This window comes from Symphalangus syndactylus, chromosome 11 (genome assembly GCF_028878055.3).
Source record: "Symphalangus syndactylus isolate Jambi chromosome 11, NHGRI_mSymSyn1-v2.1_pri, whole genome shotgun sequence".
NCBI classification, from domain to species: Eukaryota; Metazoa; Chordata; class Mammalia; order Primates; family Hylobatidae; genus Symphalangus; species Symphalangus syndactylus.
The window spans coordinates 109,772,391-109,894,286 of record NC_072433.2 but is presented as its reverse complement, the minus strand read 5'-3'; the positions used below and the strand labels follow the sequence as shown (position 1 = coordinate 109,894,286).

Sequence of the window (121,896 nt, the reverse complement as noted above, 5' to 3'; positions counted from 1 at the left end):
AAATGTATACAAACTATCAATGTGTGGGTGTGTTCACGAGGGTCTTTTAGCCCAGCCATAAACGGTAATTGTTACGATTTCAGTTATTATAGATGGCATAATTCAGGCTCACAGAGAGTAAGTATGAAATTACTAGCTAATAATTAGAAGAACTAAATTTCTAACCAAATTCTGTGAGTCTTCCAGCCACCAAGGAAGGGGAGAATAGAGCACCAATGTAAAAGAACATGGCAAATGTATTTTCCTGTTGTTCCTATGTTATCTTTTAATCCAACTCTACAATCTGTAAGAGGCCAGCTAAATATCTTTTCCTCAAAACATTAATAAAAATGCATGCTAAATACAAATATAAAACATCGAACAGTTAGTATCTGTTAATAGAAGCAAACAATTTCCAGGAGCAAAATAATAAAATTCTGCTGGAATCTGGCTATAAAATTCTTACACTAAAAGTACATTTACTTAGTATTGGGTAGAAATATACTTCAACAAGTTGAGATAAACTGCTTTAACACTAACATTTAGAAGTTTTGACTAAAATGTAAATCGAATATATTATACATTCAGCATTCAATTGTAAGATTAATACATCAAGACAAAGTAAGATTTATCCCATAAATGTAAAGATGGCTAAACATTAGGACATCTTTTGATGTATTTCGCAATATTGTCAGATTAAAAAATATCCCAATAGATTCTAAAAAAAATTAATGAAACAGTACAACTATTCATACAAATTCTTAGGCTAGAAGTAGCAAGAAATATATTTAATTTGATAGATTAATGTCTTAGTCCCTTTTCTGCTGATGGAACAGGATATCACAGACTGGGTAACTTATAAAGAATAGAAGCTTATTTGACTCAGAACTTGGGAAGTCGAAGAACATGGCCCTGGCATCTGTGAAGGTCATCTCATAGCAGAAGGGCAAAAGAGCATTTGAGAGAAAGAATAAGGGGCTGGGCTCACTCCTTTAACAACCTGCTTGAAGAGAACATCAAGGGGGAAGGTTACATTGAGAGAAATGAAGGCAAGAGAGAGGGGACAGGCATAAATTGGAAGATTTAGATGTGATGAGGTAAAAGCAGATTTTCTGTTAATGAAGGAGAGAAGAAATGAGAAAGTAGTGAAATGAGGAAAGTTAAGTTTCAGAAATGCTGACATTAATTTTTAGTGTACTGGCAGTTTTTAAAAAAGAATTACTTCAATATTAGCAAAAATTTGGAAAGAAACACTTCAGATACCTTTGCTATCTTAACTCAGAAACCTGTACAAAAGGCCAGGTGCAGGTATAGTGGCTCATGGCTGTAATCCCAGCCTGGATGTCTCAGCAAGACGTCTCAAAAAAAAAAAAAATACGAGTTGCATTTAAAAAGACTGTTGTACAGATTTTTTTTTTTTTTTTTTGAGATGGGGTCTTGCTGAGATGCCCAGGCTGGAGTGCAATGGCATGATCTTAGTTCACTGCAACCTCCACCTCCTGGGTTCAAGCAATTCTTCTGCCTCAGCCTCCTGAGTAGCTGGGACTACAGGCACGTGCCACCACGTCTGGCTAATTTTTGTATTTTAGAGACAGAGTTTCACCATGTTGGCCAGGCTGGACTTGAACTCCTGACCTCAAGTGATTCACACCCCCCGTTGGCCTCCCAAAGTGCTGGGATTACAGCCATGAGCCACTGTGTCCGCACCCAGACTGTTGTACAGGTTTCTGAGTTAAGATAGCAAATTGAAAATACATAACTAATTTCAACTTCTAGCCCCAGTATAAATGCAAGTAATTTTTCCCTTTTCTTTTTTTAAACCCACAGAGATAGAAAAAATAGGAGAGGAGAGAGCAAGACATTTGTCAGCTGAAAAGCAGATAGAACGGAAGAAACATTTTTAGGAAATGAGAAATCTCAATCTTAAACCCACAGCAGGAAAAACATAGAACCAACCTGATTTACACAGCACAATACTCAAAAGGTGCTACAAAAGGAACAATAGGTACCTCTAGAATGGAAGGTAATTGGCTAAAATAAGGAGTCTTGGTAAAAACTGAGAATCAGGAAGATTCATTTTTCCCTCTACATCTGGAGAATATTTCCTCTAGAGAGGGAAAAAGAAACAATCTTTGCATTAGAAGTTGACTGGCCCTCCGGGAGTGGTGGCTCACACCTGTAATCCCAGCACTTTGGGAGGCTGAGGCGGTTGGATCACCTGAGGTTGGGAGTTTGAGACCAGCCTGACCAACATGGAGAAACCCTGTCTCTACTAAAAATGCAAAATTAGCCGGGTGTGGTGGTGCATGCCTGTAATCCCAGCTACTTGGGAGGCTGAGGCAGGAGAGTTGCTTGAACCCAGGAGGAGGAGGTTGCAGTGAGCAGAGATCATGCCATTGCACTCCAACCTGGGCAACAAGAGTGAAACTCCAAAGAAGTTGACTGGCCCAGCTGAGGGCAGGGATACTTTTATCAAAAATAATTGGAGTCTGAGAGTAAGAGATCAAACACATACTGAATAATGAATGCTGACACTCTATAAAGGCTGGCAGCCACACCTTTACCTGCTAGGCAGGCAACAGGAAACATATTCTGTGGGGGAATCTAACTAGCTCAAGAGGAAAAACTTCGAAGATACCAACACTGAAAGTCCCCTACAAATAGCCCAATGAGATCACTAATTGAGCAGTGATGCTCTAAGTTGACAGGCCCCATAACTACACTCAAAGCTTCCAGTCAGCTTTCAAATCCCACTGCTAATCATGAAGAGACATCTAACGAGTAACATATCTGAGGAAAGTATCTAACGTGGAAGAGATACCAACATAGAAAAACAATTTTGAAGAAACAAAAACCAGGAGAGGGGAAAAAACTTAAAAAGGAAACTGTCACTAATATTTTCAGAGAGATACAGGAAGACATTACATCTATGAAACAAGAACAGGAAGCTGTTAAAAACAAACAATCAGAAAACAGAAAAAGAACTCCTAGAAAGTAGAGCAAAATGACAGAGATGAAAAGTAGGAGCAAAAATCAAATCCAGGTCATCCAATATTCAAACAATGGAAATTCCAGAAAGAGAAGACAGAGAATACAGAAAAAGGGAAATCATGGGTGAAATAACTCAAGAAAATTTCCACACCAGAATGTCGTGTTTCCAGATTGAAAGTTCCCACACAGGATGAAAACAAACACATGCTATTACAATTTTTTTTTTTTTTTTTTGGGACAGAGTGTCACTCTATCACCCAGGCTGGGGTGCAGTGACATGATCTTGGCTCACCTGCAACCTCCACCTCCTGGGTTCAAGCAATTCTTGTGCTTCAGCCTCTAGAGTAGCTGGAATTACAGGCACACACCACCATGCCTGGCTCATTTTTTTTTTTTGTCTTTTTAGTAGAGAGGGTTTTGCCGTGTTGGCCAGGCTAGTCTTGAACTCCTGACCTCAAATGATCTGCCTACCTTGGCCTCCCAAAGTGCTGGGATTACAGGCATGAGCCACGGCACCTGGCCACTGTTACAAATCTTTATGTTATTTCAGAACACTGGAGATAAGAGAAGATCCTATAATCTCCAAGGAGAGGAGGAAAACAGCTCATTCATATACAAAAGATTAAACAAATCAGCATGGCTTTGGAATTCTCCACAGCAACACTGGAAGCTAGAAGATAATGAAGCAATGTCTTCAAAATTCCAAGAGAAAATTTTTCTAATGTATACTCGAATTATCTATAAAAATTAGGGTAAAGTCTTAAAAATAGTTTAGGCATGGTGGCCCACACCTGTAATCCCAGCAATTTAGGAGGCCGAGGTGGGTGGATCACCTGAGGTCAGGAATTTAAGATCAGCCTGGCCAACATGTTGAAGCCCCGAAATTTCTACTAAAAATACAAATTTAGCTGGGCATCGTGGCTCGTGCCTGTAATCCCAGCTACTCAGGAGGCTGAGGCAGGAGAATCGCTTGAACCCAGGACGTGGAAGCTGCAGTGAGCCGAGATCATGCCGCTGCACTCCAGCCTAGGTGACAGAGCAAGAATCCTCAAAAAAAAAAAAAAACAAAATTGACTTTTGATGTATTTGTTTTTAAGAACCTACTCTGTATACTCACCAAAATGAGGGAATAAATCAAGAAAGAGGAAACTGTGGGGTATAGAAAACAAAAGATACAACCCAAAGGAGAAGAAAAGAAAATCTTTAGGATTACCACTGTGCAATGAGTGTAAAAAGGTAACTAGTACAGACTAAAGCAACATGACTCAAGAAGCAGGCGTTTTGAGGTCTGTCTTCACAGTGTTTTCTGCTGTGTCTTCCTTTTAACCTAAAGGAACTACTGGAAAATATGCTTCACCAACACAAGAAAATAAACCAAGAAAGTGGAAGGCCTGAGTCTCAGGATGTAGGGAATACATGCCAGGCAAATGGTAAAGGCAATTCCAAATTTGAGAGCAAGAGAAGTCCAAGGATAACACTACAGCAAGTCCAGAGAGCACCAGCCCCATAGACAAGTCCCCAGGAGAGAGGGCTCAAAGGAAAACAGTTAGAATGGCTAGATTACCCAGTATGGGTGGTCTATGGGAAAATGTACTGAGACAGTATTATGGGAAGACATGGGAAAAATTAGCAATAATAAAAAAAAGCACCAACCACATGGAAAAAATCAAGGCATGTTTTACCTGAGGGAAAAAATAGCAAGGTAATAGAAAACAAGGAGAGCCTGAGAAATTGTCACAACCAAGAGGAGCAGAAGGAGTCATGACAACTCAGTGTATCCTGGATGTGGTATCCTGGAAGGGGTCCTGGAACAGAAAAAAATGCATTAAGCAAAAACAAATGAAATCTTAGTAAACAACAGACTTTGGCTAATAATAATGTCTCAGTATTTATTTATTAGTAGTAACAGATGTACTACACTAACATGTCGATAGAAGAAACGGTGCAGAGTATATGAGAACTCCATATGTATTACCTTCATGTTTTTTCCGTAAATCTAAAACTTCTAAAAATTAAGTTTATTTTTTAAAAAAGGAAGAAAATCACAATACACTTCAACTTTTAGCTTTGAACAATATTTGCATGGGCACAATAATGCAAACACTGATTTAACAAAAAGATTGCAATGTAACTACATTGAAAGGGTGGGGAAGAAACGTGTAAAGCAGGGAGATGGCAGAGTGAGAGAACCAAACTCATTTACCATAAAAAAGATAAGCAGGTAATGCCTAAAATTGATGATTGATAGCAATATATGCCTATTATTTAGAAATGTGAAGGTATATGATGGCAGGAGAAACAGCTAAGACTAGAAAGAGGTTGTCTCTGAGGAAAAGGATTAGGAAAACAGAACATGTGGGACAGAGAACCACTGTTTTTTATTTAGCCTTTTTTTTTTTTTTTCTTTCCAGACAGGGTCTCACTTTGTCATCCAGGCTGGAGTGCAGTAGCATGAACATGGCTCACTGCAGCCTCAACCTCCTGGGCTCGAGCAATCCTCCCAACCTCAACCTCCCTAGTAGTTGGGATGACAGGTGTGAGCCATCATGCCCAGCTAATTTTTTGTATTTTTTTGTAGAGACAGGGTTTTGCCATCTTGCTCAGGCTAGTCTTGAACTCTTGAGCTCAAGCCATCCATCCAATTTGGCCTTCCAAAGTGCTGGGATTACAGGCATGAGCCACCACGCCTGGCTATTCAGCGTTTTCAATGCTAGTTTTCAGATTATGTGCATGTATTAATTTGATAAACATCAACTAAAATAAATCAAAAGGATGAAGTAGATTGTAATGCATTGACAAGCAAGAAAACTGCCAAATACTTGACAAATCAAAAAGCAAATTCTAGGCCGGGCATGGTGGCTCACACCTGTAATCCCAGCACTTTTGGAGGCCAACGTGGGCAGATCACCTGAGGTCAGGAGTTTGAGACCAACCTCACCAATATGGTGAAATCCTGTCTCTACTAAAAATACATAAATTAGCCGGCTGTGGTGGCATGTGCCTGTAGTTCCAGCTACTGTGGAGGCTGAGGCAGGAGAATTGCTTGAACCCGGGAGGCGGAGGTTCAAGCTAGTGAGCCGAGATCATGCCACTGCACTCTAGCCTCGGCAACAGAGTGAGACTCTGTCTCAAAATAAAAAATAAAATAAATAAAAAGCAAATTTTAGGAATGCCACAGAAATAACCCTGATGGCATTACGAAATACAGGTTGGTTGCCATATTGAAGTTATTCTCTTTTTCAAAACATGCCAACATACTAAAAATTAACATCTTCATTTCTGAAACTTAAGTTCCCTCCTTTGACTACTTTCTTAATTCTTCTCTCCTATTCTCTGGTAGAAAATCTGCTTTCACTTCATCACCGCATTGAAATCCTCTAATTTATACTTGTCACCTTTCTCTTGCCTTCATTTCTCTCAATGCAAATTTCTCCCTAAATGTTCTCTCAAACCCACCAACAATCCCCAACACTGAAAAAAAACCATCAGTTTTAGGTCATACTTTCTGATGGCTTAAGAAATGTATATTTAATTCAGTTGGCTTCACTGTAAACCCGTGATTTTCACTCATTTGAAATTTAGCACTCATCAATAGTCCTTTTACTCATCTCCCCCCCCCCCCTTTTTTTTCTAAACATGTGCCATTCTTTTTGGTATCCAATCTTCTTTGGCCTTTCTGCTGACATTACTCCCTAATGGCTTTCTTACTTTGCCAAAACAAAAAGTGTCCTGCATTTTTTTCATCTCCAAATATACTCATTCTTCCCCTTCCTTTTGTGCAGAGTAATAAATATCCCCACTTTTTTCTGAGGCTCTTTCCATCAACCTGACTTCTTTCTTCCCTTAGGTATTAGTTTTACCCAGGATTTTGAAATTAGCATGCTGATTTCAAAATGGATGGATAAATGAAAGAATAAATGAAACTTACCATCTTAATTACGATTTCCCTAAATTACCTCCTTTCCTACGTCCACTACAGTGGTTCAGGCCCTTACCATCACTTGGCTGGTTGACTGCTGCCGCATCGAGTGTTCTTACAATTTTTTCACTCACCATCTTCCTTCCATGATTTACTATTTCCTCTGGCTTACAACATATTCAAGGTTCTTTTTTCTTTCCCTAATAACCATATTTCTATTTCATCCTTGGTCTCCAGGCTTCTTTAAAGGTTTCTCACATTTACTGGTAACATTCATTTATCTATAGTAGAGTATCTCTGTAGTGGGTGAAGTTCTAAACTTTTGTTGGCTGAATACAAATTGATTTTGACTGCTTGCTTTTTTCCCCTCCACCTCTGATGCTCAGCCCCAGGGCTCCCAGTGTGGATCTCCTAGGGCATACTATTCTGGGAAGGACTCTTTTTGGTAAGCCTATTTAGACCATAGTCAAGCATAAACTCGTTGTTTTGAAGAAGCCCTAAAGACTGGTGAAATAATCGAAATGTGAGTACTTTGTTCAGACTGAGATGTTAAGTGTTCAGTAAACATTTATTGGATATATGATAGCTACTATTTTATTTAGCACTTGCTATTGCTAAGAAATTCACATTATCTTAGTGTCCTTAAGGAGCATCTGAAGGGAACACTTTCCATTATACAGATAAGGAAAGTAACTTTTAGAGATAAATAACTTGCTTAAAGTCAATATTGTAGGCTCTTGAGCTAGGATTCATACTGGTGGGCTGAATGCGTAACTGCATTTTTAATCACTCGATTACACTGTCTTGGCTGTAAAACACTAGTTTCTACAAGAAACAACATGGGCATGGTCATTCCTCAAGAGACATACAAACTAGGCATGGCAGTAATGCCACACAACTATAATGCAAGATAGATCTCCGTAATTGCAATCTAAAAGGAACAAAGTGTTATTGGAGTCCTACTGAGAGATCGAGACATTCCTTCTAGCTAGGGTACTTAAAAGGATGTGGACTTTAGATTTGGCTTTAAAGTTTAACGGATGGACAAGATTTAAACAATTGCTGTTAAAAGGGAAAGGTTAATGAGAGAAGAGGTGTCACTAACAAAAACATGAACCAGGAGGGAATAGAGCATGCTCATGAGACAGGAGCCTAATTTCGTTAAAGCAAAAGGTGAGTGAAGTTAAGGGATAAGAATCAAGAGAGGAAAAATAGTTTGAAACCAAATTATGGAGCAAGCATCTGAACTTTTATCTGCAGACTGTAAGGAGTCTATGAAGATTTCTGAGCATAGTACCATGACAAGAGTTATTTAGGAAGATCAGTTTGGGAGCAGGTTGTAGGACTGGCAGAGTAGGGAGGGACTAAAAGAATAGTTTTGTTTTTTTGAGAGGGACTCTAGCTCTCTTGCGAGGCTGGAGTGCAGTGGCACAATCTCGGCTCACTGCAACTTCCGCCTCCCAGGCTCAAGCAATTCTCCTGCCTCAGCCTCCCAAGTAGCTGGGGTTACAGGCACGCGCCACCACATCCAGCTAATTTTTGTATTTTTAGTAGAGATGGGGTTTCACCATGTTGGCCAGGATGGTCTCGATCTCCTGATCTCGTGATCTGCCTGCCTCGGCCTCCCAAAGTGCTGGGATTACAGGTGTGAGCCACCACGCCCGGCAAGAATAGTTTTTTATAGGAGACTCAAGATAGTCCCAGCCACAAGATCTTGACCCTCAGGAGACAGACAATGGAAATAAAATAAGAAGGGCAGAGATTTCAAAAGTCTAATCAGTTCAAGTTGGTCTTAGTAAAATTTTGATACCTAAGCAATATAACTCTAAAAACATAAGCATTTGGCTTTATGTCTCAGTTACAGAAGGCTGGGACATACTTAAAACTACAATTTAGAAATTAAGTTTGGTTTAAAAGCCTGTTGCATTCACACACACACTTCTACACACTAATATACAAACACACTGTATACACATATATAGTGAGAATATTTGAAGTGAAGATCTAGAAAATAACAGTAGGTTAAAATCAAGATAACTCGAGACTGACTATGGAAGCAGTAAGAAGGCAATTTAGTTTTGTTAAATTTTGTCTGACTTAGTTTTTATTAAACAGTTACATGTATAAATTTAAAATAGAACTTTATTTTTTTCTCAACTCTCTTAAAACGGTTTATCCCATTAACTGACCTTAATAAGAAAATTATTTTCTGTGTATTAACAGGGGGGCAGCTTCACCTTGTCTGGCTTCAATTACAAAGTTTCCATTTTGCCCAGTTAAGAAATACTTAAAATTATTCAACCTTTAGAGAATTTTTTAAAAGTATGTGACAAGAAAGGAAGAAGAGCATTTTAAATTACTTCATGTGCATTAAAAAACTAGATAGTAAACTACAGCTTCCCTATCTTCTACAATCTTCTCAGCATCTGAAGCAACAGTTGGAAGAAATAAGTTCTCTGTATCCCAAAAGATTTCCTAGAATTCTGAATGTTAATAATTAAAACAGAAATCTTGAAATGCTTATCATACATTTTCAAAGAATGTTCACATATGGTTCACACACAGATTTAACAGGAATAATCAATTCAATAATGATTTAAGCCCTGGATCTCCTAGTTTACTTGTAAAATTGAGAAAGTTGTTCTGGACAGGTTATAAACTTCCTTCAAGCAATATAGTACTACAATTCATTTATTGTAGATATTGAACATTCACTACTTGCAAAACATTATGCTACAAAGTCTTGCACCTAAATTATACCTGCCCTTGAGAGTAACAACTAGAAGTCCCTTTTATTCAGCTTTGATTTCTTCACTGGGTTCAGGATGATAAATAAACTAGCTGTTGGACTTACTCTGCATTTTCATTTCCACAGTAAACTCATTTCATTTGTACAATGAAACTTGGAAAACTTTATTATATCTGGGTAATAAAAAAGTACCAACAATGAAATAAAGGCATTTTGAGACTTATAAATGTAAAACAAGTTGAATAGTTGAATAGGCATTGTCTAAACCTATGCTGTCCATTATCACAGCCACTAGTCAGCCACATGTGACAATTGATCAAATTGTAGCCAGTCTGGAGATGTAAGTGTAAAATATACATCAGATATCAAAAAATGTAAAATATCTTGTAACTTCAATATATTGGATTATATATTAAAATAATATTTTGGAGCTACTGGATTATTAAAATTGTTTTTTACTTTTTAACATTTGGCTGTAGAAAATTAAAAAACTATATATATGGCTCACATTATATTTATATTGCTCTATGCTCTTAAGGACCTTCTCCACAGATTACCATGACCTATCTTCATGGCCCTCATCACAAATGCAGGAAAATGAACTATTACTCACATTTATCTTGTTGTAATTCCCTTTTATTGCTATTTCCATGTCTGACCCACTATCTACTTTCATTGTTACATGAAACCAAATCCTTCACTGTGAGGGTTAGGAATGATAATTATTTGATTCTGTTTTTCCATAAGGAAGTGTGTGTCGGAGGGAGGGTGGGTGATTCTATTGTCTGTTTTCTAATACTTGGAAACAGACTATGTCACTCACACATATCATCTACACGTTTCTTGACTAGTGAATATGATATGAAAATGCCTCCAAAGTCCCTGAGCCAGTGACTTGGACTTCCTTTTCACAGGTGTTACTTTCCCACCTAACTACCAGCTACCTCCCTTCAAAATAAAATGACTTTGACTGGCCTATCTGCAGTCACTATTACGGAATATCTGCTATCTCCCTGACTCTTGTTAACATGACTGCCCATGCAGGAAGCCATGACAAGAAAACTGAAGTAACATCCCTATTTAAGGCAGAATAATGGAAGTTTCTATAATTCCCTTAGACATTAAAATTAAGAGCATTTGTAAAGGAATATAACTTTCCTTCTCTACTCATCTGACTTCCTCCTTTAAAGAAAGGTGATTATGTTAAAAGGCTTATGTCATAGTTAAAGCCATTTAGAAAACAATTTATATAATGACAAAGGATGCAATTACTTTTGAACCAACATTAATACAATGAATGCAGAAAACTTTACTAGATCTAGATAATAAAATTTTAAGGAGTAGCAACAATGAAACAAAGTTATTTTGAGATTAATATATCTGTATAAAACAAGCTGAATACTTGAAAATAGTTCAGTAGAAAATACAATCAAGGAAATCTGTGTTAGAAGTCATATTTTTACACACATTTTGTCTTGTTTTACTTAATAGAAGTTCTTTGATTAGAATTGTTTTCCAACATAATATTTATACTGAAGTTTGATATTTTAAACAAAATATTTTAAAGTAGAAAGGCACTTCAGAAATCAAGTTTTATGTACTTGTTTTATAGGTAAGAGATTTAAGTGATATGCCCAAAGTCATAGAGCTACTAAATGAAACAAGACTGAACAAATGTATGTTGATCCCAAGTTCAGCTTGTTTCACAATATTTTGCTGCCTTAGTCCTTAACTTTTGATCTCATTAAAAAAAAAAAAAAACATTAAATTCAGACCTATCCAACGAAAAGATTATATTATTAGCACTATTAATGCTCTCATTTTATTTGGGATGAAAGCATTTTTATCTTAACAGGAGAAATGAAGATTGATGGATGGAGTGTTGAAATAATTAAATCCTGTTTAAATACTGGTAGGTATCACAGGCTCAAATACTTGAAATTTCCAGCACACCCATCTTTTAATAAATGTGGGCAAGGGAAATGGAAGTCTGGAATGGAGTCTAGAGTTTAATCAAGGCTGAAAATATTTATTATTTTACTTGGAGGTACTGAATATTCTGATGTACCACATCTGAATGGAAGATTTTAATAATAACTTTAATAACTATCCCATGTGTAAACTTTCTAAGTAATATAACTGTGGATATAACACTAGGACATCATTCTAGTGAAACTATTCCTGGTAAGCCTATCTTTTGCTCCATATTAATGGAGGAGCAAGACAGCATCTGATATATATTACTATGAATTATTCATTTCTGAAAAGTATTCCCAGAAGCAATAAAAGATGATTGTACTATTTCTGCTTCAGTTTCTTCTTAGAAGAGCAAACTTTTGTTTTCCTGGTTCAACTCATCAAGTCTTCATTTTTTTTAGAGACACAGTCTCACTATGTTGTCCAGGCTGGCTGTAGGGCAATGGGTATTCACAGGCATGATCATAGTGTACTATAGCCTCAAACTCCTGAGCTCAAGAGATCCTCCTGCCGCAGCCTCCCAAGAAGCTGGGACTACAGGCATGTGAGTCACTGTGCCTGGACCATCAAGCCTTTATTATTAACCTATAATGTATCAGCCACTCTTCTGGGGTGTGGGAGTATAAATATGAATAACACCTATAGAAGACTTAACATTTCAACTAAAGCAGAAGCAAACACATGCTAAGGATACTTTGATATATAAATTTTATCCAGTGACTCACTAGAGAGGACTTAGTTACACATATCTTGTTCCTATGGAAGGGACATGTGATGGTTAAGCTCAAGAAGAGGGGTGTTTGTAAGAATATTTTTTAAAAAACAAAAATAGCTCCGACACCAGTCATCATTTTTTTTTGAGACAGAGTTTTGCTCTTGTTGCCTAGGTTGGAGTGCAATGGCACGATCTTGGCTCACTGCAACCTCCGCCTTCCTGGTTCAAGCGACTCTCGTGCCTCAGCCTCCCGAGTAGCTGGGACTACAAGCACGGTCCACCACACCCAGCGAATTTTTGTATTTTTAGTAGAGACGGAGTTTCACCATGTTGGCCAGGCTAGTCTGGAACTCCTGACCTCAGGCGATCCACCCACTTCAGCCTCCCAAAGTGCTGGGATTACAGGCGTGAGCCACCACACCCAGCCATAACTTAAAGTTTCATGAGCATTAAGGATTAGATAACAGCTGTCTAAGTAGCATACAGAATGGGTAAAAACATTACCCAAGGCAAACTAAATTTCACTTTACTTCAAATTTGCTTTGTGTTGTGCTTGCTTATTCATCAAATCATGGTATATTTTAACATGGTACCATTCCTTGTCAACTGTGAGCACAGATGATATACTTTTAGTTTAAAAGAAAGAAAAAAAAAAAGACAAGAATAAATTAAATATATGCAAAGTACAAGATTCTGAAGATAATGAGAAGATGAACAAAATCCATGGGACTTGTAAAAGTATATAAATACATTTTTTTCCTAATTCTTAAATTGGGCACTTGTAATAGAGATGGTTAAAAACAAGCAAAGACAATTATTCTCTTCTTTACCCAAGACAAGCAAGAGACAAACGTTGTTTGATTTATGATGGTTTCATAAGAAAACTTAAGCTTCATTTAGTCATTTAATGAGTTCAGCTTTGTCAATTAAAATAATTAAGGAATCATAGCATCACCTATATACATCTAGAAGAAAAATTTCTTCCTATTAAAAATGCTTTGAAAAGATTCCTAATGTTTAAATACCCAAATAATTTGTTACTAATATTTCACAAGGAATATCATTTTATTACTGTAATCACAAAATCGTAATTTCTGTACAGGAATGTGTAAGTGAACATTATTCAAAGCATTGATAATTCACTTCATAAAGAGGGTAAACATACTACAGAACATACTGTAAAGAAAAAATATTGTAAAATTTTCTGGTCTTGCAGTGCACTATTTAGTGCAAGTATTTAAGACACAGTAGTGTTCAATTCAGCAAACTATTGCAGAATGTCATGCCACAGTCCACTTAATTCAAAGAGGGTCAGGACATGCAGCTTGTAACAAAATGTCACAGTGTGTGTGTGTGTGTGTGTGTGTGTGTGTGTGTATATATATAAAACCACATGTAATTCATAAAATATATAGTGGTTTATTTAGATGGTTTCAAATGATTTCACTGTGGAATTCAGCATAACTGGAACAACATCCAAGGTCTTCTTAACGGCAATAATCTTATTGCTAGGCAATGGCTTTGGCTTCAGGTAGGAATGCTTCCCAGTATTTTATCAGCTGTGAATGATAATTAAAATATAAGTTATTCTCATTACCTTTTTGTCATTTATATGCATATATCCCATACAGCATTAAAAAAAAATCTACATAAGCCGGGAGGGGTGGCTCACACCTGTAATTCCAGCACTTTGGGAGGCTGAGGTGGGTGGATCACCTGATGTCAGGAGTTTGAGACTAGCCTGGCCAACATGGTGAAACCCCGTCTCTACTAAAAATACAAAAATTAGCCTGGCAATCCGGCACTCGCCTGTAATCCCAGCTGCTGGGGAGGCTGAGGTACAAGAATCGCTTAAACCCAGGAGGCAGAGGTTGCAGTGAGCCAAGATCACACCACTGCACTCCAACCTAGACAACAGAGCAAGACTCCGTCTCAAAAAAAACAAAAACAAAAACAACATAAAAAAAACTATACAAATAGCTAACTAACAATGACTAATACTTACTAACGTCTGGGGTTTTTTTGTTTTGTTTTCTTGAGGCGGAGTTTCACTCTTGTTGCCCAGACTGGAGTGCACTGGCATGACCTCGGCTCACTGCAACCTCCACCTCCCAGTTCAAGGGATTCCCTGCCTCAGCCTCCTGAGTAGCTGGGATTACAGGCGCGCCACCACGCCCAGCTAATTTTTTTGTATTTTTAGTAGAGACAGGGTTTCTCCATGTTAGCCAGACTGGTCTCAAACTCCTGACCTCAGGTGATCCACCCGCCTCGGCCTCCCAACATGCTGAGATTACAGGCATGAGCCGCTGTGCCTGGCCAATGTCTGGTTCTTAAAGGAATCATTTTAATTTCCTTATCTGAAGTCCGTCAATATATTTCATATATAAATTATTTAAAACATTAATTACTCTTGGCTACTTTTAGTTTTTGATGTAAAATAATAGAGTTCTTTTAATGTACAATTTTTTGTTTTATGCAAAATTTTACATAGAACAGTGTTACCATATATTAAAGTAAATAATACAACTACAATGACCTTTTCCAGCATAAAGTGACAGGATTTCCCAATTCAGAGCATACTGACAGTTTACGTTATTGCTAGACCAAAAAAATGGGATATAAGGAGGAAGAAAAGAAAATATTGAACAAGAAGAAAAAAAGGACTGGATAGAATTAGCTGTCAGTCTTCCTTGAATAGTCCAGAGAACAGATTGAAATATAAACTGAAGTCATGTTTAAAACAATTCCTTTAAAAACAAGCTTATATGACTTATTTTCATATTTTAAAAAATTTAACTTCATGAGCTGTTTAAATAAAAATTAAAGACAATTTGAAGGCATCATACTACTTAATTCAAAAACAACCTATTATGTTTTACACAAATGACATTCTAGATCCACATATTTTAAAACTGGAAGGAAAAAATCCTTCAAGATATTAAATTACTTGACCTGTTACTCTAATTTACATTAAAATATACAGGAAAATTTTCTGCGATTATCTTTTTATTTAATACGCCATTAAAATCCATGGTAAATGAGACAAATGCCACTTGCAGCATTCAACCACCACCAACCCCAAACAAAATAAAGCAAAAATGAAAACAGTACAGTTTTTTTTTTTAATTCTGCAAGTGTTTAGCTTAAGTTCTATTTGTTATGCTTAAGTTCTATTTAGCTTAAGTTCTATTTGTTAATATTCTCACACTTACTATGAGAATTTACTCAAACAGGTCTGACCAACAAGGAAAACAAACTAGAAAGACAGTGAAAGGGGAAAGTTGCCCCTGAGGTTTCTGATGGCCTAAAACTGGGAAAAGTCTATCTCTGCCTTAGTGTTAAGCAGAGGCAAAAAAAAAAAAAAAAAAAGCTGAGATAGTTTCCAATTAGTTTACCATTTTATCCTTTACCATCACTGGCTTTCTGTCTTCCATTTCTTATTCTTGAGTTTAAATGCCGAGTTCATTAATCATCTTTTTAAAATAAGAAAGTATACCAAAAACAAATTCTAGAAGTTTAAGTTATAAACAAAAATGGCTTACCTGTTGTTGTGTTTGAACTAGTGATTCTAAGTACTTGATGATAACGGTTTTAAAATCCTTCACTCGTTCTTTCTGTCGAAGTATATTTTAAAAAGTCCGTTAGTAGAAAGCTAAATTCAACTTTACCACAAAATTCCAGCAAAATGTGACCATGTTGTTAAGATAAATGCAAAATTATTATACATGCCTCAAATCTTCCCACTTCTTTTCGAATCGTTTTAGATATCTGTTCAAAATCTCTTTCCCCTTGTTGCACTTTCGCCTCCCACTAATAAAAACAAACAAAGAAATATTTTATGCTTATCTCAAAAAAGAAGTATAGTACTGTCAAGACCACTCAATTTAATCACAATGCCTGAAAATCCTGAGAAAGCTCAATATTGGCAATGCACAATTTAGCATCAACAGAAATTGCATTTAACTTTCAACCAATAGAAACGCATGTTAGCTTAATTTCCATTAATATTCCACAGATTTGCTCAATATTAAGATATTTCAATACTGTACTTAATAAACTACAATGTCCAAAGCTTAATTAAATATAAGAGGAAAGATTTTGGGCATAAAATTCACCACAAAATAAATTATCAGTGTTACAGTGTAATTTTCTTAATTACTTTTTTATATCAGTAATTACTTCAGAATATTATCAATACTGTTAAATCCAAGGATATATGTTCATCAAAATTTATATGCTGATGGAAATACTTTAAATTAGGAAAATTACATGGTAAACATTTTAAAAATATTTTTGTAATGGTAAAATGACCAGATTGGAAAAAAATGTGGAATTATGGTCTACTGAAGACTATCAATAAATATTAAATTCAGTACAGAAACAACAAAATGTTGTGATTAGTGAACAATGAAACAACTAAAATAACTGAAGATTTAAGCAATGAAATGATATTTTTCCCACTATGTAACCAAAACACTGGTACATACTCTTCAAAGGGCAGGTACATTTATTTTTAGTAATATAAAGGTTGTCCTACCTCTTCAATTTCCTTATTGAAGCATGGTAAGAAAAGTGTATAAATTATAATAAACTTATATAAATTCACTAAAATACCATATATAATACATATATATGGGGGGATAATGTTGCCTGGAGAGCTAAATGTGGGAGAGATCTAGCTCTAAAACCATTTTTTGACACAAAATAATAATCTGAAATAAAATTAACCATCTAATAATAAATGTGTAATTATTAATGTAAAGGTTAATTTTAGCTGTTTTCCTTGTATGCTTCTTTATCCATTCCATAAGTAACAAAGGGCTCTGGAGATTTTAATAATGATCAAAATGTTAAAGTAATTCTAACACAGTTCATAAAAATATGCAAAAATAGCTAAGTGTTGAATGGTTTAGAAAAAAATTATGAAAAATTATGTATATATGAATGACTCATGAAAAACTTAAGAGATAAAGCATTTAGTAATCACCTCTCTTATTTCATTTTTAGCTTGCTGTATTTTATCTGGTTTGTTAGCAACCATCATTTTTGCTTCAGCTTCACGTTTTTTGAGCAAAGTAATTTGAGCATCTTCCCATTTCTGCCAGCACTTCATTCGATGGTCAAACACACCCTATAAGTGAATGACATAATGGTATTAAGTAAGAGTAACATTTAAAATACTTTCATAACACTCGAAGTGTTATAATACTGAGAGCAATAAAACCAAGTATTTAAGTGCTATTCTAATATACTAAGATACTGAAAATAAGTATGCCAATATTAAAGAAAATAATCTCCATATTCATTTGCTTAAAACAAAAAAACCCTGTCACTGGATGAAACATGTTCAGAATAAAAACTACATTCAAAACCCATTTCATCACTAGCCTTTAGGGCTTTAAATATGGTTTATAAGACTTATAACAGCGTTTTATGCTTTGAAGAAAGATGTCTTTAATAGGAAAATGCTAATGTCATACCTACACTGGAAATTTTCCCACTAAATAATATTAGAAGCATATTAAGTATTAGAAACATGTCTGAAATTGAAAAGACAAAATGGGAAAAACTCATAAGATATGTGGTAGAAGAAATTACCATAGCAAATAAAAAAAGGCAAAGCAATCAAAAAGTAAAATATAACAAAATGAATAAAAAGACAGTCTTAAGATGAAAAGGGCAAAAGACGAAGAGGACTATACATATTTTTTATATATACACTGCAGAACTAAAGAAATAGACAAAACGATCCTAATACAATAAGTCAACCAAATCCATGACTTCTCTCAAGGAGTCTGGCAGAGCAAGGGCAAGTGAATAGAGAAAAGAAATGAAGTATGGACAAATTAGAGTAATTAGAAGTCTCACGAAAAAAACGATGGATAGGATGGGAGAACCCACTAAGAATCCCCTTTCTGGCTTGATGTTAGAGAAATATTAAAATTATTTTAGTAATTACTAATCAAACATTCATGAAGTGAACATTAATAAATTGGGTGAACCAGGAAGCACTAAACCTGAGTTATTTTAATTTATTCCAAATAAAAAACTTTTTGAACCATGAAGCAGTAAAAATACATGTTCCTATAGGGATCTGCTGAAGAGAAAAATATGTAGGTAGTGTATTTTTAAAAAGCAGGCTTTGGAGAAAATCAAATTTGGTTCTAATATTAGTTTTGTCACTGTATGACCATGGGTAAATTCACTGAACTTCTCCAAGCTGTAATGATCCCAAATATGAAAGGTAGGAAGTGATGTCTCCATTTATGGATTAGAAATAACATGAGGAGTATATTATTGCATAGTGACTTAACCTAGTGGATGCTTAATAATCAGTAGGTACAGCCATTATGGACTACTTCTAAATAACATACATATGTAAATGTAGTTAACTGTTAAGCTTTCTATTAAAAGTGCAAAGGATAGCTTAGTATTATGGAAAAAATGTATAACTAGACAGCATTTATATCATATGGCAATTTTTAAAAATGTGACAATAGCATTAAAAAATCCAATCAACCAGAAACCAAAGCATTTTTCCAAAGGAATTCTTTAGGATTGTGAACATTTTAAATTAACCAGGACAACAGATATCCAGGGCAAACTGGCAGTCAAAGCACCTTATCTATGGGTATTTAAATCCACTTTGCTATATTTAATTTGTCTTCTCAGATAATTTTTCTTACATTATTAAGTGAATCTTACTGTCCCCTTTGTCTGCTTTTCTTATATTTAAAATATGTTTTTCCTAAAACATCCCTTATTATAAATTAACTTTGCTTTAGTCAAATTAAGTTAGGCTAAAATCCAAAAGTAACACATCTAACACAAATAGATTCAGAAAAAGTCACTGTCATTTAAAACAGCAGTGTTCAATCCTTTGGCTTCCCTGGGCCACACTGGAAGAATTGTCTTGGGCCACACATAAAACATACTAACACTAACACTAAGTGATGAGCTTAAAAAAAAAAAAAATGTCATCAGTGTTTTTTACAATTTTTTTTTTTTTTTTTTTTGAGACAGAGTCTCGCTCTGCCGCCCAGGCTGGAGTGCAGTGGCGCGGATCTCAGCTCACTGCAAGCTCTGCCTCCCGGGTTCATGGCATTCTCCTGCCTCAGCCTCCTGAGTAGCTGGGACTACAGGCGCCCGCCACCATGCCCAGCTAATTTATTTTTATTTTTAGTAGAGATGGGATTTCACCGTGTTAGCCAGGATGGTCTCCATCTCCTGACCTCATGATCTGTCCGCCTCGGCCTCCCAAAATGCTGGGATTACAGGGCATGAGCCACCATGCCCGGCCATGACATTTTAATAAAATTTGTGAATTTGTGTTGGGCTGTATTCAAAGCTGTCCCCGGCCGCATGCTGGAAAGCTTAACACAAACAATCCCTCTCACTTCCTACACATACACACACACACACACACACACGACCACATGTTGGAAAGCTTAAGACAAACAATACCTTTCACTTCCTACACACACAAACACACACACACACACGACCACCAAAAAGTAATGTAAGATTTTAGGCCTAGTCTTGCTTTAGGGAAACAGGGCCATATCTTTTCTTCATTTATAAATTCCTCTGTTCAGTAACAATTTGATTCCTTAAAATATGTACCAATACAGGGAAAAAGCTAATGAACATGCCCTTTAATTCAATATTTGCTTAAGTTCTCAATGTATACATAAACCAGCTTTTCCACTGATAAGCTAAATCTAAACTAATTTGGTCCCTGTCCAATTTATTATCTCATAGTATTCTAGAACCAGGACATGTTTATTGTGGTACAGATGTAGGAGATATGATAAAGGTAAGACTACTAAAGTCAGGTTATTTCAGGAAAGAAAATTAATCTTAAATATACAAATTAACTTTTTCTTCGTTTGTTTTCTTTCCTTTGTAACAAAATAACAGAAAATAAAAAAGAACCAGCACCAGTCAAACTTCTAACAATGCTATATTAAATCAATTAAATCGTAACAATGTTTCCCTTTGTATGTCAAGATACTAATCCACTCTAGTAGAACCATTATAAGAGGGATAAGTTTACACGGATCATCCATTTAGGACCTCCATTCCTCTGTTAATTTATGGCATACATTTGTATGCAAGCTGCTCTCAGACAAGACTGTAGATGTCTAACAGTTTTTTTGGCCCATCAGGAAATTTGATGCTACAATTTTAATTATTATCATATTGTAATTCAGTTAATCTGAAAATATGCTGCCAAGCTTCATGGAGTTCTAAAGAGGTGCTGAGTATTTATAGCCAAACAATAAAGTATTTAAACCCCTTGGGGAACCCATCTTTTAGTTAAATAAATTTTTTTAGTATGTTTTATAAATTGGGATCCCCAAAAATTATTTATGAAGAGTTCTAGTGCTAAAAACATTAAGAACCATTGCCCTCAATCTCTGACCCTACTCTAGTAGTTCAAAGAAGCCCAATACATGACAATGCTTGTAAGGATACAGCCAAAACTTATAGTTCTAAATTGCAGAGACTATGTACTATACAAAAGAGGAAAACAGGAGTTTCCTGACACAATGCCAGGCTTAGGCAATATTTTGAAATGGGTAAAATTTAGCTTTTTCTTTAGTGTTCCAATTCCTGATGTTCTTTGATCCCAACGATGGCTCTATATTAATCCCCAAAGTACTCCCAATTTGAAGAACTATCATCAGAAAAGTATGCTCGATATGGATAAAACCAAAGGTTAATTAATATTAAGCACCTATTCGAAATAGATAATAAGCAAACAAAAACTGGGCAAAGGACATGAAGAGTTCATTCACAGAAAAAGAAATGTAGGGTCGGGTGCGGTGGCTCATGCCTGTAATCCCAGTGCTTTGGGAAGCCGAGGTGAGTAAATCACAAGGTCAAGAGATAGAGACCATCCTGGCAAGGTGAAACCTCGTCTCTACTAAAAATAGAAAAATTAGCTGGCTGTGGTCGCATACGCCTATAGTCCCAGCTACTCGGGAGGCTGAGGCAGAATTGCTTGAACCTAGGAGGCGGAGGTTGTAGTGAGCCAAGATCGCGCTACTGCCCTCTAGCCTGGCGACAAAGCAAGACTCCATCTCAAAAAAAAAAAAAAAAAAAGAAAGAAAAAGAAATGTAAATGGTTTATCATTTGTAAAGATGTCTTGATTCACACTAAGTAAACGACAACTTATAAAACAAAAAACCTTCATTCTCGGTTGGTACTAAAAAGAAACACATAGGTTTAGCTAGGTTAGGGTACAAAGTAAAATCTTTTTGAACAGTAATTTGGCAATACTTATTGAAATTTAAAATGCATATACCCTCTGGTCAGCAATTCTACTTATAGAATCTTTATGTCCAAAGAGTTATCAAAATACTTGATTTTTTAAAAGACTAGACTATAATTCAAGGTATATCTAAATGTTATATGATGGAATGCTATACAACCATTAAAAAGACATCTACCAGCCGGGCGCAATGGCTCACGCCTGTAATCCCAGCACTTTGGGAGGCTGAGGCTGGTGGATCATGAGGTCAGGAGATTGAGACCATCCTGGCTAACACGGTGAAACCTCGTCTCTATTAAAAATACAAACAAATTAGCCAGGCGTGATGGTGGGTGCCTATAGTCCCAGCTACTCAGAAGGCTGAGGCAGGAGAATGGCGTGAACCTGGTGGCGGAACTTGCAGTGAGCCGAAATCATGCCACTGCACTGCAGCCTGGGCGACAGAGCGAGTCTCCGTCTGACAAAAAAAAAAAAGACATCTACTTATGTTGATAGGGAGACTGCTCTATTAAGTGGAGTGGGTGTAAAAAGCAGACAAAGAACACTACACACAGTATATTCCTTTTTGAGAAAGGAAGGGAGGGAGAGAAGGGGATGGAAGGAAGAAACGGACAGAGGGAGAATTAGCTTCATGTACATGCATAGCTAATTCTGTAAAGACACACAAGAACCTAACAGTTTATGACTGACGTCAGAGACTACAGGTCTCAGTTCCGCAGGCAAATTTACCTTGCTGAGCTATTAGAACTATCATGTATGTGCATTATTTTTTCAAATACAAATGAATTAGTTTAAAACAAAGAATAGGACAAAAACAAAAACCATAAAAATTACCTGTCACCTCCTTCCATAATATCTTAATTCCTTTTGTGTAGTTGATCTGAGCTAGGTTTCAGTAGAAACTAATCTTAAAGAGCTTAATTTACCTGAAGGCAACTTGACCACAGCTCTTTAACTCTTTTAGTCAATGAATCATTAATTCAGTATTTCCACAAATGTGTTCCATATATGTAAATAGATATTTGGTGGAAAATAATTCTTGTTCAAATGAATTTAGAAGCCTCTGGATTAAAATTTGTTTTCTTTTTCACTCCTAACCAGTCCTGAGCTTTTAAAAGGCATTCTGAATCTCGCAAACAGGGATACTATATACATAACTTCCCAAACTTAGCTAACTGTAATCCATCTTTTGGTGCCAGTGTTCTGTAGAAAATATTTTGGAAAACATAACTAATTTCAGGAAACATAGTAACACAGCAAAAACACGGTATGAGGAAAGCTGTTTTTGAGGGATCAATATCCATTACACAGGCAGGCCATCACTGCCTGGGGGTCTTTTTCCAGGCTAGCTGTTATTAGCAGATATGTATTCTTTTTTTTTTTTTTTGAGATGGAGTCTCTCTGTCGCCAGGCTGGAGGGCAGTGGCGTGATCTCGACTCACTGCAACCTCTGACTCCCTGGTTCAGGTGATTCTCCTGCCTCAGCCTCCTGAGTAGCTAGGATTACAGGCATACGCCACCATGTCCAGCTAATTTTTGTATTTTTAGTAGAGCCGGGGTTTCACCATGTTGGCCAGGATGGTCTTGATCTCCTGACCTCGTGATCCACCCGCCTTGGCCTCCCAAAGTGCTGGGATTACAGGCGTGAGCCACAGCGCCCGGCCCAGATATGTATTCTTACAGACACTGCCCAACTCCCCTTTTTTGACCCAAAGGTTTGTTGGAAGTGCCACACTTTTTTTTTTTTTTTTTTTTGAGACGGAGTCTCGCTCTGTCACCCAGGCTGGAGTGCAGTGGCGCGATCTCGGCTCACTGCAAGCTCCGCCTCCCGGGTTCACGCCATTCTCCTGCCTCAGCCTCTCCGAGTAGCTGGGACTACAGGCGCCCGCCACCACGCCCGGCTAATTTTTTGTATTTTTAGTAGAGACGGGGTTTCACCGTGGTCTCGATCTCCTGACCTCGTGATCCGCCCGCCTCGGCCTCCCAAAGTGCTGGGATTACAAGCGTGAGCCACCGCGCCCGGCCGGAAGTGCCACACTTTTTTACAACAGCTCTCATGATATTGGGCGCTTTGGTAAGAAGTGAGAGTAGGTGGGACAAATCTGTAAACTGGATCTCCGTACATCACAAGCTGCCTATACATAATGAAGTATATATACTCTGAGAACTGCTATCTATATTAACATTTCTAAATACTGAAAAATTAATCACCAACAGCATAAGGAACAACATTTAAAACAGTAAAATACAAGTAAAATTGGCAATTTTACCAAATAAAAGGAAGCACCATTCTGAAGTGCTAAGAATGCTCTAGTAATAAATGTCACCAGTCGCTTGAGAACAGAACCATCAATAAATATGCTCACTGTAGATGAGTACTAACTCATCTTGATCACAGACTTTAGCTGAAAAAATTTTGCATAAGAAAGAAACAAGATCTCATTAACTTTCTAGATGTTTAAATTCAAGGTAAAAGGTAAATACCCAGTACCCCCCAAACCCCATGATAACTAATATCCGTAACAAAAATTCAAAGATCTTAAAGTATCTTCTGAAACAGGATACAATGAGTAACGTTCAGTTCAGTTTAACCGTCTGAATACTGCAGATATCTGTAGAATACTAATTTTTACTAACTGGATTACTTTCTCAGCTATTCAGAAATTGAACTATTATATTTAAGTATTGCCATTCAATAACACAATTTATGATCTAATCTAGTCCCATCTCATCTATAAACACATGGTGACTACACATTTGAGGATACAAAATCTGATTACATCCAAATTCATGATGAAGCCTCCATTAAACACATTCACTGCAATAATCGTTTCTGGTTTTATCCTATTTATTACACAGTCAGCTTTACTAATGATAATAGAGTACAGTGAGTAGTTTCAGTTACTACTAGAATGAGCAAACAAACACTATTAGTTAGTTCCAAACTTGTATAAGCAAATACATAAGTAAATGTATAATGTTTTCTATCTTATCTGTCATTCCTTAGACCTGTTAAAAACATTAATTCTATCTATTGTACTGTGCAAGTCATAGGGAAGAAAGTACTATGTATACTTATCTTGAAGCCATTTTATTCATGCTAGTATAGGAGGAATTAAGACATGTAAATACATAATTAATAGGCAACAAAATACTTTTTAAAGTACACGACACAAGTGAGAAGCATGCAAGAAAGGGCTTACTTTCACTGCAGCAATAAGACGAATGTAGTCACTAAGTAGTTCTGAAAACATGTAAAAGTCAGCAAAAGCTTGTTCTTGATGTAACTGGTCTATCTTCTCCTCAACCTCTGCAAGCTGAGACAAAGCTCTAGATAAAGCTGTATGATCCTCAGAATTACCTAACATGGCAGCACTTTTAGCAAAGGCAGCTGTGTTGGCTGAAAGTTCTGAAATTTAAAAAAAGCATGCAATTTTAGTGTTCACTCATAAAATTTTAAAATATTGTATTGATTTTTCCACTTTTCTCTAAATTTTACTTATTCACAAGTTGCTCAAATAATATTGTAAATTAATTAATATGAAACAATTAGTCATTAAAATGCCTCAGGCATAAATGCCAAGTGCTCGGAGATCTACTGAAAACACGGACAAATCACTGCTTATATTCCAAAGGGATGAACTATGTTTAAATTATTTAATATAAAAATCTGCCTCCTGTTTTTTCTCCCACAGTGTTCAGTTTCTCTGTCCATTCCTAAAAATGAAATATATTTTTAATATGAGAAGAACTGGTAATACTCACAATTGATTTATACCACATTTCTGGCCTTTAAACATTTGTCATTGAAAATAACATCTATAATTTTAATGAGAATATTATTTAGCTAACAGGAGCAAAGGTAAAATTATATACACAACATAAATTTTGTTTGTTTCCTTTGTTGTACAACGATTTCAGTAAAATATTAGAATTTCTAAAAAGATTTAGAATGTGATCATTTCAGATATTTCAAATAAAGAAAAGTAGATGTTTACAGGCTGAATACTGTCAGTGACTAATAATTACACTGCCTGGAAACTGCTCCGTTGCTCTACATTATGTAAAGTTCTCCAAAAAAGCCCTTTCCCTAAGAGATATATATAATTCAAATGGCAAAAGCTGTTATAAACTACTTTCAATAATAAATGTATTAGTAAGTTTCTATAATTATTTTAATAAAATGTATCGCTGGTAATGTTACATATTATTTGCTTATTAAATATCTTGGACAGTTGATATTTACATTGTTAGATTCTTTAAAAATAAACCAAAAAACTGTAATTTCACTGTGGATTAAAATATTACAACTCAAATTTTCTATGAATTTTTAGCAAAACCTCCAGATTTTTCAATATTGTAGTTCAAAAATGATGAAAATACTTCAAAGGGTTTTATAGGAAATAGACACACAAAACAAATACTTTCCAAAAAATTTTCAAAAAGCAATTTTCAAATCTCAAGTTTTTTATTATAATCAGTTATTAATTGATAAGACCTCTTCATCCATTTAACTGTAACTATATTTAACAAGTTAATCTCAAGTGACCGTTTTAATCCAAAACTCAAATATAGTTTTCTTTGTTCTTTTTTTAGCTCACATCTGTACCAGTTAACAGTTTTCTAAGCTCATTATTTTTCTACTTCTAAACTAGATATTAAATCAAAATAGAAAAAAATTTAAATAATAAAGTTGAACAAGAAAACATTGTCTTAAACGATTGTTTTCTCTCTTCTGCAGTAACTTCAGAATATTTATTTTCATAAAATTTAAATAAAATATTTTCATTAGTTTTATGGTGCTAACCACGTAAGCAGTAAGGCAAACAAACCTTTTCTATGACAGACCAAGGCTTCAACACTGGCATGAAGTTTCCTAAGTTGCTGATCCAGATTCTCAAATTGCTGCTGCTTTTCTTCAAACCACTAAGAAAAAAATGAAAAATGGAGTTAATTTAGGAAGAACAAACCATTGTAAATTAGGTTACCAATAGCAAGCTACATTCCTTGTTTTAAAGCAACAAATTAACCATGTATAACCATGGTGGCCAACTGATGTGGCTGAGAACTAAACTCAATAAGCAAATTAATATCCTATTTTCCACTTGTACAGCTTTAAAATGCAATTGTTGGGCTCATTAATTCATCTCATTATTCAAGTCGAAAAATCAGCTCTTACTGCATCCGATTCATTCATCTTGATTGTCATTTTGTTGACAGCGTCGGCAGCCTTGTTCACCATCCTCAATATTCCTGCTCCACTCAGAGCCTGTGTATTAACTGCTCTAGGCAGCTGGAATTGAATGACAAATAAGGGCAAACAAACCGGTTAAAAGCCTGGAGGTTTAACTAGGCACAAAAGTGATCCCCCCTCCTCCCCCCTCCGCCCCACACACAAATTTTAAAAAAGAGGGTGTATTTCCTTCACTCTCATACATTTCAATAGTGAGATCTAATTTCTCAACTATACTACTTGTACATTCTCAAAGGAAAACTTAAAAAATAGACTTTCCATTTGCTTTTCTTCTGCACGTTTACATTTAGATGGAACAAACACCCTGTTTGTCAAAATATATTAAGAAATTGCCAAGTACCCTAACACTGGCCACCTGTTTGCTAACAGAAATAAACTGTTTATAAGGAAAGAAGAAAGTCTTGAGAAAAATCTCCTTATGCTCAGTTAGCATTGTGTGATTTTGAGTTTTTAAAAAATTCTGCAACACAAGTAAATTAAAGAAAAAAATGCAAACTAGAACTTAAATTGCTCTTAGGAGCCAAAAATATACCAAACATTTCAAATAAAAAGAGCATCATGTTTAGAAATTAGGCTCTTTCAAGTGACAAATTTGCATTTCAAAACCTTAATAAGGATACCAAAATGTAGATAAGCAAATACACATTCAACTTTCTCTTTCTCTAAAACGAAGTCTGAATAAACTTATTTCAACATGATGCCTGCGGAACAACTTCGGGCATTCAGAGTTAGACTACTTATAAATCACTTTCTTAAATCCTGTTTTAAGTGTTCAAGAAAGGGACTAATCGCCCTACAAGTATCAAAGCAAAGATATTTTGCTACTAATTTAGCAGGGTAGTTGACCCAATTATTTACTATATATAGTCATATAAATTACAATGACAAATAACAAGAACATTCATACACAAAATTTTAATATAGAAATAATACCTCTGAACTTTCCAAGAACTGCCTTAAATCAGGATCCTGTAGTAAAGTTGGATGTTTTACTGTTCTTTGAAGATACCTAGATTTAAGAGTAAAATTGCTCCTTTATCAGTTGCATCTTGAATTATATTTCAACAAAATGATAAAAAAATAGAAATACTAGGAAAAAAGGTGTCCTCACTACCTCCTATTAGACTACTCTCACTGTAATTACTTAGAATCTTACAGCAATTTAATAATTAAAAAGGTTTTTGTTGATGTTTTGAAAACTGATATACTATCCAGTTTTCATAATTATGTAAAAAGAGAAATGGCAAAGGGTGGGAGTGGGGAGAGGTTAAATAACTCACCAAACTTCTCACTGCAAAGCATTAATATTGTAAAGGGGTATGTGAGTTTGTTGCATAATTTTATCTTTGGGTGGAGTCATGTTCTCAACTATAATTTTAGAGTTCTAAGAAACATATTAATATTACTATATATACTCCACTCAACCAAGTTTTAAATTGCTATTATCATCAGAATGGGGAAGAGTCTATCAATATTTTTTTGCATGTCAGCATATTTAAATGATCACAATTAGCTTTAGTCCTCACTTAATAAGAACTAAATTTTCTTCAATATTTTCCCCATACCTCTTCAAAGGTATTTATTCAGTATTTCTATTTTTAAGGTTTTGCTGTTTTTGGTAAATGTCTTATCTAATATGATATCATATAAAATGAAATAAATGAATACCACATAAAATGCACAAAAATGAAAAAGTTAGAAATACCACTATGAAATCAATTTCCCTTTATTAGAAAAGCTTACACGTGCCTGTCACCTATAATAAATTACCAATCATGACTTCATAAAAGGAAATAAGGTCAACTATTTGATGATTCTCGATTACTCATCTAATCCCATTAAAAACAACTGCTATCTTTCCCCAAGTTAATAACTATATGCGGTAATATTTCAGTTATAATATTTTTCCTCACAATAACACATTTATTTTATTTCTTTAGAATAAATGTAGTAATTTCTATCTCTTTGATTATAAAATATGCCTAAAATTAATGTTTCCAAAAGTGATAATCTTCTCTAAAGTCAAATTCTATACATTGATCAAAATGACTATTTTATCAGTATCAAAATGTTAACTTCTGTTTTTATATATTTAAATAAAATATACAGCATACTAAACTTCATTTTAAGTCAGTAGTCCACATAAGAAGTCATTATACTAGAACCAGAGCATTTAACAGATATCTTCAATACAATCTACGCTGGGTTTAAAAAAATTTTTGCTGCCTATATTGTGAAGCCAAAAAAGGGATGCAGCAAGAACACTAATCCTGCAGGTTTAAGAAATGCTGGTATTTCCCCACTTGAATTTGACTTACAATTTTAACACTGAAGTTCTCTCACAATATATCAGATAAGTTATTTAGTTGTTTAGACTGAGTACTACTTGAAGGCAGTTTGCATAAGTTGCTCATCTCAGGGCATACAACAGCTAGGTAACAGCAGGCACTCAGATACTTGTAAAAAACAAAAACCCAAGAAAGACAAAACATCTAGTACTTAACCTCTAAGAAATATTCTGGCAGGATGAGGTGGCTTATGCCTGTAATCCCTGCACTTTGGCAGGCAGATCACGAGGTCAGGAGTTTGAGACCAGCCTAACATGGTGAAACCCCGTCTCTACTAAAAATACAAAAATTAGCTGGGGGTGGTGGCATGCACCTGTATCCCAGCTACTCAGGAGGCTGAGGCAGGAGAATTGCTTGAACCCGGGAGACGGAGGTTGCAGTGAGCCGAGATTGTGCCATTGCACTCTAGACTGGGTGACAAAGCGAGACTCCGTCTCAGGAAAAAAAAAAAAAAAAGGAAATATTCTAATATTTCAAACCTAAGTGGAAATACCTTGTATCATTTATATTCTAAAACAGCTTTCCAAAGTGAGTTCTGTAGAATACTAGTCTCACGTAATATTCCATGAAAAAGACTGATTCCATATCAAGAAAGTTTGAAATATGTACATATTACTGTCTTTTAAAATTGATAGCAGACAGCATTTTATTAAGTGTTGTGAGAACTCCTACAGAAAACAACCCTGGTTTAACTTTGTTAAACCCTATGTTGACAAAACTCAATTGACTACAGATCTTTTTTTTTTTTTTTTTTTTTGAGACGGAGTCTCGCACTGTCACCCAGGCTGGAGTGCAGTGGCGCGATCTCGGCTCACTGCAAGCTCCGCCTCCCGGGTTCACGCCATTCTCCTGCCTCAGCCTCTCCGAGTAGCTGGGACTACAGGCGCCCGCCACCACGCCCGGCTAATTTTTTGTATTTTTAGTAGAGACGGGGTTTCACCGTGGTCTCGATCTCCTGACCTCGTGATCCGCCCGCCTCGGCCTCCCAAAGTGCTGGGATTACAAGCGTGAGCCACCGCGCCCGGCCCAGATCTTTTTCATTCTACCACATATTAGCATTCTGAAGAATCAATTTTGAAAAATGATATTCCAGAAAAAGGGAATAAAACTGTCCTTCTCAAGGGCAACATAAAATAAAACTAAATACATATACTAAATACATATATTAAAAAATACATTTTTTTTTAGTTTATATGTGTTTCTCATATATAAGCTTATATGCTTGTATATATATAAGCTTACATAATGCTGAAATTAAGAACAGAAACATAAAATGGATTTTAAAACAATAAATATTTATAAACATATGCCAATTCGGAATTAAGACCAGAGATGGTTGTAATACAAAGGAAAGACACACGACAAAAAGGGTAAATGAGTGTAGGAAGAACACAGGAAAAGAGGTATGGGGAGAAATAGAAACACTGAAAAAAGACAGAAATAAAAGACAATGGAATTGATCAATATCACATCCAATAAGAGGTGCTCAGTAATTGTTCTTCAAATTTACTTCAAGTTACTGATGAAAAATCACTCAAGGCTTTCAAATTCTTATTTACTTACCAGAAACAAAACAAAATAAAGTAGGTTATATAAAATGCTTGAGAGTAACAGAGTTACAAATATTTATCTTGCTTCAAACTAAAACACAGGCACACATAATGGGAGAATAAAAAAGAGCCTGGGTCTTGGATGACATTCACTTGTTCATTCAGCAAATACTTACTGAGCTCTTACTACCTATTAAGTACTGCTTCGAGTACATGGAACACATCAGTGAGCAAAAGAGACTAAGATTCATTCCCTGGTGAAGCTGACATTTTAGTACAAGATAGACAATAAACTATAAACATAATAAACATACAAATGATAAAGCATGTGACAAGGTGGCAAAAGCTATGGGAAAAAAAGACAGAACAATGGGGTAAATGGGACCAAGTATTTAAGATGTGGTTGGTGGCAATATAAATAGAGCAGGTCAGAAGAAAGCCAATGACTGGAATAGGCTTCACTTGAAAGGTGTTATTTGAACATATGAACTTGAATAAGGAATGAGTTAGCTATGCAGATACCTAGGAACAAAGCATTCTAGGCAGAGGGAGCAGGCAGTTGAAAAGACTCTAAGGTAGGAAAATGCCTAGGGTGTCTGAGAAGCAGCAAAAGGTTAGTCTGGCCTAAAGCAGAGTGAGTGATCACAGAGGATATGAGATCAAATGGGTAACACAGTGAGGCATGCAGGTCATATAGAGTCTTGCAGTCCATTAAAAGGACTCTGGCTTTTATTGAGTAAAATGGGGGCATGGGGCCAGGGTGGGGAGGGGTTGAAATGATCTGATTCATATTTTAGAATGACTACTGTAAAGTTCTATATTAAAGTAGCAGTGCCAAGAATGGAATCAGGGACACCAATTAGGAGGCTACTGCAGTTAATTAACACCTTTGGACTCAAAGTCAGTAGACTGGTGAGAAAAGGTTGTATTATCAGACATCAGAAAGAAGCAACAGAATTTTCTGATGAATTAGATAATCCTGAACAGCTGCTTACTCCAAACTCTTTGATTTGAAAGAGTGGATTAATCTACATTAACTGTTTAGGCCAGTTGGATTTTTAGACGCTTGAAATGAACACAATCCTGACACACTACATTTTATTTATTTATTTATTTATTTATTTATTTATTATTTAGTTTTTATTTATTTAGAGACGGAGTCTCACTCTGTCGACAGGCTGGAACGCAGTGGCACGATCTTGGCTCACTGCAACCTCTGCCTCCCGGGTTCAAGCCTCCTGCCTCAGCCTCCCAAGTAGCTGGGACTACAGGCACAGGCCACCACACCCAGCCAGTTTTTTGTATTTTTAGTAGAGACAGGGTTTCACCATGTTGGCCAGGATGCTCTTGATCTCTTGACCTCGTGGTCCACCCACCTTAGCCTCCCAAAGTGCTGGGATTACAGGTGTGAGCCACCACGCCCAGCCTCACACCTACACTTTAAAGACGAATGCATGTAAGTAATTTACGTAAGGTTACACAGAAAGTGTGTAGTATTAGTACAGGTTTCAACTGAAAAGGAATTATAAATCTTATACACTTATTATTATGCTCTAAATTTCTCATTTTATATTTACAGATGTGTATCCTTACCTATAAAATACACTCAATATGATCTAAAGATTTGAAGCACTCTCAAGAAAACCAAGCAAGTGATGTTAGGGCTACTCTTAATAGAAGCAGTCTCTGCTTACTTTACTGAGTGTGGCACAGGGGAATACTTGGGTATTTAACCACTCCTTTTCTCTTCCTAACCTTTAATATCAGATATTTATCCTTTCATTCAAGGTAGTCATCTGGATTATCTAAGTTTGAACAAATACGTAAATATACTATTAAATAAAATAATACAGAGAAAAATGCTTCCCTAACCCACCAGATCCAACTGGGTTGGGTATCCCACAGATGTACCTGTTTGATGTTTAAAGTTTAAGAAATACCACAGAAAAATCACTTTAGAAAAGCTGGCTATATGAAAGGGCAAGAAAAATACAGTTTTAAAATCCTGTACAGACTAAAAAAAAAAATGTGTACAGGAAAATTAGCTTGGACAGAAGAATTAAAATTAGATTAAAAGAAACCATTCCAGTTCCTTTGCTTCTATACTTTTATGCCTATATTTTCTTCAGTGATTTTTTTCTAATTGAAAATGAACTTTTCCCTCATACTATACTGCTTCTTTCTTTTTTTCACTATTGCAAATTCCACTAGGGTAGCATATAACAAGTAGCATTTATCAGTAAAGAAAGTGTCTTTATACAAACAGGGTCAAGTTTCAATATCCCTTAAAACTCTCCTCAACATTTCATAGTACATGAAGGTATGGTAAGTACTATCCAGTGCAGTCAAGTTGGAAGAAAGGTAAAGGTAGAATCAAATTATATGTCCTTGGTACAATAAATCTTCATTAAGTTCCTTATCAAGCATGCCATCTGAAATACTTCAAATTTACTCATAGAAAAATAAGACTTGAAAGGTCTCTCAAAGGGTCATGGTTACATTTTCAGGAAAGACTAAGTGAAATCAAGGCAGACCATTATCTACCTTTATTCTTAAAAATATTCAGTCTATGACCTCTCCTACAATAGAATCGATTCAAATGCCTAACCTAAACTTCTCTTGATGCAATTTAAATCCTTTTTCTGGGTAACTGCTGATTCTCACAGACATAATCCCATTTTTAAGCCTTCTCTAAGATTTTAAACTACATATTCCTTAGCTTTTCTTTTTTTTTTTTTTTTTGAGACAGAGTCTCGCTCTGTCGCCCGGGCTGGAGTGCAGTGGCGCAATCTCGGCTCACTGCAAGCTCCGCCTCCCGGGTTCACGCCATTCTCCTGCCTCAGCCTCCGAGTAGCTGGGACTACAGGCGCCCGCCACCGCGCCCGGCTAATTTTTTGTATTTTTTAGTAGAGACGTGGTTTCACTGTGGTCTCGATCTCCTGACCTCGTGATCCGCCCGCCTCGGCCTCCCAAAGTGCTGGGATTACAAGCGTGAGCCACCGCGCCCGGCCTCCTTAGCTTTTCTTAATGTAAATTGTTCAAATCTAACTTCACTGTGCCATTTTTCTTAAAATTTAAACAACTTACTACTGAAAACTAGAAACAAGTTGCCTTGAAATAGTTTTAAAAAACAATTTGCGACCTAGAGAAATAGATACTACCCCCAAGACCTGTCCTATTTACCCTAACCGCTGATTTTAAGCCAGAGAAAAATAAAGAGCAAGCAAACAAAAAAACCAATGAAATAGAAAGTTTCAAGCCTAGGTAATTACCAACTTGTGTCTTAAATGCTGGGCTTTAAGATAATTTGTATGTGTTTTCTCACTTTGTCAGCACAGCAAGGAAGGAATAATTCTAAGATTATGGAAGTGGGGTTCTTCCCATCCTCCCATCCGTCCCCCTTTTAGTCTGCTTCAATGAAGACAAGTCTTCAAAGCTATAGGAAATGTGTAGAGTCAAGTACTCTAAAGGAAAACAGAGCATATATATTAGTCTTTAAGTATAGCTGTCCCTCAGTATCAGTGGGGGACTGGTTCCAGGACATCCTATGGATACAAAAATCTGCAAATGTTCAAATCCCTGACAGAAAATGGCATAGTGTTTGCATAATAACCTATGGACAGCCTCTCATATACTTTAAGTCATCTCTAGACTTATAATACCTAATATAATGGAAATACTATGAAAACAGTTGTTAAGCTGTATTGTTTAGACAACAATGACCAAAAATGTCTGTACAGGTTTAGCATAGATGTAATAATTTTTTTCAAATATTTTCCATCCATGGTTAGTTGAATCCACAAATAAGGCACCCACAGATATGGAGGGCCAACTGTATACAGTCAACTCAAGCAAAGACTAATACTTTTGTACATTCATGTAAAAACCAATGATACAAAAATAAGGGGGGGCACAAACTGTACTTCTCACTGTATTTAATAATGTTCTAAGTAAAAACTCATCAGAAAAATTAATTTAGATGAACTATAATTAGCTATACTATCCAACACAGTATATGAATGTGGTATAACTTCCTAGAAACCTAAATAAGACCAAACTGGGATTATTTTCATCCAAAAATTTTTATTTTTTCCCCCCATTCACAACTTCCATGTTTTCCAAGTTTAGCAGTTTCTTAGTAACTCTTGGCGACTACCTATGATACAGTTCTATCCCCAGCTAACTCATGTCTTTATATGTTTTCTATTATATGCTCCTGCTTGTAGCATATAATAGAAAAACAGGTGTTATTTTGTTAGACTATTGATGAGGATTAATAAAAATTATACAGAACCATTATACAGTATTTTGTTGAAAGAAGTAATTTTCTTAAAAAAGTTTAAAGCAATCTTAAGAGCCATCAAGTGGTACTTTGGAAAAAATTTAGTCATTAAAACACAGTTGTGCCATATAATGGAATTACATTTATATTAAAGTACAAACATGAGAGTAATAAAATATAGCTGTCTAGAATTACCTTTCAAGAGCTGCTCTCCGTTTTTCTACAAACTCAGTAGATGATGAGTCTTCTTTACCCACTTTGACCTTGGTCATCCCTTTGAAGAAGTTGAATGAGATTCATGATGACTTTATATTGCTGTGAAAGTCTTTTATAATCATTTCTTCATAATTTAAAATACACTCAAAATTTGAACTTAACAGCCCTAAACTTGTAACTGGTATCTTATCTAAAAAGCAAAAATGTTTTGAGGAATTAAATCTCATGATACGTTAACATCTTTACTTGGTAAATACTTAGAACATGAGAGAACAGATAAAATGTTTATAGTTTTCTGACCCATACTGCTTTTGTTTACAGAAAAGCTTACATCAAGAAGATCCCTTATCGGTTGTATTTTATACTCCTGGTAAATTAAAATGTGTTTCTAACCCAATATATACAATGGAATTTCAAATCAATAAATTTAAGCTCAATTAACATTTTCATTTCTCATGAGCAATAATTAAAATTCTTTACTTTGGGATGACAAAAATAAAAGTAAATGTAATCCATGAATTTGTTATGTTTCCCCTCCTGCAGATTCTAAGAGCATGTTCTTATTTACTTATCATAGCTGGTTTTACAATGGTTGAAAGAAAAAGCTCTTTCACAGAGTCATTTATAACTTCAGATTTAAAAAATAAGTCATGTTAATTATTTCTGTATGGGCAATTTAATTTCATACTGCAGATTTTTCTCTTTTATTCTCCTGTTCTTTTTCCTTTCAAAAATGTATTCTGTGGAAACAAGGTATTGATATATGCCACAACATGAAAGAACCTTGAAAATATGATGCTAAGTGGAAGGAATTTGTCACACACACAAAAAACCATCTACTGCATGATCCTCTTTACCTGAAATGTCCAGAATAGGCAAATACTTAGAGAAAGAAAGTAAATTAGTGACTGCCTAGGGCTGGGGAGAATGAGGACATTAGGGGATGATGGCTAAGGGATCCCAGATTCTATTTTGGGGTAATAAAGATATTCTAAAATTGACTGTGGTAATGTATGCACAACTCTTAACATATTAAAAGCCAGTGAATTGGATACCTTTTTTTTTTTTCTTTTTCGAAACACGGTCTCACTCTGTCACCTAGACTGGAGTGCAGTGGCATGATCACGGTTCACTGCAGCCCCTATATCCCAGGCTCAAGCAATCCTGAGGAGCTGGGACCACCAGCACGCACCACCACACCCAGCTAATTTTTTGTAGAGACAAGATTTTGCTGTGTTGCCCAGGCTGGTCTCAAACCTCTGAGCTCAAGCAATCCAACTGCCTCAGCCTCCCAAAGTGCTAGGATTACAGGCATGTGCTACCACACCCGACCTAGACACTTTAAATGGATGAATTATATGGTATGTAAATTATATTCCAATAAAGCCTTTTAAAAATGGATTATGTAAAACCATACAATTCTTCAGTTTGGTACATCTTCAGTTTGGCACATTAATTAACTTATTAATCACCTATTAATGTTTTGTTTAAAATTCCAATGGAATACAATGGCTGAAAAGGAAAACTTTTTTTTTTTTTTTTTTTAGACGAAGTCTTGCTCTGTCGCCCAGGCTGGAGTGCAGTGGCGCAATCTCGGCTCACTGCAAGCTCCACCTCTTGGGTTCATGCCATTCTCCTGCCTCAGCCTCTCCGAGTAGCTGGGACTACAGGCGCCCGCCACCACGCCCGGCTAATTTTTTTTGTATTTTTAGTAGAGATGGGGTTTCACCGTGGTCTCGATCTCCTGACCTCATGATCCGCCCGCCTCTGCCTCCCAAAGTGCTGGGATTACAAGAGTGAGCCACCGCGCCCGGCCGAAAAGGAAAACTTAAGACACCTAAAACTACCTCTGACTGAACTACCAGAATTGGGATGTGAATTGTTTCACAAACTCTTATTTCCCTGAAAAAAAATCTCACCACTGGGTAGTTCTTCACTGAAGTTAAAGACCTATCCATTCTACTTTTTAGAGGTAATCGTTAAGGGACATTGTGACCAATAAATAAATAAATAAATAAATAAATAAATAAAACCCCAAACAACCTACCATAACTAGTTAACTTTTAATACTTTTCAACTTTGTTGTTCTAATAGTTTAAATGGAATAGTGTTCTTAGGTCAACTAAGGTCCTACCAAAGTAGTAAGTTATGTGCTAATGAAGACTCTTCTCCCTTCAGTGGCAGTTATAAAGCTTCCCAGCAAAGAGGAGAAGTTATGACTCTTTTTCCACACTCCCTGCTATAAGTGTAAGTTACTTGAAAACCACCAGCTATGTAATTAGAAGTTCAAAGATCAATTTGTCACTCACCTTTAATAATTATTCAAGACTTCATCATACTTTGAAGAAATTGTTTTGCTCGGCTTCATATTACTATTTGACTACATTTATTTTTTTCCTGATAATTTCTCTCTATATAAACTGTATTACATGTAGTTGCCTGAAATCCTTTTTGGAATGATGGTGTGTGTGTGTGTGTGTGTGTGTGTGTGTGTGTGTGTGTGTGTGTGTGTATGTTTTAAACAGGCCAGGCGCGGTGGCTTACGCCTGTAATCCCAGCATTTTGGGAGGCCGAGACGGGCAAATCACGAGGTCAGGAGATGGAGACCATCCTGGCTAACACGGCGAAACTCCGTCTCTACCAAAAATACAAAAAATTAGCTGGGCGTGGTGGCGGGCGCCTGTACTCCCAGCTACCCAGGAGGCTGAGGCAGGAGAATAGCATGAACCCCGGAGACAGAGCTTGCAGTGAGCCAAGACAGCACCACTGCACTCCAGCCTGGGTGACAGAGCAAGACTCCGTCTCAAGAAAAAGCAAAAAAGTTTTAAGCAATTTAATCCACGTTAAATGTATTTCAGTTGGGTGTGGTGACTCATGCCTGTAATTTCAACACTTTGGATTGAACCATCCCTACAAAGGGGTCTTGAAAGACCAAAAAGTTAACCACTAAACTCAATTTTTGAATTAAAAAAAAGAAAGAATATAACGAATTCATCAAAATACATTAGGTTTTGAAACTAACAGGCACTAATAGCATTGCTTTATAAACCTAACGTTTAAAAAAGTAAAAACAATAATTTAAAAATCAGCAAAATTTGGCTGAGCATGGTGGCTCCGGTCTGTAATCCCACCACTTTGGGAGGCCAGACGGGAGGACTGCTTGGGTCAAGGAGTTTGAGACCAGCTTGGGGGAAAAAAAAAATCAGCAAAATTCTTTTTTTTTTTTTTTGGAGATGGAGTCTCGCTCTCCTGCCCAGCCTGGAGTGCAATGGCACAATCTTGGCTCACTGCAACCTCTGCCTCCCCAGTTCAAGCAATTCTCCCATCTCAGCCTCCCAAGTAGCTGGGATTACAGGCAGGAGCCACCATGCCCGGCTAATTTTTTTATTTTTGTAGAGACAGGGTTTCACTATGTTGGCCAGGCTGGTCTCGAATTCCTGACCTCAGGTGATCTGCCCGTCTCGGTCTCCCAAAGTGCTGAGATTACAGGCGTGAGCCACCATGATGGAGCCGAGATCACACCACTGCACTCCAGCCTGGACAGCAAAGTGAGACTCTGTCTCAAAAAAAAAAAAAAAAACTTTCAGATTAATCTAAGTATAAAGAAAAGTAATGGTAGTGCTCACTTCAGCAGCACATATACTAAAACTGTGAACAATACAGAGAAGATAATTACTTTAAAGGAAAAAAAAGAAAAAGGTAAATAAAAACCTATGACTGAAAAAGCATTGAATAAAATACTACAAAATTTTGAGATGACAGATGTCTTTTAATGGTAGGCCTATGGAGGTTTCCTCCTCTTTTGTAATTTTCTGCAGTTTCTTAACTAAGTCTTTATTGCTTACAGAAGTACAAATGTGGCCGGGCACAGTGGCTCACGTCTGTAATCCCAGCACTTTGGGAGGCCAAGGCAGGCGGATCACAAGGTCAGGAGATCAAGACCAGACAGGCCAATATGGTGAAACCCCATCTATACTAAAGATACAAAAAGCATTAGCCAGGCATGGTGGTGTGTGCCTGTAGTCCCAGCTACTTGGGAGGCTGGGGCAGGGGAATCACTTGAACCCAGGAGGCGGAGGTTGCAGTGAGCCAAGATCGCACCACTGCACTCCAGCCTGGATGACAGAGTGAGACTCCATCTCAAAAAAAAAAAAAAACGTAGAAATGTTTTTAAACTTTAAATTGAGGTACGAAATGACCTAAGATGAATTTAAATAGCTCTTATATGAGCCAAGGCTAGTGAGGGTGTAACATTTCCATCCCTTAGAAAAATGTTAACATATTAATAATATTAAGTATTCTCTGATTGTGACTCAGTAAAATGGTAATCTAATGACCCTAAAAGATTAGGGCTTCTAACTGCTTTTAACTTGGTAAATTACAATCCAATTTTTTTTTTTTTTGAGACGGAGTCTCACTCTGTTGCCCAGGCGTGATCTCAGCTCACTGCAACCTCCGCCTTCTGAGTTCAAGTGATTCTCCTGCCTCAGCCCACTGAGTAGCTGGAATTACCAGCACATGCCACCATGCCTGGCTAATTTTTGTATTTTACTAGAGACGGGTTTCACCATGTTGGCCAGGCTGGTCTTGAACTTCTAACCTCAAGTGATCTTCCTACCTTGGCCTCCCTAAGTGCTGGAATTACAGGTGTGAGCCACCACACACAGTCTCAACCCAATATTTAACATTACTGTATTACATAAACAAAAATCCTCAAGTGTTAGAAAATAAAACTATTACTAATACATTCTTCAATCCATGCATGATTAGAATGAAATATTTAAATTTAGTTATCTCTACACATTATAAAATGTTGACAGTGAATGATTAAGAAATCCACAGATCTATGCAGTTAAAACTGAACTAGTAACAGTAACAAAAATTAATTTTTGAAAAATTTGTGCTTACCTACTATACTCTTTTCTGGAGCCGGTGGCACAATATAACCAACATGTAAATACTTGCTTGCTAATTTGCTGTGCAAACCAAGAAAGTCGCTGAATCTTCTTTTCACTGAAAATTCACTCTTACTGAACATGGAAAGAGATGTCTACAAGTGAAGAAGAGGTATTTCAAATTTTGAATAGCAAGCAATTATTCCACAAGTTAATGTTACACATAATTGTGAACACATACATATATCTACTTTGCAAAAGAATGCAGAGTATCTAACTAATGTGGTATATAGGTTTCTAACTAAAAAAACCTAAACCATAGATGTATTTTACAGAATCTTAATAGGACAAAAAAGTATTTGCATTATTCTATATTAACTATCTTATTCACTCTATTTATGCTAATAATTCTTAAATCTTTACATCTGGCCCAGATATCTTTCAAGGCTTCAAGTCCAATATATCCAAATACTCCTCCACTTAAAATCTCACTGGCACTTCAAACTTACCCTATTTCCCCCTGCTGGAACATAAGTTCTATAAGATGCCACCCTTGTCTTTTTGTTTACTACTATACCCCAGTGCTTGCAACAAAGCTTGACACCATGGTAGGTGTTTAATGAATATTTATCCACGAACTAACAACTGTCATCCTCATCCTCACTGTGTTCCTGCCCGTGTTGCCTTTCTCCACAGATCACTCTCACAGCTGCAAAGTCCCTCTAGTCAATAACCTAGGCATCCTTCTCCTCCCTCACCCATTACATCCAAGTCCTGTCAATTCTACCGCCCACATAACTCAAGAAGCCACTTATTTTGCTCATCTCCAGAACCATTTCCTTGGTATAAAGTATTACTGCTCACAGCTAGAATTGCTGTGACAGACACGCTCTTTTAAGATTTAAAGGAATACAATCCTTTAATCAGTGCAGTGTCCCTTTAACTGGAAATCCTGACCTCTACTTTGACCCTCCCAATTCATACTGAGGCCAAAGAAATATTTCTAAAACAAAAACCTAATTGTGCCACACTCTTCTTTGAACTTCTTTAATGGCTCTCCATTATACTTAGGATGAAGCCAAACTCCTTAAAATGTGGCTGCTCATAATACACAAAGGCTTACTGCCGAACAATTCAATCATGCATCACTTCTTGGAGATTCTAGAAAGCACAATGCTTGCTTGACTTTTGGCTTTTGCACAAGCAAATTCCTCACCTGGAACAAGCATTCTTCTTCTTCCCCCCCTCCTCCCCATCATTTCCCTCACCTATGTCTTGGCTTAGGCATCCAGAGGTCTAAACCAGGTCCCACTCTGCATACTCTCACTGAACACTACATATCAAAGCACTCACAACTCATTGTACCTACTTTTTGGCAATCTTTGTTAGGTGGTAACCTTTATGAAGACAGGGATCACTTCTACCTTAATCATAGCCATATCCTCATACTACACATAATGAGGGCTCCATAGTTTTTTTAAAAGCACAAAAACCTCACCTTTGTTGTTACTCTATATGCCATATAGGCATTCATGCCATCACCTACAAAAAAGTCAAATACTACTATTAAAATCACATGCATAAAAATAAAACTCATTTAATACTATACTGATGTATGAAGAAAAACAATACAAAACCAACAAACTAATAAAAAGCAAATACAAAATATAATAAGTATTGACTCACCAACTTTTTCTGGATCTGATACACCAATTTCTATGTCAAAAATATCTCCATTTGCTTCTTCTTCAATCTAGAAAGTATAATTTATTTTTTGGCATTAAAAATTATAATTTAAATTATTGTCATGACACTAATTTTTGTCATCTATTTTCTGTAAGAGTCACTGTCACACAAATAATTTAGCTACCTAGCACTTCATACTTCATTTTTGAAAAACAATAAAAACTTTCACATTTCCTGACTTTATAAATAAAATACACACACACACACACACACACACACACACACACACACACACACGAAAAAGACCATTTGGAGAAGTAACAATTTTTTTTTTTTTTTTTAAAGACAGAGTCTTGTTTTGTTGCCCAGGCAGGAGTGCAGTGGCTCAATCTCAGCTCACTGCAACCTCCATCTCCTGGGTTCAAGCAATTCTCATGCCTCGGCCTCTCAAGTAGCTGGGATTACAAGTGTCTGCCACCACACCCGGGTGATTTTTGTATTTTTAGTAGAGACGGGGTTTCACCATGTTGGCCAGGCTGGTTTTGAACTTCTGACCTCACGTGATCTGCCCACCTCGGCCTCCCAAAGTGCTGGGATTACTGGCGTGAACCACTGCGCCCAGCCCAAAATCTCATGTTAATTCATCAGATGCAGAAAAAATGTTTTAGTCTTTTTGTACAAATATTGTGGAATTTTTTGTTCTATATACTGAATGTTCAGATTCAGATTATTAAAAAATTACCTCCTTAATTAACTTTAATACTAGCATTTTTCAAAGTTCTATCTCTACCCTTTAATACCAAGAAGGTAGGTAGTCATTACTTTTACCAGTAGAACCTTACATCCCAGCAGAAGTGATTATACTGAAAAGCAACTTTAGTATCAAGATTTCTCTAATTATCTAATAAACACATGTTCTTCTGGAGGCGAAGGAAAGCACTATAAACCTCGGTGAAAAAGCAGTAAGTGGGAAAAATGACAACCCTATGTCGAGACTTCAGAGAAGCCCTTGTAAATGCCATTAAAAATAAGCAATCCAAACATCAGCTCTGCAGGAAAGCTTTGTTATTCCCAAGCACAAAGTTCAGAGATTATTCAACTTTGCAAATTTTTCAAGGCAATTATTAATAGTCTAACACTATCTAAATGAAAAGTGTTTAGAACCATAATTGTTTTATTTCAAGGTTGTCTTCTTGTACAGATATTTTTAAAGTAAAACTTCTAAAAATCATTACATAAACAGTATATAAATTTTAAGTGTACAGTTCAATAAACCTTCACAAAGTGAACACGTTTGTAACCAGAACCTAAATCAGAAATAAGCATCATCAGTGCAGCTCAGGAGGCCCTCTTATGCTTCCCCTCCAGTTACAACCCATTCTTTACCTGCCAACATAACCACTACCCTGACATCTAACACTGTACCTTAGTTTTACCTGTTTTTAAAGTTCATATATTAGAATTATGTAAGTATTCTTTTATGTCTTACTTATTTCCCTTAATATTATGTTCGCGAGATTGTTCATATTTTTGTATGTGGTTGTTACTTAATCATGGTCATTTTAAAGACATATTTCCATGAATGACTTTTAAATATATAATTTTGCCATTAAAATAACCTCCGTATAATTTTTCTTTTCCAAATTCACCTTGTCAGAAATTACCGCCAAATCATGAGAATGTACCTTTAACTGATATCCATCATCCCTTCTTTTTCAATATCAACCTTTAAGTATTAACAGTATTTATTACAAATTTTATCAAATAAATTTACTCAAAATATCACTTTATTGTGATTAACAGTTTTCAAAGCACTTTTATATATCATCTGACCAACAGAGAAACCCTAGGAAACACACACTGTTATCATAAAATCAGAAATGACAAACTCCTTCACTTAACAAGGTAAATGATATGCCCAGGTCACTGGGTAGAGTGGGGGAAGATAGAAGCCAGATCCCATAACTTATTTGGTCCAATATTCTTTTCCCAAAATGTCTGAAACGCTTTGATTAGAAATGACTAACAGCAGAGTGATGTTGGGTGGGGAAAAAAGGTATATATTTACATATTAATTTAGAATACATTTTCCTGTACCTCTTCCCTGGATCTATCAAAGATCATGGGAGCAGACATACTCTTTGATTCAATTCTAGGAGCAATGAGTGTAGTAGGAGTGACAGGTGTGACTGCAGGAGAAGGTTCCGAGGATAGGATAGGTTCCCTTTCAGGGCTGTCCAAAGAAACTTCTTCTGTGGCTTCTAGACACAGATTAAACAAGTTAGTTAAGAACACTGGCAAGCAAACCCCCAATATTCTACATAGCAGTTAATGGATTATAAAAAATATTTTTATATTACCCACAAATATAAAAATAATGTCATTTAAAAATAATTGTCACAAAGGAATTTTATGCATCCTTATTTATCACAACTTTAAAACCAAGTGTAACTTTGTTGGTTTTGGAAAGAATCCTATTAAGTTAGCTTAATTATACTAGTGGTAGGGATAAGGCTGAAAGAAAAGCAGTGATGTAGATGATTCCACATTCATGTTTGGATTTGTAACATCTTATACTTGTGCTAACTTACCTTTCAAAAAGTTATTTACACTAATATTATGATTATTTTATACATATAAACACATTTTATGGTGGAAGTCTGCCCACAACTATTTTAACTTGGATTAAAAACTAGTTAGGAAAAGGTACAAAGTTAGTAATCTAAAGCAATTAATTGCTAAAGACTACTGGACATTAGTTGGATACACAAATATGACACAAAACAAATAGGTGTTTAGGTTTTAAATTAAAATGCCCACTCACTTGAAAAATCTAATACTATTAATTTTAAAAATCAAACCAAATTAATAAACTGAATGTCTACAGGCTACATAACATTGTGCTAAGTGCAACAGAAAAACACACAAAAATGTAAAATATCATACCTGCCCTCAGAGAGTTTATAATTAGTTGAGGAAAACAAGACATAAGCATGTGGGATGTTAAATAATAATAAAAGACTTAAATAATAGCCAGGCAAACAATGAAAAGAATGTTACAAGACATTTAATTGCCACATGAGCTAAAGAACAAACACTACAATTTGAGTTGAGCTGGGAGACAAAAATCAAGAACAGTTTACAAAATGGATCTGAGAAGAATGAAATGGGTAGAGAAAAAATGAAGAAAGAATTCCATGATAACGGAATAATAGCATATGCAAAAAGCAGAGCTAGGAAAGGGAAAATTACAACTGGTGGCCATAATGTAAACTACAACTTTGCTGGTTTGTAGAACTGATACTAGGAAAGGAAGGCAGGACCTCAAGGAAAACACAGGACCAGGCCAGTGGTTTCTAACCTGAGATTCTTAGATTCTTAAGAGGTTCAAGATGGTGGTAATGATAGTCAGTGAACCATTTTAATTTTAATACCTCAAGGTATAGCAGTAATAGCATATTTACCTGAAATAAGGTTATACATGTCAACATTTTATCAAGCTATTCTTACTGGTTATCTCATGTTGATGAGATCCTTACTTGGTATAGATGATCTCTTTACTTTTTCATATTAAAAGCGAAAATGATCAATAGCTAAAAATCTTCCAAACTACGGTAACCAGAGGAAGGAAAATGGACTATAGATGTTGAAATAGGCTATACATAAGCCTACCGTAACAAAATAAAAGCTTATATGCAACTTCAGGCTGTGATGATTGCTGGTATTTATTACTCTTTTTGTAAAGAAATGAAACCAATGAGTAATATGATAAAGTAAAAAAAGCAGTATATCAAAGCTACAAGTGTGAGATATTTACAACAATAAGCAAAACAAGAAGCACCAAACAAAACAAAAACCCGAGAATCTGAAAGAAGCACTGTTATTTGGCAACAGACCCACAGGCAAAATATTGCAAGAGATAGTAACTTTATTGAGAAATCAGTACAGATAAAGTCATTTAAACTTTTTAATCACATTTTACTTTACTGATACTGAGTTTTGTGTTACTTACACTAACAGGCTGCTTCATTCAAAAATTGTAGGATTTAGATTCAACATACATATATATAATCTGTCTTAAATTTTCTTCATGACACCTTTTAGCTTAAGTAAACCAATATATTACAAATTCACAAGGTTTAATTTAAAGCAGACCTAAAGGTTCAGGAAGATGCTTCATAGGTACTAACTATAAAGATTAATTTTTCCTTGGAAACATACTTTGAGACATGTATGAACTGATTATGTCAATGTCACTACAGCAATATCTATATTCTCTCCTCTTGTAGAGGAGGAACAAATCGAGCATAGGTTTCTCATTACTGGACAATAGTTTTCACCATCCCAGTAACATATGCTGCTCCTTATTATAGTTTCCTAGAACCATACTCCTCCATAGAAGGAGGAATGCTACACCTGTTAAAATGTATTATAAATAAGAACCAAGTGTAATACTCATTCATTCATACAAAAATGATCAGATTAGGTCTTCAGTCACTTAATGATGTCATTATGAAATACAGCTGAGTTTAAGATGAAAGCTAAAGCATAAAAAATGTTTCTATTTTTGGGTTAACAAAGGGGACAGATGACTATGTTTATTGTTCTTTAGTTCCCATCTCTCTTTTTTAAAACAAACACTGATATTCACCATATTTGATCACCGAATTTAGTATAGACTGCTAGGTAGAATAAAACACTATAAAGATTTTTCCCGCTGGGCTCAGTGGCTCACGCCTTTAATCCCAATACTTTGGGAGGCCCAGGTGGGAGGACTGTTTGAGGCCAGGAGTTCAAGACCAGCCTGGGCAACATAGCAAGACCCCATCTCTACAAAACATGAATAAATTAGCCAGGTATAGTGGTACATGTCTGAAGTCTTAGCTACTTGAGAAGAAAGGATGGGAGAATTGTTTGTGCCCAGGAGTTCAAAGCTGCTGTGAGCTATGATGGCATGGCTATACTCCAGCTTGGGTGACAGAGTCAGACCTGTCTAATAATTGTTTTTAATTTTTTTTCTAACAAAGCTAAGTGGGCAAATATCATTGTATAGTCCTCACTTGGCTAACTCTTTGATCAGCTGTGCATACTGTTAAAAAAAGAAACCTTGCATGTACACAAACACACACAGACACAGTTCTGTTGTTACAGTATAAGGTTTAAACATACTCATCTACATAGAAATCTGAGACTATAGGGTGAAGAAGTCTTTAAGAAAATGGATAATTGAAAACCTCTATGTATGACCCTATACCATTAAAGGAATACACAGAATTTTAGATTAGTATTTGCTAAGTAGAGAAAGAACTTGTGTCATCTTTTAGCATAAGACACAAAAACCATGAAACAACTTTGAAGGATTGCCTGGAAAAAAGTCCATGAAAGGACACAATAACAAATACTGAAATATTACAACTTTGGTTAACGGTGATTTTGACTCTAAGTTGTTAGGTGGCTTAAAATTTTAAAAAGAGAACGTGATTGGTATTTGGTATCATACTTTTAATTTTGTGACATAATAAAATATGTGAATTCATCTCCAGTGACAACTTCTCATGGAATGAATCAAGGTGTAAACTATATGGATTTTTGTGATGGAGGATTGTATCTTCAAACATGTTTGTACAAAAACACAGAATGGTTTGAATATTGAACCACTATGAAAGTTAAGAACATAATTATTCATTTTTTATCTTTTTTTCTTTTTCCTTTTTCATGTGAGATGGGTAATGTGCCAATACTGCAGCAAGGTTTGAGGGAGGCACATCTCAAAGATTAGAGATTAGTGTGAAGTCCCAATCTCATGAGTTAAAAATGCTTAGTGTGAAAACACCAAGCTTATGAGCCACAAAAGAATCCATCCATATTAAGTTTTAACTCATTGAAAGCCAGTTCAGGTAAATTAGGCTATTAAACACACAAAATAAAATTTACCATTTTCATTTTTTGTGTCATTAATTTTAAGGAAGATGTTGCTTTTTAATATTAAAACATTAATTTTAATTTTAAAGCAGATAATTGTTAAAGAGAGTCCTTTTTTTCTTAAGTTAGGATGAACTACACCAAATCCTGCCCCTGTATCAAAAACAAATTCCTTAAGCATCAATTTATTCACCTAAAAGTGGGTCAAATGGAACAGATCGTAAATCGTACAGCAATTTATTAAAACAGTTTTCAAACATAAATATAGAATAATTTTTAAATCCATAGTTTAATTTTGCTTTGGGACAACTTCTACGCAATAAAAAAGTATACTCACTGCTATTTCTCAAAGTATGAACATCACACTCATTAGTCTTTTGCATGTAAGTACTGCCCCCAATCAAATTATAATATACAATTTATTCTCAAATGCTTACAGCCAGAAAGAACCACATTTTTGCTTCTCTGGACAGTCCACATTTTTCATAGAGCAATGGGATTGGAAATTCCCCATCCTTCTAAGTAGTTACAAGAGCTACCACTAACACTTTACACAAAATTTCAGTTTTGTTTTAGATATTTTCTATCTAATAGAAAATATACTGCAATTGACCATTATTAAAAAATAAAGACATGACAATTACCTGCAAAAAGATCTTCTCTGTCATCATCTAATACAACTTCTGTGGGTTTTGGGCCATTGGAGTTTGCACTAATATCTTCTGCAGGAAGACTAGCTGGTTCTGGAGATGATGGACTTGACTGTTAAAAAAGAACAATAATAGGTAATGGATTGGCATGTTTACCTGTTGTAATTCTGTCACCAGGTACTACAGAAATAGAACATTCTCTGGATAAGAATGGAGGAAAGAACAAGAACAGCTATTTATATTTCCTCCTCTGAGAGTAAGAATGAACTAATAACACACTTTTCACTCATCATCTTTCTTAACAAAAAGTCACTTAAGATTTAAAAAAGAAAACCTTTTTTTTCTTTTTGAGACAGGGTCTCACTCTATGGCCCAGGCTGGAGGGTAGTGATGTGAGCTTAGTTCACTGCAGCCTTGACCTCCCAGGCTCAAACGATCCTTACACCTCAGCCTCCAGGGTAGCTGGGACTAAAAGTGCACGTCACCACACCTGGTTATTTATTTATTTATTTATTTATTTATTTATTTTATTTTTTGTAGAGATGGGATTTCACCATGTTGCCCAGCTTGAACTCCCAAGCTCAAGTGATCCTCCCACCTCAGCCTCCCAAAGTGCTGGGATTACAGGTGTGTGACAACGCCCCTGGCCAGAAAACCTTTTCTAGTCATCCTTTTTAGAGGTACTAGTTTGTCATACTGAGTTATAATTAACAAAAACCAAATTTAATATTTTACACAGTCATATACAATAGAACCAAAACCACATCATGTTCCTTGATTTTCAAAAATCCCTAATTTTGTTTTTGCTATTGTCATGTTTGTTTGTTTATTTTTTCCTGGTGGGGGGCAGATATACCCAAACACCAAAATTCCACGTGACTCAACAGATCCTGAAAACATGTTGCATGTCCAAGAAGTTCAAAGCACTGTTTTACTATAAGAGGAAAACTTACTACTAGTTGAATTAAGACCAATTATTCTAAAATTTCTATCACTTCAAACTAAAAATGTGACCTCTCAAGACATTTATATTTCATCTAAGCAAATGATTATTCTTGTACTTCTTTTGAGACAGAGTCTCATTCTATTGCCCAAGCTGGAGTGCAATGGTGTAATCTTGGCTCACTGCAACCTCCACCTCCTGGGTTCAAGGGATTCTCCTCCCTCAGCCTCCCAAATAGCTGGGATTACAGGCATGCACCACCATGCCCGACTAATTTTTGTATTTTTAGTAGAGACAGGGTTTCACCATGTTGGTCAGCCTGGTCTCAAACTCCTGACCTCAGGTGATCCACCCGCCTCGGCCTCCCAAAGTGCTGGGATCACAGGAATGAGCCACTCTTTTACTTCTTTAACCTTAACGTATGAGTAACACAATGAAACCTAGATTGTGTAGCTTTTATCTTTATTATGGTTTTCGTATTACAATAGTTAAAACTAGGTCTTTTTTTTTTTTTTTTTGAGACAGAATTTTGCTCTTCTTGCCCAGGCTGTAGTGCAATGGCGTGATATCAGATCACTGCAACATCTGCCTCCAGGGTTCAAGTGATTCTCTTGCCTCAGCCTCCCGAGTAGCTGGGATTACAGGTGCCCACCATCGTGCCCAGCTAATTTTTTTTTGTATTTTTAGCAGAGATGGGGTTCATCATGTTGGCCAGGCGGGTCTCGAACTCCTGACCTCAGGTGATCTACCCGCCTTGGCCTCCCGAAGTGCTGGGATTATAGGCGCGAGCCACTGTGGCTGGCCAAAACGGGTCTTTTAAAAACCTTTTTATTGAAGTATAACACAAAAATACTGTATATATCAAAAGTGTACAGCTAGATAGTTTCAAAAACTCACCATACCTATGCAAATGCACTTGGATCATGAAAGACCATTACCATCAAACCCAGAAGTTCCACTTATGCTCCCTCCCATTCTTTACCACGCAGGCTTCTACCAGTATGGATCAATTATTCCTATTTTTGCTCTTCATAAAATAGAGCCATATGGTACTTATTTTTTGTGTTTGGTTTTTGGCCCTAATGTTACTATGTATGTAAGATTCTTCCATAGTGTTCTGTGTAGTAGTATACCACTCATTATCATAAATGTATAATATTTCATTGTGTGAATACCATACTTGAACCACTCTAGTGTTAAGCACTTAGAAGTTTATCAGTTTTTTACTATTAATACTATCAATAGTGCTGCTATGAATTTTCTAGTTCATCTTTTAGTGAACATGTAAACAAATATGTTTGTATAAACCTAAGAATGGAATAGCTGACTCACAGGGTAGATGAATGTTCAGCTTTAGAAGTTATTAGTAAACAATCTTCTAAAGTGGTTGTATAGTTTTACACTCCCACCAGCGGCAAATGAAACTTTGTTGCTCCAATTCTTTGCCAACATTTTGATATATTCCATTTTTTTCACTTTTGCTACTCTTGCATTTAGAGTATGTATCATTGTGTTCTGAATTTGCATTTCCATGATAAGAAATTATGGTGAGCAATTTTTCATATGTTTAAAGGGAATTTAGATATCCTTCTGTGAAGAGTCTCTTCAAATATTTTGTTCATTTTTCTGTTGTTCCTATTGATTTGCAGAAGTTCCTTACATATTCTGGATAAAAATTCTTTGTCAGATATGTATTAATAATTTAGTCTCCCAACCTTTGGTTTACCTTTTTACTTTCTTAATGGTAGATTTTGCAATAGAATTTCTTAATTAAAGGCAAATTGTATTAACATTTTCTTTTATAGTTACTAAGCAATTTTTTTTTTTTTGAGATGAAGTTTCACTCTTGTTGCCCAGGCTGGGGTGGAATGGCACAATCTCGGCTCACTGTAACCTCCACCTCCCGGGTTCAAGCGATTCTCCTGCCTCAGCCTCCCAAGTAGCCAGGACCACATGCACCCGCTACCACGCCCAGCTAATTTTTTTTGTATTTGTAGTAGAGGAGGGGTTTCACCATGTTGGTGAGGCTGGTCTTGAAATCCTGACCTCAGGTGATCCATCCGCCTCAGCCTCCCAGAGTGCTGGGATTACAGGCATGAGCCACCTCGCCCAGCAGTTACTACGCATTTTGTAGGATCAATAGTCTTTTGATGCCACTCCTAATTAATAAGATTTTCTCATCAGCTTTTTAAGTAAACCACCCTCAGTGGCACAAAAATATCTCTTTAGAACATTCAAAAGTAGTTTCAAACCCTTACAGGAAAATTTAAAGAGGCTTTCGTTTCTCTCAAGAACTAATTCTTAAAGTCTCAAATTCTCACAAAAGTGGGCCTCTCTTTAACTTAGCAACTTCCACTTGAAGGAATTTAAAGAACAAGTTTGTGTATTATCTCCTCTGAAAGTACTCCTGACAACCTTAACTGTAACTCTAGAAAATTGTGATTGGCCTATATGCTTCCACAGAGTACCTACTTCTGTCATAATTTCTCTTACCACATTGTGAGTATTATCTGTTTTATAGACTGCACGCTGTATACAGAAAGAAAGAGTTATCTCATCTTGCTCACTACTCTTTACTCAGTATCTGGCAACAAAACACTCAATGACTATCATTTAACTGAGTTTTAAGAAAATAATGATGGATATGTCAAAGAATTAACCACAAGTTTGTCTGCCAGATGTTCTATATTACTATAAAAATTGAGGGCCAGGAGCAGTGGCTCACGCCTGTAATCCCAGCACTCTGGCAGGCCAAGGCAGGCGGATCACCTGAGGTCAGGAGTTCAAGACCAGCCTGACCAACACGGAGAAATCTCGTCTCTACTAAAGATACAACATTAGGCCGGGAGTGGTGGCTCACGTCTATAATCCCAGCACTTTGGGAGGCCAAGGCAGGCGTATCACTTGGGGTGAAGAGTTCGAGACCAGCCTGGCCAATGTGATGAAACCCCGTCTCTACTAAAAATACAAAAATTAGCCGGGCGTGGTGGCGGGCGCCTGTCATCCCAGCTACCCAGGAGGCTGAGGCGGGAGAATCTCGGGAACCCGGGAGGCAGAGGCCGCACTGAGCTGATACTGCGCCACAGCACTCCAGCCTGGGCGACAGGGCAAGACTCCGTCTCAAAAAAAAAAAGTAGCTGGGCATGGTGGCACATGTCTGTAATCCCAGCTACTCGGGAGGCTGAAGCAGGAGAATTGTTTGAACCCAGGAGGCGGAGGTTGTGGTGAGCCGAGATCACGCCATCACACTCCAGCCTGGGCAACAAGAACGAAACTCCATCTCAAAAAAAAAAAAAAAAAAAAAAAAAATTGAAATAGCCTATAGTGCATCGACATAAAAATACGACAGAGTGGCTCCAATATCTGTTAATGATAAAAACTTTCAGTAAACTAGTAATAGAGGATATGCTGAAAAAGAACATCTACAAAAAGCCTACAACTAACATCATACTTAACGGTGAGAAATTTGAAGCTTTCCCAGTAACATCAGGAACAAGACAAGGTTGTCCCCTTTTACCACTTCTTTTCAACATCATACTGAAAGTTCTAGCTGCATGCAAAAAGACAAGAAAAGGAAGTAAAAGGCAGAAGGACTGGGAAGAAGAAACAACTGCCTTTCTTGGTAGGTGACCCAATTCAGAAATCCAGATATTTTCCCAAAGTCCTACTCTCGTACCACCCACATCTTCCATATCTAGACAATTCCCCTATCTTCTATCCTTTCTCTCACTTATATGTATCTCCGCTGCAACAACCCAAAACCATTTTTTTTTCTGCCCAACCAAAGTGAACTGTCTTACTATCTTCTTCCCCAACTTCCAGTATATTCTTCATATTGCTACAAGGAAATCTAAAAATCTATGTGTTGCTCATAGTTCTTCAATGACTTCTCATTGACTATGGTCTAAAAGCTAACCCCCTTTGCATACATACAAAGTAAGCAACTAGTTTTTCCCATAAACCCTCATCTGAGGCCACACACCATCTTTCTATGATGTCCATTTTATGCTCACTGATGTAATGAAAAATTGTTTGGAGTTCTCCCAATACAACATACCGTATTTTATCTTGCTTTTGTAGAAAACAGAAATACAAAGAGGTCGAGTTACAGCCAAGAGTTAGCCCCCAAGAGGATCCACCCACGTGATCCCTACCTCCAAGAATCCACATCTTTGTATAGTACCCTCCCACACTGTATCAGGGTAGATCTGTGTGACCAACAGCATACAGCAGAAATGATAGTATGTCACTTCTGACATTAGGTTGTAAATGACTGTGGCTTCCATCTTGGTTGGTCTTGTGATCACCCTTTCTCTCTGACCACTCATTGGGAAAAACGGCTTGTCAGATGCTGAGTAGTCTACAGAGAGGTCACGTCGCAAGGATATGAAGGTTCCTCTTAATGGCCATGAGAGTGAGCTTAGAAGTGGATCCTCCTCGGCCAGGCAGGGTGGCTCACGTCTGTAATCTCAGCACTTTGGGAGGCTGAGGTGGGTGGATCACCTGAGGTCACGAGTTCAAGACCAGCCTGGCCAACATGGAGAAACCCCATCTCTATTAAATATACAAAAAAATTAGCCAGGCATAGTGGCGCATACCTGTAGTCCCAGCTACTCGGGAGGCTGAGGCAGGAGGATAGCTTGAACCATAGAGGCGGAGGTTGCAGTGAGTTGACATCGCACCACTGCACGCCAGCCTGGGCAACAGAGTAAGACTCTGTGAGAAAAAAAAAAAAAAGTAGATCCTCCTCAGCTGTCAGATGACTGCAGCACTGGCTGAAATCCTGACTACAATTGTATGAGAGACCTTGGATGAGAATACCTAGCTAGCTAAGCTGCTCCTGGATTTCCAACCCTTAAAAACTGTGATATAATGTTTATTATTTGAAGTCGCTAATGTGTTACACAGCAACAGATGACTCATACAAGTGGTAAGCCAACTAGAGCCCCTCTCTCTGATTATAACTAAAGCCTATAGATAAAATTTAAAAAGTACTTGAGGAATCTAAAAAGTAAACAAATTCTGACAGATTGTAAAAGGCAGACAGTCTATTCCTTTCCTCTTTTCTCTAATAGTTTTGTCCTGAAAGTGGGCCTCACTCACAGACCTGTGCAATGGTATAGAGACAGAGACAGCTAAACTCTGGTAGAAATCTCATCTTTATGGCCAGATGAATCAGACAAAGGGGTCATATGAGCTAAGGAGTATGTGTATATGAATAAATCCCTGTTTTTTTCCCCCTCTTTTCTCTTGCAGATTTGCTGAAAGCAAGTCCCAGGCATGGAGCTGCACTACAGGAGCTACAGCACAGGTAGATAAAACGCCAAAAGAAACCTCATCTTTCAGGCTAGAGGAACTGTGTGTGTGTCTGTGTGTGTGTGTGTGTGTGTGTGTGGTGGGGAAGGGGGGGGCGGTCTTGTAAACTGAAGAATGTGGGGAAAATCCCAGAGAAAACACTGGAGAAGGGGATCCCCTAATTCTGTGAATGAATGTGTGCAAATCTCTGGGTCAACCCTGGGCAGCACATGTGTAGCCAAACAGCACAGCAACTCTCACAGACTGGAAAACTCAACTGATACCTAGGCACTGTCAAAGTCCCAGACTAAGACCTGAATGGTGCCCGCATGAGACAGACCTGAAGAAGCAAAAGCTTTGAAAACTGAACTGAGATTAGAACCACTGCCCACAGAAGGCAAAACAGAAATTTGGAATCTGAACCTAAGCAAGTTGATTGCCTGACCAAACAAAAAAAAAAAAACAAAAAATCCCAATAGTCTCCAGAGGATTATAACAGGATGCAGAGCCTACACAATATAACATTTGGGATGTTTAAGATATAGTCCAAAATTATTTGCCATAAACAGTCCAACAAATGTGACCAAATCTTAAAAGACAATCAACAGATGTCAACCTAGAAATAACCCACATGTTGAATGTATTATTTTTTAAAACTTTTAAAAGCATTTCTAACTATGTTGTATGAAGTAAAGGTAAACATATTTGAAGTAAATGAAATGACAGCTCTCGGCAAAGAAACAGAAGCTGCTGCAAAAAAGAAAGCTGCTACAAAAAAAAAAAAGAAAGAAAATAAAATGTTAGAACTGAAAAAAAAAAATTACCTGAAACAAAAAATTCACATAAGCTCAATAACAGAATGAGCTGTGGCTGAAGAGAATAATGGGTTGTTATTGTTACTGACAGAGCAAAGTGTTAGTGCAACTGAAAATAAATCCATAGAAAATATCCAATCTGAATAACAAAGATAACTTCTCCTGAGAAAAGAAGCTGAAAAAATGAACAAAGCCTCAAGGACCTATGGGACAATACTAAAATGTTCCAGAAGGAAGGATGAAAGATTGCTGAAGTATTTAAAGAAACAGTAGCTGAAACTTCCCGAATTTGGTGAACAATATAAATGTACAGATTCAAGAAGCCTGGCAAACCTCATTGAGGCTAAAATCAAAGAATATTATGCCTAAACACATTAGATTCAAACTGCTGAAAATGGAAGCTATAGGGGAAAAAATATAAGCAGCTAGAGAAAAACAACATATTTTTACAGGGGAATACCAATTCAAACAACTGGATTTCTCACCAGAAATCACAAAGGCTACAAAACAGTGGAATAACACTTTCAAAGTGTTGAAAGACCTATTGACGCAGAAACCTATATTTCATGATGAAAATATCCTTCAGGATTGAAGGTGAAATACAGTTTTCAGATGAAGTACAAATTAAGAATATTCATCACCAATAGATCTGCTCAAAAAGAAATGCTGAAGGAAATTCTTTATGCTAAAAAGAAAAATTACAAGCGCAAACCTTGGGTAAAGGAAAAGCAATAAAAATGGTAAATATCTGAATAAATAAAACATATTATTTTTTCCTCTTAAGTTCTTTAAAATAGACATGACTGTTGAAGTAAAGATTATAATACAGTATACAGATATAATACATGTAAACTATTTGCAATGTATAATGTATTCTTATCGTAACTGAAAGTTCATATTGCTAATACCTTGGGTGCTCATAGTTTTGACACCAGAAACAAAGAAAGAAAAACAAACATGTTTATATAACAAAAACAACCTTTTCACCTCATAGTCCAGAGCCCAAGAGTGGACTGCACAATGGGAATGATGTGGGCAGTGGGCAACTCAAGTAGAGGCTGCTGGGGAGCAGTCATATCACTATGGAGACGCTATGAGGAATCCACTTCCTTCAAGTGTCCAACCATCAGCAGCCTGAAGTGCCCTGCTCAATTGCCACGGAGCTATCACTCTTTTTCTTTCTTTTTTTGGTGGGGGACAGTCTTGCTCTGTCCCCCAGGCTGGTGTGCAGTGGTGCAATCTTGGCTCACTGCAACCTCTGCCTCTCAGGTTCAAGCAATTCTCCTACCTCAGCCTCCCAAATAGCTGGAACTCCAGGCATGCACAACCATGCCTAGCTAATTTTTGTATTTTTTGTAGAGACAGGGTTTCACCATGTTGGCTAGGCTGGTCTCAAACTCCTGACGTCAAGTGATCCACCTGCTTTGGCCTCTTGAAGTGCTAGGATTACAGGCGTGAGCCACCACACCCAGCCAAGGGAGCTGTCACTCTTTAAAGATTGTAAAAACCTACTTATCTTTGTCCTGCCTCTCCATGCCTCTTCCAGGTTCCTACTGAATGGGAAAAGAGCTGTTTTCTAGTGGATGGAAATGAGTGTAGAGAGCGAGTGCCAAATGAGAAAGTGATGGTGGAAAGGAATACTGATGGCTTCTCTGTCTGTGGCACAGGTTCTTCATGATGAGAACTACAGTTTTCAAAGATATACAATTGAGTAGACATCTATTTTCTTAATAAATGAATATTCCTTTATTCCCCCACACCATCACCTGGTAGTATGCAGGATAAAAAATTTTAAGATTTTTTTGCTAGTAGCTCTTCAATTAAAAAGTGGCACTTCGGATTCCAAACAAGATCAACAAGGATCACTAAAGCCTCCCTCCCCCACAGACACGACACTAAACATTCTGGATAGAATACAAAAAGCAACAAAAGTAAAAAACAGCAGGCAGACTAAGGAGGGAGCCAAAATGTAAAAAAATGGCCCATCCTTGCAAGGATCCATTTTGCCATTTTTTTTTTGTATTCTGTCTTGACTTTTCCTGAGGATGGCGCCAACTGCAAAACTATGCTATTGGTGTGGGCAGCAATGACTTCCAAGCGTAAAGGAGGGAAGGTAAATGAACCTATGTGGTTGTAAAGCTTGGCATTTTACATGAAGTATAATATCAACTCAGGTATGTATATTTTAAGCTGCAGAGCAACCACTAAAATATATATTTAAACATAATGATATTAAACAAATACCCAGTAGATAAAATGAAATACTAATAAACATAAAGTAATACACAAGAAAGGAGAAAAGGAAAAAAAACTGAAGAGAAAAACAGTAAGCAAATAAAATGGTAGATCTAATCTAGCCACATCAATAATTAAATAAATACCCTAAACATACCCATTAGGAAACAGAGATGGCTAGACCGGATATAAAAATAACTACACACATGTTGCCTAAAAAAACCTGCTTTAAAGACATATTAAATAAGTTAAAAGTAAAACAATAAAAAAGATATGTCATGCAGACAATCTACAAGAAAGCTGTTGTGCTAAACATCAGAGGGTGTAAACTTTAGAATAAGAAATATTATCATCAATAAAAAGGGACATTATATGATAAAAGGGTCAATTTACCAAGAAGACAAAACAATCCTAAGCATCTATGTAACAAAATAGCTTCAAAATACATAAAGGAAAAACTAAGTGAACTAAAACAAGAAATAAAAATTAAAAATACACAATTATCTTGGAGACTTCAACACTTTTCTCTCAGTAATTGATAAAACAAGTAAATACGTAACAGGGAAAGATAGAAAAATATCAACCAATTTGACCTAACACTTATAAGACACTCCACTCAACAAAACAGACTATACATTCTTTTCAAAAGTGCACACAGAACACTCACCATAATAGAACATATTCTGGGCCATAAACCAAACTTTAACAAATTAAAAAAATGAAACGCATAAAACATTCTCTTACCATCACCAAACGAAACCAGAAATCAGTAATAGCTATCTGGAATATCCTCAAATTTTGGAAATTAAATAATGTACTTCTAAATAACTCATAGATCAAATAAGAGGTCACAAGAGAAACTAGAAATTATTTTAAATTGAATGAAAACAAAAACACATTTATCAAAATTTGTGGAATGCAGCCAAAGTCGTGCTTAGAGGGAAATACATAGCTAAATAGCAAGAGTACGGAAAAAAGTCTCAAATCAATGATCCAAGCTTCTACTTTAATAAGAAACCAGAAAACCAGGCTCGGTGCAGTGGCTCACACTTGTAATTCCAGCATTTTGGGAGGCCAAGGTAAGTGGCTCACTTGGGGCCAGGAGTTCGAGAGCAGCCTGGGCAACATAGTGTGACTCCCTGTCTCTACAAAAAAAAATAAAAATAAAAATAAAAATTAACAAACAAAAAAAACTAGAAGAGCAAATTAAACACAAAGCAAGCAGAAGAAAGAAAACAAAGGGCAGAAATCAATGAAATTCACAACAGAAACAACAGGAGGAAAAAAATCAGTGAAAGCAAAAGCTAATCGTTTGAGAAGATCCTAAGAGGATATCAAACCTCTACCAAATCAAAATACATAAATAAACAGAAGATGTAAATTACCAGTATCCGGAAAAAAAGTTTACCATCCAGACTCCACAAACATGATAACAGGATGACAACTATTACAAAAAACAGTATGCCCATAAATTTCACAACTGAGACTGAATGGATAAATTCCTTAAAAGATATATTTCCAAAGTTCACCATGAAGTAGTCCTGTATTTTAAAAATTGAATTTGTCATTAAAAGCCTTCCAACAAACAAAACTACAATTCAGATGACTTCATTAGTAAATTCTATCAACATTTAGGGAAGACATAAGACTAATTCCACACAACCTCTTCAAGAATATGGAATAAGAGTAAACACTTGCCAAATCACTTAATGAAGCTAGCATTTCTCATATGAAAACCAAAGACATATGAAAAAGAAAACACAACTATCTGTCGTGAACATAGACATAAAAGCCTAAACAAAATCTAGCAAATTGCATCCAGCAATATATAAAAAGGATAAATATATTATGATTGTGTGGGGTTTATCCCAGGAATGCAATGATGATTCAACCTTTTTGAATCAGTTTGAAAATCATTCTGAGGGTGGGGCTTAAAAAAAAAAAAAGAAAAAAAAACAATATAATCTACCTTATCAATAAACTAAAGAAGAAAACTATATGATTATCATAATGAATGCAGAAAAAGCATTTGTCAAAATTAACATCCATTCATGGATAAAAACTCAGAAAACTAGAAACAGAGGAGAACTTCTTTTACTTGATTAAGCTCATTAGAAAAAAAAACCTTATAGGTAACATCTTATATCCTGAGATCATGAAAAAGGAAAGAATATTCACTATCTTTTATTCAAATATTCAAATATTCACCACTTTTATTCAATATTATACTGGTGGTCCTACCCAGCCATTAGGACAAGAGAAAAAAAAAAAGGTATAAAGACTGAGAGAAGGAAATAAAACTACAATCACAAACAATATGATTATCTACACAGAAAATCATCAGACTCTACAAAAACCTACTAAACCTAGTAAGTGTTTAGAACAGTTGCTATCATACAGGGTCAACATGCAACCAAAGGGGAAATATAAAAAGTAATAAAAGAAATAAAAGCACTAAAAACTACGAAATACTCAGCATACAGATCTAGCACGTAACAAAATATGTGCTAGATCTGTATGCTGAAAGCTACAAACATTAGTGAAAGAAAATCAAGTAAGATCTAACTAAATAAAGACAGATTATGCTTATAGCTTGAAGGCTCAATATTGTTAATGGGTTAATTCTCCTGAAACTAATTTATGAATTCAACACAATCCCAATTAAAATCTCAGCAGGATTTTTCAGTAGAAATCAACAAGTTGATTCTAAAATTATAAGAAAAAGCAAAAGAACTAGAATAGCCAAGGCAATTTTTAAAATAACAAAGTTAGAGGAGTCATTCGACTTGATTTCAAGATTCAGATTAAATAATCAAGACAGTGTAGACTGGGAAAGGATTCTCAATAGATCAGTGAAATAAAACAGAAATAGGTCAACCCACACATATATGGTCAGTTCATTTCTGAAAAAGACAGCCCAATAAAGAAAGGCTAGACTTTCAACAAATGGTGCTGGAATAATTAAGTATCTGTATTTTAAAAAAAGAATGTCAACCCATATCTCATACAAAGATTAACTCAACATGAATCCTAAATGTACAATGTAAAATTCCAAATTCTTTTGGAAGAAACTATAAGCAAAACCTTTGTGACCGTGGGTTAAAGTTAGCAAAGGATTTCATATATGCGACATCTAAAATACTATCAATAAAAAAAGAAAAGATAGCTTTCCTTTAAATGTTAATGTTAAACATCTGCTCTGAGAAAGATACAGTTAATCAAACAAAAACACAAGTCACCGGGCAGGCACGGTGGCTCACACCTGTAATCCCAGCAGTCTGGGAGGCCGAGATGGGCAGATCACGAGGTCATGAGATCGAGACCATCCTGGCTAACATGGTGAAACCTTGTCTCTGCTAAAAATACAAAAAAAAATCAGCTGGGCATGGTGGCACGTGCCTGTAGTCCCAGCTATTCAGGATGTTGAGGCAGGAGAATCGCTTGAACTGGGGAGGTGGAGGTTGCAGTGAGCCGAGATCATGCCACTGCACTCCAACCTAGTGACACAGTGAGACTCCATCTCAGCAAAAACAAAAAACAAAAACAAAGAAACAAAACAAAAAACACAAGTCACCGACTGGGAAAAAAAATATTCAGAACATAAATAATTCTCAAAATTTAGTATTTTAAATGAGCAAAACAGGTCAGGTGCAGTAGCTCACGCCTGTAATCCCAACACTTTGGGAGGCCAAGGCAGGTAGATCACTTCAGGTCAGGAGTTCAAGACCAGCCTGGCTAACACATGGCAAAACCCCATCACTACTAAAAATACAAAAATCAGCTGGACATGGTGGTGGGCACCTGTAATCCCAGCTACTAGGGAGGCTGAGGCAGGAGAATCTCTTGAACCTAGGATGCAGAGGTTGCAGTGAGCAGAGACTGCACCAACTGCTCTCTAGCCTGGGCAACAGAGTGAGACTCCATCTCAAATAAAATAAAATAAAATAGGCCGGGCGTGGTGGCTCACGCCTGTAATCTCAGCACTTTGGGAGGCTGAGGAGGGCGAACTGCCTGAGGTTAGGAGTTAGAGACCAACCTGGATAACATGGTGAAACCCTGTCTCTACTAAAAATACAAAAATTAGCTGGGCGTGGGGGTGGGCACCTGTAATCCCAGCTATTCAGGAGGCTGAGGCAGGAGAATCTTTTGAACCTGGGAGGTGGAGGTTGCAGTGAACCGAGATCACACCACGGCACTCCAAGCCTGGGCGACAAAGCAAGACTCTATCTCAAATAAAATAAAATAAAAAAAAAAGCAAAAGATGTAAAAGGACACATAACCAAAAAAGATAATATTCAGATGGTATGTACCTAAAAAGATACTCAGCAACATGACTCATTAGTGAAAATATATTAAAGGCACGAGGTAACACTAAACACCTCTTAGAATGGCTAAAAATCAGTGTTGTTCTGGTAAATGTTTGGCAATCAGATCTGCAGAGGAGAAGATCCAGATTTTTAGCTTTTGCTGATTTCTGTGGTAGAGTTGGGAAGACACGTACCTTCCACCATACAGACACAACCGACATAATTAATCTCAAGAGCATAGGTAATAGTGAAATGTACTAAAGGAATTAGAAAGCAAAGAGCTTTATATATATTTTTTTTACATATTTATAACATTAATAAAAATTTCTAAAATTATTTATAATCTTTACATATGTATATATTTAATTTTAAATTCATAGCATTTAATTTTTAATAATGGCTGTTTATTAACTAGTTCATAAAATTCCTAAAAATGTAACATGCAGTTCTTGCTAGTAAGACTAGCCTTAAGCTCACCACTGCCTAAAATTAAAACTGATAATAACAAGTGCTGACAAGGATATGGAAAAACTGTCATTCTTAGTCATTATTGATGCAATGCAAAATGGTACAGCCACTTTGGAAAATAGTTTGGCAGTTTATTTAAAATTAAGCTTATATTTACCACACAACCCAGCCACCCTACTTCGTAAGTATGTACGCTGCAAAACTGAAAACTCATGCTCACACAAAAGCCTGTAAGTACATGTTTATATTGCTTTATTCATAAATACCCCAAACTGGAAACAACTGAAATGTCCTTCAGCTGATCAACAAACTGTTACATACAAACAATGGAATACTAAATTCAATAATAAACAAGTCATTAACAATTGATACACAGAACAAACTTAATGACTCTCGAATGCTTTATGTTAAGTTAAAGAAAGTCAAACTCTAAAAGTTTTACAATCTATGATTCCACCTATATGACATTCTAGAAAAGACAAAACTTGAGGCAGAAAACAGATCAGTGGTTGCCAGAGGCTGGGAAGAGGCTAAGAAAATCTCTTCAAGAAAAGCTGGGCTGGGCGCGGTGGCTCACGCTTGTAATCCCAGCACTTTGGGAGGCCGAGGCGGGCGAATCACGAGGTCAGTCAGGAGATCGAGACCACAGTGAAACCCCGTCTCTACTAAAAATACAAAAAATTAGCCGGGTGTGGTGGCGGGCGCCTGTAGTCCCAGCTAATCAGAGAGGCTGAGGCAGGAGAATGGCGTGAACCTGGGAGGCGGAGCTTGCAGTGAGCCGAGACTGCGCTATTGCACTCCAGCCTGGGCGACAGAGCGAAGACTCCGTCTCAAAAAAAACAAAAAAAAAAACAAAAGCTGAGCATCCCTGTCTTAAGCAACTTAATAGAATAACATATTTTTATAGGATCTAAAAATAATTCATTCAAAACTCCTTAAATTTAATGGTTTCAAGAGAAAGTGGTCAACTTGAATTATGCTTCTTCATAAATCTCTTTCTAGTAATTTTCCATGCTTAATGCATTTAAATACCTGTTCACAAATTTTTCCCTCTGAAACATAGATAATTCATAATGAAATTTTCAAAAAATTCATACATTTAAAGTTGGAGGCCCAAGGATTAGAAAACAGAATTAAGAAAACAAGGCTGGGTGCGGTGGCTCAGGCCTGTAATCCCAGCACTTTGGGGGGCCGAGGTGGACAGATCACGAGGTCAGGAGTTCAAGACCTGCTTGGTCAACATGGTGAAACCTCGTCTCCACTAGAAATACAAAAATTAGCCGGGCATGGTGGCGTGCATCTGTAATCCCAGCTACCTGGAAGGCTGAGGCAGGAGAATTGCTTGAACCTGGGAGGCAGAGGCTGCAGTGAGCTGAGGTTGCGCCACTGCACTCCAGCCTGGGACAGAGCAAGACTCCGTCTCAAAAAAAAAAAAAAGAAAGAAAAGAAAACAAGTTATATACACTTTTACTACCTGTTGTGTTAGAACAGCAGATACTAAACTTGCTCTCAGTTCCTCTTTATCAAAAGTGTCTCTTGTCTTATTCTACTTTCTTTCTCTTGATAATTCTCAACCACTTTCAAGGCCTCAAAGATCATCTCTATGCAATCAAGTCACCCCACTCTTCTATACTACTTCTGTACCTTGTGCATATTTTAATTACATATATATCACCTGTTTCTGTACCTTGTGCAGATTTTTAATTACACATATATCACTGGTATGGCAGGTATTTATTCACATGGTTGTATTTATTATATTGACTTCTGTTGGTTCATACACTCCACTATAGGAGGACTAGATTTCCACAAAGATCCCGGTTTAGTGTTTTCAATAAGTTTAAGATAGACTCCCAAAGCCACATCTCTAGCCCATCCAGCAGTCCTAGCTGCCTAACGCTATCTTCACTGATATAACATAACCTCAAGTGAAATAAACTTATTATTCCCTCCCCTAAGAATCATCTGAAGGGAGGCATTATAAGTCTTCTGAATATTATCTTTTAATCTGTTATTACATAAGTTCTCTTTTCTCCTTTATTATTTGCACTTTCTTTCTTTAGGCCTTTAACCTCAGACTATTTAAAGTGCCTCCAACTCGGAACAAAACAAGCTGGGGCCTGTAAGGGGAGGGTGGGAGAGCATTAGGGAAAAGACGTAATGCATGCTGGGCTTAATACCTAGGTGATGGGTTGATAGGAGCAGCAAACCACCATGGCACACATTTACCTATTAACAAACCTGCAAATCCTGCACATGTACCCTAGAACTTGAAAAAATAAAATAACTTTTTAAAAAAGTGCCTCCAACTCATCCCATTTTGGGAAACCAGTCTGGCAACTCTTCAAATGATTAAACATGGAGTTACCACATAAGCCAGAAATTCCATGTGTACACGAATGTTAACAGTATTATTCACAATGGCTGAATATTCACGGTCATATTCATAACCACCTAAATGTCCATTAACAAATGGTTAAACTGTGCTACAGCCATACCATAGAATATTATTTGGTCATAAAAAGGAATGAAGTATTGACACATGCTACAGACCTAGAAACCATTGTACTAAAGGAAAAAAGCCTGTCATAAAAGACCATGTATTATACGATTCATTCATATAAAGTCTAGAATAGGGAAATCTAGAGACAGAAAGTAGATTAGTGGCTGCTTAGACTTGAGGGCAGAGGGGATGAGAGAATTAAGGCGTGGGATGATAGCTAAAGGGTACAGGGTATCTTTCTGATGTGATGAAAATGCTCTAAAACTGAGGTGATGTTGAACATATCTGTGAATACACTAGAAACCATTAAATTGTACATACTAAATGGGTAAATTATATGATATATAAATCATATCTCAACACAGCTGTTTTTAAAAAAGAACCAGGTAGTTAATACAAATTCCTGATTTTTTTAAAAATGTACTATTTACTACTCCATGCAAAACTGTATTTAAAGGTCAAGCACCATTAAGCTTAGGGTTGTACCATTTAAATAAAACAGTATTCATAAACAAGTTAAAGCCTTGCCTCTCAGGTACCATAAAAGAACAGGCTTCTCCCAGATTTTTTCCCTTCTCATTCCCTTCTCAGTCTCCATCCCTTTTTTGTTTCACAGTCACAATAGAAACATACAGTAGGGGTTTGAAATGTTTTATTTACTGATACAGCTTTATGTGGCTGTTATTAATTTTGAAAGGGGATACAGCTTTATGTGGCTGTTATTAATTTTGAAAGGGGAGGAGTTTAATATTGGGTTAAAAAATATACACATAAGAAAAAAATTCTCAACATCACTTATCATCAAGGAAATGCAAATCAAAACCACAATAAGATATTATCTCACCGCAGTCGGAATAGCTATTAAAAAGTCAAAAAATAGGGCATGGTGGTGCACGCCTGTAGTCCCAGCTACTCAGGAGGCTGAGGCAGGAGAATTGCTTGAACCTGGGACGTGGAGATTGCAGTGAGCCAAGATCGAACCACTGCACTCCAGCCTGGGTGACGGAGCGAGACTCTGTCTCAAAAAAATAAAAATAAAAAAATAAATAAATAAAAAGTCAAAAAATAACAAACGCTAGCAAAGATGTGGAGAAAGGAGTTATCTTATACACTGCTGATGGGAACGTAATTAGTATAGCCATTATGGAAAACAGTATAGAGTTTACTCAGAAAACTAAAAATACAACTACCGTATGATTCAGCAATCCCACTACTGGGTAAATATCCAAAGGAAAGGAAATAAATATGTTGGAGATATCTGTGCCCCCATGTTTACTGCAGCACTATTCACAATAGCCAAGATTTGGAAGCAATCTAGGTATCCACCAACAGATGAATGAATCAAGAGCATGTGGTATACATGCATGATGGAATACTATTCAACTATAAAAAGGAATGAAATCCTGTCATTTGCAACAACATGGATGAGCCTGGAGGACATTATGTTAAGTAAAATAAGCCAGGCACAGAAAGACAAATACTGCATGTTCTTACTCGTATGTAAAAGTTAAAAAAGTTCATCTTACAGAAGTAGAAAGTAGACTAGTGATTACTAGAGTCTGGGAAGGGGCCAACAGTAAAAAATGGGTTAACATACAAAATTACAGCCAAATAGGAGGAATAAATTCTAGTGTTCTAGAACACCATACATTGACTAAAATTAACAATTTATTGTATCTTTTCAAAGGGCGAGATGAGCAGATTTTGAATGTTCCCAACACAAAGAACTGATAAACGTTTGAGGTAATGGATAAGCTAAGTACCCTGATTTGATCATTACACATTGTACACAGGTACTGAAACATCACACTGTACTCCATAAATATGTATATTATGTGTCAATTAAAAATAATACAAGTAAAAATATACACATAAGTGTACAGATACAGTAATGCATAAGCATTACAAGCTAAACAATTATGCCACTGAAGCTTTCTATAATTTGATTTTCACTTAAATTTCAATTGATCCCCCTGCAAATTAAATGCTCTTAAATGAAAAAGTTCCTCTATGAATAATATAATAAACTCTGACTTACTTTAAGTTAAAAGACATTAATTTATATGTCTTACTTTCGATTTTATGGTTTAAGTAGTATATATTTTCTTAGGTAATAACTATTCAAGCCTGATGATCTATATCAGAATCACCTAGGGCCTTGCAACTCAACGTTGTCTATGGACCAGAAGCACCGATATCAGGAAAGCTTGTTAAAAATGCAGAATATTGGGCTCTACCCAGTCCTATAGAATCCGAATTTGCACTTCAACAAGATCCCTATTTACAAAGATTGCAAAACACGGATTTAGAACACTTATTAAACATGCAGTTTCCAGTGAGGCACAGGCATCTGCATTTTAAAGATGAATACTGTGGATACTCCGGGACACCACAGTTTGAGAAGCACTGTTTAAAAGAAAAGTGAAGTACTGAAAGAACATTCCTTTAAAGCAGTTTTGGTATACTAGGAAATACTGCTATATATCCTTCCCAAATTTGAAAAGAAAAAAAAAAAAATCTGACTTTACAAATCTCATAGCCACACCACCTTCTGAAAATTAGTAACCTAAATGAGTACATTAAATAAGATGCTGAGATGAACAATCAAAAACAAATGTGTTTACAACTTTTACAGTGCGTTAACCAAGATAAACTATTCATAATCAAACTTTGCAGACTTACTGAAAAAAGGTTGTAACACTCTGTTTTTTAAAGTTTTATTCACATGGGAAATACGGATTATAGTTCTTTCTACTCAACTCTAAACGACCCCCAACAGAATGCTTAGCCTTCACAGTATTCTAGTTCACACTAGGGTCAATCAAGTTTGTTCTGATTCTCGCTGGTTAGAAAAACTGTAGGAATACAGGTCTTAGGATCCTGCAGACACTTTCAACACATGTAGATGTTAAAGTAGCTGTATAGTAAGTAGAAAGGGCTAAAAGGATACTAATCCCCGAAAATACATTCTGCAAAATAATTTTTATTAATTTTAGGAGGTGCTGGTTTTAACTCAGGCAAACATTTACTATTAGGTTTGTGCAAAAGTAATTGCGGCTTTTGGCTATTAAAACGGATAGCAAAAACTGCAATTACTTTTGCACCAACCTAATAAATACACATGTTCAAGATTTTGTAAGAGACACAAAGATGATCAGGAAACTAAAACTAACCTGCAGGAAACCTATAACCTGAGGGGAGGTGGTGTTTGGCTGGGACATTGCACATGCAATTAGCAGAATGTGATCAGTGCTGAAAACGGTTTCCGGGTTTCCAGTTTCAGGTAACTGAATTTCAGATAATAGATATTTTATAGTAATTTCCAACTGATTTGGTGCAGAGTTGAACAAGCCAAGAAAGCTTACTGAAAGTACTTTATAAGCAAGTATAGCCCACGGTAAACAATCCTCTGGGAAATTTCGTACATTTTAATTCACATACACACACTTAAAATTAGGCTGTGAGGTGTGGGTGCTCTCATCAAACGCAAAGCAATTCAAATGTGAACTGGATATAGGAGGGCCCAATACAGTTAAGTTTAGAGGGTGTTTCCTTTGACAAAAACAGGAACACACAGCTTCAGAGATCGCTGATCAAGCGAGAAAAGAGGAAAAAGGAGTGGAGATCTGTTTCTATTTCTCCCTTGGTAACTTAGAAAAACACACACACACACACAACAGCAGTTTCCTGGACTAATCCTGCCTTCAGCTTTACATTTTATAAATACTATGATCTTTTAAAAGTCTAGGAACTGAAGACAAAAACAGGCAAATGCATTTACCTATTTAACAGTCCAACTCAGAAGCAGCTACCTCAAGAGGAACCAGCAGTCCGTGAAGGGCCATTCCTGGGAAAGTGCACCCATTCCTTCCCCACAGACCCTCAACCCCTCAGCGCTCACTTCATTGCGCTCCCCTGGCAGCCGCACACCCTCCCTAGGAAAAGGAAAAGCGAGCACCCCTCCAAAAGGGCTACTGAAGCCCCCGGAGAGCTCGGTGGAGGTTTACTGGGATGCAGAGCAAGCCCTTCTCTGGCTTTAAGAGGAGGAGGTGCAAGTGACACCGAGGAAGGCCAGCAGAGCTGGGAAAGGGCCGCTGCAATACTCAGTCCGGTCCTGGCCCCTCTGAGGATTAGGTCGGCACCCCCGGGCCGCAGGCTGCTTTCCTGAGGAGGCCCTGCGCTCAGCCCAAGCACGGCACTAGAGGTGGGGCTCGCGTCACAGGTGTCACCCCAAGACGGTCCTTGCAAACCCGGGGGGTGGGGAGGGACAAGTCGGGGCAGGGGAAAGGTGAGACGCGCGGCAGCGACGCAGCGCAGCACCCACAGCGACGCGGTCTCACCTCTAGGGTGGAGACAGTGCTGGTGAACAGGTCCTCTCCGTCCTCCAGATCCTCAAAGTCGGTGGGCTTCCCGTCCCCCAGCGGAGGAGGTTCCCTCTCGGCCGCCATCTTCGCTCACCCGAACGACTGCGCGAGCTGGGCCTCGCGGACCCGTCACGTGAGCACGCACGGCTGGGCCCGCGCCGACCCGCCAGCTGCCCCGCCCCCGGCCGGCCTCTCAAGGCCCCGCCCAGCCGCGCTCGGCCCCGCCCCCGGCCTCCAGACGGCGCCCACCCGGAGCGCGCTGCGTTCGCCCCGCCCCTTTGTCCCGCCTCCTCCCAGCAAGTCTGGGACTTGGCCTTCTTTTCGCCGCGGACTTGCTGACCCGGCTTATGTGGCAGAATCTTGGACTTTATTACCACATCACCTTCTTGGCGGGACTAGGCTAAATAATTTCTGTTGGCACTACTTTAAATCTTCTGTAGGAAGTGGTAGAGCCTGGGGACCAGTCTCTGGGCTTGGATTGCACACAGGCTGAGGCGAGATGGAGTATTGGTGAGCGAGAGACACGTACTTGTCTCTTAGATCTCTCTAGAACTGTCCAGTAGAACTTTCTGACATGATGGAAATGTTCCCTATCTGTGCTGTCCAATACAGTAGCTACTGGCCACCTGTGACCCCTGAACACTTGAAATGTGGCCGGTGTGTGGAACTGAGTTTTAAAATTTTATTTAATTTTAATTAATTTAAATCTAATTAGCCACATGTGGCCAGTGGTTACCTATTTGGTGATTGCAGCTCTAGATAACGAAAGGGACCTGAATAATTTCTCATCTGCGATTCACTCCAATTTTATCATGAGCCACATAATTTCTTTCTCAATAGGTCAAAAGGTCTAGAAAAATGATAGGAAAATAAATGGATGATTCTTAAGAGCACATAGTCACATTCCCTGGCCTGCAATCCACCACCTTATGGAAAGTCTGGAGTCTGTCATGGGTCAGAAACTTTAACCTCTTATGAAAGCTCCCAGCCTGACTTGAAGTGATTATTATATGCATCCTTAATTTTTACATGTGTCTCTATTTATTGCTTACTACTTTCTGTCTTATGCTATGGCCGTATATATTCCCAGCTTATCTTTTTTAGTGGACATCTGAAATAGGTGAAATATAGGTCCTGATGCTTGTTACAGAGACCCACATTAAAAGTGGTTTGAAAAATGAGCAAGTTTAATTGTCCCTCATGTAGGACTAGGGCTGGTGTGAAGGTTCTATGAGATCATTCAGGGACGTGAGACCCTTCTGTTGTTCTGCCCTCCCTAGGATGTAGTCTCTTCCTCATGGTTCAAGTCAGCTCACCACCAGTTACACCACATTCCAGCCAGCAGAAAAAGAGTGAAAAGAAAACAATAATGTCACTGTCCTTTTAAGGGCACAGTTCAGAAGTTGCACACACCACTTTTGTCCACATTCCTTTGACCAGCTTGTTAGCTACATGGCCATCTCTAGCTATAGAAGACATTAGGAAATGAAGTTATTTCTCCCCCTAAAAATTAGGGGTTCACTTACCCCGGAAGAAAGTAGGGAACTAGTGGTCTCTGATAGTGCATTCATGGTTTTCATGGTCGTATACCTGAACTTTCTTCTCAGCTGTGAGTTTTCTCCACCTCAGGGAGGGAATACATCACCTAGGCTTAAACCAAACACAGCACTGACTCCTTAGTCTCAGTGATTTGTGGGGGATCAGAATCAGGTGCCTTTTCCCTAAACTCGCAGAAGCTTTGATTGTCTTTCTTTCCCTAGTCAGCCTAAACTCTATGAGCCAGAACTGCAATAATTGTCTTGCTATTTTTCTCAGCTCATCTTCTTCCTGGTTCCTTGCTTTTCTGTTTCATCTTCTCTGAAATCCCAAATTCAGCCATCAATTTCTCTCATCTTATATCCAGATTGCTAAAGTATTTGCAGAATAAATCCCAACCTCAGATTGAAGATCCTGTCAGTCCATTATTTCCAACTCTGACTTCTACGCTGCCTAAATACCATTAGTTGTTTCGTTTCCAATTCCTTCAACTATTCTTCCCAGCATAGGTGCTAAAAAGTCATTTTCTCTTCAAGTATCCCACCATCTTTTTCTCTTCATTTTCATCAAATGATTAGCCTCCTCATTCAATGACAAAATAAAATCACTGAGTGAATCACTTCACTTTCAAGTACGATTGAAATTATCTTCTCTTTGTGCTCCCACCAGTTGTTGTGTATATTTTAACACCTACCATGTTGTGCTGTGGTCACAGACGCTGTTCTATCACCCCTAATGGACTGAAGGATCGTTGATGTCAGGGAGCATTCATTATTTGAGGATGGATCCTGAGTAGCCAGCCCTGTAAAAGTTATTTATTGCAGTAAAACAAATTACATAAACACATAGCAGCTTGTAACCATAAATATTTATTTTCTCATGGTTTTTGTGGATCAAGAATCCTCACAGTTCAAGTCAGCTCACCACAACAATTACACTGCATTCCAGCCAGCAGAAAAGGAGTCAAAGGGAAACATGATGTTACCTTCCTTTTAAGGGCACATTCCAGAAGTTGCACACACCACTTATGTCCACATCCCTTTGACCAGCTCATTAGTTACACAGCTTAACTGGGCGCCCCTGACTCAGGGGCTCTCAGAAGGCTGCAATCAAGGTACTGACCAGGTAGGCAGTCATCTCAAGACTCAACTGGAGAGGACTTGCTTCCAAGCTCACTAGCATAGCTGGTGGCAGGTCTCAAGTTATTTCTGGCTATTGGCCTGAAACCTGAGTTCCTTGCCATACAGGCCTCTTCGTAAGGCTTCCCACACAACATGTCAGCTTGCTTCTCCCAGAGCAAAGACTTTTGAGAAAGACACAAGGAGACAGCTCTAAGAGAGGGTAAGAGGGAGTTAGTAAGAAAAGAAGCCAGAGTGTTTTTGTAACCTAATCTCATAAGTAACATCTCATTACTTTAGCTGTATTCTATTCATTGGAAGCCCACACTCTAAGGAAGGAGTAAAACAAGGGTGTGAATAACAGGAGGCAGGGTTTTGGGCGGACATTTTAAAAGTCGCCACAAGGCCCCATAGTGCATTGTATTCATTAAGATAGACAACCTATTAACACCCTCAATGAAAGAATGAATGAAATGAAGCTCAGAAGAGCAAGCTAAGAGGAAGATACAGATTTGGTAGCTGGAGCCACTGTTACATGAGAAGGCCCAGGTAGTCTGGGAAGCACAACCCTAAGGATGATTTACAGTTGTAGACCTGTAATCTCAGGTACTTGAGAGGCTGAGGCAGGAGGATCCCTTGAATCCAGGAGTTTGAGACCAGCCTAGGTAACACAGAGAGACCCTGTCTCAAAAAAAAAAAAAAAAAAAAGACAGAGAAAGAAAGAAGGAAGGAAGGAAAGTAAGAAGCAAGGAAGGAAGGAAGGAAAGAGAAAGATCATAAATAAACCTGAAGAGCACCAGTCAGAGAGATAGGAAGCAATCTATGAGAGAGGGCTGTAAAGAAAGTAAAAGGACAAAGAAGAGAGCATTTGTGGTATCACATACCTTGGGTAGATTAATAAGATGATAACTGAAAAGGTGAATGGTTAATGAAAATTTAAAAAAAGGGTGTAGCAAGTTGTGATGGTTAATTTTATATGTCAGCTTGGCTGTGCTATGGTGCCCAGATATTTGGTCAAACATTATAGTGTTTGTTTCTGTGAAGATGCTTTTTGGATAAGATTAACATTGAAATTGGAAAACTTTGAGTAAAACAGATTACCCTCCATCATGTGGGTGGGTCTCATCTAATTAATTGAAGGCCATAGTAGAACAAAGACTGGCCTCCTCTGAGCAAGAAAAAATTTCTGCCAGCAGACTGCCTGTGGACTCCAATTGTAACTTTTCTCTGAGTCTCTAGCCTGCTAGCCTACATCATCAGACTTTAAATTCACTGAGCCTCCACAATTGCATAAACCGATTGCTTAAAATAAATCTCTCTCTATTAATACATACATCCTGTTGGTGCTGTTTCTCTGGAGAAACCTAACTAATGCACTAGTATAAATTATTATCGTTTCAAGGAATATAAATGAAAAGAATGACAAAATAGTTCAATAACTTTTGGAAGACAGGTTTATTTTTGTATGTTTGTTTTATTTTAATGGGAAAGGTTTGAACATGCTTATATTAGTATATAAGGGAAAGAGGTCAAAGGGGGGAGCAAGAGGTTGAAAATGCAATATATAGAGAGATAATCAAAAGGATGAGATCTGAAATGCAGGAATGAGATAAAGAGCAAGTAGATAAATTTGTCTTAAAAAGGAGAAAGGATTCCTCTTCTTCTGAGAGCGGAGAGATGGAGGTGAGAGTTTGTATTAGTCAGCCATTGTTACATAACTAACCATCCCAAAATGTAGTGGCTGAAAACAACCACTACTTATTATTTCTCATGAGTCCGCAGATTAAGTAGGCAGTTCTACTGAACCAGATTTGGCAACTCTTATCTTCAGGCTTGTTCATGCTCTGTGGTCAGCTGATAGATTGGCTGAGACAGGCTGGACTAGGATGGTCTTGGCTAGGACAATTCAGCTCTGCTCCATGTGCTCTCATCCTCCAGCAGGTTAGCTTGGGCTTCTGTTCAAGGTCCTAGCAGAGCTCCAAACAGAAGGCAGAAATAGGCAAGCACTTCTTCAAGCCTCCACAAAAGGAAGTTACATGGGCAAGCACAGGATCAGAATGGGAAGGGACTACAAAATTGTAGAGCAAAGGGTGTGGAAAAGGGAGGTGGTTAATTGGGACAATGAATGCAATCAGTGTACCTCAGTGGATGTATTTATAGACTTGTTTGTAAATATAGGGGAAAGAAATGGAAAAAGTCAATACCCAAAAGCAATATTTTTCGGGAGTAGGGGGGAAGTTAATTACTAAGAGAAAAGAAATTAGTGTCAGCATAAGTGGCATGAGGAAGAGCATTTTCAATAGATTGTGTGTAGAATTGGAGAGAACATTCGCTAGGGACATATAAGGGATTGACAAGTAGTATTGAAAGCCCAAATGAGGTGGAGACAATATGATAGAAATAATCTCTACATTTATGAGATTTTCTCCAGTAGCCTAGCAATGTTGGTGTAGGAGTGGAGGTGGATAGTTGGACTGATTCAATGTTAGGCTTTTTAAGGATGATCTTGGTGAACAAGGGAACTAAGGATTTTGAAGCCTCTCAGTAAGAGTGACCAGAAATATGTGGTTTCCAATGACAAGGAGAGATAGGAGGTGTCATATATTTCAAAGGAGGATTTTTTTTTTCAAGAGTATTGATGGATTAGCCAGGTGTGGTGGCACGCACCACTGGTCCCAGATACTTGGGAGGCTAAGGCAGGAGGATCCCTTGAGTCCAGGAGATTGAAGCTGCAATGAGGTATGATTGTGCTGCTGCACTTCAGTCTAGGCAAAACAGCAAGACTCCATCTCTTAAGAAAAAAAAAGTGATGGTATAAAAGTGATATTTGGAACCCAACACAAGCTGTATTTAGGGGATAGAGTGACCTATTACTCAAGGCAGAAGGGTTGAGGGAACTTTCTGTGAAAACTTAGAAAATATATAGAAAGTGAAGGGAGGGGCCTTATCTTTGAACATAGCTCCTGGTGAGTGAGGTTACATATAGGACAGCAGCCTTGAACAAGTAAGAATTTATTATGATATTCTTACAATGGTATTGGGAAAAATAATCATTTGATTGCTTAAATAAGTATGATTGTTATCGTTAAGTGAAAATGTTTTAAGATTCTTACTGGAAAATAATGAAAGTCTTCACAATTGTTTGAAAGAAAGCAAAGGAAAGAAAGATGAAAGGAAGGGAGGAAGAGAGGGCAGGAAGAAAAGAGGGCTGGATGAAGGGAGGGAGGGATGGAGAGAGGGAAGGAGGGAGATAGATGGCCAAGTATAATGTTGTTGTTTTTCTTCACAGGCCATAAATGCAAACAAATAAATTCCTATTACTATAAAAGTGTGGGCCAACCCTTAATCAGTGACATTACTAAGAACTGTGAAATGGTTATACATTTGACCCTTCAACAGCATGGGTTTGAACTTTGTGGATCCACTTAATCTTGGATTTTCTTCTGCCTCTGCTACCCCGAGACAGCAAGACCAACTCCTCTTCTTCCTCCTCCTCCTCTACCTATCCAACATGAAGATGATGAGGATGAAGAGCTTTATGACAATCTACTTGCACTTAATAAACAGTAAATATATTTTCTCTTCTTTACAATTTTCTTAATAACATTTTCTTTTCTCTAGCTTACTTGATTGTAAGAATACAGTATACAATACATATACAAAATGTGTGTTAATCACCTGTTACATTATTGATAAGGCTTCTGGTCAGCAGGAGGCAATTCGTAGTTAAGTTTTTGGGGAGTCACAACTTATATGCCAATTTTGTTTTGTGGGGGAGGGAGCTCAGGGCTCCTAATCCCTGCACTGTCCAAGGGTCCATTGTATAGTGCGACTCCTATGTCTCAGTGCCTGAATGGCAATGGAGTGCCGCAGATTAACGCATCCTTTAATAATAATTGTTTCCTCTTCCTCTTCCTCCTCCTCTTCTTCTTCTTCTTCTTCTTCTTCCTCTTCCTCCTCCTCTTCTTCTTCTTCTTCTTCTTCTTCTTCTTCTTCGTCTTCTTTTCTTCCTCTTCTTCTTCTTCTTCTTCATCTTCTTCTTCTTCCTCTTCCTCTTCCTCTTCTTCTTTTTTTTTTTGAGATGGAGTTTTGCTTTTGTTGCCCAGGCTGGAGTGCAATGGCATGATCTCGGCTCACTGCAACCTCTGCCTCCCGGGTTCAAGCTGATTCTCCTGTCTCAGCCTCCTGAGTAGCTGTGATTACAGGCACCCACCACCACACCTGGCTAATTTTTGTATTTTTAGTAGAAACAAGGTTTCCCCATGTTGGCCAGGCTGGCCTCGAACTACTGACATCAGGTGATCCACCCACCTCGGCCTCCCAAAGTGTTGGAATTACAGGCGTGAGCTACCACGCCCGGCCACATTTCCTGAACACCATAAAGGGGTACATGCACATCATAGGAACACTTCAACAAACAAGGAAACAAGAAAACCCTGATCCCCCTCCATTAAAAAAAAAAAATCTTATACTGTAAACTGCCCCTGTGCTTCTGTCACCCCCAGATTCCCCAGAAACAAAAGCTTCACCCTACAACTCTGAGCCTATGTTTTCCTGCTGCCCAGCCGCTCCCCACTCCCTTGGCCAGAAGTGTCCAGTGGTGCACCACTACAGTCACCGCCAGCTGTGCAGCAACACAGGACCCACACTCAGAAGTGCTTCATGCTTGGCTTAATGCTCTGTTGTAACCAACTTGAAATTCTTAATAATTATGAAACAAGGGGACCCATGTTTTCATTTTGCACTGGGCCTTGCAAATTATGGAGCTGGTCCTGACTCCCATCTGCCAGTCACACAGCACCAGAGGACACCAGGAATGTTGAGTGACTCATCCCCCTAGGGCAGGGGAAGACTAGCTGGTGTTCCACTCACTGCTTTTCCCCAAGAGAATTGATGGGGTGACTTTGGTCTTTGCCACCAATACCTCTCACTCTCTACTTCTGGGAGGAGCAGGAATGAATGTTATAGACATTTACATATTAATAATGTTTGTCCCATCACACATCCTTTTGAGGACAATAAGTCAAGTTCAGCCATAAATTATGATATGTATGTGTATATGGTTAACTTAACAAGGACTAGCACATGTAAAGAAAGGCTTAAAACAATTTTTCTGTCAACCAAAACATTAGCAACAAAATAAGGAAGAGGAGACTCAGTATTTCCAAGAGATACATTTTAGAAGTATGGAATTCTAGGGACAGATTCATTTACTTGAGTGAGTTAAAATGAGAATGGAAACTATTAAACATTGAGAAAAGACCTAAGGAAAAAAGATACAGTGTTAGGGGCTAGGTAAAGAAACTGGACCAAAACCAAAACAAAATGAAGCAAAACTAAAGAGTAGTTTACTGCAACCTCTTTTTTTCAATTCTAGTCATGAACTCTGTCTCCTACATCAGAGACTTTCTTGTTCCAGTGAAAGATTGTATCTTTCTGTCCTTCATCACCCTTGACATGGTACCTTATACACTGTAGTCCTCAATCAATATTTGTTGTTTGATTGAAAATAGTAAATCTCAAAGAGAAACAGAGTCCATTGTTTTAGATCAAAGGAAACAAACTGTCAGCCTCTAGGCTTGACACAGATGGCTTTTATTTGGTCAGCACTGTTTTTTTATATTTTAATCAACTGGCAATATTTAAGAATCAAGAAATCTCCCATAAAAATTTAGATTTCTGGCTTCTCTTTAAATCTGGCTGTATGTAGCCCATATCTCTGTGAGCATATGCTCTCCAGTATACCATGGCCCCCAGCTCACCCTGTGTCCATCTAACACGAATGCATTTTCCTCTCCTGTGACAAAGACTGGGTTGATTCCCCAAATCCATTCCTACCCCATTCTTACTTCACCCAGGTTTTGGCAGGCATCATGGCAACCCAGAACAGAGGGAACTTTTCCTCCTTCCTTACAGCCAGGGGTGGCCATGTGAATAAGTATGGCCTGCCTATTTAATGCAAACAGAGTTATACGTGTAACTTCTGGAAAATGTCTTTAAAAAAGGAAGGCCTGCCCTTCCCACACTTTCTCCTTCTGCAGGCTGGAATTCAAATGCAATTGCTAGAGCTCCAGCAGCTATGTTGGACCATAAAGTAAACCCGGGACTGGTATAGCAACAAAGTAGGCAGGGCCTGAGTCCCTGTTCTGAGAATCTGCTGCAGCAGCCCAGAGATGCCTGCCTTAGGCTTTTACATGAGATAGAAACAAACTGCAATCTTCCTTAAGCCATTGTTTGAGAACTTCTGTCACATGCAGCCAAATCTAATCCAAAATAATACAACTACAAATCACTGCTGAGAAGCAGAATTCTTCTTTATCACGGTTGCTATCATCAAAATGTAAATACTATAAAAAAATCAAAGTCTTTGGAAAGAAGAGTGTATGCAGGCCATTCCATAGCTTAAAACTGGTAGTTGTGCATTCCATGAGTGTAAATGGGTTGGGGTTCCTCTATCTCTGGTAATATTGTGTGGTGGAGAAGCATGCAGGCTTTGGAGTTTCTGTGACTCAATCTCATCATCTGTAAGGTGAGGATAATAAAAATAGTAACTTTCTTAATGGATTCTTGGGAAAATTAGACAACATAATGTGCATAACCAATATGAAAATCTCAATCCTTAAATTCTGGGCAGATAAGATAGAATGGTGGCCTGGAGGTGGTAAGGCATATGGAGCTAGAGGTTCATTTTACTTTCTGCTTAATCTGCTCTTCCTACACCATAAATTATTCTTTTTTTTTTTTTTTTTTTTTGAGACAAAGTCTTACTCTGTTGCCCAGGCTGGATGCCGTGGCAGGATCTTGGCTCACCACTGCAAACTCTGCCTTCCAGGTTCAAGTGATTCTCCTGTCTCAGCCTCCCGAGTAGCTGGGATTACAGGCATGTGCCACCATGCCCAGCTAATTTTTGTATTTTTAGTAGAAATGGGGTTTCATCATGTTGGCCAGGCTGGTCTGGAACTCCTGACCTCAAGTGATCCTCCTGCCTTGGCCTTGCAAAGTGTTGGGATTACAGGCGTGAGCCACCGCACCCAGCCCCACCATGAACTATTAAAATGGGTGGAAATAACAGTGGTATGTTTTTGTGTGATCATAAAAGAGCTCAGTATTTCAGTATTGTCATTTCAAGCCAGCATGTATAAGATCTATTGGAAGGTAAAGACTAACAAGGGAATCTCAGATCCTACTGTTTTTATATCACACATGAAATCATCTCGAAAATCAGTGAGCCTGATGGCATTTGAATGGGAATTATGTTTCTTTCAAGACATCATTATTAGACAAATAAAATTTCAAAATAGCTCTGAGTTTACCAAGAAGCTTAATTTCTGGTATTGGAGTGAGCTCCTTGTCAGAACAGGGTTCAGGAAACAAGAATAATGAACATAGATATTTCTCCTATTAAAAGAATCATTTCCATACATTTGCATACCTTAAAAAAAAAGCCAATGCACTAGCAAACTAGAAACAGAGAAAAATTGTATCCATTGGAAAGAATTTTTATAAAATTTTTTTTTAAGTTTCCTAAGGCAATATCTAATCCTTTCATAAAATATTATCCAGCAAAGCCTAAAACATAAAAAAAATTATTACTTGGAAGTAAATATAGGTATTCGAGGAAATGAAGATGGTATAATTTTAAGGAGATGGTATAATTTTAAAGAAGTATTTTTAAAATGGTTTTATTTTTGCAAATATGGAATAAATGGAAAATATTTGCATAAGTGGGAAATGAATGCTATACATAGAGTCAATATGTTATTTACATAGATTTAGACTTCGACTTTTTATTTTTCATAGAGATGGCGTCTTGCTCTACCACCCAGGCTGGTCTTGAACTTTTGGCCTCAAGTGATCCTCCTGCCTTGGCTTCCCAAAAATGCTGAGATTACAGGTGCGAGCCACCATAACTGGCCTAGACTGTGACATTTTTGTTAATTATTATTTATAGTGTCCGTAGTGAGAACATCTTATTCTTTAGTATGTTTTTGTATTAAACTTGTCATTTTACCCATGAAGAAATAGTCTTGACATGTTCCCTAGCTGCCCTCCATATTTAAGGGCATATTCTAATTACATAATCTTTATATTTAGTTATGACATAATGTTTAATGAATAAATTACACAAAAGAGGCCTAAAATGATCTGAGAACTTATATTGTAATTGATAGAGATTATACTAACAATTTTTTCCCAAATTTTAAAAACCCTATTAAGGTGCAATTATGGGCATATTCTTCTATTACAGTTATCAGTTTGCTTTTATGAGAATTTCCTAGGATAGCCACTTTGGATGGGGCATTTAAATTTTGGTGGCATTTTATACCTAGCTCTGCAGAACAATTCCTGCTGTTAACAGACTTGACAGTCTACTGAATATCTGTGTGGCTTCTCAACTGCTTTGGGGATAGGAGGTGTAGATGGACAATTACATTAATTTCTGCCTGGGAAAGAAGAAATATTCATGCAAGATTGAGCAGAACTATCATAATGAGCTTGCTTTGTTCTTTTGCCGAGGAACACAGCATCCTCTGCATTGCCCTTCTTCATATGAAAAAGCGTTTCTCCACAGAGTGGAGAAGTTCTTTTGGGCCTCTGTATAGGCCATGTCAGCTGCACAGGGAAAAACAAGAACGTGGCATTCCTTGCAAAGAAAGGAGATTCATTTTGAAATTGCTTCTCAACTTTCACATAAATTATGCCCAATATTTTAACACAATGACAATATGATCAGCTTTCTACTTCAGAATGTGTTGAGTCTTTTCCCTATCTTTATGCAATTGTGAAGTACATATGAAACCAAGTGGGTAAATATAGTGTTATGGGCTGAATTATATTCTTCGAAAAGTTCATGTGTTGAAGTCCTAACCCCCTCCAGACAAATACTAATTGTCATGACTCTCCCTTAAAATGTTTTAAACCATATCCTTAGATAGAAAACAGGCTAATGGAAGTCAATTAAATGCAGCATTTTAAGTACCAATGTTCTGTTTAAAATGTTAGTGTGTGATATGTTTTTAAAAGGGAGAGTCCCCTTTGCCTGGCAGCCTTTCCCTGATGCCTGATTTCTCTTGATGTGACTGGGCAGTGCATCTAGCTTCCTGCCCCTGTCAATAAGAGGACTACATCTAGCCAGCCCAATGGGAGGAGGGTCTAATAATCATCTCTCTGGGACAGCATAACACAGTAGAGCACATACCCAATTGGCTACCAGTTAATTCATGTTGACCTTTTTTTTTTTTTTTTTTGAGACAGAGTCTCACTCTGTCGCCCATGCTGTAGTGCAGTGGCACGATCTCAGCTCACTGCAACCTCCACCTCCTAAGTTCAAGCAATTCTCCTGCCTCAGCCTCCTGCATAGCTGGGATTACAGGCATGTGCCACAATGCCGGCTAATTATTATTATTATTGTATTTTTAGTAGAGATGAGGCTTCACCATGTTGGCCAGGCTGGTCTTGAACTACTGACCTCAGGTGATCCGCCCACCTCAGCCTCCCAAAGTGCTTGGATTACAGGCATGAGCCACCATGCCTGGCCCATGTTGACCTTTTTGTTATGGCATGGTCAAGCTCAATTTTCCTGAAGACTTGTTGGCTGTAGAAATACTTCCACCCATCCATCTCTTCCATTTGCACAGGGTGGTGAGAGAAACTAACCCTTAGCCTTCTCTTAGTTAAGGATTCTTTTGTTTCTCTCCCATTTGTTCATGAGAGCATGGGCAGATGACAATCAATTTGCTTATGCTTTTTCCACACTCCGTGGGACTATGTCTTTGTGTAGAAGTCAACTTATGGTGAGCAATGATTCTCAAACTTTAGTGTGCATCAGAATCCCCTGCAGGGCTTGAGAAAACACAGATTTCTGGGCTCTATCCTCAGCTTTTCTGGTTCAAATTATCTGGGTGGGATAGGGCCAAGAATGTACTTTTCTTAAAGGTCTACATAAGACTGATGCTATGGATTCTTACTGTGTTATTCAAATACGTGCTCTTGGATGAGACTCAAAGCCTAAAGCTCCGGATGGAGACTTGACTTTATTCATAGTGGGAGTGAACAGCTACCCTCATGATTTGCCTCTTTAAGTATTTAAAATTTAATTTCCAAACATAATTAAACTCTATGCATACAAATGAGAAAATGCAGACACTCCTCCAGACACACATACCCCCACCCTTAATCTTGCTATTAAGGAATAATCACTATTCATATATACATTCTCTCACTCTTTTCTATGTACCTATGTATCTGTATTATCTATTTCAAATGCTATTCTAATATACATATTGTTGTACAGCCTGACTTTTTTCATGTAAGAATATATTGTTAACATCCTCTTCTGTCAATAGTTTTCTTTTTTTTTTTTTTTTTTTGAGACGGAGTCTCGCTCTGTCACCCAGGCTGGAGTGCAGTGGCGCAATCTCGGCTCACTGCAAGCTCCGCCTCCCGGGTTCACGCCATTCTCCTGCCTCAGCCTCTCCGAGTAGCTGGGACTACAGGCGCCCACCACCAGGCCCGGCTAATTTTTTGTATTTTTAGTAGAGACAGGGTTTCACCCTGGTCTCGATCTCCTGACCTCGTGATCCGCCCGCCTCGGCCTCCCAAAGTACTGGGATTACAAGCGTGAGCCACCGCGCCCGGCCGTGTCAATAGTTTTCTACAGATGAATATTTATCACCTGTGGAGTTTTCCTTCCTGAGGCTCCACCATGATTATTTAAATCTGAAAGGGTGAAAGGGGATGGAATTCAGCACACAGGTGAGGGATTGGCTTTAGGTTGCCGGAGAAACATTTCTCCCACTTTCCACTGTAACAAGAAGAAAGGCTGTGTGCAGATGAAAGTAGATTGTAAAGACATATCTCTGCGTGTGTGTGTGTGTTGTGTGTGTTTGTGTTTGTTTTGTTTGTTTTGTTGTTGTTCTTTTGCTTTGACCACAAGGTAAAAAGAAGCATGAGGATAGCAAAAGAGATTTTCCTCTGGAGATCTGAAAGCAAAAAGCAGTCAAATCTCCTTTTCTACGGGCACATTCAGAAGAAAATATGGCAGCAGCTTGAATGGAATTTTGTGGATAAACCTAATCAAGAGCCTAGGAGTCATCTTAAAAAAAAAAAAAAATGAAAGGAAGGCCTACTCAAGGCTGGAAATTCAACTTGATTTAAAATGTCAAAATAGGCCACACATGGCGGCTCACGCTTGTAATCCTAGCACTTTGGGAGACCAAAGCAGGGCAACGGCTTGAGCCCAGGAGTTCGAGATCAGCCTGGGCAACAGAGTGAAACTCTGTCTCTACAAAAAAATTTTAAAAATTAGCCAGGCATGGTGGCACGTGCCTGTGGTCCCAGATACTCAGGAAGCTGAGGTGGGAGGATGACTTGAGCCTGGGAGGTTGAGGCTGCAGTGAGCCATGATTGTGCCACTGCACTCCAGACTGGGTGACAGAGCAAGATCCTCTCTCAAAAAAAAAAAAATATATAGATATATATACATATATATATAGATATATATACATATATATATAAAAAATAGATTTTTTAAATGTCAAAATACGAAATTACAACAATTTAATTTAAAGGTCTTAATTGGCTTTAGTCATCATTCTAGAAATGGGCAACACTCATTCTAGAAAATAGAAGAAGTTTCCCCATGAGCTGTGAGTAGAGAAGCTTGGTTTTATAGACAGAAAAGGGCTGAAGGCAAAAACAAAGAAAGAACAGCAGATTGGTTGTTTCAAAGTTATCGCCCTTGTAAGGCAGGAACAGGAAGACAGAACAATAGAAAAATGACTGACTAACATTGGTTACTTCTGGTTATTTATTTATTTATTTTGGTAAGGATTAAAGCTGAGGGAATTTCATTTTTATGTCCATTGAAACTGGCCTGTCTGGGAAATTTGGCCTGATCTTTCTCTACCAATTTCTCAGAAGGCCAGACAACAACTCAGTTTCAGTTTGGTGACATGGAACTTTGACCTGAGTGACTCTTTTGGTTTTTAGTTTCATCCAATGGAGGCTGGTATAGGAGCTCAGTCCAAAAAATGGCCTCCTACAATTTCTATTTAACAAAAGTGAGATTTATTTAGGACATTAGAGTGAGTGATACAATGTAATGGTATCTAGGAATTTGCATTTTGCTGTATTCTTATATAGTATTTAGAAATAATCCTATTTTAAAATAAGCTTCATAAATTTAATAAATTTGTATAAAATCCTGTGGAGTGGAAAAGCATTCTATATATTTTTACTCAGATTAGCACTTGTATGAGAAATGCCAGTTCTCTATTCTAGCTCTAACTCCATCCAAGCTCTTTGCTCTAAGTACCCCATTATTTGTAGTTTGCTCTGTCTCTCCTCAGTAAAGAAAGGTGATCAGGCATTAGATCTCTCCCTGCTAATAAGGAATTTGAAATATTGCTGCAATTGCTACTTAATCGAGATTTGAAGCTCTGAGCATTCTGGCTGTGCTCTTGGCTGGCAGCCATGTTGTTGGGCCCCATAACATGTCTGAGGAGATGGCAGGATTGCTTGGCCTCCTTAATGCTCAGGACTCTCGGGCACCTGTGTTCTCCTTCACCTTTCCTGAAAAGAGAAACTCACCTTCATCCCCACTAGCCAGTTTTCTGTGTCATTCCTGCAGCCATTTCCAGAGAACTGGGCTCTGATTTATCTCTTCCACATAGTTGGTTTTTTTTTTCCACCTACTTTCTCTGCTCTGTAGGACCTTCCACTATCTCCAGGGCAAATCCCTGAAACTATACCTCTTATCTGATCCTAGATCAGGCCCTCCTACTCACTACTCTTTCATTAGATTTCCAATTACCTATCTGCCTTGAAATCTCTCCAACCACTCCCACATCACCCCAGGACATTTTGCTAAATGGATCAGGAGGCTGTACCTAAATTTCAGGCCAAATACCCATTAGGAAATATCTTCAGGAGCGTAGATGTAGAGATGCAAACTCACAAAGAGCAAAGACACAAGACACATCAGAACAGTGAAGCATCACACAGCAAATAGAAGCCACTGCATCACCATGATCAGGAGATCTATCCAGAAAGATTGTGAACAGTGCAGTGATGTATGGGACACAACAGTGATGTATGTTCTTGAGTTGCCTCAGAGATGAAGATTAAAATGTCTGTATTTATGCAAAATTCAATCTATTCAAGTTAATGTTAAATGAAAAGGGAAAATTTCCAGCTGAATGAGGAAAGTCTACAGCAATAAAATGTCCTCACTCTCTGTTTTTGTAACATCCTGTATCGCAGGTGAATTCTTTCCGTAGATAATATCTACATTACTTGCTTATTTGACTGTAGTGAAAAGTTTCAAGTGTAAACATGTGAGACAAGCAGTCACATGGTTAAAGGTCTTAAATGAAAACGTAATTCTTTAATGACATTAGTTTTGTCAAATGTAGCAATAAAAAATAAAAATCAACCAACAGATATTCACGCAAAAAGCAAAACCAGTTTCTATGTTTATGAATACTACTCTATAAGTAAATGTGTTTATTTCTTAACAAAAGGTGTGTATTTGATCTGTAGAAGTGTGGAAAGCATCATAAATCACAATAATTACATACCACTAATTTAAAATGATATAGATGTAATCAATTAAGTGGAAAAGGCTACCTACCTCACAGTGGGTGCTTAGGATCAACCAATAAATAAAATGTATGGTTCTTGCACTCAAAGAATTTACAATATGAAATTTATGACACGTGAAAACTTAAACAGAAGTATAACAATGTTGAAAGTGCTGGAAAGTCCCCTTAATGAGCTAAAGGCTTCTCCAGAGACGTTTTGGAAAAAGCAATGATGGTGGGGTGGAAGGATTAGCCAGCAAAGGACTTAAGGGTGACAGAGAGAAAAGATGAACATAAATTCGTGTTAGCAGTAAAAGATACTAGATAAGCAGGCAAAAGGAAGTTAATATGTAGTAATCTAAGAGTCACAAGGCCCAGAGGTTTCAAGAATAGGAATTTATAGAGCTTGAAGGTCAAGTTACAAGGCCAAAGAAGAGGGACAACTTTTCTGTGGTATTTGCTGATATCCAGAAAATGTTACATTTCTTTTTTTTTGAGACGGAGTCTTGCTCTGTCGCCCAGGCTGGAGTGCAGTGGTGCGATCTCAGCTCACTGCAAGCTCTGCCTCCCGGGTTCACGCCATTCTCCTGCCTCAGCCTCCTGAGTAGCTGGGACTACAGATGCCCGCCACCACGTTCCGCTGATTTTTTGTATATTTAGTAGAGACGGGGTTTCACCATGTTAGCCAGGATGGTCTGGATCTCCTGACCTCGTGATCTGCCCTCCTCGACCTCCCAAAGTGCTGGGATTACAGGCATGAGCCACTGCGCCCAGTCCAGAAAATTTTACACTTCTAGTAATGTCACTGCCTCATTAAGGTCTGTAATTAGAGTCCAGAAGAACAGCTATGCCGGATGAGATTGTTTAATCAGAATTTTATAATGAATATGTTGATGACATAATTTTATTTTTAAAATATTTAATTTTTTTTTTTTTTTGAGACAGAGTCTCGTTCTGTTACCAGGTTGGAGTGCAGTGGCACAATCTTGGCTCACTGCAACCTCCACCTCCCGGGTTCAAGCGATTCCCCTGCCTCAGTCTCCAAAGTAGCTGGGACTACAGGCATGCACCACCACGCCCAGCTAATTTTTAGTAGAGACGGGGTTTCACCATGTTGGCCAGGATGGTCTCAATCTCTTGACCTCGTGATCCACACGCCTCAGCATCCCAAAGTGCTGGGATTGCAGACGTGAGCCACCGCACCCAGCCCTTTTTTTTTTGTTTTTTTGACAGAATCTGGCTCTGTCACCCAGGCTGGAGGGCAGTGGCACTATCTCGGCTCACTGCAACCTGCTCCTCCTGCGTTCAAGCGATTCTCGTGCCTCAGCCTCTGAAGTAGCTGGGACCACAGGCGTGCGCCACCATGCCCGGCTAATTATTATTATTTTTTTTTGACACAAGGTCTTGTTGTGTCATCCTGGCTGGAGTGCAGTGGCATGATCATAGTTCACTGCAACCTCTAACTCCTCAGCCTCCTGAGTAGCTGGGACTATAGGTGTGTGCGACCACACCTGGCTAATTTTTGTTTTTTTTTTGTAGAGACGAGGCCTTGCTATGTTACCCACACTGATCTCAAACTCCTGGGCTGGAGTCATTCTCCCACCTCTGCTTCCCAAAGTGCTAGGATTACAGGCATATGCCACTGTGCTCTGCCCAAATTTTCCCTTTTTATAAGGAAACCAGTCATGTTGAATTAGGAGCCACCCTAATTAGTTCATTTTAACTTTATTACGTCTGTAAAGATCCTATCTCCAAATAATGTCACATTGTGAGGAACTGGGGTTAGGACTTCAACACATGAACTTTTGGAAGAATATAATTCAGCCCATAACACTGTATTTACCCACTTGGTTTCATATGTACTTCACAATTGCATAAAGATAGGGAAAAAACTCAACACATTCTGAAGTAGAAAGCTGATCATATTGTCATTGTGTTAAAATATTGGGCATAATTTATGTGAAAGTTGAGAAGCAATTTCAAAATGAATCTCCTTTCTTTGCAAGGAATGCCACATTCTTGGTTTTCCCTGTGCAGCTGACATGGCCTGTACAGAGGCTCAAAAGAACTTCTCTACTCTGTGGAGAAACGCTTTTTCATATGAAGAAGGGCAATGCAGAGGATGCTGTGTTCCTCGGCAAAAGAACAAAGCAAACTCATTATGATAGTTCTGCTCAATCTTGCATGAATATTTCTTCTTTCCCAGGCAGAAATTAATGTAATTGTCCATCTACACCTCCTATCCCCAAAGCAGTTGAGAAGCCACACAGATATTCAGTAGACTGTCAAGTCTGTTAACATGCAGAGCTAGGTATAAAATGCCACCAAAATTTAATTTGTGGTGAATTTAATGGCTTGCTGAAGTTGTGTGAAGAGTTACTAATTGCGATTCACATTTTTTCAACTTCTCTCACTAGGCATTCACAGACTTCTCTGTGTGGGAGTTGGCGGCTTTCTAGGTAGGACAAATGCTAGGCATGGCCAGGATAACCATGGTGGTTCGAGTGAAAGAGCTCCCAGAAGCTAGGGCACAGTGTCACAAAGCACAGCTCGCTCTTCCTCTTTTGTATCCCTTTACTAACAAAACACCTAGGCAGAGAGGAAAATAAAAGTGACACTACTTCTCAAAAATCTGTTTTATAGTTAGGGGCTCAAGGTGCCAAACCCAAATAGCCTGGTTTACATACAAAGGGCTATTTATGTAATTAATATTAAAAGTGTCTTTATTAAAAGTAGGAAATAAGGCCCAATTTTTGAGTCTTCATGATGACAAGTAGCCAGTTTATCTGTTTCTATTATTTTCAGCCAGTGATTTGACTGACTTCACCAAACAGATCAGATGTTTGGGGCTACATGAGCACAGCCCCACATGAAACACTGTTTAAAAGTCTTTATATAAAGCCAAATCAGAGGGTTATGAAGATAAACAATTCCTATGAAAAACTGACAGAACATTCCATTTAATTACAAACACCCAAATTCAAAATTCTTGGGGCTGTTGATGCAAGTCAAGGGAAGTAAGTAGGTGCTGGAGCAGCCAAATGATTCATTTCCTCCCTCATGACATGAGGGGCTGAAACCTTCTTTCATCAGCATTGGTAAAAAAAGAGGATGTAGAAATCCTTTTCTTTGGTTGCTGAGCTGCTGAGTAGCTGAATGTAACTGTGTAGAATTCTATAACTCAGCATAAATTCGATACTGAATGACTTCTTAGAAACAATGATAGGAAATAACCCATCATCTCTTCTCCATATTTTTTCTCTATTTCATTTACTTTTAAGGAATAAATTTTCCTTAAGAAGCATGTGGTTACATTCTCCTTTAACTCAAGTCTCTGCTGCCTGGGGGTTCTGAAGTCCTTCACCCTTCACCCTTTCCTATAATATCCAAATAACTTGGCTCAAGCCTCCATCCCACTCACAGCAGTCAGAGCCGTCTCTAATAAACCCAGGATATTTTGGAGAGGGGAGTGCTCTCTGCATCTGCATCAACTTACATTGCTGTCTGCATCAATGCTTACATTACTGATGCTTCCTTACATCACTCTTAGCTATCCAGTTGTCCTCTTATGTTTCAAACATAACCATATTATACTTCTGCTGAAGGATGGATGACAACAATACAGAGTAATTACAACACAAAATGTCACACATTCCTGTCCTAAAATTCCTCAGCTTCTTTCATCATATAAAATTTCTTTTTGTACAAGGTTCTGGACTCTGCCTGCCACCATATGACTTGGGCCTCTCTGTCTTCTAGGTTATTCCAAACTCCCTTCCTTCAGCTGCCACTAAGCCACCAACGGCCAATTCTCTTGATATAGTGTCTATCAAATTGGGCATGACTTGTCACTCACCATTATGAGATAAGTTGTTCTGAGTGTATTTCTAGTTCTAGATCTCAAACCCTGGCCAAAATATCTTATTGGTATGTATTTTCATCTAGCGAAGAAAATATTTCCCCAAACTTGCTCTAGAAAGCAAATCTCAAATTATGTTTGTTTGATATAATTTTTCTTTATTGGGCAGATGTATTTTTAGCTCAGGGAAGATTTGGAATTAAATGTAAAAATGATGAAGTAAATCAAAACCATGTTATTAAATTTTTTTGTTAAGGAATAATCTATACTTAGATGTTTATAATGTGTTAGGTATTTTGGCCTATTAGAAGGGGCCCATGATTCCAATTTAAAATGAGTAGCTGGACCGGGCGCGGTGGCTCACACCTGTAATCCCAGCACTTTGGGAGGCCGAGGCAGGCAGATCACCTGAGGTAGGGAGTTCAAGACCAGCCTGACCAACATGGAGAAACCCTGTCTCTACTAAAGATACAAAATTAGATGGGTGTGGTGGCGCACGCCTGTAATCCCAGCTACTAGGGAGGCTGAGGCAGGAGAATCGCTTGAACTCGGGAGGTGGAGGTTGTAGTGAGCCAAGATCACCCCACTGCACTCAGCCCTGGGCGACACAGCGAAACTCCATCTTAAAATAGATACATAAATAAATAAATAAATAAAATGAGTAATTGGGTAATGGTTTTATAATTGTGATTTTAAGTTAAAATCTCACTAAGTTCAGGAGTATTAGAACAATTAAGAGAATTTAAGATTAACCTTATCTATAAATTTAACTCAGCTGATTTATAAGAATCACTTGACTAAGCAGTGAGGAATTTCTTTGTGAGGTGATGAAAATGTCCTAAAATTGATTGTGATAATGGTTACGTATCTCTAGAAATATAGTAAAGTCACTTAATTATGTACTTTAAGTTGCACACCTTAATCTTATACTTTAAATGGATGAATTGTATGGCATATGAATCATATCTAAACAAAACTGTTAAAAAATAATTACTTGATATAGAGATTTTTGAGTCAATTGTAGTACTAAAATTTAAAAAAAGTAATATACTTTTAAGTTCAGTTTAAAAATATTTTAAAGCATTAGATTAACTAACATATAAAAGCTCCCTTAAAAGTGAGTGTTAAAATTCACTAAATAGAATATAGAATTTATGAATTATAATTAAAAGCTTAAGGAAAACGTAGGTTTTTAAATTTTAACTTTAACAAATAATATAAAATAAAATATCTAGTGCAGCTTAGAACTCTCCTATGTAATGAAGGATGAGATTTATGCCATATAGTTAGTCACTACAATATAAATTAGCAGTACTGGGATTATTGCTTGATGGATTCATAAAACTTCCAGCAAAGTTTCCCCTAAATTAGCAAAATTGGTGTTGAAAATCTAGTAGTTCTGATATTAGAGTCAAACCTCTAACTAGATCCATCACTGGTCAGTTACAGTTTATAGCAGAAAATAGAGAAAGAAAAGTACCTACCTCCTATGATTATTGTGTGGATTAAATATGATAGTACATATAAATTCTGAGTTACTGGCACAGGGAAGGTGCTCAATAAATTTTGTCTATTATTATTAGCTAGTCAGTGACACAGAACATAGTGGGTAAACGCATAGGCTGGACACTTGATGTTCTTATTATTTTTGGCCCCTTAGCATCCATTCCCCTTTCTCTAGCCTGAATTTCCTTTCCCAGGAGTTACCTATTTCTCAATATGCAATCCCTTGTATATCAAAGTGCTTGTCCTCATGGGAAGGCAAGTAAGCCAAGCTAGACTGACTGGATTCCCATCCTCTACCTCTGGAGGATTTGATTCTTGAGTAAGGTGGTACAGGAGAAAATATTTTCTCATCCAAGATATAGGCTGTGTTAGTCCACAGGCAAGCATCGCATGGTGAGCCTGGGGCCACAGCTGGTCAGTGGACAGAGAGGACAAGCTGGGACCTGCCGGGCACCTCTGCATCTGTTTCTTATTGTGTCTGACAATCTCCCAAGAGTCATTGTTGTTGCTTGCTCTGCCTTCCAAATCTTAAGCTCTTTGCCCAACCCTAATTTGGAACAATACAGAGAAGGGGATTCTGTGAAAGAGAGCATCCAATAAGTTGACAACTGCACATTCCAGCACTGTTTTAAAGAAAATAAATGGAGATGATATACATGAACACATCAGCACAGGGCCTGGCCTATCATTAGTATTTACTAAAAGCTAATTTATTTATCATAGTGTTTGTAAATCAAGTGGCCTGTGCTAATAGTGTTTAGACTTGAAGTCATTGTTTATGACCATTTCAAACATGTGAATTGCTGACAACATATTGTTAGAATGAATAATACTGCTAGTTCACTGTATCTCTTCCCAGGAACATGTTTAGGAACTGTTTATGTGGATACAATAACAGTTAATTTGGTTAAACATCAAAAACAATAAATACAAGTCCATTTCTTGTATTTAGATTTCTTTTGACTAGCCTTGTAATTGCATCTTCAGCTTTAGAAATAAGAATGATCTTTATCTCATTTCCCTATCAAACTTTTGACTTGTATTTATAAGCTCAATTTCTTTCTTTCTTTCTCTTTCCTTCTCTCCTTCCTTCCTTCCTTCCTTCCTTCCTTCCTTCCTTCCTTCCCTTCTTCCCCTCTCTCTCCTTCCTTCCTTCCTCTCTTCTTTTCTTTTCTCCTTTCTCTTTTCTTTTCTTTTTTCTCTTTCTCCCTGACAGAGTCTCACTCTCTCCCCTAGGCTGAAGTACAGTGGCACAATTTCCGTTCACTGCAGGCTCGACCTCCCAAGCTCAAGCAATCCCACCCTCAGCCTCCCAAGTAGCTGGGACTACAGGTACGTGCAACCATGCTTGACTAATTTTTGTATTTTTTATAGAGACAGGGTTTCACCATGTTGTCCTGATTGGTCTTGAACTCCTGAGCTCAAGAGATCCTACCCTCTTGGCCTCCCAAAGTGCTGGGATTATAGGCATGCACCGCCATGCCCAGCCCAACCAATATCTTTTTCTTTCTTTTTTTTTTGAAACAGAGTCATGCTCTGTCACCCAAGCTGGAGTGCAGTGGCACAATCTTGGCTCACTGCATCCTCAGCCTCCCGGGTTCAAGCATTTCTCCTGCCTCAGCCTCCTGAGTGGCTGGGATTACAGGCTCCTGCCACCACACCCAGCTAATTTTTGTAATTTTTACTAGAGACAGGGTTTCACCATGTTGGCCAGGGTGGCCTCGAACTCCTGACCACAGATGATCCACCCACCTTGGCCTCCCAAAGTGCTGGGATTACAGGCATGAGCCACCGTGCCCGGCCCCAATATCTTTTTCTTATGGTATACTTTCTTCAACCTGATTTCTTTCTTTCAGCTTTCTATCATAGAGTTCATTGATTAAACTATGCTAATTTATTACTTGTATTCTTTTTGCCTTTACTTTTCTTACAAAGGAGGTAGCTTATTAGCTCTTAAAAGGCTGTCTGTAATTGTAACAGAAGGAATGCTAAACTGAGATTTTGAAGATAATTTAGTAAAAGAGCTATTTACAGAGGTGTAAGTAGGGCTAAGGGAACCAGCAAGGATTGTTGAGGCATCCAGGGACTAGCAACAATGCAATGTTATCACTGCCCCACCTGAAGGGACCAGGGGAGGAAATGGCCTGTTAGGTACTGACACAAACAAGAGGGATTGCCCACAGGAGCTGTAGATATAAAGTGACAGTCACCATGGGAACTTTCTGCTGGAACAGGACAGGAATGAAAGAAGAAATGATCCACCCTTTTTTTTTTTTGCCCGCTGATCTCCTGCCAATGCCTCTCACTGGGTGAACACAATTAGCCAGAGGGCAAGACGGGGTGAATGATGCAGTCTCTAGAGGGCAATTCCCCTGGGGAGCAGAAGACTCACACATGTGCAGTTGTATTCGAGTGAGTGCTAAGTGACTTCTGTGAATGTCCTCCGGGACAGTGTCAGAGAGACCCCGGGATAGGGAGTAAGAGGTACTTAAAACAGGCTGAGGTGAGGTGCTGTTGCTGACAGGCTGAGCATGAAGGTAGTAGAACTTGCTACTGGTCACCAAAGCTGTGACAGGATTAAGAGGCGAGGCAAAGAGGCTAAGAAATGGTGCACAGGAGGTGTCTCATACAATTCTCTAACAGCTCTCTCTAAATCATGAGCTATGGTCTTTGTTTCCAACTAGGTGACTATATATTGTGTTAGTAGAGAGATCACGTTTGTTTTGTTTTGTTTATTAGTGTATATCCCATTTGTCTTTTGATGATTTCTCGTGCTGGGTGAAAACTACAAAAACAAAAAACAGAAAAACAAAAACAAAAACTTAGAAAAAGACTGTTTTCTATTAGAACAGTCTTAACCTTTTCACCATAAAATCATTCTTAGTAGAATAGTAGTCAATTAGCGGTAATACACATTTGTTGTATCTCTGGTTATTAAAGAGTTAACCTCAGCAACAGAAAGGAAGGGGGAAATAAAAGAAGCAATGGACAGGGTTTTTCCACAACTGATTAATGAACTGAAAAGTTGAAAGTTATTCTTCAAATAATTTTTAGCCAAACCAGTAGTGTTTTACATATTTATTAATCCAATAAATGTTTATGAAGCAGCTTTTAGGTTTTTTTAAAAAGATCATTTTATTTTATGTTGGAGAAGCTTCTAGTCATTTTGCTTTTTGATACAGTTCTGCTTATCTCTTTATATTTTTCTCTAAGTTTTGTGATCTAATTCATTGATTTTCTGCCATATTCAACCTGCTTTTAACAGTCTGTATTTGTAGGCAGAAAAGCATCAGTGGTTAAGAAACCAGACTCTGGCCGGGTGTGGTGGCTCACGCCTGTAATGCCAGAACTTTGGGAGGCCAAGGCAGGTGGATCACAAGGTCAGGAGATCAAGACCATCCTGGCTAACATGGTGAAACCCCGTCAATACTAAAAATACAAAAAAAATTGGCCAGGCATGGTGGTGGGCGCCTGTAGTCCCAGCTACTTGGGAGGCTGAGGCAGGAGAATGGCATGAACCCGGGAGATGGAGCTTGCAGTGAGCCGAGATCACGCCACTGCACTCCAGCCTGGGCAACAGAGTGAGACTCTGTCTCAAAAAAAAAAAAAAGAGCAGACTCTGAGTCAGGCTACTTTGGATTGAATTCAGGGTGAACCACTTCCTAGTGTGTATCTTGGGCAAGATATTTAACATAATAAATGGTTAAATTTATCATTTACAGCCTGAGGAGAAAATGGAGAACATGGCTTGCCTAACCTATAAGGATGTTGAAAGGATTAAGTGAGCTAACAAATGTTAAGTGCTCAGAGCATTGACTGGCACATGGAAAACACTAAATAAATGGTTGATGCTATTATAATGAGACTTTCAGGTCAGCATTGATGACTTTAATTTGCTCCCTTTTAATTTATCATGTCAATACATGTTTGAAAATAAAAATCTGGAAAACATGCTGGGAGTGGCGGCTCACACCTGTAATCCCAGCACTTTGGGAGGCCAAGGTGGGTGGATCACCTCATGTTGGGAGTTTGAGGCCAGCCTGACCAACATGGAGAAACCCCATCTCTACTAAAAATACAAAAATATTAGCCAGGTATGGTGGCGCATGCCTGTAATCCTAGCTACTCAGGAGGCTGAGGCAGGAGAATCGCTTGAACCCGGGAGGCGGAGGTTGCAGTGAGCCGAGATCATGCCATTGCACTCCAGCCTGGGCAACAAGAGCGAAACTCTGTCTCGGAAAAAAAAAAAAATTCTGGAAAACAGAGGGGATAAAAACCTTACTCCAAATCGTAACATCTAGGAAAAATTACTGTTAATAGTTTAGTGTGCAGTGCCTTATGCTCATAATCCCAACATTTTGGAAGGCCAAAGTGGGAGGATTGCTTGAGCCCAGGAGTTGGAGATCAGCTTGCGCAACATAGTGAGACCCATCTTTTACAAAAAATAAAATTATTATAACTGGGCACGGTGGTGTGTGCCTGTAGTCCCAGCTATTCAGGGTAAGGTGGGAGAATTTCTTGAGTTCAGGAGGTTGAGGAAGCAGTGAGCTGTGATCATGCCACTGCATTCTAACCTGGGTGACAGAGCGAGACCCTGTCTGAAAAACAAACAACAACAACAAAACAGTTTGGTGTTATTCATATGTAATAAAAAGTTACTAGAGGCCGGCACGGTGGCCCATGCCTGCCTGTAATCCCAGCACTTTGGGAGGCTGAGGCAGGTGGATCACTTGAGGTCAGGAGTTCGAGACCAGCCTGGCCAACAAGGCTAAACCCCCGTCTCTCTAAAAATAAAAAAAATTAGCGGGCTGTGGTGGCATGCGCCTATAATCCCAGCTACTTGGGAGGCTGAGGCAGGAGAATCGCTTGAACCCTGGAGGTGGAAGCTGCAGTGAGCTGAGATCACGCCACTGCACTCCAGCCTGGGCAACAGAGCGAGACTCCATCTCAAATAAAAAAAAAAAAAAAAGGAGTCATTAGAGGGTTTCCATGCTGCTTTGTTTCCATACTGCTTTTAAATTTAGTATTATTACATCATGAACATTTTTACAAATAAATATTATTTCACACAATTATGTTTAATGACTATTCAATATTCTAAATAATAACTAAACAGCATAATTTTTTGGGGGGTGGGGAACAGGTTCTTGCTCTGTTGTCCAGGCTGGAGTGCAGAGGAACAACCACTGCTCACTGCAGCCTTGACCTCCCAGGCTCAAGCGATCCACCCGAGTAGCCGGGACAACAGGTTTGTGCCATAACGCCTGGCTGATGTTTAAATTTTTTTTTGTACAGATGAGGTCTCATTATGTTGCCCAGGCTGGTCTTGAACTCCTGGGCTCAAAGGATCCTACCACCTTTGCTTTCCAAACTTGGGATTACAGGTATGAGCCACCGTGCCTGGCCTAGCATAATTATTTTTAATGATTATCTATACCGACACACAATTTTCTCTCCTAGCTAGGTCTCTGATTTTTGAACATTTAGACTGTATTCAATTTTTGCCTGTTATAGACTATTGTGGTGAGCAGCTACTTAATGAATAGTTTTGCATCCATGTTTACCTATTTTTTTTTCAGGATAACTTCCAAGAAACTGGGTTGTTCTTTCAGGCCATCAAAAATTGATGTTTTATATTTTAAAATTATTACCCATTATTAAAATGCCTTTCATATGAGGCATATCCTACTAGTAACACCATGTAAACCCCATAAGGGCAGGAATTTTGGTCTGTTTTGTTCTCAATTGTATTCAAAGTACATAGAAAAGTGTGGATTAAAAAATGCTTTTCAGTGAAGAAAACAAACAAAATATTGTGAGTACATAACAATATGAACTAAAATGAGTGAGATAATCATGAAGACCTCTGCTAACAATACAAAAAGAGAAAAAAGTGAACAAGTGTTTTTAAAACATTATTTTTAGAAAACAACAACATCTTAATTGTTTCAGAAATGTCTTCCTACATTCTCATAGGGCAATTAAGAATATTGCTGGCCGGGCACAGTCGCTCATGCCTGTAATCCTAGCACTTTGGGAGGCCAAGGCAAGCGGATCACCAGAGGTCAGGAGTTTCAGACCAGCCTGACCAATATGGTGAAACCCTGTCTCTACTAAAAATACAAAAATTAGCCGGGCGTGGTGGCATGGGCCTGTAATCCCAGCTACTTGGGAGGCTGAGGCAGGAAAATCTCTTGAACTCGAGAGGCAGAGGTTGCAGCGAGCCGAGATCACGCCACTGCACTCAAGACTGAGCAACAGAGCGAGACTTTGTCTAAAGAAAAAAAGAAAGAAAGAAAGAAAAAAGAATATTGCTAACCTCTCTTTGCCTGCTGCCGTCCACATAAGATGTGACTTGCTCCTCCTTGCCTTCCGCCATGATTGTGCGAACTCCCCAGCCACGTGGAGCTGTCACTCTGGCTACAATATGAAGAGCAGATTGTGGGAGCAATAGCAAGATTAGTTAAGAGACACCAGCAATAGTCCAGGAAGAAAGGATGGACCCTTCCCTAGGATGTGGAGAGAAGCTGATGGATTTGAAACACATTTTGGAGGTTCCTGCCAGTGCCGTTGAACCCTGACCCTTTATGCAACATCCAGGGTGATCTGAGGCTCCCAGCTACCCCTAGCTCCAGGGTCCACACATGTCGTGGCTCCCACTGAACCCCAGAGAAGACAGAAACTCAAAGGAGACCAGAGAGTTTCTGCAAGCCGGAAGATGTGGAATGGACGCTGAGGTGGAGAGTTTCAGGAGATGGGAACAGACACCTGTAAGTTTTTGCCACCAGCACCAACTTGTAGATTCAAGTTTGAGCCCTCATTTGCAAATGTCTGTGTAAAAGACTCCATCTCCCATGACCTCAATGGGACATGACTTGGCTGGCAGGACAAAGCATCCTAAGGAGAAAAGTAGCTTGCCCGGGACTTCACAGGAAACTTACAGGAGCCCTAAATGGGCCACACTGCTCAGAGGGAGGAGGACTATGTGGAGAGCAGGGATCCTACAGCCACACCAAAGAAGCCACTTTAGACCTCGAGAAAGAAGAGCTGGGGAGAGAGAGCACAATGGGCTCCTGAAGGATTGCAGAGCACTGCAGAGGCACTCCGTGTGCTGGAACAGCTGAACCATGAGAGGAGTTCCCTGAAGCTCTTGCCTCTGGCCAAAACTGCTCAAGTGACACATAACGCATTCCCAACTCCCTCTTTCCTTGTCTTTTTCTTACACATACAGGTGTGTGTGGGTGTAGATACAAATGTAGCTATATAGTATATAAAATCCCGCAACACAACACCGTATAACATAAGAGATAATACCATACAATATAATACCCTTATATGCCACCACTGAGATCAAGACTCTTGAGACCAACTTTTTGACAACATTCCATTTTACCAACTCCAGCTCTCTGGAAGTCAGTTCAGAGGAGGGTTGAGATCTCTGCCCCTACCATTATTCTCTGAGGAGACACCACTTATACTTCCCATTTGTACTTCCAAATGTTGTGGGTAGATTTTTTGCCCAATTCACAGAACCAGAAGCTTCCAGGTTACATGTACAGTCAATAATCAGCAGGCTCCCCAGGTTGGGCAAACAGTTCATCCCAGATCACGTCTTTTGTCCAGCAGAAGCCGGCTCACACTTGCAGATGGCAGAAGAGTCTCCTCTAAGTGCCACAGGCCCTTCTGCCTCCCTTTTTTGACCCCCTATTTGCCTTCTCATTTTTTCCTGCTGCTAATGTTATAAAGCATGAGCTGATCTCCGCAGTCTCACTTCCATCCATGCCTAGATGTTGACCCCTAACTCTCTTTATATAATAAAAAGATAAAATTCTGCCAGAAAAGAATATTGCTAAAAATTTAATAGTGACTAACATATTCATTATAATTAAAGATTTAGAAAAGCTATATTTTTACTCCTGTAGTAGATGCATTGAATGCCTGCCCAACGGCCATTTCCCCTTCCTGCATCTTTGTAAAATCCTCATTTTGTTCAAGTGTCCTTCTTTCCCACCTGGCCACATATTCTGCATCTTGGCAGGTGTGGGGATGTGGTAATCCTGATTGCTCTAAACCACCAATAGCAGTCTCATCACCATTGACAATGATTGGTTCAGGAAAAGCATGTGACACACTTCTGGCCAACGAGACTTGTGGAGAAGTTTGATGGATGTGTGAATGGTGGATTCTGGGAAAATTTTCCGTGATCTGAAGAGGAAACTCAGACTTTCCCTTCTGTCTCTGAATGTTCTGTTAATTCCTGGAGTTATCCATTGGCAGGGGTTGGGGAGTTAGTCTGAGGATGAGACTGATATACTGAAGAGGCAGAGCAGAAACATGAAAAGAACCAGCATCCTGGGAAATAATCATTGGGCTGCTGAATTTACCAGCCCTGAATCCACCCTACCTTATGACTTCTTACTATGTGAAAATGTTTCTTATTGTTTTAACAAAGTAAGACAAACCTTTCTGTTCCTAGCAGCTGAAAGCATTCTAATCAATACAATGTACTACTGGGATGGGTTCACACGATTTTTGTATTTTTACAAAGAGACGGGGTTTCATCATGTTGGCCAGGCTGGTCTCCAATTGATCTGCCCCCCTCGGCCTTCCAAAGTGCTGGGATTACAGGAGTGAGCAACTGTGCCCGGCCGCATCTGCATTTCTTAAAGAAAACACCTCCCAGGTAGCATGGTAGCTGCTGGTCCAGGGGCCACACTAAAAGTGCAAGAAGTTAGAAAGCAGCAGTAATTCTTGTTTTTTTGGGCGCCTCCACCCTTCAGCCCAGAGAGAGCACAGACAGAGACACCGGTCCTTCATGGCCACACATAATCTAGCTCACTGTGGGGTAAGGAAACAGGGGCCTTTGGTAAGAAAATACAGGTTCTTTTAAAAAAAACTGTTCTTTATTGAGCACCCTGCTATAATTAAATCAGGTTTTATGGTTCTATATAGCCCCAAGCGATCAGTTTGACATAATTTTGAATTTTGCAACTTGTGCTTTGATTTTCATAGGGGTTCAGATTTTTAACTTCTTTATTTGAAATATTGTGACATCCTTGTTGTAGATGGTATAGAAAGAAATTAAAACAAATTTCCCAAACAAAAGCATTATATATACAATAAGGTATTTTTATGTGTTCTGAACAGTCATGTAATTAACTTTATTTCAGTTATGGACACTGAAACTTGATAACTTTTCCTCTTCCTTCACTTCCATATTTAATGACAAATTATATCTGAGGCCGACCAACAAGATGATTTGTTTTTTTGTGAGCCATGAATAGCTAGGAAACTCCATTCAATTTTGGGATAAAATAGAATCTTTTAGTAGCAAGAATTTGATAAAACAGTTTCTGTGATGATTTCTTCTGAGGCTTTCCAATCCCTTAGACAATACTTTATTCTTCTCCATGAATAATTTGGAGTTTTTTAATTGCTAATGTTTCCATCCAGGAAAGCCTGAGAAGATATAAACAATTTAAACAACCTTCTAAAGTTGGCTCTGGGTCCTTTTGTTCAACTCAAATACAAGTACTTTTAAAATGTGAGGATTTAAAATACTTAGAAAAATCGAAGTCTTCTTTGTCTTCTTTTGTAATCCCTGCTCTATCCTCATGATACTTATCACTTCATATTTATACAGTGACTTTCTCCAACTTTCCCAACATGTATCATATGCTTTAAAAGATTGTCGAAATATTCCTATGGCAAAGACAGATTAAAAGGAAGAGCAAAAACAACTTTTATCCTCTTTCCCTGCCTTGGCCCCTTCAGCACCCTCACAAACAAACCTTAAACTCTAAACAGAACAAAAAACTTTTATAAAGTTAAGGAAATTGGAGTTGGAACAGTAACAGATTCACTAAAAGGCAAAACTAAAGTGTTGCTCCAGGAAGGGAAGTTACACAGGAAATAGTGGGGATCTGACAGGAAGCAACTGCAGATTATTGTAGGCTGTGGCCAAGCACCAGTTTAGGATTTTTCCTTCCTTTCTGGTTTTGCTGCCACTTCCCCAGAAGAGACCATTATCACCAATTTGTGCAGACTTTTGCAATTTACTCCCACTTGACCGCCCTACCTCTCCCATCATTCCCTTGCATCCCAGTTCATCTTCTCTCCTGCCACAGACTCTAAAGTTAATGCAAGTGTAGAACCACAGCTGCAGACCCCCCTCATCCCCAAACACAGCTAACCACCTTGCAGTTCCTCTAGGTACCTCTGCGTAATGCTAACTGCTGTGACTAATCCCAAACTTTCTATGGCTTAAAATTGTGGAGATTTTAAAAACATATTCAGAACTGGAAAGAGTGGTAAAATGAACTCCCTTTACCCTGTCAGTCAGCAACAACAATTTTTAAATTTTTGTCAGTCTCGTTTCATCTATTCCCAACTATTTGTTATTTTTGTTGAATTATTTTAAAAGAAATCTCAGACATCACAGCATTTCAACTGTAAATGCTTCAGCATATAAGAAATAAGGATATTAAACACACCCACCCACAATGCCATTATCCTCCTGAACATGCCTAACAATTCCTTAATATAAGCTAATATCCAGTCCTTGACATTTTCACAACTGTACAGAAGAAGTATTTTCCAATTGGTTTGTTTGAATCATTATCACTTGGTTGTTACATCTCTTAAATCTCTTTCACTCTGTAACTGTTCCCCACCTTCCCCTACCCCCGTATCATTTATTGGCTGAGGAAATCAGATCTTGCTCTTTAAACAGTCCCACATCGTGGAAGAGATTGATTGCTTCCCTGTGGTGTTGTTTAATTTGTTCCTCTACCCATTCCTCTTGCCTTCCATTTGCTATAACTAATGGGTAGTTAGACCTACGGGTTGGATTAGATCCCGGAATTGTTTTACAGAGGATAGGGCAAGAATGCTTCATAGGATTACTTCCTATTTGTGGTAGCCAGCCTCCAACATGGCCCCAGTAATCTTCACTTTCTCATATTCATGTCCTTGTGTAGTCCCTTACCACAATGACTAAGAGGAATGACTTGTGAACCAATAGGACATAGCAGAAATAATGACATGGGACTTAGGAGGCCAAGTCATAAAAGGCATGTGACTTCTTCCTCTCTCCCTGTTGGATCACTCAATCTGGGGGAAGCCAATCAAGACAGCTGCAAACTCAAGCAGCCTTATGGAGAAGGCCATGTGGTTGAGGCCCCCTGCTGACAGCCATATGGGTGAGCCATCTTGGAAATGGATCCTCCAACCCTAGTCAAAGCCCTCAGATGACAATAACCTTAGCTGACACCTAAAGTGCAACCTCATGAGATTTCTTGAGCTAGAACCACCAGCTAAACTGCTCCAGAATTCCTAATACAGGGAAATTGTGGGTGATGATAAATGTTTACTGTTGTTTCAAACCACTCAGTTTTGGAGTAATTTATTATGCAGCAATAGATAAAACATTTACCAGCTTATCACATACAGTTTGCTTGACATACTTTTAATAATGCTAAGATCAATCAATATGTTCAGGTATTATCAACCTGGTCTATCCATTATAAAGTTCCCCATGAACATTTCACCTCGTGGTATTAGTACCCATCGATGTTTCATTGACTAGATGTATTACTTCGCTGGGGGTTCTGTTACCATTTCTTCTGCCTTTATTAGTTGAGATTCTTCTGTAAAGCATTTTGGGAGGCCGAAGCAGGCAGATCATGAGAACAGGAGATCGAGACCATCCTTGCTAACGTGGTGAAACCCTGTCTCTACTAAAAATGCAAAAATTAGCTGGGCATGGTGACAGATGCCTGTAGTCCCAGCTACTTGGGAGGCTGAGTCAGGAGAATGGTGTGAACCCAGGAGGCGGAGTTTGCAGCGAGCCGAGATTGCGCCACTGCACTCCAACCTGGGCAACAGAGAGAGACTCCATCTCAAAAAAAAAAAAAGAAAAAGAAGTTCTCTAATCAACTAGATGGATACACTGAAATGCTATTTGTGTAGGAAAACCATGATAAATGTCCTACTTAGAAGTTTCTTAATAATAAATGTAGAAAAATGACAAGGAACTAATTATTTGATATTAAAAACTGCTTAAAACTTGGAAGTTTTATATAGCTTGAATTGAAAGACGTTTTGAAGGCCAGGCGCTGTGGCTCGCGCCTGTAATCCCAACACTTTGGGAGGCCTAGGCGGGCAGATCACCTGAGGTCAGGAATTCAAGACCAGCCTGGCCAACATGATGAAACCCTATCTCTACAAAAATACAAAAATTAGCCGGGCATGATGGTGGGTGCCTATAATCCCAGCTACTCTGGAGGCTGAGGCAGGAGAATCGCTTGAACCCAGGAGACGGAGATTGCAGTGAGCCGGGATCACGCCACTGCACTCCAATCTGAGCGACAGGGTGAGACTCCGTCTCAAAAACAAACAAACAAACACAATAAAATAAAAATAAAAATGATAGGGGGATGAAGGAAGAGGCACTTATGCTGCTGAATTGCTCATCTGTCCTGTTTTACAAGGATGTAACTGGCTGTTTTGATGTTCAGTAGTAGATGACATGTGAGATTCAAAGAAAATGTTGCCAGGTTGTGGTTGCTAGTGAGTGTGGACTTTTACTGGAGGAGCAGGTCTAATATGACTACCAGCATTTTCTGTTCTATTCAGCTTTAAAGAGTCTCCTGGGCAAAGTGTTCTGCAGAGCAGCAAACATTACTGCCTTCGTAGTTCTTATTATAATCACTTTAACATGATTTTATGTAATCACTTCTGGGCTATAAAATGCTATAATTCCCAACACTATAAGGCCATCTAAAACCGTAGCTAAAAATATACACAATAATTGTTCACAATTCCAGGAATCATTCCCCAACCAGATCTGGTTGTGAGGATGGATTTTTTTTTTTTTTCCTCTCCTCAAATATATCACCTACCACAGATTGTGTTTTCTAAATAACTGAATCTGCTGAAATATTTTATTTCTTAGGATCAAGATTAGTTAAATGTCAGTATTTTGCTTTAAATGGTTTCCAACCATTTCCTCAGGGAAAGCTTTCATCTACATTAAAATTTTATTTCCCATTTTGTGAAAACATATTGTTTGGGGAAAGGAAACCTGGAGTTCTAACATTTTAAATGCTCGTCACAGAAGTATATATCCTTAATACATAACTAGTTTTTGTACCAGTTACCACCATCATTTAGTTTACCCTTAGATTTTGCACTCCATTCCATTAAGTGCCATCTGCCAAACATTTACTGAATATTTTATTTCTTTTCTTTCTTTTTTTTTTTTTGTGATGGAGTCTCGCTCTGTCACCCAGGCTGGAGTGCAATGACACAACCTTGTCTCACTGCAACCTCTGCCTCATGGGTTCAAGCAATTCTCTGCCACAGCCTCCCAAGTAGCTGGGATTACAAGCACCCACCACTATGCCTGGCTAATTTTTTTGTATTTTCTTTTAGTAGAGACAGGGTTTCACCATTTTGACCAGGCTGCTCTTGAGCTCCTGACCTCGTGATCCACCCGCCTTGGCCTCCCAAAGTGCTGGGATTACAGGCGTGAGCCACCATGCCCGGCCCATTTATTGAACATTTTCTAGGGACAAAGCTTTATATACTCATAACATACAAGCTGTTAGGGTTATAAATGAAAAGAATGAGAATGTAATACCCAGTGCTCATGCAAAGCGGCCAATAAGTTTCATTTTATGAGCAAACTTTGATTGATTGATTGATAGGGACTTCCAGGACTGCTCTATGGAGAATAAACTTAGGATCATATTAAGGTCAGCTGGCATGACTTCCACCGTCAAAATAGTATTGTCCATGATCTAGAGAGTGGGAATTGGTAGTAAATTGCAAATTTTAACCTAAAAATTATGAGAAAATGTAGAAGAAAAGGTCATTATTTCTAAATTGCTTCAGAGAGAAAGTAGCTATGAATCAGGCTTCGGAAAAGGAGAATTTAGATATTAGAGAATGAAGAGGGGAAGGGACATTCCAGGCACTAGGAATTGGGAAGATCAAGGTATAGATGTAAGCAATCCAGATAAGCCAATGGATGAGGCTACAGCAAAGTTTGCATGGAGGGATGTTGTGGGAGACAAAGTTGAAAAAAACACACAGCGAATGAAAGAGCAACAAAATCATTATCTCATTAGGTATCAAAGTGGCTGGGCTGAATATTTTTTATACTTGCATATCAGACCATCTTATAAACCTAAATGACTTTACTTCTCATTTACACATATACAAACAATACTCAAAATGTCTTTTACTACTCTTACACACTATTGGAATGTAAATTAGTTTAGCCATTATGGAAGACAGTATGAGGTTTTCTCAAATAACTAAAAATAGAACTATCCGTATGATTCCAGCAATCCCACTACTGGGTATTTATCTGAAGGAAATAAAATCAGTATATTAAAGAGATGGCTGCACTTCCATGTTTATTGCAGCACGATTCACAGTAGCAAAGATCTGGAATCAGCCTAAGGGTCCAGGATGGACAAATGGATAAAGAAAATGTGATGATACATTATATATATATATATGATATATATGTGATGATATATATTATATATACTATGGAATACTATTCTGCCATAAAAAGAATAAAATCCTGTCATTTGCAGCAACATGGATGGCACTGGAATTCATTATGTTAAGTGAAATAAGCCAGGCACAGAAAGTCAAATACCATGTTCTCACTCACATGCGGGAGCTAAAAAAGTTGATCTTGTGGAGGGAGAGATAATGATAATTATCAGAGGCTGGGAAGGGTGTGTGTGTGTGGCAAGGGGAGATGAAGAGAGATTGGTTAACGGATACAAACCTACAGTTAGATAGAGGGAATAATTTCTAATGTTAGTTAGCAGAGTAGGGTGACTAGTTATCAACAATGTATTGCATATCTCAAAATAGCTAGAAGAGAGGTATTGAAATGTTCTCAACACATAGAAATCATAAATGCTCGAAGTGATGGATATCCTAAACATTCTGACATTCTATGCTTATAATGAAATAGCACATATACCCCGTAAATTTATACAAATATCATGTATCAATAAAAAATGTCTCGTACTAACATCTGATACCAGTTTATTATAGTGGACACTATTGCCTAACAAACATTCACACTTTCTAATACTTTAAATTTCCCTTGGGAAACTACCCCCCTATGTTCTGCCATATTTGTATGGGTGTGACTGTTTCCTCGGTGCCAGGGAGAAACTGGGAAAACCAATTAGCATATCCCATTCTTCTGGTCAAGTAATGGGGTTGATGATGGGCATCTAACCCAATCAGAGACAGGGAGACATGGGGAGACCTTGGCTGGGCTCCTGAGAAAGAAGACCACTCACATTTCCACAGAATCCAGTGATGTAAGGACATGAGGCTTGACAATGCTACTGTCACAATGGGAGACAGCCTCAGGATGAAGCCAACACTCAAAGAATGACAAAATCAAAATCTGGAGATTAACTGACCTCAGATAGCATTGCATAAGCCCCTGAATCAAGTTATGCCTGAAGCTTAGTCCTTGAGCCTTCAGCTACACGAACCAATATATTTCTCTAATTAACTAGGCAAGTTTGAGTTGGATTTTCCATAATTTACTACAGAGTGCTAACTGGTAGAGTTATTTTACACCTTCACAGTTTTCTTTTCTTTTTTTTTTGGAGCTCAACAAAATAATTTGTATCCTTATTAGCTCACTCCTGCAGCCTGTAGGGAAACAGACCAGTTACTCTGTCACCCAGTGACTTTTCTATCTTTGTATATTGATAGGTTTCCCCAAGTGTTCTTGGAAGTCCTTTTTACTTTCCTAATAATGAAAGCCTAGTTTCAAATCCTCTTTTTGTTTTAATTTTGATTCACACTGTATCAATTCTCCTTATTTGGTAAAATTGCAATAAGAACACAAAAATTCAATTGAGACTTGGTTTACAGGGAAATACATTCATGTTTGCTTCATATTTGAGCAATATTTATAAACACTCAATATTTGATGCAAAGGTCTTTATTATATGGAAAGATAACCACTGCTAATGATCTGGATGATGTCCTTCCAGACTTATCATAAGGCTTATATACATGAAACAAAAATGGGACCATGTTGTAGATACCACGCAGCACCATAAAACATAAATTTTATATTTTATGTTTATCTTTTTAACAAATAGCACCTTGTGATATATTTTCCCTGCTATCTCTTCTGACTCACAGCTACACTTCTGGGAGTATCACAGAGATTCGAGTCAAAAGGCTACTTGCTTCATTATATTCTAAAGTTAAACATGCTTGCACCTAATCTGTGTTTGGACTGGTAGGCCAGAGGGAGTTTCTCTAAGATTTGAAATATCTCTCACTGGTTTCACTCAGGAGAAATGGACTTTCTTTAAATCATCAGTCTTTAAAGACATCAAGAAATGGTGGTCTTCAACAAATGAGGAGGAATGAAGGAGAATGATCCTATTTTCCAGTCGATTATCACTTTACTTTGGAGACTTTATGGGAAGACTTACCATGAAAGTTCCTTTTGAAGAACTGAAGTGATCTTATCCCTGCCTGAAAATGTAACTCTCCTTCTCTAGTAATATAACGACCAGTGAAGAGTGTTATTTCAGCTGATTAAAATAGCTTTGTTGTAAAAGTTAATTGCTAAATATAATTATTTCCAGGATAACTACTTTCACTGCCACTAATTTAAAAGGGCATTTATGGTTCCACTGAAAAAAGATACTTAAACATAGAAAATTAAATCTGTGAAACATCTTCAAGTAAGTTAAAACAAGAGGCTTAGGCATTCATAAAAATGTTTGACAGCATACTAAAAAGTTGTTAATTTTGCTGTTGTGTACTATTAACTTTTTAAGTAGTCATTATTTTTAAGAATGATATGTTTGGATTTTAATGTGTTGACATTGAAGTAATGGTGTGTGTAAGAACCTCTTCTTGGAGAAAGAAAGAGAAGTGGTGGTCAACAACATCACCACTGAGAATGAGGACAGAGAAAAGACCACGTGGGGTTTGATGCAAAGAGAGCACTTGAAATCCCTGGGAGAGGAGATTCAGGGGGTGGCAAGGAGATAAGTGATGTCCAGGAAGCCTGCGGGAGGGAATGGCTGGTGACATTTTGACCATGAAGCTTTTCACAGTGAAAAATGTCATACCAGAGCCAAGTAATTGAACTTGTTGGATCACTTGGAAAGATTAATTATCCTGAGCTTAATTTTATTGCTCTAGTTATCTATCACGGGGGAAAAAAATCCACCCAAAACACAGTGGTTTTTGAACTATAATTCATTTTGCTCATAAATGTGCAATTTGGAAAGTGCTCTGTGTTAGTTTTCTATTATGTGACAAATTATCACGAATTTAGTGGCTTAAAACAACACATATCCGTTATCTTACAGTTTTGTAGGCAAGCAATCCAACACAGTTCTCACTGAGCTAAAATCAAGGTGTCAGCAGGGGTGTGTATCTTTCTGGAAGATCCAGGGGCAGAATCTGTTTTCTTGCCTTTTCCAGCTTCTAGAAGATGCCTGTATTCCTTGGCTCACAGTCTCTTCCTCCATCTTCAAAGCCAGCAACAGCTGGTCAGGTTGTTTTCCCACTGAATCACTCTGGCCTTCTCTCCTGCTTCTCTTTTCCTCTTTTAAGGAGCTTTTTATTGCATTGGGCCCATCTGGATATCCCAGGATAATCACCCTACTTCAAGGTCAGCTGATTAGCAATTCTATCTGCAACTTGAATTCACCCTTGCCATGTAATGTAACATATTCATAGGTTCTGGGAATTAAGATATGCACATCTTCCCATTATTCTGCCTACCATAGGCTCATTGGGGATAATGGCTCATCTCTATGCCACACAGCATCATCTGGGGCAGCTGGAGTGGGACTGGAACATCAACTTCCATGACAGCCCATCTATGTGGCTGGCAGGTTGGTGAGCTCAGTTCCTCTCTGTGTGGGCATCTCCAGGGGGCTGCTTTGGCTTTTTCACAATGTGATGGCTGGCTTTGAAGAGCTATTATTCCAAAGGACATTAACTGGAAGATGCCTGTGTCTTAAGTCCTGGGCCTGGAAATTGACGCAGTTTCACTTCCAACATATTCAGTTAGTTAACGTAGTCACAGAGCCCATCTAGACTCAAGGGGAAAGAGCGTCGTGCCCCAACTCTCAATGGAAGGAGTGTCAAGGAATTTGTAGACATCTTTGCCGGGCATGGTGGCTCACGCCTGTAATCCCAGCACTTTGGGAGGCCAAGGAGGGCGGATCTCGAGGTCAAGAGATTGAGAGCATCCAGGCCAACATGGTGAAAACCCATCTCTACTAAAAATACAAAAATTAGCTGGGCATGGTGGCGCGTGCCTGTAGTCCCAGCTACTCGGGAGGCTGTGGCAGGAGAATCACTTGAACTTGGGAGGTGGAGGCTGTAGTGAGCCGAGATCATGCCATTGCACTCCAGCCTGAGGACAGAGACTCCTTCTCAAAAAAAAAAAAAAAAAAAAAAGGGATTTGTAGACACCTTTAATTCTCCATATTCCCCACTGGTAAAAAAGGGATGATCTTTACTTGCAGTATTGCTGGCAGAATTAGAAATGATGTGTGTAGAGTGACTCATAACATTCCTACTGCATGTATAACAATGCACGGAAGAAAACAATTCTCAAGTGTCTGTAGAATGAATATGTGTGAATACATGAATACTGTGGTTCTTAATATTCGTGGATTCGGATGAAGATTATAGTTCCTTTCCCCAGAAAACGGTACACATGCACTATGTATACCTTTTGGTATATTTCAGGGGATTCCCAGACAAGGTTAAGATCTTTAGGACTAAGATACCAAGTAACAGTGGATTAAAACACTGCAGGGCTATTGTGCATGTGCTGTGAGACATAATTTGGATTTATTTCCTTTTTAGATATGGGGCTGGGAAGAGTTTTTATACTTGCTTCCAAGATAGCCTGCTTTGTATTTTTTTTTAATTTAATTAGGGATGTGGGGAAAGATATTCCATTATAAGTGCTTGCCTCTGTTGTTTTATTTTTATTTTTTATTTTTGCTCATATAAAGGAAATGCAATAATCTTTAAGAAAGAAAGGGGCTGAATATTTTCATTCTTCTTGCCAAAGCTCTTAATCTTTCATAGTACTGAATAATTGCACTTTCATGCAATTGATCTTTATTTCAAAAGTTTTTTTTTTACTTAAAAAAGATTTATTTTTCCTAATGATCAAAATCTGAGAATTTAAATAATACAGAAATAAAATAGAAAAGGAAAGGTCTTTATTATATGGAAGGATAACCACTGCTAATGATCTGGATGATGTCCTTCCAGACTTATTATCATAAGCCTTATATACATGAAACAAAAATGGGACCATGTTGTAGATACCACGCAGCACCTTTTGCCCCTAAATATATTGGGCACGCCTTTCTATGCTAGTGCTTATTGGTCTACTTCAGACTCTTTGGTGGCTGGATAATCTTCCGTTATGTGATGTATCAGAATGCATTTTATCAAATTATAAAACATTCATTAGAAGATTTGTGTGATGCATATAGATATAATAGCCCAATGAACCATGAGAAAAGGAGTTTATTTTGTTTTTCCTTCCCTTCCTTGCTCCTCACTTCATTCTCATACTGGTTTCACTGAAAGACTCTACTGGGAAACACACCTTGATGATTTCCCCCTTGATCATTTATTTGTTTTGATATTGCCGCAATCTGCAGTGGAAAGAGCTCTGAGAGTCCAGAGACCTGGGATCTAAATCTGCTGCTCCCTGCTTAACTGCACAGTTTCCTCACTTCTCAGCACTGGTTCCTCAACTGCATAAGAGAAGTGGATTAGATGGCCTCTGATTGCTTTTGCCCATCTCTAGTTGGATTTATTGAGTTGACCATATGCTTAGCATTACACCAGGAGCTTTCTAGGTTGCCCTTATACCAATTGCATTAGGTAGATAATATAATTCCCATTTCTTACACAGAGAGAATGAAGGCAAGGAGAATGTAAGAACTCAGAAGGCAAGAAGAGAAGCTGGCATTAGAATGCGGTTGAACGAGAGAAAGAGTTGGAGATGCTGAGTTCTGGAGGCAGCTCTACCTAAGCTAAAGGCCTGGAGTCTACCAGCATTTGAGAATTTATGGTACAGTTTCACATGTATTCTTTCTTTTTCTTTTTTCTTTTCTTTTCTTTTTTTTTTTTTTTTTTGAGATGGAGTCTTGCTCTGTCGCCCAGGCTGCAGTGCAGTGGTGCGATCTTGGCTCACTGCAAGCACCGCCTCCCGGGTTCACGCCATTCTCCTGCCTCAGCCTCCCGAGTAGCTGGGACTACAGGCGCCCACCACCACGCCTGGCTAATTTTTCTGTATTTTTAGTAGAGTTGGGGTTTCACCATGTTAGCCAGGATGGTCTGGATCTCCTGACCTCGTGATCCACCCTCCTCGGTCTCCCAAAGTGCTGGGATTACAGGTGTGAGCCACCACGCCCGGCCTCACATGTATTCTTTCAATTGTGCTTCCTCAAATAGATAAGAAAAGCAATTTTATTTTTTTATTTTTATTTATCTATTTTTTTTGAGATGGAGTCTCGCTCTGTTGCCCAGGCTGGAGTGCAGTGGCACAATCTCGGTTCACTGCAACCTCAGCCTCCCGGGTTCAAGCAATTCTCCTGCCTCAGCCTCTGGAGTAGATGGGACTACAGGCACCCCCCACCACGCCTAATTTTTTGTATTTTTAGTAGAGACAGGGTTTCACCATTTTAGCCAGGATGATCTCGATCTCCTGACCTCGTTATCTGTCTGCCTCGGCCTTCCAAAGTGCTGGAATTACAGGCGTGAGCCACCGCGCATTGCCTTATTTTTAAAATTTATTTAATCTAATTTATTTTATTTATTTTATTTTTTTTTTGAGACAGAGTCTTGCTCTGTTTCCCTGGGCTAGAGTGCAGTGGTGCTACCTCAGCTCGCTACAGCCTCTGTCTCTAGGGTTCAAGTGATTCTTATGCCTCAGCCTCTGGAGTAGATGGGATTACAGGTGTGTGCCACCACACCCAGCTAATTTTTGTATTTTTAGTAGAGATGGGATTTCACCATGTTGGCCAGGCTGGTCTTGAACTCCTGGCCTCAAGTGATCTGCCCGTCTAGGCCTCCCAAAGTGCTGGGATTACAAGCATGAGCCACCGCACTCAGCCTTTGTTCCCATTTTATTTATTTTTATTTTATTATTTTATTTTTTTCTTTGAGACGGAGTTTCACTCTTGTTGCCCACGCTGGAGTGCAATGGTGCGATCTCGGCTCACTGCAACCTCCACCTCCCTGGTTCAAGTGATTCTCCTGCCTCAGCCTCCCTAGTAGCTGGGATTACAGGCAACTGCCACCACGCCCAGCTAATTTTTGAGCTGCTTATTCTCATTTTAAATGTAATAAAACAGAGAGGTTTAGAGGCTTGTACAAGACCATATAGGTAGGAAGTAGTATTAGAGATAATTAATTTCTTGGTTAGCAGATAGCAAATTGGGCCTTCTGATTCAGTTCTATTGACCATTGAGAATTCATATAGCATTACTTAAATTCCCTGTGCTAATTTTCCAGTTAATGTAGATGAGGGAAACGATCCAGAAACCCAAAACTGAGAAGCAGCCTTTGGGAAGAAAATATTTTTAGAAATCAATATACAACATCTGCATAGATATTTCCATCTTACAGTGTCAAAATTCACTTAAAGTTTTATTGACATTTTCAAAAAATGTACTCATCTTTTAATAATAGTATACTTAGGAAACTGGCAATGAGCATCCTTTAAAATGAGTAATGGACTCTGTCAAGCAGGCAAACATTTGTCAAGGGAATAAGAAGAAAGAGATATTTACCAATATTGTGAGTCTCTAGTTTTAGTTCTGTTGGTGAACAACTAACAGGCCCTGAGTCCCTAAGGGGATCGTCTTCCTTCCTGGGTATTTAAGGTATTCCAAATCATCTTAGTTAAACAAACTCCATAGTCAAGTAAAACTCATTGTTTCTAGTGCAAGAGTTTAATAGTTGCTTCTTAATTTCATTTCCATAGTTGCATTTCAAAAGAAAACTTCAAACTATATAAAGCACATGGGGATTTCCCATCTGATAGGCAGATCAAATGGGGATGTACTTACTCATTGCCCTCAAGTGTCCCTGCTGGGCATTAGAATGAGTCTTGCTTAGAAAACAGGCAAGAGATCTCCTAAGGCTCTTAGGATCCATTCCATCTCTACATGTAAACACTGTGGCTAGTTGGAATTGGTTTTGTGATCTCACTTTTAAACTTGTACTTTCATCCTAACCAGTTCTGGTTTCAATTACATATTTGGCTCAGCTCTGAATCAGCTTCCACCACGCCTCTCTCTCTTGGTAATAGCCCTGCTTGCCTCTTCCTCCTTTCTCCCTTCACTGGTCATTGTAGAGACTCTTTCCTTGCCCTGGGTTTCACACTGTTTTCTCCATCTCAATAAAGTACTCTTTGTCATTTCCAAGTGTATTTTTTCCTCCCACTATGCTTTGTATACTAGAAAGAAAAAGATAATCACTCTTTGTCCCCTCAAAGAAGGGAGAATTTGCTCTTTGCCCAAGCAATTCTTGGTTTTAGGGCCATGCTGGACCCTTTTTGTATATGGGGCCACCTCAGTTTAGAAGCAGAAAGTAAGTATCTGGTAAGTATCTGGACTGAGTATCTGATAGAGTCTTTCACATGCAATTCCAGTGAGGAAATGTCCAGGGTTTTCATACCAACATATATTTGCAGTATTCTCCCAAATGGTCATGGTCTTGGAGAGTGTTCTGGGTGTGAGAGAAGGCATAGTCATCCCTAAATCTGGAGTAGGTTCCTTTCTCTTGGCTTTCTCCAGGGTGACTGCATTTCCTGTTCTCTTTAGTTTAGTTATACCTGGTTTAAGTATTAGTTAAGGTAGAGGTTTCGGCCTCTGTAATGTATACTCAATTGAGACTTTTTCTTTTATTCTTAAATAACATTCAAGAATAAGTTGTCTGGGGATAATTGTGGTTTCATAATGTTGGGACCCATGTTTCATCCATCTCATTGCTCTGCCATTTCCAACATGCGGCTTCTACCTATAGCCCGATATGACTGCTCTCACTGTTGCACATGTCCGTCCACATCACAGCCAGTAGGAAGGAAGAAAAGAGGGAAGCAGAGATCATTTCCTTTACTTTAAGGACATAAGAATGAATTTCAACATTACTACTGCTTAGATTTTATTGGCCAATACTTAGTCAAATGACCAAAGTTGGCTGCAAAGGAGACTGATGGCCATGTGCCCAGATATAATTTTGGGATTCTATTTCTAAAGGAAGATGGGGAGAATAGATATTGAAGGATAATTAACAACCTCTGCCACAGTCAGTGCCTTTAACTACATCAATATCTGTGCACACGCTTTTTCTCACAAATGAAGCATATTTATTTCCTTTCCTATCAAAGAGGAGATAACTCAAAGGTCCTATCTAATTACCACATCTTGACCAAAGTCTATGTGTAATGCCCTCATTTTGTCTCGGTATGTTTCCTCGTGGCCTAGCAACTTATGAACTAAAAAATAAGTTATCTCTCCTTCACAACATAATAACCACAGTTAAGACTCCATTTGGTAAAGGAAAGAGGCTGTTACTGGTCCAGATGAACAGAAACTGCTAGGACCCCTTCCCTGGGAATAGATCTTCACACGGCAACATCTTGTTCTGTTTTCTAGGAGGAACTCTCTGTTCATCGTCTTCCATGGCCTCATCTGTGGTGGACACTGGAGAATAAACCTTTCTTAAAGGCTGCATAGCATTGTACCCCATTTTCCTGCTGGTGTAGGTGTGGGGTTATGTGGAATATTATTTATTTACTCCTCTAGATTATTTATTTTTCTCCTTCTCTACCCTGATCTTTTTTCTGGGAGACTGACAGGATTACCTCAATAGAACTTCGTTGTTCTGCTCTCAATTGGGTTCAGCCAATGGGGATCCCTGGAGGAAGATCAGAGGAAGGGAAGAATGAGAAAAGTTGGGGTATTTCTTCCCCTGGCTCTCTCCTTCACAGGGTTGCCCTAGGCTTGTGGTGTCCCCCAAGCAAAGGTCTTCTTGCCTGTCAGGCATCTCTTTTTGTCTGCTAGTTTCAGTAACTGTTTTCTCTCCTCTCTAAAGGATGGTAATAGCACCCCACTGTTCCAAGCTGAAGGGGTGACCTACTCTTTCTTTCCGTCTGCTACTTCTTCTCACCATGTACAAATAATTCCTTAATTAAACTCTCCTCAAATTACAGAATTTAAGTCCTTCCTAATGGGACTCTGACTAATACAGGAGCAGAAGCCAAAAAACAACAGGACTATAATTTCCTTGGAAATAAAATATCCCCCTCCTTGCCCACCCCACTTGAATTTTCTGGTTTCAGGTACAAGTAACTACAAACATAGATCTGACCTTAATACGGTTAATACAGTTTTGAAACTAAAGTATCTGATCTATTTATTGCCCTCTGTGCTCTGTCCATTTGCCCTCTCAATTTTAATGTGGCCATCTTCAGGCCATTTAAAACAATGGACTGAGTGGGAGGCCACAGCCATCATCTGATATTTGGACTGAGATGCTACTCACTGACTGTCAGGGATTTTATCAAAGGTGCTCGAAAAAGTTTGCAGGCCACAGTCTCCTCCTCCTCCTCTCTTTCTTTTCTTTCTCTTTCTTTCTTTCTTTCTTTCCTTTCTTTCTTTCTCTTTCTTCCTTCCTTCCTTCCTTCCTTCCTTCCTTCCTTCCTTCCTTCCTTCCTTCCTTCTCCTTCCTTCCTTCCTTCCTTCCTTCCTTCCTTCCTTCCTTCCTTCCTTCCTTCCTTCCTTCTCCTTCCTTCCTTCCTTCCTTCCTTCCTTCCTTCCTTCCTTCCTTCTTTATTTCTCCATTTTATGGGGTCCACATTCTAATTTCCACTTACAGCTGCTCTTGAGAGCTACCTTTTATTCTTGCTTGTGTTCAGTAACGAAGAATTGGCTTTTTTGGCTGGGCACGGTGGCTCACACCTGTAACCCCAGCACTTTAGGAAGCTGAGGTAGGAGGATTTCTTGAAGCCAGGAGCTTGAAATCAGCCTGAGCAATACGGTAAGAATCTGTCTCTACCCCCAAAATTAGTGAGATATGGTGGCCCAAGGCTGAGGTAGAAGGATTGCTTGAGCCCAGGAGGCTGGGGGTGCAGTGAGCTGTGTTTGCACCACTGCCTGGGTGACAGAGCGACACCCTATCTCCAAAAAACAAAACAAAAAACCCAAAAGACTTTTTTTAAACCTTTGAGCACCCAAATTACTGCACTTTCACTCAATTTATATTTCAGGCAAGACAGAAAATACCTCTTTTCATAAAATAGAATTCTCCTCCCTTAGGGGAAACTATTTCAGACTTTATCTCTTTTGTAAGATTTTGCTTCAAGTGGCAAGAAGCAGCCAACACACACCAAGATCCTGAATTTTTCCAGCTAGTTGCCTTAGAGTCACAGACTCTGACAGTTTATGGCTTACTGTCCAATATATGGCAGGTAAGAGTTTAGCCAGAGTTTCATTATGACATAACAAGAGTCACCAGCTTTCCACCCTGGCTTATCTGAATATTTGCTGTTTCCTGTTCAACTGCTATATTAATATTACATATGTCTTTTGTTACAGAAGTCCCCCTTCCAGATACTGCTTCTATATTAGTTAGATATATAGGTTTAACTGTTATAACACAGATCCCCAAATAACAGTGGCTGAAGAAAAACAGAAGTTAATTTCTTTCTCATGTTTCAACCTAAGTGTAAGCTGACCATACCTAACATGGCAGCTCCATGATGTCAAGGCTGTAGCTTGTCTTTAATGTGTGACCTCTTCAGCATGTGACTTCCATGTTTTTTGCATAAGATGACTTCTCTAGCTTTTGCTAGAATGTCCATGTCTCAGTCATGAGGAAGAAGAAAAAAGGAAAGTGGTGGGCATGACCCATTTCTTTAAGAGTGTAACTGGGGAGTTATAAATGTCAGTTACTCATCTCATTGGCCAGACCATGGTGACACCGTCACACCTGGCTTTAAAGAAGCTTGGAAAGTATAGCTGTACTACTCTGGGTGGCTATGTTACAGGAAAGGAGTCCTGATCCAGACCCCAAGAGAGGGCTCTTGGATCTCGCTCGAGAAGGAATTCAGGGTGAGTTGGCAGTGCAAAGTGAAAGCAAGTTTATTAAGAAAGTAAAGAAATAAAAGAATGGCTACTCCATAGACAGAGCAGCCCTGAGGGCTTCTGGTTGCCCATTTTTATGGTTATTTCTTGATGATATGTTAAACAAGGGGTTGATTATTTATGCCTCCCCTTTTTAGTCCATATAGGATAACTTCCTGACATTGCCATGGCATTTTTAAACTGTCATGGTGCTGGTGGGAGGGTAGCAGTGAGGACGACCAGAGGTCACTCTCGCCGCCATTTTGGTTTTAGTGGGTTTTGGCCATCTTCTTCACTGCAACAGGTGTTATCAGCAAGGTCTGTATGACCTGTATTTTGTGCTGACCTCTTATCTCATCCTGTGACTGAGAATACCTTAACTGTCTGGGAATGCAGTCCAGTAGGTTTCAGCCCCATTTTACCCAGCTCTTAATTAAGATGGAGTTGCTCTGGTTCACATACTTCTGACAAATTTTGGGGCTTTACTAATTAAGAAAGAAGAGGAGCCGGCATGGTGGCTCATGCCTGTAATCCCAGCACTTCAGGAGGCTGAGGTGGGTGGATCACCTGAGGTCAGGAGTTCACGACCAGCCTGGCCAACATGGTGAAACCCTGTCTCTACTAAAAATACAACAATTAGCCAGGCATGATGGCAGGTGCCTGTAATCCCAGATATTTGGGAGGCTGAGGCAGAAGAATCACTTGAACCCAGGAGGCAGAGGTTGCAGTGAGCTGAGACCACGGCATTGCACTACAGCCTGGCCAACAAGAGTGAAACTCTGTCTCAAAAAAAAAAAAAAGGAGAATGAATATTGGAAAGAGCCAGCAATCTTTGTCACATTAAACCTGAATCTAAATCATATTTCTCTAAAAAGTCTGATGTCTGTAACCCTACAATAATGAGTTATATTGGCTCCTCAGTTTTCTTCAGTGGGTCTGAAATATTTTATCCCCCAGAATACTCAGACTAGAGATCTAGCTAGCCTTTTGGAACTCTCTGAATGTTGAAAAAACTCCCTTAAAAAAAGACTTTTGTTACTCTCTACCAAGAATCACATAATTCAATATTTTGTTAAAATGGTAGATGGAGTTCTCCAGTCTCCAAGGGAACTTTATTTCTGATGTATGTGGAACTATAATAACAAGGAGACCAGAAGTTAGATGGGGAAATTACATCCGAGTTTGCCTCAGCCAAAGTTTAAAAATGGTACTGTAAGCCTTTTAATTTTTTTTCAAATAACTTACTTTCTGGCAAGTATCTCCAAGTAGTAGAATCAGAAAGACACTTGAAAAAGCCCAGGACTGACTCTAGAGTTAAAAATATTCTGCTTAACTCTCTCCCTTTCTGCACAAACAGAAAATGGTTATTTGAAGAGGTGACTGACTCCAGGGTGAGAGCAAGAAAAGTACAATAAGAATTTGAAACATCTTCCACAGCCAGAAAGTAAGAAGTATTCAAAAGGTGATGTGGAGTCTTACCAAAAGGATATAGGAGCTAACTGGGAAAAGTACTCGATGGCCAAATCTGGAACAATTGAGCAAAAAAAAAAAAAATTTTTTTTTTTAGATAATTGATTATAAACCATAAAATAAAATAAACATTCACGAGTCTATATTGATATAAATAAATAATAAATAAAAACAGGAACGAGTAGACAGTTCTTTCATTTTTCTTTTCTTTTTTTTTTTTTTTTTTTGAGACAGAGTCTCACTCTGTCACCCAGGCTGGAGTGCAGTGGCATGATCTCAGCTCACTGCAACCTCCACCTCCCAGGTTCAAGCAATTATCCCTGCCTCAGCCTCCCGAGTAGCTGGGATTACAGGTGCCCACAATTATGCTCTGCTAATTTTTGTATTTTTAGTAGAGACAGGGTTTCACCATGTTAGCCAGGCTGGTCTTAAACTCCTGATCTCTGGTGTTCTGCCTGCTTCAGCCTCTCAAAATGCTGCTGAGATTTCAGGCGTGAGCTACTGTGCCCGGCCAACAGTTTTTTCTTATTTTAAAATCCCAATTAATAAATGTTGAAGCAGGTCTGGTGTGGTGGCTCATGCTTGTAACCCCAGCACTTTGGGAGACTGAGGTGGGTGGATCGCTTCAGCTCACAAGTTTGAGACAAGCCTGGGCAACATGTCAAAATCCCATCTCTACGAAAAATACAAAAATTAGCTGGGCGTGGTGGCATGCACTTGTAGTCTCAGCTACTCAAGGGGCTGAGGTGAAGAGGATAACCTGAGCCTGGGAAGTCAAGGCTGCAGTAAGCTGTGATTGTGCCATTGCACTCCAGCCTGGGTGATGGAGTGAGACCCTGCCAAAAAAAAAAAAAAAAAAAAAAAAAAAGTAGAAACAATGAGGAAATAGAAAATCATCGTTTGACAAACACCTAAGTAATAGAGAGTATAGGTAAGATTTATTAATGGATGCTTAAAATGAATGAGTGAAAGTGATGAGAAAAAGGATATTCACAGAAGCTCAAAGTATCTTTCCATGAAATACTCATTAGTTACAGAGAGAAATTATTACAGAGGGGAAACCTGGTAGACCTGACTTTAAACAAGAAATCAAAGTTATCATCAGTAATGAGACACATTGGCATCATGTTCTTTTAGATAAGATGCACTGAGAAGGGCTCAACAGAACTTATGTGGGCATTCTTTTTTGTAATTTTTCTATATATATTTCTATCTTACAGCCAGACATTCTTGCCAAAAATGTATAAACTGCATTTAATCATGAGGGAACATCAGACAAACTAAGGTTAAGAGATATTTTACAAAAAAACTAGCCAATACTCTTAAAAAATGTGAAGGTCAAGAAAGAGAAAGGCTACAGAAGTGTCCAGACTGAGGACACAAAGGAGATATGAAAACTATGTGCAGTGTCAGATTCTGGATTGGATCCTGGACCAGAAAAAAGGGTATTAGTGGGACAATTGGTGAAATTTGAATAAATACTGTACACTAGTTAATAGTATAATATCAATGTTAATTTCCTGGGTTTGATAATTTTACTGTGGTTAGGAGAGATATTAACATTTAGGGAAGCTGGGTAGACGGTATATGTGAAGTCTTTGTACTACTTATATAAATTTTTTCTATTTTAAGCCTAAAACTATCTCAAAATAAGCTTCTTTCTCCTCCCTTCCCCTCCCCTTCCCTCCCCTTCCCTCCTCTCCCATCCTCTCTCGTCTCCTTTCCTTTCCTTTCCTTTCTTTCCTTGACTGAGTCTCACTCTATAGCCCAGGCTGGAGTGCAATGGCATGATCTTGGCTCACTGCAACCTCCCCGTCCCAGGTTCAAGTGACTCTCCTGACTCAGCCTCCTGAGTAGCTGGGATTACAGGTGCCCACCATTGCGTCCGGCTAATTTTTGTATTTTTAGTAGAGACAGGGTTTCACCACGTTGGCCAGGCAAGGTTGGTCTCGAACTCCTGACCTCAGGTGATCTGCCCTCCTTGGCCTCCCGAAGTGCTGGGATTACATGTGTAAGCCCCCATGCCCCACCCAAAATATGCATTTTTTCTCAAAACAAATAAAATGCTGATAAGGCTTGGGAGGTAATCACGGGTATTGAGTAGGTTCTTCCTCCCCTCATATGTAACTGAGTTGGATTTTGAAAGCATTCTGATTGCATTCATATGCTTTATTAGCAAAACTTATATATTGCTAACTTCTTATCCACCCTTTCCTGGAATTTTATTTTTCTTGGCTCTATGTTGTAGTTTAGCAACCCGAACTGTATGCAGTATTCCATATATGACAATACTGGAATGAGCTACTGTTTTGTATTCAATACCTTATTCTGACAAAGCATGGCTTTACCTTTGGCTACAGCACCATACTGGCTCTATACTTTTAGAGAACTGTAGTGTTTTTAAAATCCAGCTTCAGTCAGGCACAGCGACTCATTCCTGTAATCCCAGTACTTTGAGAGGTTGAGGCAGGAGGATAGCTTGAGGCCAGCTGTTGGAGACCAGCCTGATCAACATGAGACCCTGTCTCCACAAAAAAAAAATTAAAAAAAAAAAAATCAGCCTCCTGATTATGACAAAAGAAGAGCATTAAAATTTTGTTAGGGAGGGCTTGGATTTTCCGTGTCCCACCAACACGCCATGGATTACCCCAATTTACATGAATTCTTCTGCCTTAAATCTTTTTTTTAATCTTAAAAAATTTTCATAGATGTAGGGGGTACATGTGCAGGTATGTTACCTGAATATATTGTGTAATGGCGGAGTTTGGGCTTCCAGTGTATCCATCACCTGAATAGTGAACACTGTACCCAATAGATAATTTTTTAACCCTCATTTGTTTCCCACCCTTTCTCCTCTTGGAGTCCCCTATGTCTATTATTTCCCTCTATACGTCCATGTGTACCCACTGTTCAGCTGCCTGTTATAACGGAGAACATGATTTTTTTTGTTTTTTACTTTTTTGTTCACTAACAGTGATTTCTCTGCAGCGCAGGAAGTGGTTGAATCTGGCATCTCAGACATGGTCAGAGCTATCTATTTAATAACGGGCTGGAAACTTATTTGCATGGGGGTCGAAGAGCTTCCTGGAAAAGTACTCCTGTGAGTCCTTGCTTGATCCTCAGACAAATCAGCATTTCTAACAGTAGAGTGGAGCAATCTTACAGAAGGCTGTTGGCAAAATTTAATGAACGTTCTTCCAGAAGAGAGTTCCTATGGGTGAAGTTCCAGACATGTGAGCATGACTCAGGATACGAGTTCTAGGGAGGAGGACAGACAAATCT

The 121,896-nt window shown here is 38.3% G+C and overlaps 1 protein-coding gene and 1 pseudogene across 2 annotated transcripts; both read right to left on the bottom strand.

Annotated features, from left to right (window-relative positions):
• Positions 1–13,376: 13,376 nt before the first annotated feature.
• On the bottom strand, positions 13,377–69,549 carry SNX2 (sorting nexin 2). 2 transcript variants are annotated; one of them, XR_008661058.2, is made up of 15 exons: positions 69,318–69,508; positions 48,406–48,523; positions 43,937–44,100; positions 41,840–41,906; positions 41,652–41,695; positions 40,167–40,308; positions 35,238–35,316; positions 27,796–27,871; positions 26,788–26,901; positions 26,441–26,534; positions 24,812–25,017; positions 17,318–17,461; positions 16,056–16,140; positions 15,873–15,940; positions 13,377–13,889 (listed from the first exon to the last, which is right to left on the bottom strand). XR_008661058.2 is itself a non-coding variant. In XM_055298966.2 (15 exons), the coding sequence occupies exons 1-15, from the start codon at positions 69,423–69,425 to the stop codon at positions 13,839–13,841; spliced, it is 1,560 nt and encodes a 519-aa protein (XP_055154941.1). In that variant the 5' UTR covers positions 69,426–69,549; the 3' UTR covers positions 13,377–13,838. The 2 variants fall into 2 exon arrangements, 1 of the variants encoding a protein (XP_055154941.1); XM_055298966.2 differs by having other exon boundaries at positions 15,873–15,944; positions 16,060–16,140; positions 69,318–69,549.
• Positions 47,556–47,696, bottom strand: LOC129457950 (uncharacterized; annotated as a pseudogene).
• Positions 69,550–121,896: the final 52,347 nt, after the last annotated feature.

Bases quoted from the DNA above. Each gene is read 5' to 3' on its own strand.
- SNX2 (XM_055298966.2), bottom strand. From the start codon at position 69,425: ATGGCGGCCGAGAGGGAACCTCCTCCGCTGGGGGACGGGAAGCCCACC. The intron at 41,907-43,936 runs GTACAGGAAAAT...TATACTTTCTAG, and splicing joins TTGATAGATCCAGGGAAGAG to ATTGAAGAAGAAGCAAATGG. The intron at 17,462-24,811 runs GTAAGCCCTTTC...ATTCACTTATAG, and splicing joins GTCTTATTGCTGCAGTGAAA to GGTGTGTTTGACCATCGAAT.